This window comes from Triticum urartu, chromosome 7 (assembly GCF_003073215.2).
Source record: "Triticum urartu cultivar G1812 chromosome 7, Tu2.1, whole genome shotgun sequence".
NCBI lineage: Eukaryota > Viridiplantae > Streptophyta > Magnoliopsida > Poales > Poaceae > Triticum > Triticum urartu.
Window position 1 is genome coordinate 716381744 of NC_053028.1, and position 135681 is coordinate 716517424.

At 45.0% G+C, this 135681-nt stretch overlaps 9 protein-coding genes and 1 pseudogene across 10 annotated transcripts in view; 6 read left to right on the forward strand and 4 right to left on the reverse strand.

Annotated features, from left to right (window-relative positions):
• Positions 1–4080: 4080 nt before the first annotated feature.
• LOC125523843 (NAC domain-containing protein 20-like) lies at positions 4081–5947 on the reverse strand. The gene is made up of 2 exons (XM_048688911.1): positions 5391–5947; positions 4081–4825 (listed from the first exon to the last, which is right to left on the reverse strand). Exons 1-2 carry the CDS (start codon positions 5940–5942, stop codon positions 4367–4369), a joined length of 1011 nt encoding a protein of 336 aa, XP_048544868.1. The 5' UTR covers positions 5943–5947; the 3' UTR covers positions 4081–4366.
• Positions 5948–21948: 16001 nt separating this feature from the next.
• Positions 21949–23962, reverse strand: LOC125523033 (NAC domain-containing protein 20-like). Of its 2 annotated transcripts, none has more exons than XM_048688070.1 (2): positions 23384–23962; positions 21949–22812 (listed from the first exon to the last, which is right to left on the reverse strand). In XM_048688070.1, the coding sequence occupies exons 1-2, from the start codon at positions 23939–23941 to the stop codon at positions 22270–22272; spliced, it is 1101 nt and encodes a 366-aa protein (XP_048544027.1). In that variant the 5' UTR covers positions 23942–23962; the 3' UTR covers positions 21949–22269. The 2 variants fall into 2 exon arrangements, with proteins under 2 accessions (XP_048544027.1, XP_048544026.1); XM_048688069.1 differs by having other exon boundaries at positions 21949–22818.
• A 7379-nt stretch (positions 23963–31341) lies between these two features.
• On the reverse strand, positions 31342–32422 carry LOC125525840. The gene is made up of 3 exons (XM_048690846.1): positions 32295–32422; positions 31968–32172; positions 31342–31868 (listed from the first exon to the last, which is right to left on the reverse strand). Exons 1-3 carry the CDS (start codon positions 32364–32366, stop codon positions 31786–31788), a joined length of 360 nt encoding a protein of 119 aa, XP_048546803.1. The 5' UTR covers positions 32367–32422; the 3' UTR covers positions 31342–31785.
• A 17295-nt stretch (positions 32423–49717) lies between these two features.
• Positions 49718–53959, forward strand: LOC125520234 (signal peptide peptidase-like 5). The gene is made up of 14 exons (XM_048685094.1): positions 49718–50011; positions 50345–50503; positions 50591–50705; positions 50799–50921; positions 51105–51256; positions 51352–51534; positions 51777–51811; positions 51927–52083; positions 52179–52232; positions 52327–52419; positions 52559–52701; positions 52881–52951; positions 53071–53154; positions 53293–53959. Exons 1-14 carry the CDS (start codon positions 49883–49885, stop codon positions 53490–53492), a joined length of 1698 nt encoding a protein of 565 aa, XP_048541051.1. The 5' UTR covers positions 49718–49882; the 3' UTR covers positions 53493–53959.
• A 1528-nt stretch (positions 53960–55487) lies between these two features.
• Positions 55488–57219, forward strand: LOC125520198. Its single transcript, XM_048685038.1, has 4 exons — positions 55488–56121; positions 56235–56363; positions 56624–56755; positions 56857–57219. Exons 1-4 carry the CDS (start codon positions 55549–55551, stop codon positions 56968–56970), a joined length of 948 nt encoding a protein of 315 aa, XP_048540995.1. The 5' UTR covers positions 55488–55548; the 3' UTR covers positions 56971–57219.
• Positions 57220–57464: 245 nt separating this feature from the next.
• On the forward strand, positions 57465–63909 carry LOC125520197 (annotated as a pseudogene).
• Positions 63910–63941: 32 nt separating this feature from the next.
• On the forward strand, positions 63942–68767 carry LOC125519635. The gene is made up of 3 exons (XM_048684373.1): positions 63942–64491; positions 64548–65325; positions 65604–68767. Exons 1-3 carry the CDS (start codon positions 63942–63944, stop codon positions 65623–65625), a joined length of 1350 nt encoding a protein of 449 aa, XP_048540330.1. The 3' UTR covers positions 65626–68767.
• A 39237-nt stretch (positions 68768–108004) lies between these two features.
• Positions 108005–113266, forward strand: LOC125524716 (disease resistance RPP13-like protein 4). The gene is made up of 3 exons (XM_048689756.1): positions 108005–109063; positions 109931–112049; positions 112324–113266. The coding sequence occupies exons 1-3, from the start codon at positions 108011–108013 to the stop codon at positions 112422–112424; spliced, it is 3273 nt and encodes a 1090-aa protein (XP_048545713.1). The 5' UTR covers positions 108005–108010; the 3' UTR covers positions 112425–113266.
• Positions 113267–116459: 3193 nt separating this feature from the next.
• Positions 116460–117326, reverse strand: LOC125519638. Its single transcript, XM_048684376.1, has 3 exons — positions 117156–117326; positions 116862–117071; positions 116460–116772 (listed from the first exon to the last, which is right to left on the reverse strand). Exons 1-3 carry the CDS (start codon positions 117324–117326, stop codon positions 116578–116580), a joined length of 576 nt encoding a protein of 191 aa, XP_048540333.1. The 3' UTR covers positions 116460–116577.
• Positions 117327–134502: 17176 nt separating this feature from the next.
• LOC125519639 (putative disease resistance RPP13-like protein 1) overlaps positions 134503–135681 on the forward strand; it is a 5812-nt gene continuing 4633 nt past the window's right edge. Inside the window, exon 1 of the mRNA XM_048684377.1 lies at positions 134503–134718. Coding sequence (XP_048540334.1) covers positions 134503–134718 — 216 coding nt within the window. The remainder of the gene's footprint in view (positions 134719–135681) is intronic.

Consider the following 135681-nt stretch of genomic DNA (forward strand, 5'->3'; position numbering starts at 1 on the left):
AACCAAAACAAAAATACATAAAATAAAGCAAGCAACCCTGCAATTTGCAGAGCAGAGGGGCTCACTTCCACGTGCCGCACTTATTTGTTCACCAGAGCAAAACAGAAACAATAATCTGACTTTTCTGAATCCTTTTCTTCTCATCAACATGATTTAGGTAACATACATACATATACATGGATGGATCGATATATAGATAGATAGGGGTATATCTGTTTCAGGGGCTCGACCAAAAGATGCATCATGCATGCTGCACTAGCTAAAATGCATGCTGCACTCTCTAGCCAGCTTAATCATAAAGTGCAAAAAAGAAAGGAAAAAAAGGAAGAAACCCTAAAGCTAAAATGCATGCTGCACTAGCTAAAGTACCACCTAGTAACTATACATATAAGTTATTAAAAAAAACCTAGATCACATATCACACATATCTATGAATGTTAGCATATACGTGCTTATTATCCTTTACGTCTTCACAACAAATCTCATAACTACAACACCTTGCACGAGACAAGGACTTGGAGACTTGAATGGGAGGTCTGAGCCGGAACCTCCTAGCTAGTCCTTGACTTGTCTGGTCGATTGTTTGGCATACATTTTTTAAATGAATATATTAATATCGCGAAGATATCAATTAACCCGGACCCAGCCTCTGCGCCAACAAAATGTCTCGAAGACATCCAAGATGCACACAACCCGAAAAGAGAAAAGAAAGAACCACAGTGATCAACTCCTCTCAACAGCAGCACGCAAACCACCACCAAAGACAACACCCGAAAACATAAAATATCTCCAAATGCAACACCTTCAAGAAGGAAACAGTGCACAATCTCCTTCATGTAGTGTACGGGGGCATGGTCGGCCCTTCTGTTGAACAGACTGTTAGGTTGCCAAATAGTTCACTTAACTTTCATCTTATGTTTCAAATAATTCACTTAACTTCTGAATTATAGTTTGTCATTCACGGCCTACCCGTACCACCGGTCCACGCCGCTGCGGCCGCGGCAGCAACACTACTACCAGTACGGCTCCGCCCCGAGCACCGGCGACTCCTGCTCCATCATGTGACTGCCTGATGTACGTATGCATCATTTCTGAAATGCACTACATATGTATGCAGTACTGTACCTTCAGTTCTATTAGATATCATTGAGCAATTGAGTTTGTATGTACAAGCAGGGTTGATTTACTTTCACTATACCCTGCCGCCATTTTTGTCACAAGACTGACACGCTATATTTATCTATACATATTTGAGTTTTCTTAATAATTTGATTATCTCACCGCTCAACTGATGGAGCTTGCAATACATGATCCAGTTAGAAACATAGAAGGGAACAAATGATGGAGCTTTCTCCCTGGGCTTTCCATCAAACAGGTAGGGTGCAACAGCAGAGGCCGGTGGCATTCTGATTGGCTCAAGGAATCACTAATTCAGTGCAAAGATATTATATGCAATTGTAGAAATGCAGTGAAAATAGATAAATTCGGGCAGCATCAAGCTTTCAGACACCTACTTCCTGGAGTAGCTAATGTAAAAAGGGAGCGAATCTCAAATCAGTGGCAGTTGTACTAATCGGTGGCCACTTGCAGTTTTTATCATGGATATGAATGCATTTGTAATACACGGGATACAAATCCAATTGCGTGGAATTATTATCGTCGGGTGTATTTCAATTTTAGAGATGAAGCGGTAGCCAATTATATATGTGGTGTTTCAAGCAGAAACTAAGTTAAATGTACATAATTTCATCCCAATCGGTATTTGTAAACTGTCCTCACAGAATAATAGCATACGTTACTTGAAAAACTTAGGTATGTCAAAAGTTATTGCAAATCTTTGAAGATGTTTAACTGTATGCAACATCTATTATATCACTAAGCACAATCATTTGAGGTGTCCAATTAGAATTGGGAACCTGATTTTGATCAAGTCAATAATTTCTCAAAGCTCTCATTCAATTCTTTTTTACTATAAATTATGCTTTCTAATTTTGAAGTCCTCACAATTGATTAAGGTGTCCAATTGAAATTGGGTCACCTGATTTTGACCAAGTCAACAATTTCTCGAAGCTCTCATTCAATTCTTTTATACTATACACTATGCTTCCTAATTTTTAAATCCTCACAATTAATTGAGATCTTCAGTTTAGAACTTGGTCTTTTGATTTTGACCGGGTCAATAACTTCTTAAGGAGCTCTCCCATTTAATTATTCTAATTCACCATATTCCCTAATTTTGAAGCTCTTTTATTCGATTAAGATATTCAATTTTGAGTTTGATTTATGATTTTGATCAGGCCAATGATTTTTCAAATCAATCAACACCAACGGCTAGAAAAACATATCAACCCCGTGCACCCTCTTACCACCTAGAAAAAGAAGCGCCACCATGTGATGATACTATAGTACTAATATAGTACATGTAGCCACCGACGCAGAAATTTACCCACAAAAGTATGAGTTGATTAGCGCAATGATTTTTGTACTACCTCTGTCTCGGTGAATAAGTCATTCGCGTAGTTCTAGGTCGATGATTTAACTATCTAAATATGCATTATATGTGACAATATATATATATATATATATATATATTTAGAAACTACATCCGTGTAGAAATCTAGTGATATACTTTCATGACATATAACACATATTTAATTCTTCAAATCGATGACCTAGAACTACGCGAGTGACTTATTCACCTATGCAGAGGTAGTATACACGTTCAACATTGTCCGAACACTTATTCAACATTTTTTGCTTGATCAACAATTTAATACTTATTTCAACATTTTTTTAAATATGTCGTTCAATGTTTTTCAAATACATAATCAATATTTTTATATACATGATTAACATTTTTTGAAATACTTGTTCAACATTTTTTCAAATACTTTTCCAGCTTTTTTATATACATGATCAACATTTTTGCACATACTATTTCAACATTTTTTTCAAATACTTGTTCAACATTTTTTAAATACTTGTTCAACATTTTTTTCAAATTTTCTTTGAAAAGTGTTTTTTGTAATATATATATATATAATTTTAAAGTATAATAAAAATAAAAAGGAAAAAAGTGAAAACAAAAAGCATGGAAAAAAACGAAACAGAAAACAGGCTGCTGTTTTCTGTGTGCGTGGGCCGGCCCAGCTGGTGTTCCCTTCTGCAAAGGGTCACTCCTGGCTCGCTTAGTGCGAGAAATAGGGGTGCCCGAAAACCAAGGGGTTTGCACACCTCAAGCAGATCCCCGTTGTGGCACAGGCTACCGTCACTAGATAATTTATGTGGATATGCTTTTAGATAATTTATGACCTTACTGTCAGCTTGTGCTTCTGATTCATCTCTTCTATGACTGGCGTAATTTTTCTCATTTTGTATGCATCATGGTGTATTGGTATTTAGACCGGTTAAAATCTGTTGTTTCGTGTTAAAAGAGAGCGTACAAATTATTTATTTGTTTTTCACTATTGTTGAAGAAGAATATATATGATCCTGCTGATTATGTGATTATCTTGTTGGTACGAGTTTGACTGTGAGTGGCTGCTTGCTAGGAGTGGCATTTCAATCAAGGCAATTGGACATTTAAATATTTTGCCAGACCAATGATATCTGATCACTTACAATCTTACATACACGGAGTTAGCATGTAAGATTATCGCATGGATTTAATTTTCATTCCTTGACTATCCACTTTTGCAAGATACACTTGCTGAAATCTTTGCTATGTAAACTCACAACTTTGTCTCAACCCATATTCCATCAAACCGGATAAATAGGGGAAAATACTACAACATGACAAATTTATTGTGAGATGCAAGCTACCATGCCTCAAACTGACGGTGTAGAGTATGTCACTCCCTTGGACACCGCCACAAACATTCGACCAAACATATTAGAATTAAATTACTAGCACACATTTAAAAGTGTAAGTAAAAGTTTATTAGCACACATTTTAAAATAGTGTATGTGGTAGATGGCAATCCCTCTTGGTCGCTGCATGCATGCCCAAACTTCTTTTCCAAAGACAATGCACGCCCAAACATATAATGGAAACATTTATAATTAAACAAAATAGTTCATTTTATATAGGTTTAAAAGATGCATGATGCACACCTGCCAGTATTTTAAAACACATGCATATATCGCCAGGTAAACCCCGGCGAATAGTGCATATACAAGCCAATACACATACACAATGGAAAAACTAGCACAAGAGAGGCATGCCTGCATGCAAACTCTCTAGAGGCCACAATGAGAAATTAAATACGGCGCAAAACCAATATACGGGTCACCATATATCGAACGACCGTCTGATGGATGATTAATTTATGCACGCACGCACATATATCTATGTTGTCTTGGATCATCAGTACTTCCACATGTCATCCATACCCATGTTCATCGATGAGGTCTTGCCAACTGCTGTTGCGGCGGCGTTCCCCTGGTAGTTGTTGCTCAGCCCGGTCACAGCATGTTCCTGTGACACCATCGACGATGGCGCACACCCAGGCTCAGCCCCGACCATGAAACCCCGACCTGCACCCGCATACATCATCATCTGCTGATGTAGCCCCGACCATGAAATACCCATTATCGATGAGCCAGCACCGATGTCGCGCAATTGGTATGGAGAAGTTGTAGGAAGCAACATTGGATTTGCTAGCGATGACGACATCTCATAGCCCATGAGAGGAGGCAATGTATCTAAGTCGGCGAACCCCTGCTGATGTTCCGCTCCGATGGACATTGGCATGACATATGACGGCATCACCATCTTCTTCAGTCCGGCGCTCTTATGGAAGATCCTACAAACCACCCACTGTTCCTACAAGCATACATAAATTAAATAAGTGCAAATCAACTATGATCAGTAGCATGCCCCAGGTGTGGCTCTTTTGTCACAGATGCCGATCACTTTGTCATTCACTACTCACGTCCAACACATATATCCCATAACTTGGGTATTTTGGCGGCCCTGTCCAAGTGCAAACCTCTGGAAATGGGGACACAGTGACTCCCCTAGGCCTCAATTCCAACATTTGGCCTCTGTCGACCTTTCCATCCTTTAGAATATTTAAGACTCATGAAACGCCACGACATTCCATTGCAGTATTTACTCACCTCGGTCTACTATCAAGAACATTACTGATGGTTTCCCTCTTTTTACCCATACATTCAAGTAACCTACTCAAAAGGAGGCCGCTATGTCATGGCCGCTTTATCTCCCCTCATGCATCGGTGCAACCTTGTAATTCTTGCCATGTATTGGCGACTTAGAGTAATATTCAAGTGGGGATTCTCCCCCTGATTGTTCAGAAAAGGTGGCTAACTAGCTAATGGCATGTTAAGAATTCATGACTACTACTATATACTATAAATTTATTATATACCTTGGAAGCCGCGTTGGTGATGGTGACGGTGCGGGTTGCGGTGGACGGGTTGGAAGTTAGCTGCTTGTTGCTCTCAAGCCTATACTCATGCATGATCCAGTTGGTCTTCTCCCCCCTAGGCGCCCTGCCCTTGTAGAAGACGAGCGTCTTCTTCATGCCGATGAGTGTGAGCGGTGGGTGGAAGATCTCCTTGTCCTTTCCGGTGGCCTTCCAATAGCCAGCATTCGTCGCCCGGTTCGTTCGTATCCCGGTGGGGTACTTGCGATCCTTTCGGCAGTAAAAGTACCACTCCTTTCCCCCCATCTTCGCCTTCTCCGGTAGCTCCCATGGCTCGTACTTGTTGAGGTTCACATCCTCAATCGCCGCAGCGACGAAGGCTTCATCGAGCACCTTGGGGGCCACATAGAATTTTATGATCTCCTCATCCGTTGGGTGGAACCTAAACCCCGGCGGTAGCTCCAACTTCTGTTGTTGAACTTGAAGGTGGTCTGTCATGGTGGAGGCTTTCTCTGCAATGGTTTCTAGGGTGATGGCAATATTGGAGGCAATCATAAATATGTAAGTAACGAAGGAAGGAATTTAATAAGCTATGGATATCCATGGAGGCGCTTAAATAGGAGTAAATACGTGTACTAGCAAGGCGCTTGCTAGAGAAGTCTTGAAATTTTTTTGCCTTTTTAAATTTTGTATCTAGTGGCACTCACTATGGATGGATAGATAGATTGATTCCTCATCTTTACAACTATGCATTGTTTGTCCTGTTGGAGGTGCCACACCCTTGTGGTGACAAGTAGCTAGGTTTCTCCAACCTCTCCAAGCCATGACATGCCAGATTGTTCTCATTCTTGTTAATATATGAATATGTGCTCTTCGTGCTACCCCTACCCGTGTCATATGCATGCTTCTGTTTCTGGTGTTTGGCTTTTTGATGCAAGGCAAACAAACACTCACATTTGTCTCGCTAGCTGGATGTGCATATGTAGCACTGCCGCTGTTTTTTGTGATGTTTGATCTAGATGTATGGACCTATAAATACTATATATCACCTACCACACGTTTATAAAAAACCATGTGTGTTTCGTAAGTCTATGACCCCTCTACACCCAGCCATAGTTCACCATTAATTGCTAGAAATACATGGAAGGATAATTCTCAATGCCGTGGTGCCTATGGGTGTGAAACACAACCAGGGTCACATTGCTCGTGCAGGCCCGCATGCAGCATGCGCGGCCATGACCGATCTTTATCTTCCGCTGCGTAAAACCATGGCCTTTTGTATCTGTTACCACCGCTACGACTGAATTCCTTCATGCATACGCATGATTTGTCTGGAGATAATCATCCGTTACATGTTTTTTATCTGCTTTCCAGGGTGCCTTGTACTGGTGTGTACACAAATGTGCGCCACGCATCCTAGATACTTGCCTTTTCTAGAAAACCCGGCACGGGATATATGGATCAACCCAGCAATCAAGGTGGACATGACTATGTGCTTATCAACTGGATGCTTGGCCATATCCCAACCTTGCATGCATCTCCTCGTGCCCAGGCAGTTTCTAAAATTAATGATCAAGAGACTTTTATGGGTTTAACTTTTGCATCTAAAGGTGTCATGACCTTCTCATCAGAAGTTATGTAAGAATAAGAAGGGATCGCTGTTTAGAATGTCTGATTAGGAAATTAAATAGTAATGCTGTCATTTTGGTATTATTTACTATTGAATCCACACTTCATAAAATTGTGACATGTTTACTATGCTCGGATTTCGCTTGGGGACAAGTGAGGTCTAAACTTGGGGGAGCTGATACGTCCATTTTGCATCACTATTTCTTATTATAATTTACTCTTTATCAATGATATTTTGCACATTAAAGCGCAATTCTAATGCCTTTTCCTCCTTCAATCTACATGTAACACATGTAGAGGGAAATTCACAGTAAATCACCAGACAACTGAGAACATGGTCAAAATAAAGAATAGAAGAAAAAGTATTTTTTAAGAGCTCCAAAAGGCCTGATTTTTTGTTTTTTTTTATTTTTTTCCTGAAGAAATGGAGCCAAAGGCCAAAACATGGACCGCATAAAAATATAAGTGTCTAGCATTGCAATTTTGATCTTTAGTATTGACAAAATCAATTTGAATAACCACACACTCTTGTGCTTGCCGATTTAGTGATTTCGGAGGTATCTTCAGAAAACGCGTTCGAGTTGCTCTGGACATTTTGCTCTAAGGAGACACACCCATCACCATAAGATTGCTCATAAAGTACTACTTGTTGAGGATATGAGGAAGAAAAAGTATACTCGACGTTCACCATATTCTAAAGCACTCTGTGAGTCAAAACAACAAGTTAACAAAGAAAAGATATATTAGCGATGATCTGTCAATTTGGCAGTTTTATAAACAAGCAGGATCAAGCATCAGCATTGTATCGGTAGCTTCTCAAATATGACAGAAGTACATCGTCTTACATTATTATCATATTCAGGAGCCATCTCTTCTGTGGAGTCCTGATAGTATCCCGAATTCATCGACCAAGAAGGCTGATAATATGTTCGAATGGCCTGTCGGGTATGTATTGTATGCATAGGGCTGTATCGCACATGACTGCTCCAAATGATCAATATTGTGCTCACTTTTTTAATCAATAAATATTGGTTTGGTTGGCATATGTTAATAAATTCCATATATGGTCAACAAGGCGTGTCTGCTAAACTCGATGCATATAGGCAACAAAACTGGTAATATTAAGGTGAGCCGCTGGGTTTAGATACATTCCAGCCAGCAAATACTTATCAGCGACAGGAATAAAGTGGTGCGCATGTCATGTGGTTCAGCTAGCGCTCCATGTCAGGTACAATATCTGAAAAATTCATGCTACATCAACACGTACATAATCAGCAGGACTTTGAAAGCATAATTATATTAAAAAATTTGTGATGGACAATATCCACTCATAACGAAATACATTGTAAGGACTAGGTAAGAACAATGCAAAAACAGACGTATACTAATGTGCTTCCGCTAATTTTGGCTGCAACACAAGAAATTAGACAACGTTTATTATATAATGATGAGATCACGTACGATATGATGTCTGGTTATCACGGAGGTCTGATGCGCAGGAGTGATTCCACATACGGCACCGTGTAGTGGGCAACAAAGAGCGCACCAATGTTGATTTTTCTGCCATTCCGGAGATCATACAACATGTCACGTGGCATGTTGATTACTTCTTCAAGGGATCCATCACGGAGATCACACCGGAGAAGGATGCACGCATCAACGGTGATGAATATCTTGTCCCGTTCAGTCGACGCGCAAGCAAAGGCAAGAAGCATTCTTGGTATCGGCAGGCAGACTTGGCGGCATAGTGACCAACCAAATGGAAATGTCCCACGGTGAGGTAGAGTGGATATAGCATAACTTACCACCTAGCGCAGATAGTGAATCGTTCCCGCCTAGATAATCGCTGCATGGAGGGTTAGGGTGCACCGTAAATGTTTCATCAAGTAAACTAAATCGAGATAACTTTTGCAGGTAGTACCATGGACTTGAGAGCACTCCAAAACAAGACCCCCGGGAGACAAATCGGGGTCCTGGCCTTGATAGGGTATGGCGGATCCACGGTGGCCTTCCATACCAAAGCTTCTTCCTTGCTGACATCACCACCGAATGTCAAGATCTCATGTCCGCAGCTGTATTCTCTAATGGTGCCTCCTTCTTCCACACCCATTTGTGGAATATCTCTGTAGGAGCGGATGAAGTGCCTGGCCACCTTGTAGGCGCCACTCCAGGGATCAAAGCCAAAGGCGACCCTGTGCTCATGGAGAAGGCTGGGGCTTCCAGGCGGCAACTCAACAAACTCTCCAGTGGCCGGGTTGCAGATGAAAATTTTCCCAGCACCCATCTTCTTCCCCTGTCTCACATAAACCCGAAAAACCAACTCAAGCACGAGTTCCAGCCACTTTTGCTGTGATTTTCGATCTCCTTGCTCAAAGCACCTCTCGCAAAACTGTTTGGGAAGATTGTTCCTTGGTATGTGACTCCTCCATTGGTCCAATTAGTTTTTGTTCTAGTGCTCTATTCTTTGCAAATTTGTGCTGCTTAGGTGACCATGTTCTTGAGCTTGCATGTCAAATTTATATGGTTCCAAGTAGCTCTAATGCTTGATACAGGCTCTAGGCACTTGTAAGAGTAGTTGCTATCAGTTTTATTGAAGTTGGTTCACTTTTGTTTGAAGTTACTAAAAATTTCAGATTATTTCAGAAAAATGATGAAGAGAATTTTGAGGGGCTCATAGAGCCGAAGCTCAAAGGAGAAACAAAATGAAGAAGCTCAGAGGCCCAAATATAATTTGCCTCGTACCGCGGAGATCCGGCCGTGTGAATGGCCTTCTGATAATTTCTTGAGAGAGGCCGGGGTTTATGAGGATTTCTATTCATTGATTGAGAATGCTGGCCTCACCGACTTCGTCCGCGACCAACGTCCATAGTATCTCTTACTCACAAATACTTTTGTGCAAAACTTCTACTTTTACCCTAAGGAATCACCTCCTTCAGTAGAGTTTCATTTATATGACGTTGTGAAGAAAATGCCATTGTCTGAATTTTGCGCAGTCTGCAACATACCCCCTGAGGGTACCTTAGAGGAACCACCCCGTAAGGAGTTGGAACCATTTATTAACCTTATCTCTGTGGGAGAAACCAGGAAGGTTTCAGATGCGAGAATCACTAGCATACATTTTCCTGTGTTACGCTATTTTGCTTTATTTGCTAGTCGATGCCTGATTGGTCGTGGGAACTGTGGGAACCTTAGCGTTCCTGATATTATTATTTTGTTCCATGGTTTATACCGCGACAACACTGTTAGCATGGGCAAAATTGTTGCTAGACGGTTAAGTCTTAACCGTACCAAGGGTCCCATCTTTGGAGGCATTTATGCTTCACGCCTCGCTACACACTTTAACATAGCTATTAGGCTTTATGAGAAAGAAAAGAAATTGCTGCCTAGTGCTTATCTAGATTATAAGAGCATGCTAGCACATGATTTTCTTGTTAAGGGCAGGGATGGAGAGCTCAAATATAAGCTATACTTTGATAAACATTATCCTGAAACTATTATGTTGCCTGATCCTTCTTTGTTTAATTTTGTAGGACTCTATCTCGTCACGTGGGCTGCTGTCCAGGCTTACAAAAACCCTGCACCAGCCCCGGAACCGGAACCACAAGATGAGCCTCCACGACAATCTGTTTATTCTTGGGATCCAGAGATGACTGTCAGCCAGTGGCAGTCAGAGTCCTTTTCTTCATCACAGTATGATCCCAGCTATTCTTCGTCGCAGTACGACCCCAGCTACACTTACGGGTATCCGCCAGGCTATCCCTGGCAATAGAGCAACTTAGGCCAAAAGCCTAAACTTGGGGGAGTACGTATTTCTCACCGACATTACATTTATGTTCACACACACTCATTGCTAGATGTCGGTGCTCATACTCTTTCACTGTAATATCCATGCTAGTTTATTTTATTTTTCTTGCTTTCTTCTTGTGTGTTTGTTAAACCTTAAGAAAAACCAAAAAATTAGTAGTAGTTTATTTTACTGTTGTAGCAGTAGTAATTAAAATGAAAACCCAAAATGTTTCCCGTTCTTCTTTTGCTTGTTGGGAGCTTTCCCGTGTAAATAGTTTTATTTCTTTTCTTTTCTTTGGGGGTTAGTAGGAGAAGACCATAATTAAATTGTTGAAGTGGCTCTTGTATGCATTATTGTTGATTTAACCCGGAGCCCATATTGCCTTGTCTTCTCCTGTTTATTGAATGCTCGCAGATTCCAGCTTAGTCCAATGCACGCGCACTCTTATTATTATTCACACCGTTCGGTCGTGCAAGTGAAAGGCAATTATGATGACATATATGATGGACTGACTGAGATGAGAAAGCTGGTAAACTCGACCTCTTTTGTTTTTGTAAATATGATGAGTTCATCGTTCCTGATTCAGCTTGTTATGAATAAACATGTTTGCAATGACAATTAGAGATCATAGTTGATTGTGCCATGCTTGATTAGCTATGAGTTATAATGGTTTACCTTGCGTGCCAACATGCTATTGAAATGGTTATGATGTGGTATGATGGGGTGGTATCCTCCTTTGAATGATTTAAGTGACTTGACTTGGCACATGTTCACGCATGTAGTTGAAACAAATCAACATAGCCTTCACGATATTTATGTTCATGGTGGATTATATCCTACTCATGCTTGCATCCAATGTTTATTAATTTTAATGCATGCACATGGTTGTTGTTGCTCTCTAGTTGGTCGCTTCCCAGTCTTTTGCTAGCCTTCACCTGTACTAAGCGGGAATACTGCTTGTGCATCCAATCCCTTAAACCCCAAAGTTATTCCAGATGAGTCCACTATACCTTTCCTATATGCGGTATCTACCTGCCGTTCCAAGTAAATTTGTATGTGCCAAACTCTAAATCTTCAAACAAATATTCTGTTTTGTATGCTCGAATAGCTCATGTATCAACCAAGGCTGTCCTTATCTTCCGTGTTAGGCGGGTTATTCTCAAGAGGAGTGGACTTCGCTCCTCACTCACGAGAAAATGGCTGGTCACCGGGATGCCCAGTCCCATGCTTTATGCAAACTAAATCAAAATTAATTGCAAATAAAACTCCCCCTGGGACCTGATGTATGTTGGAGGCACTCGTTGTTTCGAGCAAGCCATGGATTGATGCTTGTTGGTGGAGGGGGAGTGTAAACTTTACCATTCTGTTTGGGAACCGCCTATAATGTGTTTAGCATGGAAGATATCGCCATCTCTTAGTTGCTATGTTGACAATGAAAGTATACCGCTCAAAATATAATTTATCTCTATTTCAAAACCGAGCTCTGGCACCTCTACAAATCCCTGCTTTCCTCTGCGAAGGGCCTATCCATTTACTTTTATGTTGAGTCATCACCCTCTTATTAAAAAGCACTAGCTGGAGAGCATAGCTGTCATTTGCATTCACCACTATTAATTTATATTGGGTGTGACTATGATTGGATCTCTTTTACCATGAATTACATTGTCTAGTTAGTCCTTGATCTTTAAAGGTGCTCTGCATTTATGTTTTGCGGTCTCAGAAAGGGCTAGCGAGATACCATTTTGTTATATCATATTATGATTGTTTTGAGAAAGTGTTGTCATCCGAGATTTATTATTATGGCTCGCTAGTTTTTCTTTCTTTCTTTCAGTTTGTCAAGCAAGGGTTTAAGCTTGGGGGAGTTGATACGTCTCCGTCGTATCTACTTTTCCAAACATTTTTGCCCTTGTTTTGGACTCTAACTTGTATGATTTGAATGGAACTAACCCGGACTGACGCTGTTTTCAGCAGAATTCCCATGATGTTGTTTTATGTGCAGAAAACAAATATTCTCGGAATGACCTGAAACTCCACGGAACATCTTAGAAAAAACAATAAAAAATCCTTGCCAAAGATGAAGACCAGGGGGCCCACACCCTGTCCACGAGGGTGGGGGCGCCGCCCCTCTAGGGCGCGCCCCTACCTCGTGGGCCCCCTGGACACACTCCGACGCCAATTCCAACTCTATATATTCGCTTTCGGAGAGAAGAAATCATCACGTTTTACGATACGGAGCCGCCGCCAAGCCCTAAAACCTCTCGGGAGGGCTGATCTGGAGTCCGTTCGGGGCTCCGGAGAGGGGGATTCGTCGCTGTCGTCATCATCAACCATCCTCCATCACCAATTTCATGATGCTCACCGCCGTGCGTGAGTAATTCCATCGTAGGCTTGCTGGACGGTGATGGGTTGGATGAGATGTATCATGTAATCAAGTTAGTTTTGTTAGGGTTTGATCCCTAGTATCCACTATGTTCTGAGATTGATGTTGATATGACTTTGCTATGCTTAATGCTTGTCACTAGGGCCCGAGTGCCATGAATTCAGATCTGAACCTATTATGTTTTCATGAATATATGTGAGTTCTTGATCCTATCTTGCAAGTCTATAGTAACCTACTATGTGTTATGATCCGGCAACCCCGAAGTGACAATAATCGGGACCACTCCCGGTGATGACCATAGTTTGAGGAGTTCATGTATTCACTATGTGCTAATGCTTTGTTCCAGTTCTTTATTAAAAGGAGGCCTTAATATCCCTTAGTTTCCAATAGGACCCCGCTGCCATGGGAGGGTAGGCCAAAAGATGTCATGCAAGTTCTTTTCCATAAGCACGTATGACTATATTCGGAATACATGCAACATTACATTGATGAATTGGAGCTAGTTCTGTGTCACCCTATGTTATGACTGTTACATGATGAACCGCATCCGGCATAATTATCCATCGCTAATCCGGTGCCTACGAGTTTTCCATATACTGGTTCTCGCTTATTTACTTTCCCGCTGCTACTGTTACAATCACTACAAAACACCAAAAATATTTAATTTTGCTTGCACTACTCTTTTGCTACCGTTACCACCACTATCATATTACTGTGCTACTAAACACTTTGCTGCAGATACTAAGTTTCCAGGTGTGGTTGAATTGACAACTCAGCTGCTAATACTTGATAATATTCTTTGGCTCCCCTTGTGTCGAATCAATAAATTTGGGTTGAATACTCTATCCTCGAAAACTGTTGCGATCCCCTATACTTGTGGGTTATCAGTCATGACCCATTATTTGGCCAATATTTTGAAGATGGTGTGTGTGGTGATTGGGGTGTAGCAACCTGGGCCCGTAGCAACCCATAGCAATACACAAGTAATAGCAAGAACAACCCATAGCAATCTACAAATAATAGCACGAAACACACAATATATATAGTAGCATAACGATTATATAGAAGCATAACGATTGCAACCCATAGTTCCACGATAGCCTTACAACTCCACGATAGCCTTACAACTTAAAATACTAATACAACTTAATAATAGTAGCATAACGATTACAACTTAAAATACTAATACGATAGATATATAGCAAGCTAGATAGATCGGGGGGCACCAAACGCGGGTTCTTCTCCTCCTCATCCTCCTCCGAGTGGACGCCACCTCGCTCCTCCGGGCGCCCTTCACTCCTCCCCGTTGTTGATGGGGTAAGGGAGCGTGTGCATAACGCCGTTGTTGGGGAAGATGTTGTTGAAGTCGGTGAAGATGTTATGGGTGGTGAAAGCTATGAACTCACAACCAACCCAATACACTCGCCCGAGGAGGTGGAAAGCATCGAAGGGGTTAGTGAACGTAGCGAGGAGCCCAACCACAACGCCATTGTGGTTGACCTCCTCAACATGGTACATGCTTGGAGAGCCGCGGGGGAGGTGGCGGAAGCCGACCGCAAGGAAGAACTCCGATAACTCCCTTGCGCCCCTCCACCTTTAGATCGCCCACACCCTAAGGGTTCTCTCTACGTAGACTCCGGCCGGGTAGAGCCTTTCTGGCACGGTTGGGGGGGAAGCGGTAGGTGGGGGCGTTGTACTGCATGGTGGCTCGAGGGCTCGATCGGGTTTGATGGAGAAGAAGGAAGAAGGAGGGCAGAGGAGGCAGAGGATGGGGTATGGATGAGGAGGGAGAGGAAGACGATAGTGCCCTGCTTAAATAGCCCAAGTGCGACGTGGGTTTTGATTTCTTCGAGTGGTTTCACCGGGTAGAATTAATGGGCGGGCGACGTTTTGTGGCGCCCCATCAAAGTGTGTACATGAGCGTGGGAAACGGGCTACGACGCTTCTGTGCCACCAGTCGCGGGTCAAGGGGGACGGGCTCACGCACGCGTCTGTGCCGTCGTGGGTCAAGGGGACACGCCTGCCCCGGGTTCTCTGCGTGTGCTGCCCGTGCATGCATGCATGGCAATGTAGCCTGCTTTCTAGGGCCTTGCTAGAGGGCAACGTTCGGTCGATGGGAGACGTGACAATAATTGACGCCTTAATTTGCCAATCTTGTAACAAGCAGCACGCCATTTGAACTGCATCGATACCCATCATGCCAGTGTTGTGTCGTTCAAAGAGGAGCACGCCATGCACCGCACGCCATGCACCGTTGGCTTTTTGGTTGTCTCTGCACGCTTTGATGCGATGCTGCATCGGTGCTAATGGTAGGCATGCGACAGCTTACTGCGTCAAGAGGGGTGGCGGATCAGGGCTACATCGAGGGCATGCATGCAACGCACGGGCGCAGGGCATGCATGCTGCAACGGGCGTCGGCGCTGCGGGTAGGCATGCATGCAATGATGGAAAGGGCACTGTGTAGGCTTAGTCCATGCACCGCGTCAACTCGTGCCGTTGGATTCAAATGAACGGCCCTGATGCCCCAACGAGAGAGGCTGATCCAAACCCCACTGATTCAACCAATCAGCGCGTCTCATGCGGATCGAAGGACATTGTAGCTAACCCTAGCGCCTGATCTCAACCGTCCACGCACAACAATCGACGACCCGTGAGTGTGCGGGGTTTTGAGAGGTTTTGTGGGGTTTTGAGTGATTAGGGTTGAGCATAAGTAATTCGAAAAAAATCAAAAAAAATATAACTTGCGCACATAGTCTTATTTTGTCGTATAGTAACAAGAAAAATATATAAATATGGTTTACATACATTCTTATGAAAAATCCTTCACTAAATTGTCATTCCTCGAACAATGTAGTATGGAGTTCAAGGGAGAGAGTAGTGGGCAACCGAGAGTAGGTGGGGTGTTGAAAATGAAAAGTGTGAAAACCTCACCAAAACTTCATTTTGGATTGACTAAGAAAGATCTTAACTTACTTTCTCATTTTCATGTTTTAAACTTGTTTTATATATAATTTTCTATTAAACCTTGTTTTTTCAAAAAGAAAAGAAAAGAATAGAAAATTAATTTAATAAATAGTTAGACTTTAGATTTACACTATATAGGTAGAATAGATGTGTAGAAAAATTATTTGGCTGGTTTAGACATGGGGCCAAAAAAACTTGCTTAAATATGAGGCCGTTTACCCTACCTTTGGAGGTCATTTGAAACACACTTTTCATGACTATGAGTTCAACTTACCAAAAGGGCTCGGATTGATCAGCAAGCAAACATATTTCAGTTGAGGTACTTTAGATAGCATTAAAATATCAATAGCCCATCCCTAATTCAAATTTGAGCCCAAATTTGAATTTAAAACAATGACCAACAAACAAGTCCGAATAGAAATACACGGATACATAGTGACTACCAGTACGCACCAAGTTACAAATATTATTACATGACACAAATTTTCAAACAGTTCTCTGTTCTACCTCTTCCTACCACGTCATGTGCCCTTCTTCGCCTTAGCACTTCTTGTTTTTGGTTCTACCACACACACAAGTTCACTGATCATCTTGGTTTTCTTCACTGGTCTTTTCAACACCTCGCCAACACCCTCGAGATTAGTGTCTTCAGTATGAATGTTGACAGTAGTTTCGGTTTCTTCGGTGTGTACCTCAACATGGGTTTCTTCAGTCTGAACCTCGACACGCTCAGGTTCAGTTTCAACCTCGAGAGCAGTTTCTTCAGTCTGAATGTTGACTGCAATTTCAGTTTCTTCGGTGTGCACCTCGACATCAGTTTCTTTAGTCTGAATGTTGACTGCAGTAGGATTTTCTTCAGTCTGCTCAGGCTTAGGCACACTTCTCTTCTTTCTACAGCCATTGACTCTTGCTTTTTTTGTTGGCCAACACTGTTTAACAACAAGGGGTTGACTTGCGCGCTTCCTCCTAGCCATTGGGAAAATGTTATAGATATAGTAATTGGAAAAAGCACCAAATCAAAACACAGACAAATAAACAAGAACGGCATTTGACAGATCCCACTCTGTACCCAAGTTCCTGGCACAACTTGCATCTGTTTTTGTTACCTTGTTGGGCCTTTTTGGCTTTCCATCTTTCTTTCCCTTCTTACTACTCCCACCTTTCTCAAACCATGCCTTGAATCTACTCGGTTTAGGCCTGCCAGCCTTTCTTTTCGTCAAGGGAGGACACATGGAAAATTCAATCTCCACTTCAGGCCACTGAGATTGATCTGTAAGTGCTGGAATTGGAGTAGCATATGTAGCTTTGAATTTTGCTACCGAATAATATTCATGCAAATATGGGTGCATGTTTATCTTTGGTTGGGATGCTAAGAAAAGAATGGCATGCTCACATGGTTTACCAGTGTGTTACCACTCGAGGCAAGTGCAATCATGCAATTCAGTGTTAACAACATGTCTCCTTCCAGTTTTGTTATCTCTAACTTCAGCACCCCAAGGTGAAGATTTTTCAACAAAAAAACGTGAAAGACTTCTGCTCTTATTAACCACCTGTTGTACCACCGCTGGAAGCTTATCACCTTGCAGACAATCACCTATCCTTCTTCTCAATTCCCACAACCGTATGAGCATGATCTTGATTTGGTCAACCTTGTAATGCACAGGCAAATCTTTTAACTCCTTCACCTTGTCGTTGAAACTCTCTGCCAAATTGTTGTTGATGTGGTCACACTTGATGGCAGTGTTGAATCCTGACATGTACCATAACAAAGAATGGTAGGTGTTCAGCCATGGACCAAACTCATCGCATGCTGCCATTATCTTATCAAGATGATATTTGTGTGTCTATCTAGTGTAAGATCTTGCTGCTGACCACATGCGCCCAAATTCTTCTCCTCTAAATTTTTTGATCAAATTCATCCACAAATGACCGAAGCACTCCCTCTGCTCAGCATGTGGGAAAACATTTTCACTAAATTTTCCAGCCCCTTACATGCATCTGTGTGTATAGCCAAAGGTGACACTGGCCCTAGGCATCTTTTCAACTGGATCATGAACCATGTCCATGAAGCCTCTATTTCTGACTGAAACAAGACAACAGCAATAGGAAACATCCAGTTGTGTCCATCTAGAGCATTGCATGCTGCCAACTGACCATTCCACTTGCCTGTAAAAAATGATGAGTCTATGCTCAAATATGGACGGCACCCTGCTTTGAAGCCATCGATGCAAGGCTTCAAAGCCATAAAAAACTTGGAGAACTTGACTTCACCTTTGGCTGATACCTCAGTATCTATCTCCACAACACTGCCAAGTGACGTCTTTTCCACCTCTGCTTTGAAGTTGTAAAGCAGCCTAAATGTATTTGCCCAATCACCATATAAATTTTTCATTGCCCTTTGTTTTGCCTTCCACACTGTGGTATATTTCAGTTTAATGGGGTACATCTTTTCCAAGTCTACTTTGAGTTTCTTGGCAGTAGTGTTTGGTGTTTTGGCTAAAATTGGGGTGATCTTTTCTGCAACCCAAAGTTGTGATGTCATGGTTGGTACTCTCTATGAACTTGTAATACAAGTATGTTGATTGGGGATTTGGTTAACCCTGATAGTACTTCCATCAGGTTACAGTCTAGCAGATATGTACCACTTGCAAGGCTTGACACTACCATCAAATCCTCTGCACCTCACATAAAAATTCTTTCTATCAGTCCAAACAGTCTTGGCATCAAAGTCATGTTTCACTGCATAAGTCTTGAAACACATTCTAAATTCATCCATGTTTGGCCACAACTTCCCCACTTCAATGACAGGGTTTTCTTTGTCATACACATGCACCAGCTCATCATCATGTGCATTATCTACTTCATCTGCAGCTTGTTTCCATCAACTGTCCATCTACATCTTCATCAGCATTAGCAGGCAAACTAGATTCACCCCTCTCCTGCTTATCTCTGTCATCGACTAGAATGCCAAAAAGTTTGGCCATCTCAATGTCAGGCATTGGTGCAATGACCAAATCAGTAGGCTCATCTAATTCAACTACATTCCAATCAATAGTAGCTGCAGTTTCAGTTCCAGTCACCTGTCCCTCTTCGGCTATTACTGTAAGTTCAGTACACATGGGAATCAATGGCCTATGTGAAGCCCAATCATCATCTACCATCTGCGCAGCCAAGTGTGATGACACATATCCAACCTTCGAAAAAATATTCAGATCAATGAGCTCAGCAAAAAAATTAGCCCGTTTGCTTGTCCAGCCGTTTTGCCGATCGATTTCTTCAACAATCTGTTCACCATCTTCTATTCTCACATACTCTCCTTTCCAATCATCAAACCGCAACAGTGATACTTCTTGCTCTGGACCCCAAACAATATTCTCCCCAATTTTTTCCACCCATTTCTTCACTGCCTTCTCTCCCATGTTCTGTACAACTTGTGGATCAATCTCTGTAAACTCAACCTCCCATTTAACAATTGTGTGTCTCTCAATGTTCTGTATGCTACCATCAACTAATTTTGCCTTTGATGGAGGTAAATTGACCGTCAATTCGAACGTCCGAGCGACAGCATCCCCTCTGTCAGTGGCGTACAATGTGAGCCCGTGAGAAAGAGCAGACGAAATTGGATCAGAGAGAGGCGCATTACCTATTCGAAGTTGAATCTTGCGGCTCCATCTCAGTATGCCCACGGGCTCCCCTCACAACCTGTCGATTCAACAAGCGAAAACAGAGGAAATGAGCTGAGATCTACGGGCCCGAGAGAGGAACGGGACTAGGGTTCGAATTCACTCACCATTTTCTGAAGACGAAGGGAACGGGTGCCCGGTGAGAACGAGGGCTCCGCCGCCGCCGCCGAGAATGCAAGATCCGCCGCCGCCGGAGAAGAAGTGGGGTGGGGGGCAGAGTGGCAGTGGGGGCGGACGGGGGTGGCAGGGCACGGTCAGCTATTTTGAGGACCAATTAAGTTGGACCCACATGTCCTAACATAAACGGGCTTGGTTGACGACCAATTTAACCCCATTTAACACCCAATGTGACCCTAGGCTATTTACACGCTAAAATGTGTCGCACCACAACCATTCATTCGAACTACATCGCACTCCTTCCAATTTGCATGAAAAACGTTGCACAGGAGCTATTGGCCCATTTTTTTAGAACGTTATGAAAAAAACTTGATGCACTTCGTGTACAAACTGAATAGTCTCCGACGAAGTATCTGAGTTTGGAATGGAAACCACCGCCTAGCACACATAACTCTATTATTTAAACTTATTGCCCCCTCAAACTTTTTCAATGTTCAATACACACCAATCACAGTGCAATGCTCAAATTTGAACACCTATTGAGTTGGTTTATTTTTTAAGCATTAATTGATTTGCTGGCAACTAAAAAGTCCAAAATGCTATTCTGTTTGAAATAACATGCAAATGAGCTATGAAAAGTTTGAAACTTGGCATGGGTTCATCGTATCACCCCTATAGGTTGTGGTACAAATTTGAGAGCACTACGCAAAAAACTAGATGTACTTCATGTATAAACTAAACACTCTTTAGTGAACAGAAACACTCGCTTTCCCATTGAAATCCATTTTTAACAATATTTTCCCTTTAAACCTTTTCTATGTTGAATATACACTATTGAAAGCGCAATGTTGTAGCTTGAGGCTACACTAGGTTAGTGAACATGATATATTCAAGCACTTTCCATACTTACAAGACCTGTGGCGGGCGCCATCTTCTCCCTGCCACTGCTACTTTAGAAAATTTTGGAGAGTTTGGGCATGGGTTAGCAAAATATTACCGTGGCAGGAATTTCTCATGGCCCTCCATAGATACGTTGAGAACCAATGGCTGGTGTGTCACCTGACCCGCCACAATATTGTTTCTATCCCATGGCTAATTCCGTGAAAATATAGGAGTGGCATTGACGATTATTGCCCATCATACCGATCATTTAGCAGTGGCCATCCCTTTTTTCCACCCGCCACTAGAACTTCCCAAAATAATTGTGGCGGGTTCCTGTCTGTTCCCGCCACTAATGTGACCCCGGCTATAAGTCTTTCCAGTAGTGGCATGGCATGCGGGCCAGTAACTTAAAAAACGGATTGGTAAATACTACAACGTGAAAATTTTATTCTGAGATGAAAGCTATATTTTCTAGTAGACCAAGCCTATGTCACATACTATATATGTGAGCGGTAGGCGTAAGCGAGATGGTTGACCTTCGCCTAGTGCCTATGCGGTGCTTAAGTGCCCTAGGCAAGCCTAGGCGGTAATATAGTTTTGGTAATCAGGGTGTATATGTGATTATTATTATGTGTATGGATATTATGGTATACATATAAGTTAACTACCAGGTACATTCATTGGAATATGTCATGTTTGGCATATTGGTGCAATATAGCATGATTTCCCGATTGGGTAGACAATTCCTTTCTTGGCCTGCCTAGACTTCCACTTATGCCCTAGGCGAGCCATTTGGCCATGGCCTAGCGCCTAAGCATGCCTCAGCGCCTCCTAGGCACTACTTTTTCCCAACAGAGTATGTGTGAAACATGGTGTAGAGCATGTCGCTCTCTTGGACATCACCACAAATGTTTGCCCTGGATTAGATGTGGAATAAAATTACTAGCACACATTTAGAAGTGAGTTAATATTTTATTAGAACACATTTCAAAGTATAAATAAGTGTTTATGTGGTGGATGGAAATCCCCTCTAGGTCGGTGCGTGCTAAAAATTCTTTTCCAGATACAATGCACACATGTGATCAAATTCACAGACATTAATACATTTAATGGAAAAAATATATATAAACAAAGTAGCTTATTCTATATGGGTTTAAAAGATGCATGATGTACACACATTTACAACACATGCATATGTAGCTAGGTATACCCTGGTGGGTAGTGCATATACAAGCCAATACACATACACACAATTGAAAAACTAGCACAAGAGTGGCATGCCAAGCCATGCCATGATTGCAAACTCTCTCAAGGTCACACTAACAAATAAAAATGCGGCACCAACCAATATACGGGTTGGCATATATCAACTGACCGTCTGATGGATTATTAATTTATGCATGCACACACATATATATGTTGTCTTGGGTTATTTGATCATCAATTCTGCCAAATGTCATCCATACCCATGTTCATCAATGAGGTCTCGCCAACTGCTGTTGCAGCGGTGTTCCCTGGGTAGTTGTTCCTTAGCCCAGCCACAGCATCCTCCTGTGACAGCATCGACGCCAACCCACCTCCAGGTTGAGCCCCGACCATGAGACCCTGATCTGCACCCATATGCATCATCATCTGTTGATGTTGTTGTTGGTGTTGGTAGAGCGACAAAGGCAGTGTTGGGTTGACCATCATTTGGTGGTGGTGGTTGTTCCCGATGTAGTGGTAATTCATCATAGGAAGCGCCACACTGCCCATCATCGATGAGCCAGTTCCAACATCATGCGACTTGTATGAAGAAGCTCCAGGAAACAGCGGTGCATGCGCACATGTTGACGACATGTCATATTCCATGAGAGGAGGCAATGTATCTAAGTCGACAAAGCCCTGCTGATGTTCTGCTCCTGTGTACATTGGCATGTCATATGACGGTGTCACCATCTTCTTTAGTCCGGTGCTCTTATGGAAGATCCTGCAAACCACCCACTGTTCCTACAAACATACATAAATTAAATAAGTACAAATCAAATGTTTTATGTAGCATGCCCCAGGTGTGACGCTATTGTCGCAGATGCTGATCACTTTTTCATTAACTGCTCATATTTGGCACATATCTTGCATAACTTGGGTATTTAGGCGCCCCTTACTAGTGCCCATCTCAGGAATTGGCAACATAGTGACTCCACTAAGCCTCGACTCCAACTTTTGGACTCGATCAACCTTTCCATCCTTTAGAACATTTAAGACATATATGAAATGCCATCACATTCCATGGTTGCATTTACTCACCTCGGCCTACTAGTATGAACATTATCTACAATTTCTCTCTTTTGACCCATACGTTCAGGGTACCTACTTAAAAGGAGGCCGCTATGTCATGGTGGATGTAACTCCCCTCACACATCGGTGCAACCTTGTAATTATTTCCATGTATTGGCTACTGTGAGTAATATTCAATTGGGGGTTCTCCCGTTTGATTGTTCAAAATAAGTAGCTAACTACCTACTAGCATGTTGATGATTCATGAGCACTACTCTAGTATAAATTTATTATATACCTTGGAAGCCATGTTGGTTCTGGTGACGGTGCGGGTGGTGATGGATGGGTTGGATGTCAGCTTCTTGCTGCTCTCGAGCCTATACTCATGCATGATCCAATTGGTCTTCTCCCCCCTAGGCGCCCGACCCTTGTAGAAGACGAGTGTCTTCTTCATGCCGATGAGTTTGAAAGGTGGCTGGAAGATCTCCTTGTCCTTTCCGGTGGCCTTCCAATAGCCGGCCTCCGTCGCCCGGTTCGTTCGTATCCCAGTGGGGTACTTGCGATCCTTTCGGGAGTAAAAGTACCACTCCTTCTCCCCCATCTTCGCCTTCTCTGGTAGCTCCCATGGCTCGTACTTGTTGAGGTTCACATCCTCAATCGCCGCGGCAACGAAGGCTTCATCGAGCACCTTAGGGACCACATAGAATTTGATGATCTCCTCATCCGTCGGGTGGAACCTAAACCCCGGCGGTAGTACCAACTGTTTCTGCTGAACTTGAAGGTGGTCTGCCATGGTGGAGGCTTTATGTGCAACAGATTCTGGGGTGATGGTAATATTGGACGCAACCATAGACATGAGTATGGAAGAAATTAATGAGCTAGGGATATCCATGGAGACGCTTAAATAGGAGTTAATGCGTGTAGTAGCAAGGCGCTTGCAAGAGAAGCCTCAACGTTTCCAGACCTTTATTTATTTTGTATCTAGTGGCACTGGCTATGGATGGATAGATAGATAGATACCTTCCCCATCTTTACAACTGTGCGTTGTTTGTCGTGTTGGAGGAGCCACACACTTGTGGTGACAGGTAGAAAGGTTTCTCGAACCTATCCAAGCGATGACATGCCAGATTACATACGTGGTATTCGTGCTAGCCCTACTCGTGCCATATGCATGCTTCTCTTGTTGGTGTTTGCCTTTGTGATGCAAACCAATCAAACACTCACATTTGTCGCACTAGCTGGTTGCGCATATATAGCATTGCCCACTGTTTCCTATGATGATTGATATAGATGTATCTAGCTATAAATATTGTATAGCCCCTACCACAGGTTTACACAAAATCTGTGTGCTTTGTGGAAGTCTCTAGCCACTAGATTGACTGGTACACCCAGCCACGGTTTGCTTAATTGATAATCCTCCATGCTGTGGTGCCTACAGGTGTCAGCCACAACTAGGGTCACATTGCTCCTGCAGGTGCGCGGCCATGACCGATCTCTACCTTCTGCTGCCTAAAACCATGGCCTTTTGGATCAATTACAACTAGGAGAGGGGAAGGGCACTAGTTGTGGCTGAATTCCCGCATGTATAGATAGGACCGATACGGTTCATGCTTTACATGCATGCACGCACATACCTGTAGTATGTATACATACGCACATCACTGGCATTTCTCTACAGATAATCATCCGTTGCATGTCTTTTATATGCTTTCCAGGGTGTCGTGTACCGGTGCACGCTAGAATGTATGCCACGCATCAAAGCTTCCTCGCCTTCTAAGAAAACATAGTGCGGGATATATGGATCAACCCAACACTCAAGGTGTACATGATTATGTGCTTATCAAATGCATGCTTGTCCATATCCCAACCTTGCATGCATCTCCTCGTGCCTAGACTGTTTTTAAAATTATTTTATACTAGTGGAATGACAATGCATTGTCAAGAAACAATGAAAAAAATTAGAGATACTTATCAAACAATTGTTATAATGTAAAAATGTGTGTCAAACATGATGACATGAACTTTGGGATCTATGAACTTTATTACAGCTATTGGGGTGACTAATTATCACGCTATCAAGTTCTATATGTTTAATTCCAGTGAGCTTGCTGCCACGGTTTTGAATTTAATTGTCCACAAACAAGCCTGCTCGTATTTGTGCCTAATTTTGACCATAAATTTTACCATGAAAATATAAGATGTGTCACATCAGTATTTTCTCACTTGAATTTTCTGTTCTTAGGAAATGGTGATTTGTTTGTAGTTGGTACAATTATTTTTTCAGCATTAAACTATAAATACGTGACCGCCTACTTTCGCATCTCTAAACATGAAATTGCACATAAAATTTGCAATACGCAACCAATGGAGTGACCACGAGAGAAACTTATATACCTAAGAGAATTATCGCCACTACCTAATCTATCTTAACATGCAACCTATCCACATCACCACATATGCCACCCCATAAATTTATCTCGTTGTTTTCCTTTCCACTAAGATAGCAGTTCTATTTCCAAGCATAATAATCGATCGATCGCATGCCCTCCCTCATTCAAAATCAATTCTAATTCCACCCTCTAAAACATATGGCACACTATCCCAGCTGCATCACCTGATCTTACCACTAAATTTTCTCTCGACTTGACAGACCAAGGTCAATACATCTCAGCTTCCCACCTATTCTTGATTGAGTTGGAGCCGCCGTAATCGAGCTTCGACATGCAAACTCATTCCCATGCCAAGATGAGCCTCGATGTTGCGCCGTCATGATGCGGCTGGACAGCAACACGCTGTGGTGCCCCGCATCTGCTTTGCCCAGCTAGCTACCTCCCATCATCCACATTAGTTTTGTCCAGCCGCGGTGCGCCCTACACACCCACCCCGCATAATTGCAGTACCACCAATGACCTTTTCTCCAGCATGGAGCACATCGATCTGGTCGCTGTGGCAAGGGTGGGAGAGGAAGAAGGTGGGCTCTTTGCCTCTACCGAACTCCTTTCTTTACTCATGTCTATTAAGTTCAGTCAATTGGACTGGAACGTCCTAGCATCACAGGAAGCTTGTGGGGTTTCATTGCCATGTGCAGGCTTAACACATGTATCCCATCGGCAATGTAAATGACACCATGTAATGCATGTCTTTTAGCTAATTCTATTTCCCTAAATTCTTTTACATCATTGAATCTAAAGGTCGTTGGTATTACTGATATATTCCACTTGATTTGAACTACTAACCAGTTAACCATATATATGCGGATTGCATAATCTGTCATGTTGCAATTCATTCAGATTTTTAAAATGGACTTTTTTTTATATAAGATTTGATTTACACTTCTAGAAGCAGTCCATCGGTCAATCTCACTGCATCCATTATACATCGACCTGCCAATATTATTGATTAAATACGGCGGAATGGATGAAGCAAAAGTGGTTATTTAAGTATGAAAAATGCATCCCAGATTACCCCCTCAAAGTCAGAATCCTTTCCACATCCATGGTGATGGGTCATGCTATTTTTAGGTTATGCAACACGATTTGGTTTTCTACTCATTTGCCTTAGACAAACGTTTGATTGGTAACATATGTTTATGTTTTTTTATGGATTTTCAGAAATAGTATTGATGTATAATTACATGATGCCTAACAAGGGATTGCTAAATTATGTGTAGGGTATAATTTGGTGGTAGCATGAATTTTGACACCCCCCCATTAAAACTTTCCCTTTACTATCTTTGTTGCAGGGGATGCTACATTACACTCATCCAGATGCAATTCCTTTTCTCAGAATTTGGAACTATGTTGTTCCCGACAATTGTTAGCATAAAAATTTGCATAAAAATTTGGCATCCAACAGATTACTGTATGGATGCTCTTCCTGATAGGTCACCATATAACAACAAAAGTTTTAAGGTATAACTGACTCGTTCTTGCTGCCGCCCCAAGCTATGCATATGAATTGCACATCTACATTTGATCCTGGTCTTGGCACAACTAGTGTTGGTGAGTCACGTGATGAATATCAATTCCCCAGTGCATCAACAACGATACTTTTGATTCATATGGTTATGCTTAGTTACATTGACCTCTGTGCATCTCCATCATTTCTATGGGTATGATGCCATGGCAAAAATTACACGTAATTGCAAGGTAGGGGAAATTAGTATCATTACATTTTATTTGAAAAATTACTGAGCATAAATTAATAAATTAATGGAATGCATGTACTGATTTGCTTGGCTCCGGCAAAACCCATTGGACTGTCTATGGCAATGTTCGACTTAAGTCCACAAGGTGAGTTTTACTGCATCTGATTTTTATTTTTCATTTAATCCTAATAGGAATGATGAGCTTTCTAGCACCAATGCTACATGAGAAAGGTCATCAAGTGGAATGGTTTGGACATCAACTAACTAGAACATGGGTCATTTCATACACATGTTCATCTTCTTTGCTGGTAAAAGTAACAAGCTACCGATGTCACCATATTGTGCTTATGTTATTACCGTTTCTATTTGTACGTTTTTTCACTATTTTATATTGAGATATGATCTATAAGATACTCATTGCTTTAGTTTCCATCTGTATTTCGCTCTTTGTAGACCACTATGTTGCACGCTTCCATCCTGTAAAGTCTATTTATTTTGGAGTCGCCAACATGCCATTGGCAAAAAATGTCTGTTTGAAAGACCTTTGCCAACTAGACATCTGATGCCAAACAATGTTGGTCGAAAATGTCCTTTCTTTTCTGATCGACTTTTTGTGGTAGGAAGTCTTTTTCCCTACCAACATATATGTAGGGATCCTATGTAATAGTGTAGTGCAACGTAACTCACTGCTATTAGTCATAACTAGCTTCATTACACACCTCAAGCTAGCTTTTCATTTAGAGATGAAGTGCCAAAAATTATGAATTAGATTGTTATCAAGTTCATGTAAGGCTGGAATTGGAGAACTAGACACCTTGGGAGTGTCTTGAGAATGATTTCTATCCTTAAGATTTAGCTAGACTTATATGTGTGTTCGTGTACGCCTATTCGTGCAACCAAGGCCGTCTCAATTGCTCATGCGGAAGACATAAAAGAATGCAAAGCGGCATGATGGCTAGGTGGTTAGGGTTCTAGGATACTAGGCGAGCAAAACCAATGAGATCAACAACTTGAAATTCTGACGACGAGTAAGTGATATGCCAAAACTTATCTACTTTTCCAATCATTTTGCTTATACTTACTCTTCTAATTTTATATTGATGTGCCAAAACTTGAAATCCTGTTTTATTTGAAGATTTTTAATCGAATTTTATATTGGTGTAGTTTTCATGTGTGTGGGTACTTCGCCAAAAAATAAGGTTAAAAAAGTTTGAGGAGTTCTCATCCAGAGGAGCACCACTAGCAAGGAGGGCCCAACCGAGGTGCACACCACTTGGGGCTAGCACTAGTCTAGGGCGCGTAGCCAAGTCATGTGAAGCCCACATATACCCAACTCCCCCATTTCGACTATAAATTTTCTAGGACCTCAAAGTTCACTAAGATTTCTTGTGTATTTTTCCTAGTTTAGAGAGCTACTGCCTTCGTTGATCATTGTCTTATAGGGTTCTTCGGAGGTTAATCCCACCTCCAGAGAGGGCATTTCATCACCATTGACTTCACTAGACCATTCTCCATCATCTTCATCATGTTTTCCGCAATGCATGTATGTGCAATCTGATGCCCGCACATGGGGTGGATGGAAATTGGATGATGCCAATCATGTAATATTCTAAGATTTTAGGGTATTGATCCCTATTATGATTATTGTTCTTGATCTTTCGTTGCTATGACTTTGTTATGCATAATGTATATTACTAGGTTCGGAATACTGTGAGTTGAGATTTGAACCATATGTGTGTTTCATGATATTATGTGTTTGGATTGTGCCAGCAAGTCGCACGCAACTCTTGTAGTCCCAACTAGCAACCACGTGGGTGACGTACCAGGATATCAGTGGGGAGGGTTGAAATTTGAGGATTGGTACATTTATTCAAAAAGTGTTATCGTGTTTTTTGACCATCCGCCAAAAGGAAAGCTTAGTTGTATATTAGTTTCCATTGGACACATGTTACATGGGAGGATTGGGCAACATATGTTATGCAATTTCCCATAAATAAGCATGTTCAACTACATATGGAGTACGTGCGTATAAAAGTAAAGAGAACATGATCTAGGATTACATAATTTCTTATATCCCATATGTGTGACTGATGCCATGCATCCATGTAACTCCCCAATTTCCATTCTCACGCCTATGTTTATAATGTTGATGATCTCCTTCAATACATGTTATTTGTAGTTGTCAGGTAATTAGTAGTCTTATTTACTTTTCTACAAGCAACAACACTCAAAATCATGTCACTATGATGGCACTAATAATTTCTCTTAAATAAATATTTGTTTCATGTGGTTCAAAATAATACATTAGCTACTAAAGACTTATTATTTTTCTTTCTCTCCGACAGCGATAAATACAAATTAGAGTTGCAATACTTCCCAATGCGACTATTGCGACCCCGTGCACTTGTTGGATATCTGCAAAGCACTACAACAAGATTTTCATGTCAATGCTGAGTTGCGGGGTGAAGCTAAAAATATCAATGGTGTCAATCTTTTAAATTGATTGGTGTTATTAACTTTTTCTTAAAACCCTTATGTGGAAACATATGATTAACAATCACGAATGGTCATATTTGACCTCCAAACAAAAACCAATAGTTTGCACTTCTAACCAAATCGCAAAACTAGAAGTATTTTTGAGAAATTAGATGGGAAAGAAATATTTAAAAAATTGCAGTACATGATTACAATGTCTTGTGGATTTCCTTTTATGCCATTTGTTTTTATAATTTTCACATTCCAGAGAGAGAGAGAGATGGAGCACAACATAATTTTGTACTTATTTGCATTTCATGGTTGCAACAAGTAACAAGGAAAGAATGTTATGGTTATGGTAGTGGTGTGAGGGGAATGTGCACATGGTAGTGCGGTGTGCCTAGTCTTGGCTTCTCCCACTTTGCTTTCATGTTATAATTTGGTTAGCCTTTATATCTTCCTTTACATTTATGTTTTCCTAGCTTAGTTTATCTAGCTAACCGTTTGCTGCACCAATAGAAAATATCACAAGTTTACTAATTTTTAAACTCTAGTTTGGATGTGAATGCGACTCGAGACCATGCCAACTCTACTTGGGTATGAGGGAATGACTAACCTTAACTCATACGGTTTAACAAATACCTAGTTAATGCTTATGCGAAAGGTACCATCGTTATCCATGCACTAGCGGTTGTCAAGGTACTTTTCTGGCACTGTTGCCGGGGCTCTTAGCCCTTCGATGTTTCCTTTGAACTCACACTTAGTTTAGTGTATTTTTAATATTCTATCTCTAACCCCCTAACAAAACAATTACCAAAAATATTTGATGTGGATATGCCTTTTTAGGAATAACAAATGCTACAAAGGATGAAGGAATAGCCATGAGTACACCAATCAAGTCTGACTATGATGCAAAGACAATTGAACGAACATATTGGGTGAATGAGTACTTATCCATGTTACGTGTCTCATATCCATTGTCTTGAGGGAATTGTGGATCTGGTGAACACATGAACTATCAATGTAAGTATGGGTTTGATCCATAATAGAAACCTATAACTCTTGCGATAAAAACAGTGCTAGTATGGAGGTCATAGAATTCATACTTTTCACGGTTGCAAGTGAGATGCTACATCCAATAATAAAGATTAACATAGAAACCATCTTACTTGACAGGATTAACATGGTAGTACAACCCATCCATGAGTTTTGCTTGGATAATATTTGTGAGAAGTCATTAATGCTCAACATTTGTGTCGGTATACTGAGTTGTGGGAAGAAGCTTAAAAAATATTGATGTTGTCAATTTTTTAAAAAATTGACTGGTGTCAATACATATTTTTGAGAGCACTATGCTAACTTGAAGAGGATGAGCACTAAATCCTTGGTATCACGTGACACACGGGTTGGATGCGTCTTTCTAACTGAAACTGGGAGATGGAACTTCCTAAGTGTAAACCAAATCTTAAAATTCAAGGTATGTTAGAGCAATTAGATGGGAAAGGGGTATTCAAAAATTCAAAGTGCTTGACTACGATGCCTTGTTGAATGCATTTGATGGCATTTTAAAAAAATCAATCTGTTTTTATCAGCAACCAATTTTGTAATTCGTCCATCGCCATTGCATTTCAACTAAGAGAGAGAGTGAGAGAGAGAAAGAGGAAGAGAGTGCAGGACTTCACTTTTTACTTATTTGACACAAGTTCTTATTTATTTACATAAAATAAGTGAGGCTCTGCTCTTATTTTTTATTAAGGCAGCTGACATATTATTTACTACTTTATTACTATAAGACAGCCATCAAGTCTAGTCTTATTTTTGTTTTAGTTTATTAAGCCAGGAAGACTACTCTTTCTAACCTAAATTTATTCTGTTTTATTAAGCCAACAAGCCTACTCTTTATACCCTAAATTTATTTTATTTTACTAAGCCAGCAGGCCTAGTCTTTCTACCCTAAATTTATTTTTATTCTACTTATTAAGCCGGCAAGGTAATACTAATGAGTACTAGTAGTAATTTATTCTGGAGTGCATGCATGGATAGTCGAAATTCGGAGTGGAAGTTGGTGGGTGCTTCATTCACTTGCGGCCAAAGTCAAAGGTGCCGCTTGCTTTAGGGTGGCAGATACCGGAGCAAAACGTGCAATTGTTTGTTGACCAAGCTGCATCCAAAATTGCAAATAACCAAGTGTGTAAATATGTATGCATACTCATCAATATGTATGGGCGCGCAAAGAGAGAAAGGAACTAGGATTACGTACTGGATTGTCCTCCTAGCATGACACAGTGCTGCACCGACTTTGGGGGGCCGTCGCCGAGGACCTCGGCGAAGAAGAGTTGTGTCCCGTGGGGCCCCGCATCGGCCCTGAAGTTGACATGGAAGCAGAGCCGGTTGTCGCCGGCGTCCACCCACCGGCAGGAGAAGGCGTGGCTGTCCACCGGGTCCAGATCCGTGAGATCAACATCCTATATAACGTAATCATTCAGCCAAGATTGATCATCAGTACGTAGCTAAGATGGGAGCAAAGAAGAAGAAGAAGAAGAAGAAGAAGAAGAAGGTGATGGAGTAACTAATGCAGAATATATACATGATTTTCGCTGTAGTGCTGGGCTGCGAGCCTGGTGCAGCGCCCCGTCTGGCTCTCACCTCTAGACGCCATTGCCTAAGCTAGCTAGCTACCTGCTGTGGTGTGGTGTGGTTTAGTGCTGTTGCTTGTGATGCGATAGTGCGACCGATGGATCAGTGCAACAAGTACGTATATATGGCCATATCGACCGATCATCACGGGTGTATGATGGATCGAGGTGCGTTCGATTTGTGTGACTTTTCTTTCACCTATCATCATGCAATGCAGGTGCATTCGATGTGTTAGCCCGTCAAAGGCAGAAGCAATATGCATGTCCAAAGCATGCATCGGTCATGCCCGCCGGTCAGCCACGCTTCAGCGCTCATGCAATCATGCTGCTACCTCTCAAGGACGCAAGGAATAAGTTTCCCCCCAAATTATTATTACTCCTTCCGTACATGTTATTGTCGCTGGTAGTGCTGTTGTAGTACTAGTTGTTGTTCTTGTTCTTATTGCAGCTGCTACTACTACAGGAAACACGCTTGGTATCCCGGGCATTGTTATCTGCCTCATGATGGGCCACACAGGAATTTCCTCAGCACACTAAGCGCAGAATACAAAACCGAATTCATGGGCCGGTCAATGGGTTTAAATGATTTATACTATTATGTTGATTATTATTATTTAATGCCTGCTAATAATCATGGAAAACCCTATTTGCCGCTCGTTGCAACGTTTGTCGCCCGAATGCACATGCAAGAGAACCAGAAAGAGTAAGTGAGCCGGCCCATTTAAGGGTAGGCAAAGGCCCGAAAATTTTCACAAACATCACGCATTTGAGCATCTTGCACCACAAAAAATAGCAGATTTTTTGAATTTGTTTGCTATTGTTTATCTTGCTACTGCTGCTGCTACTACTACTGCTACTGCTACTGTTACTACTACTACTACTACTACTACTACTACTACTACTACTACTACTACTACTACTACTACTACTACTTTTGCTGCTGTTGCTACTTGTGCTGCTACTGCTCCTCCTACTGTTACTAATTCCAAAAAAAAACTACTACTCCTACTACTACCACTACCGCTATTGCTACTGTTGTCGCCGCCGCCGCTGCTACTAACTTTAGTTTTGCTGAAACACGTAGTTGTACATGGGATGATCCATCTAAATGGCCAAAATACCTTTGGTTTATTTTCAGTTACACCTAACCCATCGGTGCTTCCCTCTCTTTTCCTTCATTTTCTATGGGTTATCCCTCGGTCGTCCTCTTCTCCATTGTCCACCTCAGAACACCCCTCTACTTTCTCTCTCGCACCTTGTTTGTAGTTAGTTGTTTTGCTTTCGCCTGTGTGATGTATGCCTCCATGGTTTAACCATGGATTTTGGCTGTTAGGTGGTCCCTCATCTGTGCATACATGGAAACGTTGGTCCTGGTGTGCGGGTCCCACCTATCAGATTCGTTGTTAAAACGAACTAATCTGTGTTTTGTTGCTAGTGATGGATTTTGTTATGAAAAAAAATGATAAAAAGTAGTAGCGGGTTTGTGATAACATATAGTCATAAATATTGGTTTTGTGTAACTTACGCACGTGTCCTAGATTGTACCATGAGGACATAGTCAAAACCTGGATGTTGGTATTTCTGTGGGAACCGATGCCATATATACCCAAAGCATCCCAACCTCCTCTCCACAATCTGAAGAGCTCCCTCTTCCCTAAATCTAGCTTCAATGTCATGTGTCGTGGCCTGCATCGACACCTAAATCAACATGGCCGCATCAGTAGCATCCCCACTCGAGGTAGCACATTAGACCGCAAGGCGCCGCAATCATCACGGACAAATTAATTTTGCGTTGATCCAACATGTAGCAGCGAGAAGAGCACGAAGGGGCACCGTGACCAACGTCCTGCTCGGTGTGTAGGGGCTGTTGAAATTGCGGCGCACGAGCAGCTTCAAGTTTCGTGCAAGGAAACAACAGTGGCAGGTCGGATCCATCTATAAAGACAAAATATACCAAAGTCTCCGGAGTGAACAAATATATGCATCGATCGCAAGGACAAACCAGCCCACAGGCAGAGGAAAATGTGGCGTTCAAACAAACCAAACCAAAATAGTACTCGCTAACTCAGTACCAAGCAAACAGCTAACTGGTACCCGCTAACTCGCTGAAACGGCAGTAGGCAAACAACAAACTGGTCAAGACAAAACCGGTTAAAAATAGGTCAATGGCACCGGCAAAACCAATTCCATGTGTCGCCTGTGGGAGGGAGGGGCAGGCATTGCCGAGTATCTCTGCGAAGAAGAACCTTACCCCATGGTACCTAGCTTCCGGCCTGAAGTTGACATGGAAACAGAGGCGGACATCACTGCCGGCATCCACCCAACGGCAGGAGAAGGCGTGTTGTTCACCGGATCCAAATCCTTGATAATAACACCATGCGGACAGACGTAGGACGTACGTAGATAAGATCAGAAAGGACTAAGGTAGATGAGGACATGGGTGGACAGATGTGCACCCATTTTTTTTTTCAAAAAGAGTATATAGGTACATCGTCAAACCATATGGTTTAAAAAATATATTTTTAATTTGTACATTGTTTATCCCTCACATATGGTTTATTAAATATATTGTCAAATTTGTACACGGGTGCTCCAAAAACAAGTATATTATGCTCTAGCATTTTTCTATAGATATATTTTTCTAATCATATAATAGAACCACTATTACAATAGTTGTGAAACCATATCTTTTAGAGATATGTAACGTACATAGTATGAACTACATAAATTACACATGTATTAAAAAAATACAAAGCAGAAATTAAATTCAGCTCAACACTTAATTATTTTTCAATGATATACATTATAACATATAACAAATAATTAAATAATATTGTTAAATATGCCAAATAAGGAATGAAAAAATATACTCCTTCTCATAAAGAATGTATCTTTAACACAATATTATATTAAGTATAAAATTTTAATATAAAATATGTATATTTCAAGAGGAATGGGGCAATAGGAGAAACTAAAATTTGTGACTCGAAATAAAATTTTGACGTTTGTACACCCAAAATTGAAATGCTAACTCCACCACTAAAGTCAATGATTTTTAAGCTGCTTTTATGAGCGAAACTAGATGAATGAATTAATTAGGTATTACATAAGTTGTGTTGTAGTGCATGACTGCAAGACTAATGCAGACGTGCATGTAACTGTCATCGTAGAGAACATCACTGAGGACCTCCGCTAAGAAGAACCTTACCTCATGGTGTCCTGCTTCAAATCTGAAGTTGACGTGGAAACAGAGGCGGACATCACCGGCGGCATGCACCCAGCTGCAGGAGAAGGCGTGGTTGTTCAATGGATCAAAATCCTTAAGAAAAACACTCTACGGACGGATTTGGACCTACATAGTTAAGATCAATATGCGACAAAAACTAGATAAGGACATGTGTGGACATATATGCACCCATTATTTATTTTCAAAAATGAGTATATAAGTATATCGTTAAACCATATGTTTAATTTAAAAAGTACTTTTTATATTTGTACATTGTTTATCTCTCACATATGGTTTATTAAATATTTTGTTAAATTTGTACACGGGCGCTCCAAAAACAAGTATATTATACTCTAGAATTTTTTTATAAATAATTTTTAATCATATAATAGAACAATTATTACAATATTTGTGAAACCATATGTTTTAGAGATATCTAACATACATATGTAAAAACTACATAAATTACACAAGTATAAACAAAATTTTAAAAAAAGTTAAAAAGCATAAATTAAGTTCGGCGCAAAACTCAAGTATTTTTCAATGATATACATTAAAATATATAACAAATAATTAAATAATATTGTCCACACATCGTGTGTAATTTATGTATTTTTATCGGATCCTGATAACGCCCACACGTGTGGCATACTAGACATCCGCCCACACATCTTATGTGGCGTGAGCAGGAGGCAGCCCACACGGGCTGTGTGTGACGAGCATTAGAATTGCCCACACGTGTGGGCGCAGCTACTTCGTGCTACACGCCCAACAAGTACTACTCATCTCCACCCCGCGCGTGTGGCACGAAGCAAAAATGCCCACACGTCCTGACGCAGCTACCTTAGGTACCCGTGGGATGACGATTTAGTTGCCATCTGGGATGGCAGATGTAGTTATCCGGGATGGCAAATGTAGTTGTAAAAGCATGGAAACTCTATCTGTTTTGGTTAACTATAGTTGTCATGTCTAATTTATGGTAGTTGTCGCGTGTAATCAAATCATAGTTGTCGTGTGTGATTAACTATTTGCCACATATGGTCAAATAGTAGTTGTCATGTATGTTTACCTAGTTGTCACGTGTGGTCCAACCATAGTCGCCATGTATGGTTAATCACAGTTGCCATGTGTGTTTATCTGGTTACCACGTACGCGCAGCTGCAGTTGCTGTCTAGCAATGAATCATAGTTGTCATGTGTGTTTACCTAGTTGCCATGTAGGCGCAACTGCAGTTGCCGTCTAGCAACGAATCATAGTTGTCATGTGTGTTTACCTAGTTGTCATGTACACGTAACTGCAGTTGCCATCTAAACAACGTACGAGTGTCGTGTGAACGAAAAGCAGTTCGCCCACACGCGCGTGGACTAGGTGATGGTTGTGTGGATAGAAACTAGTTCACCCACACAACACAGCTGGCAAACGGCATGCTGCGGGGCGTGTGGGCGAAGTCTCCAACACCCACACACCAGCTCCGTCCTATGTGGCACGCAAATTCTGCCTCGATGTGTCAAGATTCGTGCAAACTTGACTGGACAGTGATCCACGCGTGTGGGCGAGTTGCAAAACTGCCACACGTGTGAACGTTATCATTTAGGTTTTTTCCTGGCTCTTTAGATCGGTTTTTCTGTTGTTGAATTGTTTATATTGCTTATTACATGTGTCACGTGGTGCCTTTTGGATCAGTTACCATTAGGAGAGGGGAAGGGTACTAGCTGCGGCTGAATTCCCGCATGCATACATGAGACCAGTACGGTTCACGCTCTACGCATTTGTCTAGAGATAATCATCCGTTGCATGTCTTTTATCTGCTTTCCAAGGTGTCGTGTACCGGTGCTCACCTTTTATAGAAAACTGAGCGCAGGATATATGGATCTATCCAGCACTCAACGTGTACATGACTGTGTTTATCAACTAGATGTTTGGCCAGATCTCAACCTTGCATGCATCTCCTCGTGCCCAGGCCGTTTTTAAATTATTTTATGCTAGTTGAATGCCAATGCATTGTCAAGAAACAACGAAAAAAATATAGCGAAACTTATCAAACAATTGTTGTAATGTAAAACGTGTGTCAAAGATGACGACATGAACTTCGGGGTCTATAAACTTTATTGCAGCCAGTGGATCTGAAAGGAAGTTCATACACACATATTTGGGGGTGACTGATTATCACGCTAGCAAGTTTTATATGTTCAATGCCAGTGAGGTTGCGGCCATGGTTTTGAATTTAATTTTGCATAAACAAGCCTCCTTATATTTGTGCCTAATTTGACCATCCGTTTTACCATGAAAATATGATATGTGTCACATCAGTATTTTCTAACTTGAATTTTCCATTCTCAGGAAATGATAATTTCTTTGTGGTTGGTATAATTGTTTTCAGTTTTGCTAAAGCACATCTAGATGTGCTCTAAGTATTGCACATCTAAGTCCCGTATCATTGATTTTACATAAAGATTCATGCAAATATTTTCCTTTGTCTTTTTTATTTTCCTTCCTAATTTGATCGAGTCACTTAGATGTGTTTCATCTTTAAGCTGGAAACACGTGACCACCTACTTTCGCATCTCTAAACCTGAAATTGTACATAACATTTACAACATGCAACCAATGGAGTGACCACCAAAGGAACTTATAAACTCGTTTTACTTAATCCTATATAACTAAGAGAATTATCCCCACTATTTAAATTATCTTAACATGCAGCCTGTTCACATCATCACATATGCCACCTCATCAATTATTATATTTTTGGCCTATGTTTTCCTTTCCACTAAGATAGTCGTTTTGTTGCCAAGCATAATAGTCGAACGATAGCATGCCCTTCCTCGTCCGAAATCGGTTCCACTTCGACCTTCTAAAATATACGATGGACTAGCCCAGCGAGCACTTCAGTGAGGTCCTCGATAGAGATCAAGTGGGTGGTTGGTCGGTTAAAAAATCGACCTATTGCTGCTTCTGATCCCTATGTGACACAAAGCCCTAGAGAATCAACTCTCAGCGAGAATCCACAGTGTACTCCAGATTGTTGAATCTGGCGATCCGTCCTAGAGCAAAGTTCTTGATCTAGCTGTGGTGGCCAACTGAGTTGATAGCGAAGGTGTCGGTGCCGAAGATGAACATCTGATTTGGCCAAAGATCGCACTGTATTCTGCCGGAGATCCCATCAGACCGCGGTGTTCAACTCTCGGGAATGATTGTCGCGCATGCCTCAATAGGGTGCCTCAAAGAGGTGATAAGGTCGGAGGGGAAACAAGGAGGCGAGTTTACCTAGGTTCGGGCCCTCTAGGTGGAGGTAAACCCCTACTCACTGGTTGTGATAGGGTTGTGCAAAGTACAAGTATAGAACCAGGGGATTGTAGATAATCTATCGACTAGCCCGGCCCCGGGCTTATATAACATACTTGAGGCCCTAGAGTTACACAACCTAATCGGCTCCATCGGTGGAGGAGGATAGTCCTCCACGGCCCCGTCTTCCTTGACTTTGACGACAAGGCTTCCGGAGTCTTCTCATCGAACCCCATGGCCGCCGATCAAGGTGCGGGATGGAACCGACCTAGGGATCCTTGGGCCAGCCTACCAGGCTGGCAACCGCCATGGTGAGGCACCGTTGGGCTATCAAGTAACATGAATGTGACACCTTTTTGCCTTCATTTAGCTCAACTCAGTCTTTCTGGCATTCTTCACCGGACGAATTTCCACCCATGCTGCATTTTCCCTCAGTGGATGTGGTAATGATGGAACTGTGGACACGTGTATAATTTTCCTCGGTGGTTCTTCAACACTTTCTTTTGGTACTTGCAAGAGATTGATCTAAGTTTTAATAATATGTAAAACAATATCATAACCGAGATACTTCTTCTTCTTCTCATGTGTTGCATTGCAATTCTTGTGGTACATGAGGTCATGGCATGTTATTGGTCCCGGACTGATGCGGGCGATTAAGTAGAGGGGAGAGGAAGGCCAAGGAGGCCGCAACGGTGGTTAACACATAACAGTACAATTTTCGTTGCGGTGTTTGTTATTAGTGACGACTAATGAAGTATATCTTGATATTATTCCTACTTATTTTCTTAGAAATGCCCATAACCATTTCCTAAAATCAAAACCCATTCAACCTCCTGCAATCCTTGATGCAAAACAATACTATATATACATGTTGTCACTATTTATATACTATATTAGTAACTAGGCGTGCATACATAATGGATACCAACACAACTAGTAAATAAAACATATAAAGCACTAATTGCAACAGCATCCTACATCTCTTATTGTGTTGTGTCTGGTTAATGCGTTTAGTGAAAAAAAAGGTCTGGTTCATCCATTGCCTTCCCTGGTTGCCATAAAAAACACGCATAAAAATGACCGGTCTCATATAGCCATAGCAACTATCCACGTGATGACCGGTCTCATACAATGTTCCATCCTCCAGGTGCTTCACGGCTTCTAGACATGCATAGCAATGCTGAGTGTCAACACGAATCTCCATGCCACGATAGGGACCACAAATTTCCTTGCCCCTAACCCCACCTACATATAAATTGACATGAATTACTAGCAAAATAATGAAGAGGATATGCATGAACCCGGGTTCGCGTAGAACTAACCAACTCCATTTTGCCCTTCCAAAGAAACTATGGAGGTGGGTATACACGTATCGCTGCGGCGCTCGTAATATACCTCCGCGAACACTAACACTAGTAGAAAACGGGCCTATTATCCCGGTTCGTAAGGGCCTTTTGTCCCGGTTCCTGAACCGGGACTAAAGGGTCGTTACTAATGCCCTGACCCTTTAGTCCCGGTTCAAACCAGAACCAGGACAGATGGGCCTCCACGTGGCCTGCGTGGTGAGCCCAGGCAGGAGGGCCTTTGGTCCCGGTTGGTGGCACCAACCGGGATCAATAGACCTCCACGCGTCAGCATTTCTGTGGTTGAGATTTTTGTTTTTTTTAAAGGGGGTTGGGGGTTTTGGGGGGTTAATTTAGGTATTTCATATATTGTGTTAGATAGCTAATTAATAGAGAGAAGTATCCTCTCTTATGTCCGTGCTTGGTCGACGCTACGTACTATACATACGTAACTCCTCCTTTGAATTCTCCAAGCTGCTTTTGGCGGTGAAGTTTACATGACCATAGAAGCCCCTCGCATCCATGATCGCGGTGCTAGTGTATATGGCTCTGACGAGCTCATACTTGACCTATTAGCATATATATGTTGAGGCAAAAAGGAGGACGAAGTTAACTGGGAAAATTGCGTGTACATATACATACAAAGAAGAAGGGAGGGTAATTAAATGTTTTTGGGGTACAAATGGTATGTACTACCTGCAGGTTCTGGTCTTGGCTGTTGTAGTGGTCGAGCGCGGCGGTTATGTACTCGTTGGTCTGGCGCTCGAGGTCCGCCGCGGTCATCGTCCTCGTACATGGCATCAAAGGCCGAGAAGTCGCTAGCGATATTGTAAGTGGGAACATTATTGGGATTTCTAGCCCAATAATCGTGGTGGTCGTTGCCAGCGGCCATGCTCCCATACCTTATAGGTGGGTTAATTTATGAATGACTGTAATCGATGGAAAAGCTAGCTAGTGAGAGTGCGTAGGAGGAGGAGGCAAAGCCTAAGGAACTTACTCGATCTGGGTAGCATTCGTACGAAGGCGAGGTAGGAAGACGAGGACCCTCCTCCTGGGGTTCTGGAGGAGGAGGGATCCTCTTGTACAGCACACCGCCGCTGGCGGCAGCCATGGATGTCGATCTGATAATCTGCTATATATGTACAGTAGATCACAACAAAGGGGTCTAATCTACTCTATCTACTCAGGTCAGGTGTCTTCTCCGGGAGCTTATATAGATTAGAGAGACGGCCAGATCGAATCGAGATCAGTTCAGTAGTATCCGACTCGGACTCGCGCCAATGAACCGAACAAACTAATCCTCGCCAGCACCCACGGCTGGTGCACTTTCGAGCGTAGTAATTAAAGAGTTGCGGCCTGTCGAGCGGACGATCATCCCACTCCAATGCGGCACAATGGCCGAAGTTAGTTTCTCATGACAATCTATGTATCCACACATGTATCTGAGTTTCCTATCAATACAATTCTAGCATGGATAATAAACGATTATGATGAACAAGGAAATACAATAATAACTAATTTATTATTGCCTTTAGGGCATATTTCCAACAGGATGTTCCTCCCCTCACGCACCGGTGCAACCTTATAATTCTTTTCATGTATTGGCTACTCTGAGACTATGTGATGGTGGATGTTCCTCCCCTCACGCATCGGTGCAACCTTATAATTCTTTCCATGTATTGGATACTCTGAGTAATATTTAGTTGGGCATTCTACCGTCCGATTGTTAAAAATAACTAGCTAACAACTCCCTCTGTTCCATAATATAAGCGCGTTTTTTACACTAGTGTAGTGTCAAAAAAGACTCTTATATTATGGGATGGAGGGAGTAGCTACTAGCATGTTGATGATTCATGAGTACTACTCTACAATAAATTAATTATATACCTTGGAAGCCACGTTGGTGCTGGTGACGCTGCGGGTGGTGGTGGACGGGTTGGATGTCAGCTGCTTGCTACTCTCGAGCCTACTCATGCATGATCCAGTTGGTCTTCTCCCCCCCCCTAGGCGCCTGACCCTTGTAGAAGACGAGTGTCTTCTTCATGCCGATGACTATGAGCGGTGGGTGGAATATCTCCTTGTCCTTCCCGGTGGCCTTCCAATAGCCCGCATCCGTCGCCCGGTTTGTTCGTATCTCGGTGGGTTACTTGCGATCCTTTCGGGTGTAAAAGTACCACTCCTTCTCCCCCATCTTTGCCTTCTCCGGTAGCTCCCATGGCTCATACTTGTTGAGGTTCACATCCTCAATCGCCGCGGCGACGAATATGATCTTGCACCTTGGGGACCACATAGAATTTGATGATCTCCTCATCCGTCTGGTTGAACCTAAACCCCGGCGGTAGCACCAACTGTTGGTCCTGAACTTGCAGGTGGTCTTCCATGATAGTGACTTTCTGTGCAATGGATTCTGGGATGATGGAAATATTGGACGCAACCATAAAGATGTATATAACTATGGAAGGAATTTAACGAGCTAGGGATATCCATGGAGGCACTTAAATAGGAGTAAATGCGTGTAGTGGTAGCTTGGTAGGCCCTTGCAAGAGAAGCCTCAACATTTCCAGACCTTTGTTTATTTTTGTATCTAGTGGCACCGGCTGGATAGATAGATATCTTCCCCATCTTTACAACCGTGTGTTGTTTGTCGTGTTGGAGGAGCCACACACTTCTGGTGACAGATAGCAAGGTTTCTCGAACCTATCCAAGCCATGACATGCCAGATTGCATACGTGGTATTCGTTCTACCCCTACTCGTGCCATATGCATGCTTCTCTTGTTGCTCTTTGCCTTTGTGATGGAACATTTGTCGCACTTGTTGGTTGCACATATATAGCATTGCCCATAGTTTTCTGTGATGTTTGATATAGATATATCTACCTATAATTACTGTATAGCCCCTACCACAGTTTTACACAATAGCTATGTGCGTTGTGGAAGTCTCTGTCCACTAGATTGACTGGTACACCCAACCACAGTGTGCTCAATTGCTAATCCGCCAATCCGCCATGCCGTGGTGCCTATGGGTGTCAGCCACAACTAGGGTCACATAGCTCCTGCAGGCGCGCGGCCATGACCGATATCTATCTTCAGCTGCCTAAAACCATGGCCTTTTGGATCAACTACCACTAGGAGAGGGGAAGGGCACTAGTAGCGGCTGAATTCGCGCATGCATATGCAGGACCGATACGGTTCACGCTTTACATGCATGCACACACATACATGCATTGTATGTATATACATACTCACATCACTGGCATTTGTCTAGAGATAATCATCCGTTGCATGTCTTTTATATGCTTTCCAAAGCATCGTGTACTGGTGCACACTGAAATGCGTCCCATGCATCACAGCTTGCTCGCCTTTTAGTAAATATATGGTTAGATTTGCACATGGGTGCTCCAGAAACAAGTATATATCAAGCAGACCCTCACATATGATTAAATTGGTACTCTAGAATTTTCTACAGACATATGTCTAATCATAATATGACCACTATTAAAATATTTTGGAACCCATATGTTTTAGAGATAACTAACATAGATATGTATAAACTACATAATTTACACAAGTATCAAAAATAAAAAAATTTGCAAAGTACAAATTGAACTTAGCGCAACACATAACTATTTTTTAAGAATATACATAAAAAATATATAATAAATAAATAATACAACTAATATTTAAATTTGTTTTGTTGTTAAGTATGCCAAATAAATAATGAAAAATTATACTCGTTAACACTGTAGTATAGTAAGTATAAAATTTCAGTATAAAATAGGTGTGTTTCTTTCGAGCAAATTGCTTGCCTGATTTGCTTTTGCAAATGACAAATTATGATCCTGTTTTCATGTATTTAATTTTTCCACATGTGGAAACCACAAATGTTCGGTGTTTCTTATTATCTTAAAAAAATGTATGCTTATAAATTGGATAATATTAATAATACATCTACATATGTTGAGGTAATGTGGACCACTCTTGGAGGTTATTTATATTAGTCAAAATTGCAGCAATTGTATCAAAACAGGAGAGGTCTATAAGTATGATCCAAAACTTCCAATTGGAAATGAGAAAAAACCAATAACACATGCAATAACCGTAATATCATTGCCCCTTCAGAATGGGCCATTTTTATATTGTCAAGAATCACATGGCCTTACCCATGGTGAACGTGTGGCTTCCTTAAAGTCGATGTTACCTCAAATAAAGAAGCTATATGCATTCACAATAAAGTAATTGAGGTAATTTTTTAAACTCTGACTATCATTTAAATATTTCATCACCTAGAGTCATGCTTCCCTATATTGTAATATTACCATTCTATTGAAATTTTTTGTTAACATTACTGTAGTAAAAATCAGAAGTGTTAAAAGTCATAGATATGAGTTATGAGATAAGCATGCTGCAGTAACCAATAATTGGTTGTTTCTGTTTGTTTGTACCGAATGATTAATGCTCTTATGGATACATAATTTTAGTCCTTGAGCACAACAATTCTGGAGCCACTCATCAAATGTAATTTCAACTCCGAGGTAGTTGTTTGTTGTTGGTTTTTGCTCTGTATTTTTTATCACCCTGAATTTCTGAACTGCATGTAGGAGCTGACTTGGAATATGAACTTGATACCAAGGAAATTATTGGGCATCTTTTTATGTTTTGCAGAGGTGCCCTCTGTGGGCCGTGTATGACTTTTGTCAGCTAAAAGGTAAATAACTATTGTATATTTTCATGGCACACCTAGTGTGTGAAAAGTCGGAAATGACTAGTTTACGATGCTCAAAATCGATAAATTAGAAGTATATTGTCTGTTCTGCTCTTTATGTTTTATCCATATAACATTGTATCGTTCCACCTTAGTCACTACCTATCCTTTTTTCTGATTAATGTAAGTGTCTGGCCTAATCAACATCAATTCTGTTTGAAATTTCAAAGCTTTCTTTTAACTGAGTAAATGTTGCTATTCAACACATAAAATAGCACTGAATAGAAGCGCAATGCTGGAAAAAGGTAACTTTTGTTTGTGCTCATGAATGTGTGATTTAATTTTGTTTCAGGTTCCAGGGTTGCTGAAGAGTTGGGACACATTAGACAATGCAAAATAAACTTTGTTGTGTGAAATACATCAGCTTAAGGTTTCATTTGTTGTAGCTAATCTCTAATATTCAACAAACATGGCATAGGAATTCATTAATCCTCATCAGTGCGTGCGGTTTAATTTTTTTTCGGGTCCTCATTAGTGGGTTGCTGAAGATCAGAGGCTTTGGACAAGTTGTCGTAATATTGAGAGCATACCATTTACACTGCGGATAAAAACTTTAGTTGTCGTTCTATTTTTTTTGGATACTACTGCGTAGGCTTCAAAGGAGCAAAACATTTCATTGGTCTTCAGTAAGGAGCAGTCAAAGTGTTACCTCCAGTGCCTATGAGTTCGTTCTTATTTGTGTGTCGCTTGCATTTTCTACCAGTATAGTTTTGGTACTTTCGAGTTGTATCCGTCCTTTGCTCCAAGCTAGAACTTGGCTATTTCTGTCAAGACTAATCCCAATGGATGCTCCAGTACTGACCAATGAACAACTTGGCCATTCAAATGTTGAACTTATCTGGTACTTCTAGTTTGATGATGGATAGATCGATCTGGCTCGCTGGCATACATAATAAATAATAAATAGAAAATTGATGATAGATTGGTTCCAATACTGGTTGTGATGGGCTGGGATGGACTAGGCAACCTCGGCCACCTGATCAATGGTCTAAAACAAAAATTCCATGCAGCTATTCGTCTAGGATAAAGCACCTGCTTTTGTAAAGGATCCCATGTTGCAAAATATTAGGGTTGCAACGGACTGAGCAAGACGGTCGTTACGGATATCAATGACGGCACTATGGGAGTTATAGCACCAATTGTTAAGGAGAATAGGTGGTTTGGCCAAGGTTTCAGACTTGCAGCTTTATTTTTGAAGGCTGCCTTTCAAATATGGAGGCACATAGGTTAGCTACGCATGCTTTACACTTAGACGAGGGATGCCATGTGTGGCTTCTTCACCCTCATGACTCTTCTGTTATCCTGTAATCCGTTTGACCAATCAATGAAATAATAAAGCATGCTCCACTCAAAATGAAAATAAAAAAAATATTCGTCTGGGCGGATCATATTCGAAAAACGCTTCCTATCAACCGGCGGATTGCCGCGGCCGCATCCGCCACCTTCCTTGGATGACACGCGTCAAGTGAGGGCCTACATACCATCCTTCATGCAACAGGGGCTATGTTTCTGAAACATATGTAGTGTTGCAATGGTCTACGATGAGTTTATGTTTTACAACAAAACGCATGAAAATTTTCTGCAACATGACCTCGGTTGAATTCTTTTTTTACAACAAAACCTCAAACCTCAGTTGCATTTTTTTCAACAAAACAGTTGTTGCAAAAAAAAAGTGCAAGAAGAGTTGTGTTGCAGAAATTATTCTGCAACAAGACCTGTGTTGCAGACATAAATCTGCAACAAGACCCGTGTTACAATGGTGGAGGCGTGCTCGGTCGATTGATGTGGCAGACTAGACGGCTCGCAGCCCCATTCTATTCCCATCATAGGTAGGGGAAATAGCGACCAATCGCACATCCCTTGTTTGATCTTCTGTATAGTCCGCCTCATTCGGGTTTTTTCTCTACCGGTTCTGAGAAGGATCTAGAACCTTCCCTAGACTTGATATTTTTGTTTTTCCTTTGTTTATAGAGGATTTTTCTTTTATCGTTTTTATTTTTCTTATATGTTTCTTTGTCATTTTCTGTTTTTCCTTTCCTTTTCCTTTTCCTTTTCCCTTTTCCTTTTATTTTATTTATTTTCTCCAATTCGCAAAAAACAATTTATTTTTAAAAAAAACTATGAACAATTTTAAAATTTATGAACTTTTATAAAAATCACGAACAATTGTAAATTCATGGCCATTTTTTTGGAACTCATACACAATTGTTTTAAAATTCATGAACAATTGTTTAGAAATTCGTGAACCATTTTAAAATTTTGAACCATTTTGAAATTAATCAACATTTTTCGAACTCACAAACTATTTCTAAACTTCATGACCAATTATTAAATTCATTCATGAGCTTATTTTAAAATCATATATATTTTAAATTAAATTCCTATATATTTTCAGAATTTTGAAAACCGTGAACATTTATTTAACTGTTAAAACTATTTGAAAATCATGAATTTTTTGCAGCTCATAAACATTTTTTTCAATCCACAAACATTGTTTTAAATCATGAATATTTATTGAATTTGCCATCATTTTCCAAATTCGTGAGCATTATTTCCAAATTCAGAAACATTTTTTAAAATTATGAACATTTTTTGAATTTGTAAACATTTTTCAAATTTGAGAATTGTTTTTAAACTGACGAACATTTTTTGAAACTGAGAGCATTTTACAAATTCTTGAAGATGTTTGCTGGGTCATGGGCAACTTTTGTTTTTTTTAGAAACAGGTCATGGCCGACTTGATCAAGATCCAATGATGGCCTGATGCCATGATGGTTAATGGGCCATTCGCCAGACTGATGCCATGATGGGGTGTCAGAAACATTATCCAATAAACTAATTGCCTGTATTTAAAAATAATAATTAAGTTACTCCCTCCGTTTCATATTAATTGTCGCTGAATCGGATATATCTCGAGTGTTCATTGCACATTAAAAATATGTTCATGTAGTAACATAAATGTTGGCTCGACTTTTATAAATGCTTATACCATACAAAAAATGTATGTGACATTTAAAAATTATTCACAATGTTCAGAACAATGTTAGTGCCATTATTGAAAAAATTTACACAATGTAAACAAATGTTTGTGTAATATGTTTCTTGAAAATTGTTCGTACCATTCAAAAAAATATAGATTGCTTTTTTTAAATGTTCATGCTTTTCAAAGTTATGTTTGTGACATTTAAAAAATGTTTATACAGTATAAGAAAATATTTGCATAGTTTATAAAAATTATCATTAAAAAATGTTTCAAAGTGTATTTGGAAAATGTTTTACACGTATTTGAAGAAATGCTCACAAACATGTATTTGGAAAATGTTTTACACGTATTTGAAGAAATGCTTGCAAACATGTGTTTGGAAAAATGTCAAACGCTGTATTTACAAATGTTAAATGTGTATAGTTTTTTTAGATTTATACGAAAACTTACATAGTGTATGAAAAAAGTAGACATCAGAGCATGTATTTAGAAGAAAGCAAATGTAACCATGTCTTTTACACATGTTAGATGTGTATAAAAATTGTTCCCGTTTCATATGAAAAGTATACAATATGTACACAGAAATGTAGACATGTGTTCAAAAAAGAGAGAAAAACAACGAACCCAACAAACCCCAGTGAAAATCGAAGAAAGAAATAAAGAGAACCAGTGAGAAAAAAAAAGAAAAACCAAAGAAAATAGGAGAAAACAGAAGAAACTCACTTCAAAAAGTGAAAAAAAAATAGGTCCTACTACGGTATTGTGCTGGCCCAGTAGCTGCGAGTCGAAAGTAAGCCTCGCAGTAAGTGATACCTAGCTCTAGCGCCGGCCCTCCCTATATACCTTTTTCATCATTTTCCCTAGTCGGTCACTCCATCATAACTTACTTTCCCGTGACTCAAATAGTAGTTGTTGCACCATCCACACACACACACACACACACACACAAAAGAACAATAAAGTCTAGAGGTTCATCAACCCATGCATGCACGCTGGATCCCCACGAGGAGAGAATGGAAACTTTTTACGCATCTACTTGTAGAAAACCGTCCTTCCTTTTTCCGTCTCTGTTCGCGCTAAGAGGATTTTGTTTCCCAATGTGTGTTTCTTGTTTCCATCTTTGCAAAAGCCAATATATTTTTATGTGTCGCTTCGGATCCGGCGTGAGCATTTGGTTCCGTATTCACCCCTTCCATGTGCCTCACGATCTGCCCTTGTTGATGTCCGCTTTTTACACCGTTTTTCTTGGTCACTCTAACTCATGACAAAGATCCTCCCTCATAATAAAACTTACTTTAGATAGTTTTATATTGTTGTTTATTAGTATGAGGGAGGATCGTACACAATTTTATCTTCTTGTTTATCGTACTCTATTACTACTAATTAAACAGTGCAATGTAGTCTGTGTGTGCAGTTTACTTTGTTTTGTGTTATTATTACACGCGCACCGCACGCTATCTTCTTGTTTATCGGTTGATGAATTATCTTCATATACTCCCTCCGTTTCTAAATATAAGTTTTTTTAAAGATTTCAATAAGAGACTACATACGGAGTAAAATGAGTGAACCTACACTCTAAACTATGTCTATATACATCCGTATGTAGTCCATAGTGAAATCTCTAGAAAGACTTATATTTAGGAACGAAGGGAGTAATTTGTAATGTGGGATAAGGTACTCTACTAATTAATTAGTGTAGTTTGGTGTATGTGTGTGGGGCAGTTTGAGGAGGGCAGGGTAGCGTGCGCGCGTAACAAAAGAAAAGAAAAGAAAAGAAAGAAAAAAGAAAGAAAGTAAAAATAAAAGTCAACACTTTTGTCCGGAGTACTACTCGGTCTTTTTCCTCCTCCTTTCCCCTCCTCCTCGTCGTCTCCGGCCGGCAGGCGACCCCATCGGAACCACCTCCAGCCGCAGCTCTTGAGGAGAGGAGAAAGGATTCGATGGCGGCGTCGGCGGTGCTGGCGGTGCTGCTGGCGTCGGCGCTGGCGGGGGCGGCGGCCGGCGGCGACATCGTCCACCAGGACGACCAAGCCCCCAAGATCCCCGGCTGCAACAACGACTTCGTCCTCGTAAGCCGCTCACCCTCCCCATCTCCTTAATTTCACCCTCCCTAGGATAGGATAGGGTGAATTCATGCCTGCTTTCGATTACTGCTACCTAGGGTTGGTTAGTCAGCTCATCCCGTGGCCGTTGGGAATCGAAATTGAAATAAGCTGCACTGCACTGGATTTGGACTGGATTGGGTTAGATTGGACGCGTAGGGCAGTGCAGGATTTGGTTCCTTGGACTCCATGCCTGCTTTCAACCTTTCTTCACAGAGAAAATGAAAAAAAAAATCTCAACTTTCTGAACCCCAACACACGCCAGCCAACACGCTCACTCGTTCTGTCTCGATTCACAAGGTCAAAGTGCAAAGCTGGGTGGGCGGCAACGAGGGCGACGAGTTCGTGGGCGTCGGCGCACGCTTCGGCCCCAAGATCGTCTCCAAGGAGAAGCAGGCCACCCGGGAGCCGCTCACCCTCGCCGACCCCATCCACGCCTGCGCCCCTCCCAAAAACAAGGTACTTCTTTTCTCTCATGACTCAAGTTCAGGCATTTCACTTGGCCGTGTATGTATCTATTTATCCTCACTAATAAGAGTATTGCAGCTGGTCTCCGGAGGCGTCCTCCTGGTCGAGAGGGGGAAATGCAAGTTCACCAAGAAGGCCAAGCTCGCCGAGGCCGCCGGCGCTTCCGGGATACTCATCATAAACTCTGTCACCGGTACATTACATCCATACATCCGTGTGTGTTTTCTCGGCAAATGACCATTCTTTTTATTTATTTACGCCGTGCTTTGCGTCCACCCTGCTGCAGAGCTGTACAAGATGGTCTGCGAAAAGAACGAAACAGAGCTTGACATACACATACCCGCAGTTCTCTTGCCCAAAGACGCGGGCCAGGCTCTGCGTTCGCTTCTTACAGCTAATACATCATCAGGTAACAACCCCTTTGCTCATTGCTGCATGCTCATAATATTCTGATTTTTACTCTGTGAAAAATGTGAGTGCTTACTTTGGTTTTCCAGCCGGTTCTGACTTTATTAGGTTAATAACTTGGATTCTGGTTATTCGTTCTGCCAAAAATATATAGCCTACTGACATATGTATCTCTGTATCTTAGTTGGTGTGCAGCTATACTCTCCAGATCGCCCCGTAGTCGATACGGCGGAGGTGTTCCTCTGGCTCATGGCCGTCGGCACCGTCCTCTGCGCGTCCTACTGGTCAGCATGGAGTGCCAGAGAAGCCGTTACCGAACAGGAGAAGCTCCTGAAGGTTCTGACCTGTTAATCCTACAATGGTTACTTGTTATGCTTCTTCAACTTATGATGTGGGTGGGGACTGACATATGCGCTTATTCTAATGTAAAGGATGGACATGAAGTTTCACTGATTGTTGAGGGTGGAGGTTCTAGTGGCATCGTGGACATCAACGTGATATCGGCCATGATGTTTGTTGTGGTCGCGTCGTGCTTCCTGATAATGCTTTACAAGCTCATGTCCGCCTGGTTTATCGATCTACTGGTTGTGATCTTCTGCATCGGAGGTGTAGAGGTATGCTTTTTATATCGGACTTGCACCTTTACCATAGTTCCAAAATATTTGAGACTGCTGAAACAATAAATAACATCAGATGCTCTGAGTCTTCTTTATGCATGGCACAAATTACTATAAACTGACCGTGTTGGATAATATATCACGATTAGGTCAACAAACAATGCATTTTTCATTGATTGGTATGCAAACAGTTGTTTTAGCTGATGACCTGCCTAAACCAATGCCTTTTGTTTATGCAGGGCCTGCAAACATGCTTGGTGGCTGTATTATCAAGGTACACCAGAGTTGCCTGAGATTATGTCCTGCATCATTACCGCTCACCAGCAACAATAAAAATGTTCTGTTTACTGTCAGTCTATAACTGATTGAACGTTAATGGGATGTTTCAGATGGTTTACATCTGCTGCGGGATCTTTTGTGAAAGTGCCCTTCTTTGGAGCAATCTCATACCTTACAATGGCAATATCCCCATTTTGCGTTGTGTTTGCTGTTCTGTGGGCTATTTACCGTCAGTTCCCCTACGCTTGGATCGCCCAAGATATCCTTGTGAGTGCTGCAGCCGTCTGTAGTGTCCAGGCAGAGTCTATCAATGTACTAGTAATTGCCATGTATCTATTCATATCTGACTCTGCTTCTTTCAGGGCATTGCGCTGATAGTCACTGTCATCCAAATCGTCAGAGTACCTAACCTCAAGGTAATACAACTGCTCTTGAGTTTTAAGATCCAATTTTAACATGGCGTTCAGATTTGGTACTAGTTTACAAGTTTCTCTTCATGGCCATGATCAGGTCGGTTCAGTTCTTCTGAGCTGTGCGTTCCTGTATGATATCTTCTGGGTGTTTGTCTCCAAGAGTTTGTTCCATGAGAGCGTGATGATTGCGGTACGTGTTATGAAATGGCTATCATGATATATTTGGTGGTCCCATATATATATATATATATATATATATATATATATATATATATATATATATATATATGGTCTTGTTGTTTAGGCTGATGCTGTTGCGGTTGTCATAGGTTGCTCGTGGTGACAATACCGACGAAGACGGTGTGCCCATGCTGCTAAAGATCCCGCGGATGTTCGACCCGTGGGGCGGGTACAGCATCATTGGGTTTGGCGACATCCTTCTTCCTGGCCTGGTTGTTGCATTTGCGTTAAGGTCGGTTTGCCAAAGGTTCCACCTTCCAGCCATTCTTTCATGTGAACAAGAGCAGACAGCGAGAGAGTTGCTATGTACTACTGGTGTACAGCAGATGTTTTAACACGCTGTTGTGTGCATTATTCATGTGGTTAACGACCGAGCTCAGCATCCAGTTTCCATTTTGGATTTTGCTGCAGGTATGACTGGGCTGCGAAGAAGAGCCTGCGATCTGGCTACTTCCTGTGGTCGGCGTCGGCCTACGGCACCGGTGAGCGATCCACGCCTCTTTTTCCTGTTGTATCTCGTGATATTTTTCCTTTTCACCCATTTGCGTGCGTGAAATGGCCAATTTTTGTAACTTGCTGGAACTTACTTTATACTATCCAGGGCTCCTGATCACGTACGTGGCGCTGAACCTGATGGACGGGCACGGGCAGCCGGCGCTGCTCTACATCGTGCCTTTCACCCTAGGTAAGCAAGCAAGAAAGAAACCAGCAGCACCATCCATTCATCTCTCGCCGGGATGAACTTACAAGTGCGGCGCATTTCGTGGACGCTGTATGTAGACGCTGACAGTGAAATGTGGATGGTTTGGCTGAATGCGTGCAGGGACGCTGATGTCGCTGGGGTGGAAGAGGGGGGAGCTGCGGAACCTGTGGTTCAAGGGTGAGCCGGAGCGCGTGTGCACCCATCAGGGCTACCTGCAGATGGCCAAGCCTCCTCCTGCTGCTGCTGCCGCCCATGATAATGAGGATGATGAGGATGACCATGAGGAGGAGGGCAAGAACACACCATCATCGTCTTGTTAGACAGACAGACGGGCGCCTTCATGTGGTGGCTTGGCTTGGCTTGGCTTGGCTGCTGTGTGACGATGGTGACTGCACTCTGTAGGAAGGAAGGAAGGAAGGAAGGAGATAGTAGTAGTGCCGGATCTCGGTCGTCGTAATCATCAGTAACTTGTATGTATGTATGTATGTATTGCCGCCTCCGCCTCCGCCTGTGGTTCAAGGGGTAAATAATGAAGAGAAGGGACGCGCCGTGTCTTGTGTTGCTTAGGTTGCTTGACGCCTCCTGTACTGTACTGTAATGTAATGCAATGCAATGCAATGCAATGCAGCTCCTCGCATGAGAAAGAAAGAAAGAAAGAAAGAAAGAAAGAAAGAAAGAAAGAAAGAAAGAAAGAAAAGAGGAGTAGAGGAATGTGTTTTGTTTTGTGTAGTGCAACTCCCACCCTGACTGATTGAAAGAAAGTATATATAGCATGTAATGTTTCAAATGGTTTAGAGCAGCTGCAGATGTTCCCTCCGTGGAAAATACTTGTCGTGGTTTTAGTACAAATTTGTACTAAAACTAGGACAAGTATTTTGGAACGGAGGGAACATGGTATTCAGCAACACAATCATCATGTCCATAGTAGGTTTTACTCCAGCAATTTCTCTTACATAATGCTCCAGGATTGAGCTTAATAAGATGTGTTTTTTTCCTTCCTTTCTTTCTTTCTTTCTTTCTTTCTTTTGACATGGTCGGGGGCATGGAAGAGAGGCTCCAGAGCACTACCCGACCGCCGTGAAAGAGGCAAGCACTGCCAATCTATGCAATGCAATGGAACCCGCTCACTTGTACTCCCTCCGTTTTTTTTTCCAGTTAGATTTAGCCAAATTAGATTAAGTTTTAGTCAAATTAGATTTCGATTCAATGGCTACTTCCAGTTTTTTTCTTTCCTTTTACTTGTTCTGCTAGGTTACCTCTCTCAGTCTTTAAAAATCTGAGCAATATATATGTTGGTTCTTTACTGGTAAAAATTAGAGATTATGTATATATGTATGTAACCAGTTTTGTATTTCTTTCCATGCAGAAACACTATCATCTTGTACAGTATACAACACAGGAAGAAGTAGCTTTAGTTACTATCATCTGGAGAGCAAGCTGAAGGTACCATCTGAATCTGATGCATGGTGGATCACAAGTAGTCAGTGAATACATAATTGGCGCACCTGTTTTAAACATCTAGAAACAATGTGTTTGGTGTATATGAAAAATGTAGGATGTACACTAAATAAATGTGGTCATCAAAAGCATATATTTGATCATGGTTAATTCTGTATTTTAAAATGTTAGACATGTATATAAAAAATGTTGTTGATGTATAGGAAAAATGTACATTGTGTGTGAATTTTTTATTGCCACTGTGTGAGAAGAAGAGAAGAGAAGAGAAGAGAAGAGAAGAGAAGAGAGCAGACGTGAAGGCAGCAATGTGTTGACAAAAAAGGCGTCCTACCCAACTTTGGAACCGATGTATAGAGCTGCATAGACAATTAAAAATCAATTACAAAATTTTCCAATTACTCGTACCAATATATATACTCAGCTAGATGTATGCCGGCAACCCCCTAGACTTTGCCCCTGATCCAACTGTTGGTGTTGATGCCGTGCAGCACGGACGTAAATCAGATGTTGCAAAGCAAATACGGTGCGGTTGAAATCACGATTCTTGTCCATGTAGGGAACAATTGATGCCGACCATACGTTAAGCAAGATTCGTATTTCAGCGCATGGTGTTGAAGCCTGTAATTTCTTTTTTTCGTTGCAACTCACGGGCACTTTTTTCGCTGGTAAAGAGAAAAGGGAAAGAAGAGCACAAGAAAGAACAGAAGAAAAAAATACATTGCAAAATAGTACTACTTTTTTCTTTTGTTCTTTGATGATGAGAAAAAAAAGGGAAGAAAAACACAGACCACAAACTGGACTGTCTAGGCTTATCCACTGCAACCGGAAGGCCCAGCTAGGTAGTATTATCTATCATGCGCCGCATGGCCCACCTCATCCTCGTCCAGTCGACCCGACCAGTCCGCCGGAACGGAGCTGATGGGCCTCAAAGCCGCCGTCTTTCTCTCCGTCCCCGCCGCCGTCACGCCGCTACCTACTACACTCCACCGCCACCACCTCCCCCCCTCCTCCTACTCCTCCTCCAGGGGCAGCAGCGCGTCCGCCTCCCGGATTTCAGCAGCGGTCATGGCCACGGCGGTGCAGCCGGCGGTGGTGGTGGGCGGCGGCCGGGTGGGCCAGGCGCTGCTCTCCATGGGCCCCTCCTCCGGGGACCTACTCCTCCGCCGCGGCGAGGCGCTCCCGCCCGCCGCGCCGGCCGGGCCCATCCTGGTCTGCACCCGCAACGACGACCTCGACGGCGTGCTCGACGCCACCCCCAAATCCCGGTGGCCCGACCTGGTCTTCTTCCAGAACGGGATGCTGGACCCGTGGCTGGAGAGCAAGGGCCTCGCCGGCGCCAACCAGGTGCTCGCCTACTTCGCCGTCTCCAAGCTCGGGGAGCCCCCCGTCGACGGCATCACCGACGCCAACCCGGAGGGCCTCACCGCCGCCTTGGGCAACTGGGCACCCGCCGTCGCCGCCAGGCTCCAGAACGGAGGCCTCACCTGCAAGGTAGGTCCATAGTTACCTTCCACTGGATTTTCATTTCAGCTTAAAAAAGTTCTGTCTTACTACTACTACTCATAGAGTCATTCATAGTCCTGACCAATATCTGAATTTCTCAGGTGCTTGACAAGGACGCCTTCGAGAAGCAAATGCTGGAGAAGCTCATCTGGATTTCAGCCTTCATGCTCGTCGGAGCTCGCCATCCAGGGGCCACTGTGGGTGCTGTTGAAAAGGAATACCGATCCGAGGTAATTTTCGAGTTCCGAGCTATTGTGTTCCGAAAAACAACTGGTCCAGGGGCACAGGTTTTTAGATATCTCCGTTAATTACCTTTCTGAATTCTTTTACTGTACATCAGATCATTCCTTCAGTTTACTTCAGCGACTAAATTTCGTACGTATTAAATTAATGCTCCAGGATTGAGCTTTAGTGCTTGCCAACATATCTGTCCAAGAACAACAACACATAGTAATCTTCTGTCCATGTTTTTCCTTTTGCATGCATGCAGGTATCCAGCCTCATTGCTGAACTAGCATCTGCCGCGGCTGCGGAGCGGGGGCTTTCTTTCGACGACGGCATGGAAGAGAGGCTCTGCGCCTACTCCAGAGCCGTGGCGCACTTCCCGACCGCTGTCAAAGAGGCAAGCCCTACCGCTGCTAACCTATGTAATGTAATGGAATGGAATGGAACCTGCACTTGTACTACATTGTCGTCTAACATGTAAGCATTTTACTGTCGCAGTTCAAGTGGAGGAACGGTTGGTTCTACTCGCTCACCGAGAAGGCCCTCGCGCAAGGGAAGCCTGATCCATGCCCGCTCCACACAGCTTGGCTCAAGGAGATTAAGGTCATATAGACAAGGGTTTTTGTTTCATGTGCAAACAACGCAACGCAATGCCGTTTTGGGTTAAATCTTGAAGCAGTTTTTCAAGTGTTTAACCATTGATTGATGTTGTGTATAGACTATAGAGTATAGAGAACTCTCTGCGCATATATCCTCCATGTACGCCTATCGATCGAAAATAACCTTATGTATGTATGGGAAACACAAGTGCTGTGTAATTTATATTATTGGCAGCAAGCTTTCATGCGGTGGAGAAAACAACTAACAGTGTTGCTGCATGGAGACAGGCTATTTATGGTTTATATCCTTCATTCAGTTGCTGCAAACCGAAGATTCTGCAAAAAATAAATGGCCGGTGTTTTTGCAAAATTCAGTTGTAGCAGCTGTTAGCATTAAGCGCGTTCTGCCGTTCTGGGTATGTCATCATAATGTGTCTGCTGTCACTGTTCAGAGAAGAGCAGAGATGACAGTGCATCTAGAGTGTTTGTGACAGTTTAAATGATCAGGGTGTACTAGATGTTGCATACAAACTGATTGACAGTGAGGAGCAGGCCGGGTGCGCCAGTTAGAAGATGACGGCGGCATATACTGTTGAAGCACTTGTTAGCCTGCAGATTGTCAGGACCTGGAGCTGGAGGTAAACTGGGCTAAGTGTTTAATCTGTTATAGTCAGGTTGCTCTGCTCACTCGGTATGAATGTCATCATATTGATTCCATCTTCCGTCTGTCTCAGATGATGAAGATAAGGAACAAGAAGCAGAGCTAGTAGATCAGACCATCCTCACTGCATAATCCGGTATCATTTTTTCTACTACATTTTCAGTTTCACCGTGTCGGGAATTGTTACTGCCATTAGCACAATTTGTTGTGTCTGGGATTCCCAAGTTCCCTGCATCTAGCATGTCAAAGTTCATTCCATCCTTGAAATAAAAAACATAGTCTGTGTGATATGCCACTGATATCAATAAACTCACAAAGCTATTAAGCTGATAGCAGTATGGTAAGCAAAACATTAACTTAATTTGCGATGCATCCACTAGACCACTAGCATGCATGTTTTGGGTAATCAATTTAGCTGCTGTGCTGTATAAATGGAAAGTTAAAAAACCTTGATAAGTTAAACCCAGGCGCACGATTGTATACCTGATCTGAATGCTTTTAAACTGTACCTGGGTAGGTACCAAATTAAGTATACCCGAGTATTCTCACGTGTGCGCATAATATAATATGCTGATGGATAGCTCATGTTTTGTTCCTGTACCCTTCTTGCTAAATGGGTAGCTCAGCTCATGGTTCTGTGTAGCAGAATATGTTTAAATTTTCTGGGGGGTACCCTTTTTTTTACTCTGAATATGCAACAGAAGTACTCAACACGGTTCATACATAACCCTGAACATTTATGGTCACTGTTGTTATTACTTGCTGTGTACATCGTTGTGTTTTCCGGGTCTAGTCCTTCACTGTTATAGTTTGAAACCACTTCATAACTCATAAGTCTCTTCACTGGTATCCCTAAAAAAAAGTATCTTCACCAATCACCGGTGGGAAATGTGAATATGATGCTTTGCTTCTCTTCAGCGGTGGGAATGGGAATGAGATGCTTTGCTTTAATTCTCTTCACCGGTGGCAATGTGATATGCTTTGCTTGCTTCTCTCTGCTTGTCAGAATGAGATGCTTTCAACTTTTGCATTGAATTTGTATCTGTCTTTCAATAACTTACCTTGTCTATTGAGTTGGTTCAAGTTTAATTTCTGTGTCTCTAGCTCTTACTTAAATTAAATTCCACCTGAATTGATTAATTTGGTTAACTCAAGGCACATATATCGCTTGGCGAAAAGAGAAGGAACTGTATTCCTGACATGTACTGTATTGCTGGTGAAATCAAATTCCACCTGAATTGATTAATTTGGTTAACTCAAGGCACATTGATATCGTAGGTAGTAATTAAGGAACTAGTATCTAATAATATTTGATCCTATTTATTCCTAACATGTACTGTATTGCTGGTAAGTAAATGTACTGTTTGCCCGCATTCCGAGGCTGTTTGAAGCTGTAATCCTGCCTCCTAGTATGAAAAGAAAAGAAAGCAAAGGAATGTATCAGAATAAAGCTGCAGCGGAGCTGGGAAAAAAAGCAGCAGCGCACTGGAAAAAAGTAATGAGCAAAGGTCCTCTCATCCACATCCTTTTGCCTTTGTCAGAGAGCACCTGCTGCTACACCCAGCTACTGTGCATCCTGCGGCTGGTGTAGCTTAACAGGAAGGGACACCCCAGAGGAGGAGCAGAGCTGCTGCTCACAGAGGTCTTCTCTCTGCCGTCGATCGTCTCACGGCAAGCTCGGGAGCAGGCGATTTGGTTCGACTGAGACTCACAAATCCAGCAAGGAATTCCTCTCCATGTGAGTTCCTCTTCACCAGGATCGAGTTGCTTTTCCGGAGCTGAATGAGCAGGACATCCATCCATCCATCTCAAAGGTTGGTTTGGTAGTCCAAGTTTTATTTGTCCCTCTCCTTACACCTTCCTAATTAGGCTTCTTGCTTGTTTTCCTTGTACCCTTCTTGAATTCCACTTTACCTTTATTATTACAGCAAAATCCAGAAAGTTCAATTAATGGCGATGGTGCTGGATGCATTTGCATCCTACTTGGGCGACTTGCTCAGGCAGGCTGCAGCAGAAGAGCTGGGAACGATGCTGGGCGTCTCCGGCGAGATTGACAAGATGGGCGACAAGCTTCGGGACCTCAAAAACTTCCTCGCCGATGCCGATAGGAGGAACATCACCGACGAGACTGTCCAAGAGTGGGTGGGGGAGCTTAAACGTGCCATGTACGAAGCTGCTGATATCATCGACCTTTGCCAGCTCAAAGCCATGGAGCATGGATCATCCTCCGTAGATGCAGGGTGTTTCAATCCCTTGCTCTTCTGTATGCGAAATCCCTTTCATGCTCATGAAATCGGCACCCGCATCAAGGCACTCAACCAGAGGCTCGACACCATCAAGGAGCGGAGCGCTGCTTTCAACTTCATCAATCTCGGGTCCTACGATCATCATAGCAGCAATGTGAACGCCTCTCGTCATGGTGATCCCAGCCGCGAGACGTCAGGGGAGCTCGACCGGTCGGGTGTGGTTGGGGATTAGATCGAAGAAGATACTATAGCACTGGTGGCCCAGATCATGCAAACAAGCGAGGAGGTCAATGGTGGTTGCTATCGTAGGTGTTGGTGGGATTGGCAAGACAACCCTCGCTCAGAAGGTCTTCAATGACGAGGCCATCCAAGGTGAGTTCAGTAAAAAGATATGGTTGAGCGTCAACCAAAACTTCAATGAGGCTGAGCTGCTGAGAAGAGTCATCATCGAAGCCGGAGGAGACGCCCAGTCAGCTGGAAATGCAAAGGCAACGCTTCACAGAAGCCTCAAGGGTGCCTTGATTGGCCACAAGACCTTGCTTGTAATGGATGATGTGTGGAACCATGGAGCATGGGATGGTGTGCTCAAAATACCCTTAGTCGATGTTGTTGCTTCAGGCAGCCGTGTCCTCATCACCACTAGAGATGAAGGTGTTGCCCGAAGGATGACAGCCACATGGCCCTACCACCACGTCGATGCATTAGCACCCGACGATGCTTGGTCATTGCTCAAGAAGCAGGTCAGTATGCAATTAAACACTAATGTCTCTTAATCAAGTGGATAGTCTATCTCCATCTATTTATTAACAATAATATGTTGCTAAGAGAAATTTTGTGATGTTTCGTATTAATATGCGTTGTTGTTTATGTGTAATTCAGTGGCTCGTATCTAGTATCTATATGGTATATTTCCTCTTGAACGCAAGACCATAAGAGGCTGTCAATAATTTGTATGGATAATGTTATCTTTTCTCTTTTACAAATAATAAACTAAAAAAAATTTAATGTCATCAGCATGGTGCTAAACAAGGAGATATACTATAGTGCGACTTCTTTTTTCTTATTTTATTTATTGCTACATAACACTGACACTCAAGTTTTGTTTTGCTAAGCCTAAGTAAAAATCAGAAAATTCGGATAATTATTACATGTATCATTTTCACTGACTAAGAAATATGAGTTGTATATTTATGCACAGATTTAAAATATTGCTAATTTTTAGGCACTTTTGCCAACACTTGTACACGTTACTTTTCTTAATAAACCCCCAACAGTTTTGAGCTAGCAAAAAGGGTGGCCACATTAGATGGTCCTCTTGTCTCTTAAGAGTTAAATTAGAATGCCTTAAAGGAGCTTAGTACATAGTTAATTAACTCTATCGGCCCCTTGAACTGCATTCACAGGTACTCTCAAGTGAGATAGATGAATACCACATCACTATGCTAAAGGACATCGGACTGAAAATTATACAAAAATGTGGTGGTTTACCACTTGCCGTCAAAGTAATGGGAGGACTCTTGCGTAGAAGAGGGGAGTCGCGTCGAGACTGGGAGCAGGTTTTGGATGATTCTAAATGGTCAATAACTGAAATGCCCCAAGAGCTCAGCTATGCAGTATACTTGAGCTATCAAGATATGCCTCCTCATCTGAAGCAGTGCTTTCTATATTACTCTCTTCTTCCTCAAAATAAAACTTATTATGCACATGAAGTCGTTGCCTTGTGGATTAGCGAAGGATTTGTTCATGGAAACTCAAATGATCTAGAAGAATTGGGAATAAATTACTACAAGGAGCTGATATATCGGAACCTTATAGAGCCAGATAAATTGTATGTAAATCACCTTAGTTGCAGCATGCATGATGTTATTCGCTCATTTGCTCAGTATATGATAAAAGATGAAGCACTCATAGTTCATGATGGAGACATCGATAATCTAACTAATCCTCATTCACAAAAGTTTCTTCGGTTATCAATAGAAACCAACCACTTGCAGTCTGGTGATATTGACTGGAAATCTTTACAGGGGCAGAAATCAGTGAGAACATTAATCTCAACTATTCAGATCAAGATGAAGCCCAGTGATTTATTGGTTACTTTTTCTGGTCTACGGATTCTACATATAGAATCTGTAGATGTGGCTGCATTGGTTGAAGCATTGCACCTGAGATATGTGGCACTACTAAATACTGATATATCTGTACTTCCGGTGAACTTTGACAAGATGAAATTGTTGCAATTCCTTAGGTTTGATGGATGTATAAATTTAGTGAATCTTCCTGATAGCATTGTGAAGCTTGGCCAGCTGAGGTTACTTGATCTTCCCAGCAGATGTACGATACCTAGAGGGTTCCGTGGTCTGACAAGTATGAGGAGGCTACATGGGTTTCGGGCCCACATGGATGGTGATTGGTGCAGTTTGGACGAGTTGAGGCCTCTTTCCCAACTCAGATTTCTTGAATTAATACATTTGGAGAATGTATCTGCTGCTTCATTTGCTACAAATGCTAGGCTTGGTGAGAAAATACATCTTATCGACGTATTCTTGTACTGCACTAGCAAAGTGGGAGATGACGGGTTGGTCAAAGAAAAAGAAGGTGTCTCTGAGGAAGAGCAACAACGAATCGAGAAGGTGTTCGATGAGCTCTGCCCTCCACCCAGTGTAGAATTTATTCACATCGATGGGTATTTTGGCCAGCTACTCCCGAGTTGGATGATGTCCACGTCAAAGGTGTCCCTGAACAACTTAAAGTTTCTCACATTTTCTGACCTAGCTTGTTGCAAACAACTTCCCAATGGGTTGTGTCAGCTCCCCTACCTGCAGTTCTTTCAGGTCGCCCGTGCTCCATGCATCAGGCGTGTTGGGACTGGATTCTTGCAGGCTGTGGCAACTCCATTTCCGAGTTTAAAAGAGATGAGCTTAAGAGACATGGTGGAATGGGAGGAGCAAGTACAAGCCATGCCCCGCTTTGGCTCATTAATTGCAAACTGAGGCGTGCTCCTCCTGGCCTTGCCTCCAATGCAATGGCTTTGAAAGTTTTATACGTACATGATGTCCAGCACCTCAGCTACCTTGAAAACTTTCCTTGTGTTACTGAGCTTACAGTGGTTAGAAGCCTCGACCTTGAGAGGATCACCAATCTTCCCAATCTGCAGAAGCTTACCATCACCATTTGCCCAAAGTTGAAGGTGCTGGGGACTATCCCTGCACTCGACAGGTTGGTCCTAGAGGATTACGCCATGGAAACACTTCCAGAATACATGCGAGGTATAAAGCCAAAGCATTTTCAGTTATTCTGCCGGCCATGGTTGCTCTCTTCGGTAGCCATGGGACAATCTGGTCCTGAGTGGGACAAGTTCAGCCATGTGGAGCATGTCAAGGCATATTCGCCTGATGGAGACAACCAAAGGAAATGGTCCGTGTTGTACACAAGAAGAGACAACTTCAAGTTGGATTCAAATATTAGCTACTCTTCCGTATTTCAAGTCAGATTCATATATATCCTTGAGTTGCTGTAAACTGAAGATTCTGCAAACATAATGGCAGTGAATCCTGTGTGGTTATCACACGTGTGTTGGACACAAAACTGTTGTGTCCGCTGTCATCTAGACTACATCTAGAGTGTTTGTAACAGTTCAAATGATCATGGTGTACGTGCTGCATGTTGCCATGCCGATGTTCATGCAAATGACAGGGGGCCTGGACATCTAGAGTGTTCACTGACAGGGGGTCGTGCGACGGTTAGCAGATGAGGATGGCATCAGGCTGAGGGATACACTGTCGAAACACTTGTTGCCCCGGAGGTAAATTGGTCCAATTACTCCTACATTTCAATTTGTTCAAGTCAGCTGGTTGCTTTGTTCACTTGTATGTTCTGTTAGTCAACAGACTTGGTCAGCTCAGGAGGCTCAGGAGCGCCCACGCTCCTGCCCACGATCACCACTACGCCAACGTTGTGGAACTGGCTGCGGCCACTATATGTACCCCCTCTCTCTGTATCTCAAATCAAGCAATGAGAAACTAGATCAAAGCAGTTTTACATGGTATCAGACATCGATCCCTACCTCCTTCCCTCGCCATGACCAACCCTGGCCGGGAACCACCACCACCACCTCCTCTTCCGACTGCACCTCTCGTCGGCGGACCAACCCTTCCCATGGCTACCGCCAGCCAGCCCTCTTCTACCCTTGTCCTTCCTTCTCCCCTCTCTTTCAGCGACACCATTACCGATATCACTCCCTTCATCCCCATTGTTCTGGACCTAAACAGCCACAACTACTATCATTGGCACCATCTCTTTGAGATTCATCTTGGTCGTTGCTCTCTTCTCCACCACATCTCCGGCGACGTGCCTCCCGCTCCTAGCGATCCCCGCTGGGTCAAGGACGACCTCGCTATCATCCAGTGGTTATACACACGCATCTCGACCGAGCTTTTCAACCTTGTGGTCACCGACGGCGCCACCGCACGCGATATCTGGGCCGAACTCCGCCGGCTCTTTCAGGACAACCGTGATGCTCGGGTCTCCGCCCTCAACACGGAACTCCGCACGATCACGCAGGGCGACCGCCCCGTGGGGGTCTTCTGTCAGCGCATCAAGGCGATCGGCGACGAGCTTCGGGAGCTGGGTGAGGTGGTTGCCGATCGCTCTCTCCTGCACGCCCTCATGGGCGGGCTCGATGAGCGGTTTGCACAGCAGGCGACCCTCATCCCTCTCCTCCGCCCGCTGCCCACGCTCGCCGAGGCCCGCTCCATGCTTCAGATGGAGGAGTAGAACCAGGCGCGCAAGGCCAGCGTCCCGCGTCTCTTTCACGCCACCACGCGCCCTGCTGCATCGGCTCCTGCCCCGACTCCAGCCGCGCCTCCCGGGTCGTCCCCAACACAGCCGCCCCCTGGGTGGCGCCCAAGCCCAAACTACAAGGGCAAGAACCCCGTCTACCGTCCTCCTCAGCCGCGCTCGTCCGGGGCATCCTCGTCCTCCTCTGCGCCGCCACCTGCATCATCATCGGGGCCTGCGCCGGCCCCGCCCGCGTCTTCACCACTGTGGCGCCCTTCGCACGATCCTTGGACCGGGCTCGTCCAGGCCTGGTCGATGCCGTGGTCTGCGCCCTCTCCCTATGGCGCCCCTCCTGCGTACGGCGGCGCCTGGACGCCACCTGGCATGCGCCCTCAGCTCGGTGCCCCGGGGCTCCTTGGGTCGCAGCCTCCGCCGCAAGCCTACCCGGCGTATGTGCCTCTCTATCAGGCTTCGCCCCCGCCAACGGCTCCATCAGCGTACCACTACGGGGGCCCCTCTGCCTCACCTTGGGATCAGGCGCCGCCCGCGCCTGCTGCTGCATCACCATGGGGTCAGGCGCCGGCGGCGGCTCCTACCGCTGCCTCATCCTCTACACCGACCGTGCCGACCTGGGACTAGGCTGCCTTCCTCGCGGCCATGAATTCGCTTACCACCCAAGACACAGGTACGGAGTGGATTTTTGATTCTGGTGCATCCTCACACATGTCCGCATCTGGCTCCGCTCTTTCCTCCCTCCAACCTTCTCTTTTTCCTTCCATAACAGTAGGAAATGGTTCTTCTATCCCTATTACGTGCACTGGTTCTACTATGCTTTCTCCTAACCTATCTTTGCGTGAAGTTCTTGTTGCGCCCGCTCTAATCAAAAACTTGATCTCTGCTCGCAAGTTCACCATTGACAACCTTGTTTCTGTTGAGTTTGATCCCCTGGGTGTCTCTGTGAAGGATCTTCGCAGCAAGAAGGTGATCGCTCGGTTCAATAGTTCTGACGACCTATACACTGTCCGTGGCGTCGCTTCATCACCGTCCGTCCACGCCATGGTCGCTTCCATCTCACTTTGGCATCGACGGTTTGGACACCCCAACAGCGCCACCACGACCACTCTTCTTCGCGAGTTCCAGTTACCACATGTTCGTGAGGCTCATGACTCTGCCTTGTGTCAAACCTGTCAAATGGGCAAGCATGTTAGATTGCCCTTTAGTTCTTCTACTACTCGTAGTTCTTTCCCTTTCGAATTGCTACATTGTGATCTATGGCAGTCCCCTGTCCCTAGTGTTTCCGGTTTTAAATTCTATCTTGTAATCGTGGATGACTACTCGCATTTCACCTGGACCTTTCCTCTTCGCTTCAAATCTGACGTGCACACTGTATTTGTCAATTTCCAACGCTATGTGTATACTCATTTCTCTCTTCCCATTCGTTTTCTTCAGTGTGACAATGGGCGAGAATTCAACAACACTCGCAATCGTGATTTTTTTTCTTCATCACGGCATCCTTCTCCGCTTCTCGTGTCCCTATACTTCTTCTCAAAATGGAAAGGCTGAACGATCCCTCCGTAGCATCAACGACATCCTACGCACTCTTTTACTCCAAGCTTCCATGCCACCACAGTACTGGGTCGAATCCCTTCGTCATGCCACCTTTCTTCTCAATATTCGACCCACTACCACATGCCCCAAGTTCTCTCCATACGAATCTCTCTTTCTTTCCCCTCCTGCCTATTCCGACCTTCGCATATTTGGTTGCTTGTGCTTTCCAAATCTCTCCGCCACCACAATCCACAAACTTGCCCCGCGATCATTGCCTTGTGTTTTCCTTGGCTATTCCGACGATCATCGTGGCTATCGCTGCCTCCATCTTCCCTCTAGTCGGATCATCATCTCTCGCCATGTCACGTTCGACGAACACACGTTTCCCTTCGCAGATACACGCTCTGACAGTCCCTCCTCCCCCCTCTCAAATACTCATGCTCAGGCCACACCGCTCAGGCCTTCCCGGATCGACGTGCATGCCGTGCATGGCACTGTTCACGTCGATCGGCCGCCATCCGGCCACTCGCCACCCACCGCTGCTCACCCCACGTCGCTTTCTCCCACTACCCCACCAACCCCACACACTGCAACACCACCAGGTCCACCCCATGCATCCCCCCGACCCCACCGCATGCAGCCACACCGGACCCGTGCCGTGCAGCCACCTCTGTCACACCCATAAACAACTCCTCTCCCTCCCCCTGCCCCACCACTCTGCTTCTTCTTCTACCTCTCGCTCCATCGCTCCTCCCCTCCCACCTCGCACCGTTCCCGTTCCTGCGCCTGACAATGCCCACACCATGCGCACCCGCAGCAAAGCTGGTTTCAGTCTTCCTCAACGTCGCCTCAACCTCACCGCCTCCGTCTCCTCGCCCCCTATCTCACCAATCCCTACTTCCTACAAAGCAGCCTTGCTTGATCCGCACTGGTTCCAACCCATGAGGGACGAACACGACGCACTCCTCCAGAATCATACCTGGTCTCTTGTTCCCCGTCCTCCCGGCGCCAATGTTGTCTCGGGGAAGTGGGTTTTTCGCCACAAATTCAACTCTGACGGCTCGCTCGCGCGCTATAAAGCCCGCTGGGTTTGTCGCGGCGACTCGCAGCAACCTGGTATTGATTTCGACGAGACTTTCTCTCTGGTGGTTAAACCCAGTACCATTCGTGTCGTGCTTAGCCTCGCGGTCTCCTCAGCTTGGCCGATCCACCAACTTGACGTGAAAAACGCTTTCCTCCATGGATCTCTCAATGAAACCGTGTACTGTCGGCAGCCCCTCGGGTTTTCTCATCCCACCTATCCTGATCATGTTTGCCGTCTGCAGAAATCGCTCTACGGCTTAAAACAGGCTCCGCGTGCTTGGTTTCAACGTTTTGCTGCGTTCCTTCACACCATTGGTTTCCTCCCTTCTCGGTCTGACTCCTCTCTCTTTATCTTCAAAACGGATGCTCACGTTGCGTATCTTTTTTTATACGTTGACGACATTGTCCACACTACCTCTTCACCCTCCTTTCTTGAGCACGTCATTTCCTCTCTCCGGGCGGAATTCTGCATGACAGACCTCGGGCACCTCCATCATTTCCTCGGGATCGCTGTTTCCCGCTCTTCTTCGGGACTCTTTCTGTCTCAACGACAGTACGCCCTCGACATCCTCTCCAAGGCTGGGATGCTCGACTGCCATCCGACGCGCACTCCTGCTGAAACAGGCTCGAAACTTTCTTCCGGTGGTGACCCTGTCCCCGATGCCACTCTTTACCGTAGCCTCGCCGGAGCCTTGTAGTACATGACCCTCACTCGCCCTGAGCTCGCCTACTCTGTCCAGCAGGCTTGTCTCTTCATGCATGATCCCTGTCTCCCGCACCTCAAACACATCCATCGCATCCTCCGCTACCTCAAGGGCACCCTAGACCATGGCCTCGTCATCAACACCTCCTCCCCCACACTCTTACAGCGTACTCTGATGCGGACTGGGCAGGATGCCCGGACACTCGACGATCTACCTCCGGATACTGTGTTTATTTGGGTGATAATCTGATTTCTTGGTCCTCCAAAAGGCAGCTAACAGTTTCCAGGTCCTCTGCGGAAGCTGAATATCGCTCTATGGCACACGCCGTTGCTGAAACAGTTTGGCTTCGTCAGCTCCTCGGCGAACTTCACCGACCCATTCACCAGGCCACTATTGTGTATTGTGATAATATCTCTGCTGTATACATGTCATGTAATCCTGTTCAGCATCGTAGAACAAAGCATATAGAGATAGACATACACTTTGTAAGAGAGAAGGTAGCCTTAGGTGAGGTCAGAGTTCTTCATGTTCCCACCAGTGCACACTTCGCAGACATCTTCACCAAGGGGTTGCCGTCTGCGACCTTCGTCGACCTCCGCTCCAGTCTCAACGTCGTCCCGCCCGACGCTGACACTGCGGGGGGGTGTTAGTCAACAGACTTGGTCAGCTCAGGAGGCTCAGGAGCGCCCACGCTCCTGCCCACGATCACCACTACGCCAACGTTGTGGAACTGGCTGCGGCCACTATATGTACCCCCTCTCTCTGTATCTCAAATCAAGCAATGAGAAACTAGATCAAAGCAGTTTTACATGTTCTACTCTTGTTGGTTCTATTTTTTTGTCTGGCTCAGGGGACGAAGACAAGGAACACGAAGCAGAGCTAGCTCAGATCATTCTCACTTCATAATTTTGGTAACCTTTTTTCTACTACATGTCCAGTTTCACTGCCGGCAGGTAGTTGTTACTACTATTGGCAGGATGTTGTTGAAATGTCGTGATTCCCACAGCATGTCAAAGTTTGTTCTTTCATTCTCGAAATAAAAGAATGGTTTATGTCGTCAGTGTTATCACCAGGAATCGATACTGCATGCTGACATATTCAGAAAACAATCAAGTGGTTCGCAAAACATTTAACTTTGCAGTGCTTCAATTAGCATTTTATGCATGCTTTGGCCAAGCAATCTAACTGCCGTTCTCCATTGTATGCATGGAAAGTGAAAATTCTTGCAGGTGCATACCTGATCTGATATAATTCATACTCTAGTACTGTACCCGGGTATTATACCTGATCACTTGTGGTCTCTTTTGTTATGCCTTCCTGTGTACGTTTACACGCCCGTGCATAATTGTTTTTTTTATGTGTATACTTCTTCACTGTTATAGTTTAAATTACGTTCATAAGCCTGCCCATGACAAGGTCAAGTATGTTCTGATTTCTGACAGGTAATTTTTTTCCAGGCTGAGCTTTCTCTTGAAGCTGCGAGCTTAGTTCAAAAGGAATGCCACTCTTGGGGTGAGAGGTTTTTATAGCATAAGTTAACTAGACACTGGTAAATTTTTTTGTTAAATGTGTCTGCCTGTGACATGATTTTACCTTGGGCTTTGCAGTAGTGGTTTCTTTGCATGTGCTGCTGGCGGCAGTGTTAGCGTGTACGTATTTCCCACATAGTCACCATTTTCTTTTTTCTATAACATTTTCAAAAGCTTGGTTAATTTTTTAATGCACGGTCAACATTTTCTAAACAAATGGTAAACATGTTTTCTGTGCACATTTAACATTTCTCGAATGTTGGATTAATATTTTTTAATACATGGTCAAAAAAAATTTATATACATATTTAACACTTTTAAAATGCTTGATTAACATTTTTGCATGACAACTTTTTTCATACACATATTTGTTTATTTTTGTATACATTTTTAATATACATGAGAAACATTTTCTCTATAAGTACTCAACAGTTTTCAAGTTTTTGATTAAAAAAATTCAGATGTTTTTACATAACGTGTTTTTTGAAATATACTTATTCAGAATATTTAGAAGTATAACAAAAATGTAAAAAGAAAGAAACAAACAGAGAACGTGAAAAAAGAACAACAAAAAATGGAATGCGCTTGTGTCGGCAGGTTTCGGTATTATATAAACAGTGATCTAGAATCGTAGATAGACAATCTCTCTCTACTTTGTACGCTCGATACGCTGCAGCACAATAATGCAAAAAGCAAGACATAGGGTTTTATCTCCTTGAGAGAGCCTGAACGTACATAAACTTTGTGTCCCGGTTACCATTGTTCCAAAGCACCTAGCTTAGGATGCCCTACTAAGGGATCTTCCGGATTTACACGGCGCTCGGATGGGTCATTTGCCTTGCTGCAGTGATGGGCCAGGCCCATGAAAGGGCGTTGTAGTCGAGGCTCGTTTGTTTGGTCGCTTAAAGCGATAGATAGTATCACCCAATAAGCAGCCCTAGCATCACGTAGGCATGCCTTTTGCACATAGCAAAAGATTATGGGCCGGCACAATAATGAGAGGCTCATGTATGGTGTTTTTTCAGTTTTAGGAACCATCTAGAAGGTTCTGGTCTGGGCTGTTTTTTCATCTTTTTTCTTTTTGATTTTCCAGATTCCTTTATAAAAGAGTTCTAAACACTTTGAAAATTTTGTAATTGAGAAATATTCAAAAGTTCAAACAATTTTATAATCTTATTTTTTATAAAAGTCAAAAATTAAAAATGTTCACACTTTTCAAAATTGATTATATTTTGAAAAACGTTTGCAAAATTTAAAATATGCTTGCGCTTTTCAGAAAAACTTTAAGAAATTCCAATGTCATTCAAATTTTTAAAAATATCTCAAAATCCAAAATATGTTCTCTGAAGACAAAATATCCTGGAAGAATCAATATATATTATGATTTTGAATTTTTTTCTCAAAATTGTATAAATGATTGGGTTTTGAAAATATGGTCTTGAAGTGAAAAAAAATGTTCAAAAAATCTGATTGTTTGGTTTTGGAAAATGTTGATCCGATGAAAGTTGGGATAATATTGAGGCATTTCAAAAGAATATATAATTTATAAAAAAAAGTTCCCAAAACGCAAAAAGTTCCAAACCAAAATGAAAATTCGGTTTGGAACGAATGTTGTCTATGTTTGTGGAGGCACTGCTACGCCTCTGGAATGCTCAGGTTGCTACAGGGAGCTGCTCCATGACTTGAATCTGTCCATTTCAACGCCAGTTTGTCAGCCTTGAATGGTGCCAGCTTTCAGTGTGGTTTGCTTATGGAAGTCAGAGTTGAAATCTTCCACTCGGACGTGCTGAGGAGGTGGAGAAAGCGCTCAGGCTCGCCGTTGAAGTACATCATTAGTGTAACATTAATGATGCTGAGAAAGAAGATGATAATTAATGTCGAGTTGCAGGAAGAAGATGAGGTACTCACCCACTGGCAATGCGACTTAGCTGAAGAAACCTGCCTGCCTGCCTTCTGGTACGCAGCTCATCTGATCTTCTTATTTATTTACCCTGATCACATGCTCCCATGAAATAAGTCTATTTTGTATACACTGAACTGAACACTTACAAGTAAAAATGCCTTGTTTTATAGTTGAAGGGCTTAAGAATCCCATATCTCCTACTGACCATCCCGGTTAAATGCTCTTTGTCGCGACCTTTTGTACTGTCCTGCCAATTACACACACTTGATAAGGTTAAATGTGGTCAGAGCAGACATCTTTGTGCATGTAGCAAAGAAATGTTTTAGCTTCTAAGGGAATTTTATTTTTTCAGTTGCCTACATAGAATTAAACAAAAGCTATCAATTAAGATTTAAAGTCTCGATATTCATCTCCTTCTTGTGTATTATTAATGTTCAACAGGAATATGGCTTTAAAATTTAAATGCTCTGGTTTTGAAGCTTTAGGGTGTGTGATGCATGCTAGATTAAGTGGTCAGACAAGTACATTCTAGTGGTAATAACTTGACTTACTCCTCTGTTTGTATTTCTTTTTGTAGGTTGGTACATGCATCCAGTCCAGCTGGAAGATAACAACTCACTGAGACTATCACATGATCGGTGGAATACTGTCAATTGTGCTAATAAAATGAAGCCATTTGTGCTGGCAGGTGGAATGCTGTCTCTTCACCTGTATGATGACACCCCATTCCCACCGTTATATTTGTATGGATCTGTCTAGAACCATTCGGTCATTCGGTCATTCTACTTGAAAAGTGGAGGTAAGGGAAACCATGTTAAAACCATGCCAAACTTGCATCGGAGTGCAAAGAAAGAAAGAAGAGACATGAAAGCATATATGCTTGCGTGTGGTTCTCCTGGAAGCTCTCCCGGCCGGTCCCTAGCTACCTACCTACTCACTCCTATATATGATTAGCATGCATGCATGCATGCATATAAGGAAGGGAGGAAGGAAGGAAGGAATGCAGGAACGAGGAAAGGAAAAAAAGGATATATCCATGGCGCTCCCGGCTTCTTCAAGGATCGTCGTTGTCGTGAGCGGCCTTGTCATGATGATGATGGCGCCAGCGGGCGCTGACGAGTGCATGGACTTGTGCCTTCATGATTGCGCCGTCAAGGGGAAGAACTTGACCCAGGAGCAATGCCAGTACGCATGCAATTACGGCTGCCCCTTTGGCGCCGCCCAGCACGCTCTATCCAATGCCCCCGCCATTGCCAGGAATGGCGGCAAGAATACCGTCCATGTCCTCATCCATGTCCTCGCAGCAACCATGTGGCTCTAGGCCTCTAGCAGCTGCTACCTCCTTCATCGCCCACTCCAGCATCGGCACCACCCCAATCTGGAGCTCCTCCATCGGATCGGCGTCAAAGGCCATCAAAGCAAGCAAGCGTCACGATGGATGTTATAGCGGATAATACACGTACGTATGCTATGTGTATGCATGTATGTATGTGCTTATGTATCTTTATTTATCAAGCGTGAAGTGAAGATGTTATATCGGATATATAATATACTTCTGCTATTTTTTGACAATAATATACGTATGCTATGTATGCATCTATGTGCTTATATACCTTTATTTGTTCGGTGCATACTCATTTAATGTACGTATGCTATGCATGCATGCATGTAAGAGCATCTACAACCAGACTTGGTAAATTCATACAAACTCATGCAACTACATACTGATGCATTGCACACATCGTCCGGCTACTACATCCAGGCCTGGCCCTGATGGGGGGGCAGGGGGGCCGCCGCCCCGGACCCCCAAAATCCAGGTTGGCCCTCCCAGAAGGTAGCCCATAGGCTCATATCATTTCCTGAAACGAAATTAGCTCAAAAAAAGGAAAGAGGTAGCAGCCTAGGCGCAAGTACGCAATCAGGAATTTATTACTTTCTTCTCCCGAAACGAAATTAGCTCAAGTAAACAAAACTAGGCCCATATTGATGTACGCATGCAATCACGGCGTAACTCTTGCGACGTGAGATCGCATCCCTAATCCACTGCCCTATTCTCTGTTCCCTGGCCCCGAACTTTAGATCAAAACGTCGCTGGCCGCCGGCAGCTCGAGTAGCTGGACGCAGCCACGCAGGACTCACACGCACATCACCAGGCCATGGCAATTGATAGCACCGAGTGCGTTCGTTATCCACTTTCTTGGTGTCGGGAGTATATTGCCGGGTGCCTCCTCCTGACATCCATATCGCGTCGTTGTTGAGCGCCTAATCACGGACGCTGATGCGATTGCTTTGAGGATATCATTTGTACCCACAAAAAAGAAGAGGTATATCACTCTTACTATTCCCTATTATTTATGTTGCTTATGAAGTAATTTACCTTCACATACATATAAGATGCATATGTTCCACTGCTAAATGATTTGGCAATATTACACATCTATAAAAATTGTTGGATAAAATTGACATTGACCCTATGATAAGTGGATTTGTATCGAGAATTATTTTAAGAGACTAGATCTTATATATATTGTTGTCCTTTGCTTGCTTAGTCGTTATGTAGCCTAGTTATTCGAATGTTTTTCAGGATAAACGGATGTCTAACATGTTTCGCCTAGAGAAGAATGACTGATCTCTTGACACGAATCATAGCCTTAGTACTAGGTCCCGGATGGCCAGCGGGATTTTAGAAGAAACTTCTAGAATAATATGTAGAAAGTATTGAACGAAAATAGTATCAAAATTGGTTGCATTAAAGTGTTATTGGTTATATATATTAGGGGGCCCTCAATTTTTTGTCTTGCCCCGGGCCTCCAAAATCTCAGGACCGGCCCTGACTACATCAGGACATGCTATTGGACTACCAAATTTTGGCATGGTCTACCTACATGCTAGCTATGGAGAAGATCATCCACGGCTGCCCTTACCCTTCCCGGTGCCCTTGCCGTTCTTCCCGCGAAAGTAGCGGTTGAAGATGCAGTATCGATCTAGCCCGGATCTGCTCATCGCCGTCACTGTCCTCCTTCTCCTCCTGCCATTGCTCGGACCGCCCGATTCTTCTCTCAGACGAGGGCGCACGTGCTCCTACGCTGCCACTTCTTTACAATGCGGGAGCAGATGGCTTCCACCTCTGCGGCAGCCCGCGCCGCCGCATCAATCGCCTCCATTTCGGCAATGAGCTTGGCCTCGGCCACCCTCATCCTCTTCTTCCCACGGCAGGCACATCGGCCCCGTTACCTCTCGTACTCCGGCGGACCAGTGATGGGGAAAGGGAGATTGGAAGGCTCCCATGGTCCATCCATGGAGGATCCGAATGCCCGATGCACCGACACGATGGACTCGTGCCGGACAAATCCCCCCGTAGGTCGGTCAATGTCCGCCCGGGAGCGGCGTAGTACAATGCGGACGACCATTGCCTCCTCCAATCCACATCGGACGACACACCAGTCGAAGTTGAGGAATCCGGACTGGTCAGGGTGAGATCGGTTGCCTGCCATGCCAGAGAAGACCGGAGATCGCTGTTGGGGAACGTTGCAGAAAACAAAAATTTTCCTACTCGTTTCACCAAGATCATCTAGGAGTTCATCTAGCAACGAGTCATCGGATGCATCTACATACCTTTGTAGATGGCGCATGGAAGCGTTCAAAAGAACGGTGATGATGTAGTCGTACTCGACGTGATCCAAATCACCGATGACCAGCGCCGAACGGACGGCACCTCCGCGTTCAACACACGTACGGGACGGGAGACGTCTCCTCCTTCTTGATCCAGCAAGGGGGAAGGAGAGGTTGATGAAGATCCAGCAGCACGACGGTGTGGTGGTGGATGCAGGGCGTCACAGAAGCAGGGCTTCGCCTATACTACGAAAAGGAGACGCAACGGGGAGAGAGGGAGGCGCCAGGGGCTGGTATATTAAATCCCTCCTCTCCCCCCCACTATATATAGGGGTGCCAGGGGGGGGGGGGCGCCGGCCCTAGTAGATGAGATCTACTAGGGGGGGCGGCGGCCAAGGGGAGGATTCCCTCCCCCCCAAGGCACCTAGGGGTGCCTTCCACCACATGGACTCTTCCATGGTGGAACCCTAGGCGCATGGGCCTATAGGGGCTGGCGCCCCAGCCCACTATGGACTGGGTTCCATCCTATTTCAGCCCATGGGGCCCTCCGGGATAGGTGGCCCCACCCGGTGGACCCCCGGGACCCTTCCGGTGGTCCCGGTACAATACCGATAACCCCGAAACTTGTCCCGATGCCCGAAACAGCACTTCCTATATATAATTCTTTACCTCCGGACCATTCCGGAACTCCTCGTGACATCCAGGATCTCATCCGGGACTCCGAACAACATTCGGGTTTCTGCATATACATATCTTCACAACCCTAGCGTCACCGAACCTTAAGTGTGTAGACCCTACGGGTTCGGGAGACAAGCAGACACGACCGAGACGACTCTCCGGTCAATAACCAACAGCGGGATCTGGATACCCATGTCGGCTCCCACATGCTCCACGATGATTTCATCGGATGAACCACGATGTCGAGGATTCAATCAACCCCGTATGCAATTCCCTTTGTCAATCGATATGTTACTTGCCCGAGATTCGATCGTCGGTATCCCAATACCTCGTTCAATCTCGTTACCGGCAAGTCACTTTACTCGTACCGTAATGCATGATCCCGTGACCAGACACTTGGTCACTTTGAGCTCATTATGATGATGCATTACCGAGTGGGCCCAGTGATACCTCTCCGTCATACGGAGTGACAAATCCCAGTCTTGATCCATGTCAACCCAACAGACACTTTCGGAGATACCCGTAGTCTACCTTTATAGTCACCCAGTTACGTTGTGACGTTTGGCATACCCAAAGCACTCCTACGGTATCCGGGAGTTACACGATCTCATGGTCTAAGGAAAAGATACTTTGACATTGGAAAACTCTAGCAAACGAACTATACGATCTTGTGCTATGTTTAGGATTGGGTCTTGTCCATCACATCATTCTCCTAATGATGTGATCTCGTTATCAATGACATCCAATGTCCATAGTCAGGAAACCATGACTATCAGTTGATCAACGAGCTAGTCAACTAGAGGCTTACTAGGGACATGTTGGTGTCTGTTATTCACACATGTATTACGATTTCCGGATAACACAATTATAGCATGAATAAATACAATTATCATGAACAAGGAAATATAATAATAATGCTTTTATTATTGCCTCTAGGGCATATTTCCAACAATCGCTGGACGGGAGCTTGGAGGACGAAGGGGAGTAGAGGGGATTGGAGTAGAGTGTCTAGGGTTTGGTCCGGGGAGCGGATAGGGATGATTATATGTGGGGTCAGGTGGGCCAGCATTGGCCGGACCCGACGTGGTGGATGCGCCCAGTCACGCCCGGGCCTCCTCATATCCGCCCCCTATTTGGGCTGGATATGAAGGGCGCCGGTCAGCCGGTCATTTGATGCCGGTTTGAGGGGCCAGTCTGGGTATTTTTATTTTTTGACCTGTCACTAACCGGGCTGTCCGTACGGGCGTTCGAGGCTGGCATGGGGTGCCCGACTGTAGATGCTCTAACAGCCTTGTCAAATTAAATGTTTGACTAGATTTTTTGTGAGCGGTAAATGTTTGACTAAATATGTTGCCTAAAGTAGCAAGTCTCAAAAGTGCATGCAGTTATATTTTTGGGCTCCATGAGCAAACCCTGTTATGTTACAAACCCTGTTCCACGAGTTCTGACAACTCTTCATCTTCTACATCCATCGTCCCTGCACTGTTTTTATGTTATGTTTCAGTTCTGTTTTCTCCTCTTTTTTATCTTCGTTTCGCATCTTTCCAATACTTTCCTTTACATGATCTCTACTCATCCGTTAGTGCTGTCCCATGTGTTTTCTGTTTCATGCATCGTTCTTCCCATGCAAAATTGCTACTGTTGTGTTCCCAAGTGTTTGACCCGAAAAAAAACGACGCGGGCACGCGAGTGTCCCAAGCGCACAAAGAATATATAGGCAAACATGCATTTTGTTAATCTCGCGTCGAGAAACAAAATTACGAAGTCCTTGTTAAGGATGTGCTCAGTGGCCTGTTGGCACGGCCAATAAGACTTCGGCAATGTGAGGTTCGGGTTCACGGGGGTTCGGAAAGCTCCCGATTAATTAAGTCTACGAGTCAAGCTCGTGGACCGCCTCCGATTAAGCTGCTGCAATGGTTGTCATCTTCACATCTCGTCTTCTCCATGATGTCGACGTAGATGGTGATGAAGTGGAAGGGTTAAGCGTCACGCCCATCGCTCCAGCTATGGTTAGCAATAGCCCTCCATCTTGTCGATGTCCGATGATAAAGTTGGCGGCCTTCCCCTCGTCGGTGCCTGGCCTTGTGGCGTCGTCTTGTCAATGTCAGACTGGATTACTTAACATTGCCTCATCGGCATATCAACTGGTAGTTTGCTTCATCGGGAAAAGACATGTCGGCGAAGTGGCTTCGCCTTGTCGGAGCTTGGACAATGTTGGGGAAGTGTGTTGACATAGAAGTTGGAATATTCTCGAGTGTCGCCACATGGCGGCGTCGCTTGAAGATGATGATAATGCATGCCTTGCAAGCTAGACCTCGCGGCGTCAGTGTACACAGATGACCTCTGCTTGGTGTCGAAAGTTGATGTGAAAGAGTGGAGGAGTGCCGGTGTAGTCGGTTTGATGAAGGTGGCGACATCATGTCGATGTAGGCACACTGTGGCGCACCCATGTAGACGATGCCGATAAAGAGTTGATTTGATGGCGACATCATGTTGATGCAGTCAAATAACGGTGTGTCGAGGTAGTCAACGCCCTCGTCGGGTCGATGACGGTGTCGACATCATGTCGATATGGGTGCAAGGCGACACGTCAATGTGGACGAAGTCGAGGAAGAGTTGATGGAGATGAATTACAACGCACCGATAAAGAATTGATGTAGATGGTGGCGTCATGTTGATGTAGTCGGATGGCGTCCTGTCGAGGTAGTCAACTTCCTCGCAGGGTGAGAAGTCGGTGAAGGTTTGACGTCATCTCGATAAAACAGACTTCCTCATCGAGCCGGAGGTTGATGGCGACGAAACCGGCATAGTCGCATGCGGTGAGCTAACGAGCTCCAAGATGTCGAGCTTCGCCGTTGGTGACGGTAGTCGCTTGGACCAAAGAAGGTGCCGGCGGTGGTATGTTCCCTCAAGCGCGTCTATCGAGGCCATACGTCCGGTGTGCCGCTGCTGCCGACTTGGGCGCATCACCGGCCTTAGGGGCGAGCATTCACTGTTTTTTTCACCATGACCAAGACAAACATGGTGCGCCACGTACTATCCCATCGACTTGGCGCAACGGTGTCCTTGAGACGACGATGAGACATGCGCAGTGATGTAGTGTGAGGATGATACGAGATGACTTGCCGAACGTGCTGAATGAGAAAGATGGAGAGGGGGACAAAGATTAAATGTGTGGGTATCCCATTGAAGAAGATGGATGCCATGATTTTGTTCTTCTCCATGTCGAGGTTTATGGTGGTGGAGCGTCAGACGCCGGCCTCTTTCTTCGGGCGTGTGCTGTGTGCAATAGAGTCAAAGCACAAGCAATCCTTGGTTATATGGCGTGGGTTGAAGCTTCCTATTCTCCACTTTTTTTTTCTTGAACATCAATACAGACATAAGCGCTTATATACACGTGCATACACTCACCCCTATTCTCCCCTTATATGGCGTGGGTTGAAGCTTCCTGTTCTCCACAGTCCAGAGGAAACAAAAATAAACAAAACTACGGCCCACCACTTTGTGATATGGCGCGACGACTACACTAGGCCAGTAAAAAAAAAGAATGAAACGAGCAAACAAAGCAACGCGGAGCAACGGTGAGCCGATAAACAAACCGACGATCAAACGTTGCGCGAGATTTGAAGCACAAATAAATCGAACGGACTGGAACTTAGATGAGATATCACTAAATTTCATGTAGATGTGATTTAGCAATTCCGATGAATTAAATATCAATCCGGAAACTACCAAGGACATATATAGAACACTTGTTGTAGGAGCCAGGTATTACTTGAAATCTGTTAGGAATAGAATTAGGGTACTTGATTATTTACTAATTATCATGTGCTAATTAAGGAACCGACTTAGGAATCGACTATGTACTCTCTAACTGCTAGAAGCAGTTGTAGTTCCTCTCTCATGTTAGCAACTGCTCAGTGCAGTTGCTGTTATGTCTCACGCATTAGCAACCGCTACTTGCGGTTAGAAATACTCTTACAGAATTCTAACTGCTCCCTGTATATATAGTGCGTAATCAATGAGAATCTTTCACTTCTGACAAATCACTTTTTCATTTTACACGTTATCAGTACTTGCTCTGCTGATAGCGACAGAGAGCCATCACGGGAAAGGTGAGAATGGCATGGAGGGACCTGCCGTCGCTTGTTTTCGCTATTGCACGCTTCCTCCAGAGAGAGAACCGTCGCTTTCCATGCACCCATCGCCACCATGCTGCACGCCGCTGTTGCCGTCAGGGACTTGGCACAAGGAGTGGCCCTCGCCGCCGCTTTTTCGCCCGGAACCACCGCCAGAACAGCCGCCGTGGGTACGCACGCCAAGGCAACCGCCCACTCCGTGGGCGAGCACCAACGGTGCACTAGGCTGGACCCTCGGCTCCGGCCACCGCTGCAAACCATGCTGGGCCTTCGGCTCCGGCTCTGGCCGCCGCCGACGACTACATCGTACCGACGACTCCGCCGCCATCTGTTTTCACCATCCCTCTGATGGATTGGCTCCTTGGAGGTCCATCGACGCCATTCCTCGGAGAAGAAGAGATGTTCCCTTGCGAACTCTCCGCGCTCCTCACCAAAATAGGCCTACAGGCCAACAACTCCAATAAGTGGCTGCTGGTGCTGTGGCGTTTTCAACAGAGAATAGCCATAGTATTCGTGTATTGCAAAGCAGCCGGTTCTGTTTATTTGAGAGTGCTATTTTATTGTACTAAGAACCTCTGTTTATTATACAGACTATTTGAGAGTGCTATTTTATTGTACTAAGAAAATCTCTTTATTATACAGACTGTATTGTAAGTTTGGATATCTAGACCATGTATTATCTAAATAAAGTCTCAGACTACGTGTACGTATTCTATATGATTGCTTCAGCATTTCCTTTTAGAATATGTAGTTCATAAGTGCAACAATTTTTATTTACAATTCATATTTCGGGATCACAGGGTAGATGAGGCATCTACTACACTTTGCAGATTATTCTCATTGCTGAAAGATCTACGTTTTGCCTCTTTTGTTCTGGCAAAATGACTATCTTCGAGTGCTCTCCCAAATATGTGAATTGATGTGATTACCTCGAATATTATACTTGCAAAGCACAAGGTAAATGTGTGATCTACTGCATCAAATTGCAGACCATCCGCTCTTACTGCGAGGTCTACATCTAGTCATTTGACAGATGACTACCTTTAAAGTGTTTTTGTAAAATGTAGTATGGCACAAGGTAATGGATATATGAACGTCTACTGGTCTAAACCAGATTATGTTCTCCATTGCTGTGAGATCTACACCGCAACGGTGACTATCTTCAAAGTGACATTTACATAAAATGAGGTCTACACATATAAGGATAAAGCATCAGCTATACTTCAAAACTTTGCTCCTTCAAAGCATTTGTTGTTACTTAAATTTTACTCTCATAGTAAAACTAATTTATGCATGATCACAACATGCAGGAAAATGGTTGGCGTCATGAATAGACAATTTCATGAACTTGAGCTAGATGGTAGTAATTATTTATCATGGGCTATGGATACCAAAATAGCATTAGAATGTCGTAAACTTGGTTCCACAATTATCACACCTGTTGAAGGCGCTGCAGAAATACCGCAAGCAGTCAAATATGGAGCATTAAGTTTTATAAGGCATCACCTCCATCCTGATTTAAAAACAGAATATTTAATGGAGGAGGGTCCACTTGCTTTATGGAACTCTCTCAAGGAGAGATATGACCAACAAAGAGCAGTTATGCTACCAGAAGCCCAAAGAGAATGGTCCCTCATAAGGTTCCAAGATTTCAAAGCTGCAGCAGCATACAACTCTGCAGTTCACAAGGTTAATTCTAAACTAAAATTTTACAACCAAGCAATTTCAGAAGAAGATCTTATTGAGAAGACCTTGTGCATTTTCCACCCCTCGATGAGAGTACTACAACAGCAGCACCATAAACAAAAGTACAAAAAGTATTCTGAGCTCATATACACTTTACTTCAGGCTGAGAAACATGATGAACTTCTCATGAAGAATCATCAGACACGCCCAACGGGCTCCATGCCACTCCCTGAAGCACATGCTAACATTCAGTCTACTAAAAAGTATGGGGGAAATAAAAAGAATTTTAAGAAATTCAATGGAAAGTAGAAAAGGAACAACAAGCAGAAAACTTTTGGTCAATCTAAAGGTAAAGGTCATTTCAAGAAAGATGACCGAAACACCAAATCTGAGATTTGTCAAAGGTGTGGATGTACTAACCGTCGTACTAGAAAATGCCGAACTCCCAAGCACCTAGCGGATTTATATCTCAAATCCACCGGGAAAGGCAAACTGATGTCTACTACACAACCTTCTTCTTGTAGACGTTGTTGGGCCTCCAAGTGCAGAGGTTTGTAGGACAATAGCAAATTTCCCTCAAGTGGATGACCTAAGGTTTATCAATCTGTGGGAGGCGTAGAATGAAGATGGTCTCTCTCAAACAACCCTGCAACCAAACAACAAAGAGTCTCTTGTGTCCGCAACACACCCAATACAATGGTAAATTGTATAGGTGCCACTGTTCAAGATATCTTCGGATATTCCGATAAATCGACCGATTTATCGCTTATCGTGGTTTGACCGATAAGATAAATCGGCCAATAAATCAACCGATATGATGATAAATCGGCCGATATGCCGATAAACTAGCCAATTTACCCCTTATTGTAGGTCGACCGATAAATTCCCGATAAGCGATATCCCCAACATTTATAGGTGCACTAGTTCGGCGAAGAGATAGTGATACAAGTGCAATATAGATGATAGATATAGGTTTTTGTAATCTGAAAATATAAAAACAGCAAGGTAACTAACAATAAAAGTGAGCGAAAACGATATTGCAATGCTTCGAAACAAGGCCTAAGGTTCATACTTTCACTAGTGCAAGTTCTCTCAACAATAATAACATAATTGGATCATATAACAATCCCTCAACATGTAACAAAGAGTCACTCCAAAGTCACTAATAGCGGAGAACAAACGAAGAGATTATGGTAGGGTACGAAACCACCTCAAAGTTATTCTTTCTGATCGGTCTATTCAAGAGTCCGTAGTAAAATAACACGAAACTATTCTTTCCATTCGATCTATCATAGAGTTCGTACTAGAATAACACCTTAAGACACAAATCAACCAAAACCCTAATGTCACCTAGATACTCCAATGTCACCTCAAGTATCCGTGGGTATGATTATACGATATGCATCACACAATCTCAAATTCATCTATTCAACCAACACAAAGAACTTCAAAGAGTGCCCCAAAGTTTCTACCGGAGAGTCAAGATGAAAACGTGTGCCAACCCCTATGCATAAGTTCACAAGGTCACTGAACCCGCAAGTTGATCACCAAAACATACATCAAGTAGATCACATGAATATCCCATTGTCACCACAGATAAGCACATGCAAGACATACATCAAGTATTCTCAAATACTTAAAGACTCAATCCGATAAGATAACTTCAAAGGGAAAACTCAATCCATTACAAGAGAGTAGAGGGGGAGAAACATCATAAGATCCAACTATAATAGCAAAGCTCGCGATACATCAAGATCGTGCCAAATCAAGAACACGAGAGATGTTGGAAATATGCCCTAGAGGCAATAATAAAAGGATTATTATTATATTTCCTTGTTCATGATAATTGTCTTTTATTCATGCTATAATTGTGTTATCCGGAAATCGTAATACATGTGTGAATACATAGACACCAACATGTCCCTAGTAAGCCTCTAGTTGACTAGCTCGTTGATCAACAGATAGTCATGGTTTCCTGACTATGGACATTGGATGTCATTGATAACGAGATCACATCATTAGGAGAATGATGTGATGGACAAGACCCAATCCTCAGCATAGAACAAAGATCGTATAGTTCGTTTGCTAGAGCTTTTCCAATGTCAAGTATCTTTTCCTTAGACCATGAGATCGCGTAACTCCCGGATACCGTAGGAGTGCTTTGGGTGTACCAAACGTCACAACGTAACTGGGTGACCATAAAGGTATACTACGGGTATCTCCGAAAGTGTCTGTTGGGTTGACACGGATCGAGACTGGGATTTGTCACTCCGTATGACGGAGAGGTATCTTTGGGCCCACTCGGTAATGCATCATCAGAATGAGCTCAAAGTGACCAAGTGTTTGGTCATGGGATCATGCATTACGGTACGAGTAAAGTGACTTGCCGGTAACGAGATTGAACGAGGTATTGGGATACCGGCGATCGAATCTCGGGCAAGTAACATACCGATTGACAAAGGGAATTGCATACGGGGTTGCTTGAATCCTCGACATCGTGGTTCATCCGATGAGATCATCGAGGAGCATGTGGGAGCCAACATGGGTATCCAGATCCCGCTGTTGGTTATTGGCCGGAGAGCCGTCTCGCTCATGTCTACGTGTCTCCCGAACCCGTAGGGTCTACACACTTAAGGTTCGGTGACACTAGGGTTGTAGAGATATGAGTATGCAGTAACCAGAAAGTTGTTCGGAGTCCCGGATGAGATCCCGGACATTACGAGGAGTTTCGGAATGGTCCGGAGGTAAAGAATTATATATAGGAAGTCGAGTTTCGGCCATCGGGAAGGTTTCAGGGGTCACCGGTATTGTACCGGGACCACCAGAAGGGTTCCGGGGGTCCATCGGGTGGGGCCACCTATCCCGGAGGGCCCCATGGGCTGAAGTGGGAGGGGAACCAGCCCCTAGTGGGCTGGTGCGCCCCCCCTTGGGCCCCCTACGCCTAGGGTTGGGAACCCTAGGGGAGGGGGCGCCTCCACTTGCCTTGGGGGGCACTCCACCCCCTTGGCCGCCGCCCCCCCTAGGAGATCCCATCTCCTAGGGCCGGCGCCCCCCTGGGGACCCTATATATAGAGGGGGGAGGGAGGGCAGCCGCACCCATGCCCCTGGCGCCTCCCTCTCCCACTCCAACACCTCCTCCTCCTCCTCCTCCTCCTCCGTAGAGCTTGGCGAAGCCCTGCCGGAGTACTGCCTCTCCACCACCACCACGCCGTCGTGCTGCTGCTGGAGCCATCTTCATCAACCTCTCCCTCCTCCTTGCTAGATCAAGGTGCGGGAGACGTCATCCGCTCCGTACGTGTGTTGAACGCGGAGGTGCCGTCCGTTCGGCGCTAGGATCTCCGGTGATTTGGATCACGACGAGTACGACTCCTTCAACCCCGTTCTCTTGAACGCTTCCGCTCGCGATCTACAAAGGTATATAGGTGCACTCCGACCACTCGTTGCTAGATGAACTCATAGATAGATCTTGGTGAAACCATAGGAAAATTTTTATTTTCTGCAACGTTCCCCAACAGTGGTACCAGAGCTAGGTCTATGCGTAGTTCTCTTTGCACGAGTAGAACACAATTTGTTGTGGGCGTAGATGTTGTCAACTTTCTTGCCGCTACTAGTCTTATTTTGCTTCAGCGGTATTGTGGGATGAAGCGGCCCAGACCGACCTTACACGTACGCTTACGTGAGATAGGTTCCACCGACTGACATGCACTAGTTGCATAAGGTGGCTAGCGGGTGTCTGTCTCTCCCACTTTAGTTGGAGCGGATTCGACGAAAAGGGTCCTTATGAAGGGTAAATAGAAGTTGACAAATCACGTTGTGGCTTTTACGTAGGTAAGAAAACGTTCTTGCTAGAACCCTATTGCAGCCACGTAAAACTTGCAACAACAATTAGAGGACGTCTAACTTGTTTTTGCAGCAAGTGTTTTGTGATGTGATATGGCCAAAGTTGTGATGAATGATGAATGATATATATGTGATGTATGAGATCATGTTCTTGTAATAGGAATCACGACTTGCATGTCGATGAGTATGACAACCGGCAGGAGCCATAGGAGTTGTCTTTATTTTTTGTATGACCTGGGTGTCATTGAGAAACGCCATGTAAATTACTTTACTTTATTGCTAAACGTGTTAGCCATAGTAGTAGAAGTAATAGTTGGCGAGCAACTTCATGGAGACACGATGATGGAGATCATGATGATGGAGATCATGGTGTCATGCCGGTGACAAGATGATCATGGAGCCCCAAGATGGAGATCAAAGGAGCTATATGATGTTGGCCATATCATGTCACTATTATTTGATTGCATGTGATGTTTATCATGTTTTTATGCATCTTGTTTACTTAGAACGACGGTAGTAAATAAGATGATCCCTCATAATAATTTCAAGAAAGTGTTCCCCCTAACTGTGCGCCGTTGCGACAGTTCGTTGTTTCGAAGCACCACGTGATGATCGGGTGTGATAGATTCCAACGTTCACATACAACGGGTGTAAGACAGATTTACACATGCAAACACTTAGGTTAACTTGACGAGCCTAGCATGTACAGACATGGCCTCGGAACACAAGAGATCAAAAGGTCGAACATGAGTCGTATGAAAGATACGAACAACATGGAGATGTTCACCGATGATGACTAGTCCGTCTCACGTGATGATTGGACACGGCCTAGTCGAGTCGGATCATGTTTCATTTAGATGACTAGAGGGATGTCTAATCTGAGTGGGAGTTCATTAAATAATTTGATTAGATGAACTTAATTATCATGAACTTAGTCTAAAAATCTTTGCATAAATGTCTTGTAGATCAAATGGCCAACGCTAATGTCAACCTCAACTTCAACGCGTTCCTAGAGAAAACCAAGCTGAAAGATGATGGCAGCAACTATACGGACTGGGTCCGGAACCTGAGGATCATCCTCATAGCTGCCAGGAAACAATATGTCCTAGAAGCACCGCTAGGTGAAGCACCCATCCCAGAGAACCAAGACGTTATGAACACTTGGCATCAGCGTGCTGATGATTACTCCCTCGTTCAGTGCGGCATGCTTTACAGCTTAGAACCGGGGCTCCAAAAGCGTTTTGAGCAACACGGAGCATATGAGATGTTCGAAGAGCTGAAAATGGTTTTCCAAGCTCATGCCCGGGTCGAGAGATATGAAGTCTCTGACAAGTTCTATAGTTGTAAGATGGAGGAAAATAGTTCTGTCAGTGAGCACATACTCAAGATGTCTGGGTTGCACAACCGCTTGTCCCAGCTGGACATTAACCTCCCAGACGAGGCGGTCATTGATAGAATCCTTCAGTCGCTCCCACCTAGCTACAAGAGCTTTGTGATGAACTACAATATGTAGGGGATGGAAAAGACCATTCCTGAAGTATTTTCAATGCTGAAATTAGCGAAGGTAGAAATCAAAAAGGAACATCAAGTGTTGATGGTCAATAAAACCACCAAGTTCAAGAAAGGCAAGGGTAAGAAGAACTTCAAGAAGGACGGCAAGGATGTTACCGCGCCCGGTAAGCCAGTTGCCGGGAAGAAGTCAAAGAATGGACCCAAGCCTGAGACTGAGTGCTTTTATTGCAAAGGGAAGGGTCACTGGAAGCGAAACTGCCCCAAATACTTAGCGGACAAGAAGGCCGGCAACACTAAAGGTATATGTGATATACATGTAATTGATGTGTACCTTACCAGTTCTCGTAGTAGCTCCTCGGTATTTGATACCGGTGCCGTTGCTCATATTTGTAACTCAAAGAAGGAGCTGCGGAATAAGCGGAGACTGGCGAAGGACGAGGTGACGATGCGCGTCGGGAATGGTTCCAAGGTCGATGTGATCGCCGTCGGCACGCTACCTCTACATTTACCTACGGGATTAGTTTTAAACCTCAATAATTGTTATTTAGTGCCAAGTTTGAGCATGAACATTGTATCCGGATCTCGTTTAATACGAGATGGCTACTCATTTAAATCCGAGAATAATGGTTGTTCTATTTATATGAGAGATATGTTTTATGGTCATGCTCCGATGGTCAATGGTTTATTCTTAATGAATCTCGAACGTGATGTTACACATATTCATAGTGTGAATGCAAAAGATGTAAAGTTGATAACGATAGTCCCACATACTTGTGGCACTGCCGCCTTGGTCACATTGGTGTCAAGTGCATGAAGAAGCTCCATGCTGATGGACTTTTAGAGTCTCTCGATTATGAATCATTTGACACATGCGAACCATGCCTCATGGGCAAAATGACCAAGACTCCGTTCTCCGGAACAATGGAGCGAGCAACCAACTTATTGGAAATCATACATACTGATGTGTGCGGTACAATGAGCATTGAGGCTCACGGAGGATATCGTTATGTTCTCACTCTCACTGATGACTTGAGTAGATATGGGTATGTCTACCTGATGAAACAGAAGTCTGAGACCTTTGAAAAGTTTAAGGAATTTCAGAATGAGGTAGAGAATCAACGTGACCGAAAAATAAAGTTCTTACGATCAGATCGTGGAGGAGAATATTTAAGTCACGAATTTGGCACACACTTAAGGAAATGTGGAATCGTTTCACAACTCACGCCGCCTGGAACACCTCAACGTAACGGTGTGTCTGAACGTTGTAATCGCACTCTATTGGATATGGTGCGATCTATGATGTCCCTTACTGATCTACCGCTATCATTTTGGGGATACGCTCTAGAGATAGCTACATTCACTTTAAATAGGGCACCGTCTAAATCTGTTGAGACGACATCGTATGAATTATGGTTTGGGAAGAAACCTAAGCTGTCATTTCTAAAAGTTTGGGGATGCGATGCTTATGTCAAGAAACTTCAACCTGAAAAGCTCGAACCCAAGTCGGAAAAATGCGTCTTCATAGGATACCCTAAGGAAACCATTGGGTATACCTTCTACCTCAGATCCGAAGGCTAGATCTTTGTTGCCAAGAATGGGTCCTTTCTAGACAAAGAGTTTCTCTCGAAAGAAGTAAGTGGGAGGAAAGTGGAACTTGATGAAGTATTACCTCTTGAACCGGAGAGTAGCGCAGCTCAAGAAAATGTTTCTGTGGTGCCTCCACTGATTAGAGAGGAAGTTAATGATGATGATCATGAAACTTCAGATCAAGTTGCCACTGAACTTCGTAGGTCCACAAGGACACATTCCGCACCAGAGTGGTACGGCAACCCTGTCCCGGAAATCATGTTGTTAGACAACGGTGAACCTTCGAACTATGAAGAAGCAATGGCGGGCCCAGACTCCAACAAATGGCTTGAAGCCATGCAATCCGAGATAGGATCGATGTATGAAAACAAAGTATGGACTTTGACAGACTTGCCCGATGATCGGCGAGCGATAGAGAATAAATGGATCTTTAAGAAGAAGACGGACGCGGATGGTAATGTTACCATCTATAAAGCTCGACTTGTCGCTAAGGGTTATCGGCAAGTTCAAGGGGTTGACTACGATGAGACTTTCTCTCCCGTAGCGAAGCTGAAGTCCGTCCGAATCATGTTAGCAATTGCCGCATACTATAATTATGAGATATGGCAAATGGACGTCAAAACGGCATTCCTTAACGGTTATCTTAAGGAAGAACTATATATGATGCAGCCGGAAGGTTTTTTCGACCCTAAGAATGCTAACAAGGTATGCAAGCTCCAGTGATCCATTTATGGGCTGGTGCAAGCATCTCGGAGTTGGAACATTCGCTTTGATGAGATGATCAAAGCGTTTGGGTTTATGCAGACTTATGGAGAAGCCTGCGTTTACAAGAAAGTGAGTGGGAGCTCTGTAGCATTTCTCATATTATATGTAGATGACATACTTTTGATGGGAAATGATATAGAACTTTTGGACAGCATTAAGGCCTACTTGAATAAGAGTTTTCAATGAAGGACCTTGGAGAAGCTGCTTATATATTAGGCATCAAGATCTATAGAGATAGATCAAGGCGCCTCATAGGTCTTTCACAAAGCACATACCTTGATAAGATATTGAAGAAGTTCAATATGGATCAGTCTAAGAAGGGGTTCTTGCCTGTGTTGCAAGGTGTGAAACTGATCTCAGCTCAATGTCCGACCACGGCAGAAGATATAGAAGAGATGAGTGTCATCCCCTATGCCTCAGCCATAGGGTCTATTATGTATGCCATGCTGTGTACCAGACCTGATGTAAACCTTGCCGTAAGTTTGGTAGAAAGGTACCAAAGTAATCCCGACAAGGAACACTGGACAACGGTCAAGAATATCCTGAAGTACCTGAAAAGGACTAAGGACATGTTTCTCGTTTATGGAGGTGACGAAGAGCTCGTCGTAAAGGGTTACGTCGACACCAGCTTCGACACAGATCTGGATGACTCTAAGTCACAAACCGGATACGTGTATATGTTGAATGGTGGAGCAGTAAGCTGGTGCAGCTGCAAGCAGAGCGTCGTGGCAGGATCTACATGTGAAGCGGAGTACATTGCAGCCTCGGAGGCAACGCATGAAGCAATTTGGGTGAAGGAGTTCATCACCGACCTAGGAGTCATACCCAATGCGTCGGGGCCGATCAAACTCTTCTGTGACAACACTGGAGCTATTGCACTTGCCAAGGAGCCCAGGTTTCACAAGAAGACCAGGCACATCAAGCGTCGCTTCAACTCCATTCGTGAAAATGTTCAAGATGGAGACATAGAAATTTGCAAAGTGCATACGGATCTAAATGTCGCAGATCCATTGACTAAACCTCTTCCGCGAGCAAAACATGATCAACACCAGAACTCTATGGGTGTTCGATTCATCACAATGTAACTAGATTATTGACTCTAGTGCAAGTGGGAGACTGTTGGAAATATGCCCTAGAGGCAATAATAAAAGGATTATTATTATATTTCCTTGTTCATGATAATTGTCTTTTATTCATGCTATAATTGTGTTATCTGGAAATCGTAATACATGTGTGAATACATAGACACCAACATGTCCCTAGTAAGCCTCTAGTTGACTAGCTCGTTGATCAATAGATAGTCATGGTTTCCTGACTATGGACATTGGATGTCATTGATAACGAGATCACATCATTAGGCGAATGATGTGATGGACAAGACCCAATCCTAAGCATAGAACAAAGATCGTATAGTTCGTTTGCTAGAGCTTTTCCAATGTCAAGTATCTTTTCCTTAGACCATGAGATCGCGTAACTCCCGGATACCGTAGGAGTGCTTTGGGTGTACCAAACGTCACAACGTAACTGGGTGACCATAAAGGTATACTACGGGTATCTCCGAAAGTGTCTGTTGGGTTGACACGGATCGAGACTGGGATTTGTCACTCCGTATGACGGAGAGGTATCTTTGGGCCCACTCGGTAATGCATCATCAGAATGAGCTCAAAGTGACCAAGTGTTTGGTCACGGGATCATGCATTACGGTACGAGTAAAGTGACTTGCCGGTAACGATATTGAACGAGGTATTGGGATACCGGCGATCGAATCTCGGGCAAGTAACATACCGATTGACAAAGGGAATTGCATACGGGGTTGCTTGAATCCTCGACATCGTGGTTCATCCGATGAGATCATCGAGGAGCATGTGGGAGCCAACATGGGTATCCAGATCCCGCTGTTGGTTATTGGCCGGAGAGCCGTCTCGGTCATGTCTACATGTCTCCCGAACCCGTAGGGTCTACACACTTAAGGTTCGGTGACGCTAGGGTTGTAGAGATATGAGTATGCAGTAACCCTAAAGTTGTTCGGAGTCCCGGATGAGATCCTGGACGTCACGAGGAGTTTCGTAATGGTCCGAAGGTAAAGAATTATATATGGGAAGTCGAGTTTCGGCCATCGGGAAGGTTTCAGGGGTCACCAGTATTGTACCGGGACCACTAGAAGGGTCCCGAGGGTCCACCGGGTGGGGCCACCTATCCCGGAGGGCCCCATGGGCTGAAGTGGGAGGGGAACCAGCCCCTAGTGGGCTGGTGCACCCCCCTTGGGCCCCCCCCTGCGCCTAGGGTTGGGAACCCTAGGGGAGGGGGCGCCTTCACTTGCCTTGGGGGGCACTCCACCCCCTTGGCCGCCGCCGCCCCTAGGAGATCCCATCTCCTAGGGCCGGCGCCCCCCTGGGGACCCTATATATAGAGGGGGGAGGGAGGGCAGCCGCACCCATGCCCCTGGCGCCTCCCTCTCCCACTCCAACACCTCCTCCTCCTCCTCCTCCTCCTCCTCCTCCGTAGAGCTTGGCGAAGCCCTGCCGGAGTACTGCCTCTCCACCACCACCACGCCGTCGTGCTACTGCTGGAGCCATATTCATCAACCTCTCCCTCCTCCTTGCTGGATCAAGGTGCGGGAGACGTCATCCGCTCCGTACGTGTGTTGAACGCGGAGGTGCCGTCCGTTCGGCGCTAGGATCTCCGATGATTTGGATCACGACGAGTACGACTCCTTCAACCCCGTTCTCTTGAACGCTTCCGCTCGCGATCTACAAAGGTATGTAGATGCACTCCGATCACTCGTTGCTAGATGAACTCATAGATAGATCTTGGTGAAACCGTAGGAAAAATTTTATTTTCTGCAACGTTCCCCAACAAGAGAGAGAGAGAGATCAAACACATAGCTACTGGTATATAACACGAGAGAGAGAGAGAGATCAACTATAATAGAAAAAGAGACATCGTGGGGTTGGAGGGCAAGAAAGACATGTCTGAAGATTATGAAAAAGTTTCATGAAATTCATCCCTTCAAAGTCAAGGCTGACCCAAGCACCCTGTTAAACGATGAAGATTATCCATGGTTACGGCGCAATAAGCAAAGGAAACAAGCAAAGAAAAAGTGAAGACTTTCTCTCCACAACTATTATGATGATGCCTTTGATCTAGAATATCACTACAGTTACATGTGAAGAAATGAAATGCCTTTTGTAACAGATGAGTTTTCGTCTAAAACCCTGATACTTCGAAAGAGACTGTCCATTTTGTACACGAAGTGCATCCAGTTTTTGCCATAAACTTCTCAACTTTTTAGCACATGCTATGTGGGTGAAATGATGATACCATGCCAACTTTCAACCTTTTCAGAGTTCATTTGTAGTGCTTTTCAATTTCAGGGTCATTTAGCTCAAAAAATATCAGTAAATGCATGAAAAATAACAAATGAAGTCAGAAAGAGTTGAAAACTGATGATGTGGCTTTGAATGGTGCATTTTGAACACACAAAAAGTCTGCAGTTAGAATAAGTTCAAAAAAAATGAAATCCCATTTGTAACACATGAGTTTTCGTCCGAAACCCGGATACTTCGAAAGAGATTGTCCATTTTGTACACGAAGTGCATCCAGTTTTTGCCGTAACCCTTTCAACATTTTAGCACATGCTATGTGGGTGAAATGATGATACCATGCCAATTTTCAACCTCTTCAGAGTTCATTTGAAGTGCTTTCCAATTTCAGGGTCATTTAGCTCAAAGAATGAACTAATATAAAAAAGAATGAACTAGAAAACTTTTATGAAACTCTAATAGCAAAAATAATGAACCAAAAAATGAACTATAAAACTTTAATGAAACTCTAATAGCAAAAAGAATGAACTAGAAAACTTTAATGAAACTCTAATAGCAAAAGGAATCAACTAAAAAGCTTTTATAAACTTCTAGTATTTTTGAAACTAAAATTATTTAAAATTTATGCAACTAAAATTATCAAAGTATTTTTTGTTCAAAACATTAATAGCAAAAGGAATTTTCAAGAAGAATTTTTTTGTTTGAAACTTTAATAGCAAACTAAAATAACAAAATCTGTTTTTGATTAAAACTGATATTTCAAATAATCTAAAAATTACCAAATTGAATATAATGATAAAACACAGTAATATTAAATAGCAGAAAAAATAATCACTCAAAAATCTATTTTTATAGTAAAGTTATTCAGAAACTAGTGATTCACACAAATTGCAAAAAATTCAAATTTAAACTATTCAAATTGGAAAACTAATTGCAGTAACAGAAAGTTTATAATTTCTATTACCTAAAAGCAAAAAAGAATCACTGAAAACAGTAAGTATTTTGCTGTAAGTAGGTACAAAATGAAGTAAATAAAGCAAAAAAGAAAACAAAAAATTGGAAAAAATAAAAAATAAAAAATGCCACCTATTGGGCCACCACGGCCTGAATATGACTAGAAACCCAATCATGGGCCAGGATTCAGGCCTGCGAAAGGTCCGGTAGGCCCATAGGCAGCATAGTGTGTGATTAGACCCGTAAGCCTGCATTTGAGAGGACCTCGAGAGGGCAGCCGTAGTGGGGCTTATAAACCACTCCGAGCTCCTCTCAACTAGCAAGGTGGGACTAAACTTTTGACCGTGGGCAGCACAAGGCTTTTGGTCCCGGTTGGTAGCACCAACCGAGACTAAAGGGAGGCATTGGTCCTGGTTGGTGCCACTTGATATTGGGTTCATTAACCCAAATATCATACATGAATGGACGGTTAAAAGGAATGTGTCAAAAACTGAGGACAACTTGCTCAAATCGTTGCTCAAAAATCAAAGCAAAGATAAAATACTATTTCGTTACAACTTCAGGTGAGTGTTACTATCTTGTGCATATTCGGTTTCCCTTATTACTCGAGGTTATAGTAATGTAACTGATGAGTTATGTATGCGTGCGCAGCTACCACTTTATTCTCCTAGAGATTAAGCTTGAGCAGGGACTAGTAACCGTCTTAGACTCGAGACAAAAAGATCCCCAGGAGTATGCGAACATGACTGAAATGCTCCAGAAGTAAGTTCAATCGATCATTATCGCACCATATCGGCAACTTTGTTCATTTGATAATATTAAGTAATTATTATTTTTTGTATGGCGGGGTTTGGAAAGAGTTCACCGCAATTTCTCCGGGACTGCCGACCGAGCTGAAATTTAAACACCCGAAAGTAAGTACTACTACCTAGTTCCGCGCATCTCCCATTGATTCTAGCTAGTTTCATCAATACCATTTAGCATGCTTGCTTATCAGTTTGACTGACCTCTATTTCTCTTAAAGTGCTTGTGGCAGGAAAGCGGGAATGATTTCTGTGGATACTACGTTTGCGAGTTCATCTACAACGAGACTGCCAAGAATAAGCAGGGCTACTCTGAAAAACAGTATGAAGTGCGTAAGCAAAAATATTCACAATTTTATTTTATTACCATTATTTGTGTTGATTTTCATTCATACACATGTATTGACCCTCTTCTTCGATTTAGATCTGGCGGATGCGGGATGATCTCCTACCACAAGATCGCATAAAAGCAATTCAAGAGGAAATTGGCGGGATTCTTTCTTGACCACGTCATCAATAAAGCCGGAGAATACCATGTGGAACTTGACTTCGGATGTTATGATTGTAAGAGATCTTATATTGTATATATGTAGCTAGTAGCGTCGGATAGATATACGAAAACTTGTTGTTCGACCAACCTCTCGGAGAAGGAGAGGTTGATCACTTCTCTCTGTATATGTTCATGAAGATCTTGTGCACTTAATGGTTTCCTTCATTTTCTTACTAGCTAGAGTGTCGAGTCCTCTCTATACGTATAGTACGTAGCATCGACCAAGCACGGAGATAAGAGAGGTCACTTCTCTCTAGCTATTAGCTAGCTAACACAATATATGAAACCCTCCAAAACCCCCAACCCCCCCCCCCCCTTCAAAAAACCCCCAGCTCCTGAGCTGCTGATGTGTGGATGCTCTTTGGTCCCGATTTGTGTTATCAACCGGGACTAAAGACCCTCCTGCCTGGGCTCGCCGCAGCGGTCACGTGGAGCCACATCTGTCCCGGTTCGTAAGCAAACCGGGACTAAAGGTACTGGGCTTTAGTCCCGGTTCCAAAACCGGGACAAATGGGCCTCTGGAACCGGGACAAATGGGCCTTTTTTCTACTAGTGCAATCGAGTATACTAAAATTCTGTCCGTGCTTTTACCTGCCAATTTGAACAAATGAGGATTGAAACAACTACACTATAGTGTGAAATCTCTTCATGTTCATACTTCATAGAAACATGTAGATTCTTTAACATTACGAGTGTAAATATCAATAACTCATTGGATCTTTAGCTCATGCCATATTTCCTATTCATTCATTTAGGCACAATTTTTTCTCCAAATCCACTCATAGAAGATAGAAAGTTCCGCAACAACGCGCGGAGTATCATCTAGTATAATGAGCACACAACCGGTCTCCGCATACTTACGATGCACACAAACAACATCAACGTATGCACACAAGTAGCAAAGTCATGTAAGATGAAAACTATAAATAAGCGAGGAAAAAAATCAAAGGGTTCAAATCTACCATTGAAATGCGTTACCCGGTAGTGTTGGTTAACTCGACCCTCATCATATTAACTGAACATGCATGTGCATCAAACCGAATTGATTCCATCTTTGTTTGATACTCCCTTCGTCTATGTGAATAAGTCATCTTAGATTGTGCAGCGTGACTAAGGAGGAGGGAAAAACGAGAGAACTTGATGTTTATTTACTAATTAATAGCATTGCATGCAATGAACTAAGCACTGCATGTCGTGTTTGGTAGTCTCAAGTCATTAAAAGCATGCACAGCCACATCTCTTATTGGTTGATATTTTAAAAAACAAGAAATGAGGTAGAAGTTAATGCATCGCGCCTAAGTGTTTTGGGATTATCTGATTTTCGTAAGATGACTTACACACCTAGACGGAGGGAGTAGTACTAATAATTAAAAAATGAACGACTAGATTTCTTTCCGCGTATTTCCCAGTCAAACTCAAAGTCGACTTTCCTTGTTTGCTTGTGCCGGATATGGTTGGCAGCGGTTCCCGTTCCGTTCTGCACACTAATTCGGTTTGATGATGAAAGCTCTTGTTGATTGGCCCCGCAAAGCCGAACGGAGACAGGCGATGGTGCCTGATGTTGCCAAGGTAAAGGCATCCGCAAAGAGCCGAATCGATCGCTTGGTGTCGGAGATGCAAGCAGGAGCCCCGATGGGAATGGAAGGGTGAGAACGGCAACAACTGCTTCTCTCTGGTTGTGCTTTGTCTCGGAGCTCGCCGGTGGCGTTATCGATCCACTGCCATCCTCCGTCTCTCCTCAGTCTCGCCTCTGAATCCTTAATGGACACCAAACAACAGAACTGCACACTGCAGTTCCTGCCTCCCTGTTCAGGTATCTTATGCATGCTAACTGAACGATTGCGTAATGTTTCTCAAGAATCCAGCATTCAGTTTGAAGCCTAACAAACAATGAAGAAGATTTTCTGAGTACATTTTGATGTGAAGCATTAATTCATACGTGCACCAAACCAAAGTTAAAAACTCCACTTCAACTGTCCATTGTTTTTGTTAGGACTTCAGAAACAAGAACCAGCCAGGTCACTCTTGTGCTAAAGATGCCTCCTAATTAAAGAAAGGATATTTCTTTAGAAAATCTGAAGAAATAACGCCTGAAGGAAAATTGCACCATGTCACTTAGAAATCCTCCAGAAATTTTTGTCATGTTTTCCTGTGCTTTTTTTTCAGTAATGTGGTTGCCGAGGAAGGCTTCATATGATCTTCCTCACATTTTTCGAAGCTTTTATTTACTAGCGCAATGCTCTGACAAGAGTTCAAGTATCAGATCATCTTTTCTTATGACTATATCTGTGTTTATTCTTTTCAATCTCATACCATGAATGAATGTTGGAATTTCAAAGGAATTTAATTCGTCCACATTTCTCATATACTTCTAACGTTCGTTCATTAAAATAGATAGCCGTGGCATGGCAATGTGCGCCCAATCTTCGCTTCCACACTACAACCACAAACCCAAATGTATAAATCAAGTTATGCAAATTCAAAATTCATGCTTGGTAACTTCATGTATTTACAGATATTTTAATTAATCCATTACAAAATGAACGGGCGCGGCAACTCGCGTCAACATGATCTAGTACATACATACAATGCGGCCGATGGTGCCACGCAAACGCCGACAAAACAACACAACAATGCCCGAGATCACGACACCACCGATGCTCCCGGACGATCATCTGCTTGAGATCATGGCGCGCAATGACTTTTTTACCCTCATCCGCTGCACCACTGTCTGCAAGCACCTGTGTCGTGACATCCTAAGCCCATCGTTCGTCCACCGAGTCACCCAGAAGGCGCCCCCCTACATTCTTGCCTACCTCTCCACCTACGATGATTGGTTTGTGACTTTGGTGCACCTGCTCACGCCTACCGCTATGTCCTTCTTCCACGACCACCTCTCGCCCTTCATGTCACGCCGTGCTGCCAACCTCATTAGCCAGTACTATCATGAGACGTCCCGCGGCGGCCTCCTCGTCCTTCGCCCCCAGGTTGAGGACTCCTATGACATGTGTGTGTTCAACCCTATGACGGGCCACCTCACTTTTCTCTCAAAACCACCTGATATCCAGATTACTATTTCCAATGTTCACAAGTACGTCTTGCTCACAGCGGCGGATGACATCGATTGCTCCTTCATGCTGCTCTCCATCATTTTCAACCGATCAAGCATCAAAGTACACACAGCTACAGCCTCCTCTAGTACATGGGGGCCTATCGCTTGTGCGAGCCACTTCACGTGTTGGTCGATCAGCCACCAAAATGACCCTATCGTCCTCCGTGGCTGCGTCATCCACCGGCTAAGTTGCACCGGCAAACAAATCGTCACGTACGATATGCGCACAGGGACACCAGGAATTGTGAATCTCCCGATCACCGGTCGCAGGGCAACTCAACTCCACTTGGCGACGTCACCAAAAACGAGACCCTGTTGAAACTGCTAGCTATAGACGGATTCATGATATCTGTGTGGCTACAACTCCCGACACTCTTAACAGATAGTGGTGGTAGGGCGCTAGAAACTATGATCGACATAGAGGATGGACTATGGTCATTGTGCCCACGCATCTCTGCTCGCACTTGTTAGTTTGGGAAGCATTCCTACTCCTCGATGAGGAGCCGCGTATGGTTTATATTGATGTGAGGCAAAACAGCCATGCCTTGGCTTACAAGCAAGAGGAGACCGATCACATGTGATCAGGTCGTTACGAGAGAATCTCCTGGATAGCTACGAGAGAGGGAGATAGAAGATATGTCAGTTGAGATTACAAGTAGAGATAAACGTAAATTCTAACACCCTCCCTTAATCTCAATTATCCTAGGTTCAGATTCCTCTTGAATTCTTCAAATGGTTTTGCTGGCAGTGCCTTGGTAAATCCATCAGCTACTTGATCTTTGGAGGGAATGAACCGTATCTCAAGTTTCTTGTCTGTAACTCTTTCACGTACGAAGTGAAAGTCAATTTCAATATGTTTCATTCTGGCATGAAATACAGGATTTGCAGATAAGTATGTTGCACCCAAGTTGTCACACCAAAGACATGAGATACGATTTAACTTAACTCCCAGTTCCTCAAGTAGTGACTCCAACCAAATAATCTCTGCAGTGGCATTTGCCAAAGATTTATACTCAGCCTCTGTACTTGACATTGATACTATTGCCTACTTTCTTGCACACCAAGAGATGAGATTGGACCCAAAAAAGACTGCAAAGCCTCCAGTTGATTTTCTGTCATCACTACAGCCTGCCCAATCAGCATCATAAAATGCACTCACAAGTGTAGAGCTAGAGCGTCTGAAATTAAGGCCCAAGCTCACAGTGTGTTTTACATATCTCACAATCCTCTTGACAGCTGACCAGTGTGCAGTAGTAGGAGCATGCAGATACTGACAGACTTTGTTAACAGCAAATGAGATATCTGGACGTGTAAGTGTCAAGTACTGTAACGCTCCAACAGTGCTTCTATACCTCGTACTTTCTACATCTTGAAGAGGCCCCCCTTCATAAGCTGAGAGTCTTTCTGAAGAGGACAGTGGAGTAAGTGATGGTTTACAGTTTTTCATTCCCATGCGAATCAGAAGCTCATTGGCATATTTCTCTTGGTTCAATACTATGCCATCCTGAGTTTTCTTAACCTCAATACCTAGAAAGAAGTGTAGATCTCCTAGATCCTTCAAAGCAAACTCTGAGCTCAAGTCATGTAGCAGAGCATTAGTAGCATCTTGTGATGAACTTGCAACAATAATATCATCAACATAGATAAGCACAAAAATGACTACTTTTGCCTTGTTGTAGATGAACAATGATGTATCAGCCCTTGATGCAAAGAAACCAAGACATCTTAACTGAGTGCTCAACCTAGAGTACCATACTCTAGGTGCCTGTTTTAACCCATAAAGTGACTTGTCAAGCTTGCATACATAATGTGGTGTTTTCTTACTTACATACCCAGGTGGTTGTCTCATGTAAACTTCCTCTTCCAGAACACCATGCAAAAACACGTTCTGTACATCCAGCTGACGCAAACTCCATCCCCTGGACACAACAATAGCTAGAACAAGTCTTATTGTAGCAGCTTTCACAACAGGACTAAAGGTATCTTCATAATCTATACCATAGCGCTGTTTAAAACCCTTTGCAACCAAACGTGCCTTATACCTATCAATAGTTCCATCTGCCTTCTTTTTAAATCTGTACACCCATTTGCAATCAATAATATTTTTACCTCTCTGATCTGGCACAAGATGCCAGGTTTTATTTTTCATGAGTGTAGAGTATTCCTCATCCATGGCTTTCTTCCACCTTGGATCATCAAGTGCCTCATTCAACGTTATTGGTTCACCTGAGATACACAGCATACCATATCGTATAGTGCCATCAGTACATATTTTTGGGTTCTTTATACCTTTCTATAGACGTGTCATGACTCGTGTAGAAGCTGCTGGATGTACACGCTGTACAGGAGAGTCGGCTGCAAAAGATCCAGTCGATCCCGCTGGCATTGGCACAGGCGATCCGGGTGAGTCTGGTGTGGCCCCGTCTCCACCAATCATCCTGGTGGCCACATGATCAGTGAATGCAGAAGATCCCGCTTCGCCTGGTGCATGCATGCAGGGAGACAACGACGTAGAGCACGAGGGGGATGCGGCCCCGCCTGCTGATGACGTGGTGGTGCGGGGCTGGCTTGACGAGGCGCGGGACCGCAGCGTGAAGCACGAGGAAGATGTGGCCCCGCCTGCTGGCGATGTGGCGGCACGGGGCTGGCTGATCGGAGGAGCGCGCCCACGCCTGCTGAGCCCGTGATCCAAGGATGACTGCGTCCCGTGATCCGAGGCAATCAGCCGCACAAGAGTTGCTGGCGCCGCCGGATCAGCTCCGTTTTCAGCGCCGTTTTCGTCTTCTTATTGCACATGAAATATCCCTTCGTTTTGATCATTCTGGACACCATTTTCAGCGCCGTTTTTGTTGCCAACCTGCACAGGGACAAGAGCAGTACTGGTACAAGCAATATTATCATCTGAAAAAATTTGCATCTGAAAAATATTCTTCATGTTCCTGAAGCAGCAAAAAGTCTTCTTTCTGTTCATCGATTCACTCGTGATAATCATGTTCTCATAGAATTTCATCCCTATTTTTTCTTGGTTAAGGATCTGGTCACGCGGAGAATCATTCTTAGAGGACGGTGTGTGGGAGGCCTCTACCCACTCATATCATCATCATCATCGTCAAATAAACAAGCGTGCCTCGTCACCAAGCCATCCTTAGCAAAGTGGCACAGTCGCTTGGGTCATCCGTCCTCAGTAATCGTTAGATATGTCCTTAGCAAGAATAAGCTCTCCTATGAGCCTAGTGTTGAGTCAGTTTGCGGTCCGTGTCAACAAGCAAAAAATCATCAATTATCTTACCCTATCTCTACCAGTGTGTCCACTGCACCATTGCAACTCATTTTTTCAGATGTATTGGGGGCAGCCCCCACTTCCGTTGGAAGATTTTCCTATTATGTAAGTTTCATTGATGACTATAGTAAATTTACTTGGATTTACTTGTTAAAGAAAAGATCTGATGTATTCCAAGTTTTCATCAACTTCTAAAATCTTGTTGAATGCAAACTGAACTCTAAAATTATTGCCATGCAAACAGACTGGGGAGGTGAGTATGAGAAACTCAACTCCTTCTTTCAAAAACTTGGCATTTCTCATCATGTCTCTTGCCCTCATGCTCACCAGCAAAACGGGTCTGCTGAAAGAAAGCACCGTCATATTGTTGATGTAGGGCTTGCATTACTAGCTAATGCATCCATGCCACTTAAGTTCTGGGATGAAGCCTTCTTAACTGCTACATACCTTATCAACTTGCTTCCTAGCAAAGTCATCAAACTTGAAACACCCATCACACGACTCCTTGGTATAACACCAGATTACACATCTCTTCGCATCTTTGGTTATGCATGTTGGCCGAATCTTCGGCCCTACAATACACGTAAACTTGCTTTTCGTTCAAAGAGATGTGTGTTCTTAGGATATAGTCCCATGCACAAAGGAGTCAAGTGCTTGGATGTCCCTACAGGAAGAATCTATATATCCAGAGATGTCGTATTCGATGAGTCTATCTTTCCGTTTGCATCTCTACATCCCAATGTCGGTGCCCTCCTTCGAAAAGAAATTCTTCTCCTTCCTGAACATCTCCAGAGTTTTGATCAAGGGGGAGACAATTGCACTAACCAAAATGTGTTATTGCCATACCAGAACCGCTTGCCATGTGGATTTGATCACCTCCGTTCTACTTCTCCCGAGTTTTGATCAAGGAGGAGACAATTGCACTAACCAAAATGTGTTATTGCCATACCAGAACCGCTTGCCGTGTGGATTTGATCAAGGGGGAAACAATTGAACTACCAATATGTGTTATTGCCATACCAGAACCGCTTGCCGTGTGGATTTGATCACCTCCGTTGTACTTCTCCCGCATCGTGAGCTGATCAAGTTCTCCCGTGATGTGATTGGTGGCTCCCGTGTCGGCGTACCAATTGGTATCTACGCCGTAGGTGGCTGCATGCGCCGCCTTCTCTTTTGGTTCTCCATCTTCATAGCGCCACCAGCAAAGCCGCGCCCCCCGGATGATATTTGAGGCAAATCTGGCACTCAGGGTTGTCACGCTGCTGCTGATCACGCACCTGTTGAGGCTGGTTTGCTCGCTGGCGCCCTCTATAGCTGTTTCCGCTGCGAGCAGGAGAGGGCTGCCGATCTCCACGACCGCGCCCCCTTGTGCCACGCCCGCGGTAGGGTTTCCCGCGGCCTTGGCCACGACCTCTGTAGGCAGCGTTTGCAGACGTGTGGAAGCCACCAGAAGAAGCATCTCCCAACATCTCCATTCTCTGATCGAACGCAGAGATTTGGGCAAAGAGATCGTCGGCGGTGATCGTGTTCTTGATAGCGCCAATCGCCGCGACCACGGGATCATAGTCACGGGCCAGCCCCGCCAAGATGTAGTCCACCATCTCCGGGTCAGAAATCGGACGACCAGCGGCTGCTAGCTCGTCGCCGAGGCTCTTCATCTTGGCCATAAAGGCAGAGCTTGACATGGTGCCCTTCTTTGTGTTGGTGATCGCAATTCTCAGATTCGTGATCCGAGACTGCGATTGGGAGGCGAAGATGGTTGTCACCGCTGTCCACAACTCGAAGGTGGAGTCCTTCCCAATGACATGCGCAAGTATCTCTGGAGTCATGGAGTTCTGTAAATATGAGAGCACCTATTGATCTTTTGCGATCCAGGCCACGTACAGCGGGTTCGGCGCCATGGCCGTGGTCTTGTCCGCCTGCGTGGTCTCCACCGTTTTGGGCGGAGCTGCGTCGCTGTTGTCCAGCAAACCAGTCACCTGCGCGCCTCGCAGGGCTGGTAGGACTTGTGCCTTCCAGAGGATGAAGTTTCCTCTTGCAAGCTTCTCAGTCGACGGTGACCCGAGGTTGAGGCCGACGAACGATGAGGAAGACATGGCGACGGCGGCGGCGATTTGTGGTTTGTGGTTTGTGGGTTTGTTGTGGCTAGATGTGTAGGGAAGAGGTGGCTCTGATGACCATGTTAGTTTGGGAAGCGTTCCTACTCCTCGATGAGAAGCCGCGTATGGTTTATATTAATGTGCGGCAAAACAGCCATGCCTTGGCTTACAAGCAAGAGGAGACCGATCACATGCGATCAGGTCGTTACGAGAGAATCTCCTGGACAGCTACGAGAGAGGGAGATAGAAGATATGTCAGTTGAGATTACAAGTAGAGATAAACGTAAATTCTAACAGCACTCACCCTAATGTACTAGTTGAGTTCCAAAGATCCGGGAAGAGGAACGGTGATGTGGAGCTGCTAGAGGTACAACATATGCGAGGTCACATAGTTCTGGATTTGGAGACGAAGGAGATGCATACCCATAGTGGGAGGTCCTTGTTGATGGAGATCGACCATGAAAGTTCTCTGATAGGAATTAAGTTGTAGAAACCAAGTAAGGTAGCCAAAATATATATATTTGTTGCAGTAAGTAAGGTAGGACAAAAAAATATCACGTAGAAACTAAGCCTTCACAAAAATTAAGCTGCCATATACTCCCTCTGTTCCAAAATATAAAAACGTTTTTCACATTAGTATAGTGTCAAAAACATTCTTATATTATGGGATAGAGGAAGCATATATTTGTTGTGATCGATCATTGAGTTGGGATGTCTCACGGGATGAAGACTTTTAACTACTCCCTTCGTTCCGAATTACTTGTCTTAGATTTGTCTAGATACGTAGGTATCTAGCATTAAAATAAGTCTAGATACATCCGTATCTAGACAAATTCAAGACAAGTAATTCGGAACGGAGGGAGTACATGCTTGGGCCTGCGTATTTTTTCGAAAAGGAGGAATACCCCCGGCCTCTGCATCTGGACGATGCATACGGCCACTTTATTGATTATAACACAAGACCTTACAAAGTCGTACAACAGTAAGACCAAAGCCACCATCTTCGCAACCTCTGTCGCTACTCCTATCTAACTGATGAAGGGGCGCTGATGGTCTGGGCCTAATACCAAACAGACCTCGCAGCCAAACCTAACATCTGAGACCTGAGGTCCCAACCAGGACTCCTTCCGGGTATGGGCACCACCGGGCTTGGGCCTGCGTATATCACCGATAAATTTGTGTACGTCCCACACGGTGCCTACCTGGTCGATATTGGAAATGTTTTTTTATAGTATCAGAAAGATGTGTACGTAAGCTCAAAAAAAGAAAAAAGATGTGTATGTTGTTCAGATATAAGATGGAAAATCCTATACGATGCACGATGGGTCAAGTTGTAGAGGCTTCGCACAGGCTTCACGAGCGAGCGACGCGATCCGGGCTGGCCGATCCCGATTTTGGGAACCATCCAGCCGGGTTTTTTCCGGTTTCAGGAACTTTCTATTTCTATTTCTTTTCTGTTTTTTTCTTTTTCTATTTCTTTTCTGTTTTTTTCTTTTTCTCCTTTTTCGCTTTTTTATTTCTTATTTCTTTTTTTTCCTTTTTCCTACTATCTTTTAAATGTTTGTGTTTTTCAAAAATTGTTCACTAATTTCAAAATATGAGTGTGTTTCCAAAAATCAATCATGTATTCTAATTTATTCGGGAGTTTCAAAAAATGATCATGTTTGCAAAAAATGTTAATGTTCCCAAAATGTCCCCGTTTTAGAAAATTGTTCACAAATTAAAAAAGTACTCGTTTTTCAGTTCTATTCAGTGAGTTTCAAAAAAAAATCCGTTATAAAAAATGTGCATGGTTCAAAAAGTTGGTCACGTTTTCAAAAAAAATAATACATTCAAAAAATGATCCCTTTTTAAAATATATTCATATAATAAATAATCACAATTTGTTCACAAAATTTGGAAAGTGTCTGAGTTTCATGAAACATTCATAGTTTTGAAAACAAATATTTTTTGTAAACATGAACTGTTCCCAAAATTTGGAAAGCGTCTGAGTTTCATGAAAATTCATAGTTTTCAAAAATTGTTCGCAAATTTCCAAAAATGCTTGTGTTTCCCAAACTGTTCACAAGTTCAAAATGGTTTGTGAGCTATAAAATTTGTTCACGTTTGCAAAACAATTTTCACGATATTTAAATTTGTTCAGGAATTCAAATAATGTTCTTGAAAAAATGGGTTCCTGTTAAAATTTATTCACGAATTAAAAACTTTTCATGTTTTCAAAATTTGTTCACAAATTTATATATTTGCATTTTCAAATTTGGTTTGTGAGTTTCAAAAAAAAGTTTCTGTTTAAAAAAATGTTCACGTTTTCAAGTGCTGTTCAGAATTTTAAACCTTATTCCCAGATTTAAAAAGTATTTTTTTAAAAAAATGTTGAGATTTTTTTAAAAACAATCATATTTGAAAAAGTGTCTGCATTTTCCAAAATATTCGTTTTTGAAAAAAAGTTTGTGTTTGAATTTTTGAAAGTTTCAGATTTGCCGCTGCCCTTAGTTCTTATAGTCTCGTGCTGATGTATAGCCAGTATCTGTTATTAACTCCCGTGGCTAACAACGCTCGCAACAGAAGATTAGATCTTGTGACAGAATCCAAGCGAGTGCTTTACCTTTTTGTGGATTTTAGCCCTACAGGGCCGAAGCTGGTATACAATGGCCTTCTCGCGGCACCTCTAATGGGCCAGCCCAGTTGCGCCTGCGCTTGTGTGTCGCGGCTCTGTTTGATACAAAATGCGTCAAATAGGAGGTCCCGATCAGCATGGCTAATTTGATTTAATCTCGATGGCTACATCATAGAGGCCCACATGTTCTTTTGTTGGTGAAGAAGAGTCTTCTTTCGTGGCAATAGTTCAAATGATGGATTTTCTTTTAGAACTAGTTCAGATGATGGATGTGTGCTGTATTTCGCATAGCATAGATACATTCATAGTGATTGACTAGTATCCAAAAGCACCTTCTGGAGGTAAAACTGGGCCAAGTGCAAACATTTTTTTAAATACATTTTTTCCAAATTTGCAAACATTTTTTGACAACACGATTATATTTCCAAATTTACAATTCTTTTTTTGAAAAACTATAATATATTTTGTGTTTTATAAGGTTATAAAAAGAAAGAGAAAAATAAAAGTAAAACCGAAATAAAACAACCCAAAAAAATGAAAAAAGGTCAAAACCTTCTAGAAAGTTTCCTACCAATCAGGACGGATCCCCAAACCAGATATACTTTTATGAAAATAGAATCTGTCGCTTAAAATGGCATGGGAATTTATTTTTGCATCAAAATTATGGATATCTATTAATCAACTATAATCCAATTACAATATGCGAGTAGAGTTTTTCTTTTGAGAACAAAAGGAAAGTCCAAACATTTTTACAATTTTTTTGTTTAAGTATGAACACTTTTATATAGCTGTGAACATTGTTTGACAACACAATAATTTTTTATAACTGTAAACATTTTCAAAAATATTGAACACTTTTTGCAGTTCCGAAGATTTTTTTAAGTGCATTTTTTGCTTTTAGAATATAAAAAGAAAGGGAAAAATAGAAAACCTGAAATAAACCTTAGAAAAATGAAAAAAATCAAGAACATTCTAAACAATTTCAAAAGGTTAGGACGGTTCCCAAAATCGGAAGCTGTAGTAGGTTCGCCACCTAAAATGGGTCAGCCCGTTTACATCATTGGCTCTCCCTCGTCTGCGCCGAACGACAACTATTTGATGCTTAATGTGTCAAATAAGAATCACCATGATGCGCCGCCTTCTGCCTTCGCTGCCGGAGAATACCCAGCTACTCTGCCTCATGTGGCTGTTGTGTATGGAGGCAACACTCTAGATGAGGATCTGCCGCTCCCGGTGGTGGGGCGACAGAGAAGAACCCGGGCAGCCGCTCCACGAGGTGACAAGCCGGTAGATGGTGTAGTCACTGCAACATAGAAAACTGATGCTTGGGAGAATTTAGCCCTAAATAAAAGTTATACTTTTCTGAAAATAAAGAGGTTTAATTAATTTATTTCATGGTTTGTGAATTTATTGTTGCATCGAAATAGGGGAGCTTTATTAATCAACTATAATTCAATTACAATATGCGAGTAGAATTTCATTTTCAAAACAAAGAAATAAAAATGTTCCTTGCTTCAGGGACGCTTGTAGTTTCACTCAATTTGATGGGCCGCTTCCAGTAAGGCGCATGGGGCTCAATTTCATGGGCCGCCGCAGTAGAAACCTATTACCTCTCTCAAAAGAAATAAAAAAAATCACACGAGAGAGATCAGAAAAGAAGCTGCTTTGCTTTGTCAAATAATCTACTCCTCCATGGAAAAGGAAAAGAAGCTGCTTTGCTTGCTTCTCCACCTGATGCTTTACCCACCTCCGGCTGACAACGAGTACCCTGTGTGGCATTACTTCCCAAATCCCAATCCCTTCAGGCTCCAGGTCTTCGCCAGCACCGCCATCGCCCCCGCCGCCACCGTCTGCTGGTATTTGTCGCCGCCGACTGCTGTGCCGTGCAGTGCATCCCATCATTCTCAAAGGTTGGTGACGTAGTGTTGTGCTTGATGTAGTTAGTTAATGTTCAAGTTTTATTTCCTTGCCTCTGGCTGCTACTTTAAACTCACTTTAATTTCCTCTAATTGTAATCACAACGGAAGGCCAGCAAGTTGAACAATAATGGCGATGGTGTTGGATGCTTTTGCATCCTACATCGGGGACTACCTCAAGCAGGTGGTACAAGATGAGCTCGGAACGATGCTGGGCGTCTCCGGCGAGATCGACAAGTTGGGAGACAAGCTTCAAGACCTCAAGAACTTCCTCGCTGATGCTGATAGGAGGAATATCAGCGACGAGACTGTCCAGGTCTGGGTGGGGCAGCTCAAGCGCGCCATGTACGAAGCTGCTGACATCCTCGACCTCTGCCAGCTCAAGGCCATGGAGAAGCGTTGGCCATCCTCTGCAGAAGCTGGGTGTTGCAATCCCTTACTCTTTTGCATGCGGAATCCCTTCCATGCTCGTGAGATCGGCACCCGCATCAAGGCGCTCAACCAGAGGCTTGATAACATAAAGCAGCGCAGTGCTGCTTTCAACTTCATCAATCTTGGGTCCTATGAGGATTGTCATAGCAGCAATGTCCACATCTCTCGTCATGGCAATCCTAGCCGGGAGACATCTGGGGAGCTCAACCTGTCCAGTGTGGTTGGGGACAAGATCGAAGAAGACACAAGCGCACTGGTGGCCCAAATCACACGCTCTGGAAATGAGGTCAGCAACAACATTATGGTGGTCGCTATCGTAGGTGTTGGTGGGATTGGCAAGACCACCCTCGCCCAGAAGGTCTTTAATGACGAGGCCATCCAAGGTGACTTCAGCAAAAAGATATGGTTGAGTGTCAACCAGAACTTTAGTGAGGTTGAGCTGCTGAGAGGAGCCATCATTGAAGTCAGAGGAGACGCTCGGCCAGTTGGAAATGCAAAGGCCACGCTTCAACGAACCCTCAAGGAAGCCTTGATTGGCCACAAGACCTTCTTGATAATGGATGATGTTTGGAACTATAGAGCATGGGAGGATGTGCTCAAAGCGCCGTTAGTCAATGCTGCTGCTCCAGGCAGCCGTGTTCTCATCACTACTAGAGATGAAGGTGTAGCCCGAGGGGTGTCAGCTATATGGCCATACCACCACGTCGACACATTAGCACCCGACGATGCTTGGTTATTGTTCAAGACGCAGGTCTGTATGCAATTAAACATCAATATCTTTATCAAGCAAATAATCTCTCTACATTTACTTATTAATAGTATAAAGTAGTTCTTTTAGAGAAATGTTAGGATGCTTCCAAATTAATCAGGTGTGGTATAAATGGCTTATATGTACTACTACCTTAAGTGGCTGTCAATAACTTCACATGGCTAGTTTCTCTACCACCTTAATCTGATGTTACTTTGCTAGTGCCAAAAAAGCATTGTGCTAGACAAGGAAATATATCACTACAAAATTTTGTCAATTATGAATTTTAGGTGACGGGGAGATGGATAACTTCGTGTGACGAGTTTCTATCACAATGACGAGAGTACTGCAAAAATAAGGAAGATAATAAATATTATATGATTTTACTAAATCTGAGTGCAAGTTTCTATCACAATGACGAGAGTACTGCAAAAATATATTTCTTGGAATATATTGTTGTTGCCTAGGTATGAAGTAAAGTTTTAAATGGGCGTTGATTATGTGTCTGGCCACCGCTTTACTCTTTTATGACCAAACCACATGCTTAAGTGCACATTAAGCGCTAGGCATTTTGCTATCGCTTAGAGCCTGGCGCGCCTTTTTCTAATATTGGTATAAAATATGTATTTTATTTGTGGAATTCATATCGCAAATATTTGTATGTAGGAGCAAGATAGGTAAATGCATTTATGACATTTTTTGACATGTACATTCTGTGATTTGAATATTTACATTGTCAAACCTAGCATAATAAATGGACAGATAAATCAATTAGTATTCTTGTCTCTTAGAAGGTAAATTTGAGTGCCTTAAAGGAGCTTGGTTCATAATTAATTAACTGTAGCTGTCCCTTGTATTGCATGTTCGCAGGTACACTCAAGTGAGATAGATGAAGACCACATCAATATGCTAAAGGATATCGGACTGAAAATTATACAAAAATGTGGTTTCTTACCAGTTGCCATTAAAGTAATGGGAGGACTCTTGCGTGAAAGAGGGGGGCTACGGCATGACTGGCAGCAGGTTTTGGATGATTCTAAATGGTCAACAACTAAAATGCCCGATGAGCTCAACCACACGGTATACTTAAGCTATGTATATATGCCTTCCTACCTGAAGCAGTGCTTTCTGTACTACTCTCTTCTTCCTAAAAGTAGAATTTTTACTATGGATGAAGTTGTTGCAATGTGGATTAGTGAAGGATTTATTCATGGAAATTCTAATGATTTAGAAGAATTGGGAACAAATTACTACAAGGAGTTGATATCTAGGAACCTTATAGAGCCAGATAAAGCGTATGCTCATATATGGGTTTGCAGCATGCATGATGTTGTTCGCTCATTTGCTCAGTATATGACTAAAGATGAAGCACTCGTGGCTCAAGATGGAGACAATGATATTCTTTCTAAACTTAGTTCACAAAACTTTCTTCGGTTGTCCATAGAAGCTAACCAATCACAATCAGGTGAACTTGATTCAAAATCTCTACAGGTGCAGAAATCAATGAGAACATTGATCTCAACTATCCAGATTAAGATGAAGCCTGGTGATTTATTGGCTACTTTTTCTAGTTTGCGGACTCTGCATATGGAATCTTCAGATATGGCTGTATTGCTGGAATTGTTGCATCAACTCAAGCACCTGAGGTATCTAACACTAGTAAATGCGGATATATCTGTACTTCCAGGAAACATTGGCAAGATGAAACTGTTGCAATTCCTTGACCTTCGTGGATGTACAAGATTGGTGAATCTTCCTGATAGCATTGTGAAGCTTGGCCAGTTGAGGTTCCTTTCACTTCCCGAAGCATGTATGGTACCTAGAGGGTTTAGTGGTCTGACAAATATGAGGAGACTACGTATGTTTCGAGCCCACATGGATGGTGATTGGTGCAGTTTGGATGAGTTGGGTCCTGTTTCCCAACTCAGACTTCTTGGATTAACTGAATTAGAGAATGTATCTGCTACCTCGTTTGCTGCTAATGCTAGGCTCAGCGAGAAGATGCATCTTATCAGGCTACTCCTGCACTGCACCAGTAGATTGGGAGATGATGTGTTGGTCAAAGAGAAGGATGGTGTCTCTGAGGAAGAGCAACAACGAATTGAGAAGGTTTACGATAAGCTCTACCCTCCACCTGGTGTAGAAGTTCTTCAAATCAAGGGGTATTTTGGCCGGCAACTCCCGAGCTGGATGATGTCCACATCAGTGGTGCCCCTCAACAACTTGAAGACTATATTGTTTCATGATCTGGCTTGTTGCGCACAACTTCCCAATGGGTTGTGCCAGCTCCCCGGTCTGGAGGTTCTACAGGTCTCTCGTGCTCCATGCATCAAACATGTGGGGACTGGATTCTTGCATGCGGCAACAGCTTCATTTCCAAGGTTAAATGAAATGATCTTGTATGGAATGGTGGAATGGGAGGAGTGGGAGTGGGAGGAGAAAGTAAAAGCCATGCGCCGTTTGAAGAAGCTTGTGCTCAAAAAATGCAGACTGAGGCATGTTCCTCCAGGCCTTGCATCCAATGCAAGCTCATTGAAAATATTATGTCTACAACATGTCAAGTACCTCAGCTACATTGAGAGCTTTCCTTCTGTTGTTGAGCTTACAGTGAATGGATGCCCTGACCTGGAGAGGATCACCAATTTCCCCAATCTGCAGATGCTTACCATCGTGAACTGCCCAAAGTTGAAGGTGCTGGAGCAGATTGCTTCACTCGAGAGGCTGATCCTGGAGGATTACACCATGTTAAAACTCCCAGAATACATGCGAGACATAAAGCCAAGGCATTTCCAGCTATTCTGCAGGCTATGGTTGCTCTCTTCGATAGCCGCGGGACAATCTGGCACTGAGTGGGACAAGTTCAGCCAAGCGGAGCATGTCAAGGCATATGCACGTGATGGAGACAACTCAAGAAAATGGTATGTTTTGTACACGAGAGGAGACAACTGCAAGTTGGATTCAAATATTAGCAGCTCTACCATATTTGAAGGTACGGAAAATCAAACATATGTAGAAGCTTTGTCTTAAATTGTTTGAGCACTCTTTTTGCCAGTTTATAAATTCTTTTGATTTTATTTATGCTTTTTGTACCCTCCTATTGCATAAATTCCTAGTTTATACTGCATGCTGCTCGGATATATTCTGTACCCTCCTATTGCATGTTGCCTAGTGTTTGTCTTCTTACTTGTTCTTCTAGGTTTTCTTGAGTTTAATATATCTAGATAGTATCATTTAACTAGTTTTGTGTTTTTCTTTCCATCCAGAAACCTTATCATCTTCTATGGTGGATGCACAAGGATTTGACTCTCTGTACAAAATGAGAAGTACCTTCAGTTACGTCTGCAACTTCCTGACAGCATTGTGAAGCTTGGCCAGCTGAGGTTACTTTCACTTCCCGAAGCATGTACGGTACCTAGAGGGTTTAGTGGTCTGACAAATATGAGGAGACTATATATGTTTCGAGCCCACATGGATGGTGATTGGTGCAGTTTGGACGAGTTGGGGCCTCTTTCCCAACTTATAGGTCTTGGATTAATTGAATTGGAGAGTGTATCTGCTGCCTCGTTTGCTGCTAATGCTAGGCTCGACAAGAAGACGCATCTTATCATTCTACTCCTGCACTGCAGCAGTAAACTGGGAGACATCTCAGAGGAAGAGCAACAACGAATTGAGAAGGTTCTCGATAAGCTTTGCCCTCCACCTGGTGTGGAAAAACTTGAAATCAATGGGTATTTTGGCCGGCAACTCCCGAGCTGGATGATGTCCACATCAATGGTGCCCCTCAACAACTTGAAGACTATATTTTTTGATGATCTGGCTTGTTGCACGCAACTTCCCAATGGGTTGTGCCAGCTCCCCAATTTGCATTTTTTACTGGTCTCTCGTGCTCCATGCATCAAATATGGGGGACTGGATTCTTGCAGGCGACAGCAGCTTCATTTCCAAGGTTAAATGTATTGAAGTTGCTCAAGATGGTGGAATGGGAGGAGTGGGAGTGGGAGGAGCAAGTACAAGCCATGCGCCGTTTGGAGAAACTTGTGCTCATTAACAGGGCCGGGCCTATAGTTGTAGAAAGTGTGCAGCCCGCACAGGGCCCCTAATTTTTTGGGGCCCCAAAATTTGTATATAGGCCTAGTATTTTAAAAAAACTGTCATAACAGGCCCTGGGCCGCTAGGTGCTGGACGCAGTGGCGGCGTCAGGTTCTAGAGGGTGGGTATTCATTTTGGAGGAGGGTATTCATTTTGCCCAAGTCATCACTGTTTTGCAAAAAAAAATCGCTTGTTTTATATAAAATTTCAATGGTTTGTCAAAATCTTGGGTATTCAACCGAATACCCAAAAAGACCCCTGACGCCGCCCCTGGCTGGACGCTGCTGCTCATCTGCTCAATGAATGTTCCTTAAATAAAGGCAGCTTGATGCCTCGGTCGAGAAAGAAACGGGGTCATCGGTCACAAAGGAAAAAAAGAGATCGTGGACTAGATCAATCGCAAAACCGTAATAGCAGGTGCGGCGGCGTCGTTACAGGAAACGGGATCGTCTCCTTCGCGGCTTCGCCCCTCATGCCTAGCCTTCAATCGTATCGCCTCATGCCTTCAGCCCTCATCGTATAATCGTATAGATCGGCAAGCCGCAAGCAATTCATGCCTCTGCAGTTGTTGCCTTCCTCTCCTAAGTTCTAGACTCGTCGCCTCGTCGGATCAATCTCGCCTCGTCAGATCGACCGGCGACCGACTCCAGGTGCTTCACACCTTCAAGTGCTTCACACTTTCAAAACAGGTAGCCTGCCTCAAACGAGTCCTTTATAATTATTTTCGGCTCCTACTCCTAATTTCTAATTTCATAAATCCTAATTAACTTTTGACAGGGATCGTTAGAGATCGGTTCTTACCTCCTTGGTTAAACAACACAGTGTAGTATTATGCAAACGGGAGTTGAATAGGTATGCTTTTTTACATATCTAATTATTATGTAAGACACTATACCATATACTCCCTCCGTTATAATAGCTCATTAGTTCATTTTAGTAAAACAGGGCCCCATTTTTGAGTTCGCACAGGGCCCCGGAATTTACCGGCCCGGCCCTGCTCATTAATTGCAGACTGAGGCATGTTCCTCCAGGCCTTACCTCCAATGCAACCTATTTGAAAAAATTAGGTCTAGAACATGTCAAGCACCTCTGCTACATTGAGAGCTTTACTTCTATTGTTGACCTTAGAGTGATTGGATGCCCCGATCTGCAGAGGATCACCAATCTCCCCAATCTGCAGAAGCTTGCCATCGCCAACTGCCCAAAGTTGAAGGTGCTGGAGCGCATCACTTCACTCGAGAGGCTAGCCCTGGAGGATTACATCATGGAAAAACTGCCAGAATACATGAGAGATATAAAGCCAAGGTATTTGCAGTTATTCTGCAGGCTATGGTTGCTCTCTGCGGTAGCTGCGGGACAATCTGGCACTGAGTGGGAAAAGTTCAGCCAAGTGGAGCATGTCAAGGCATATGCAGGTGATGTAGACAACCAAAGAAAATGGTACGTTTTGTACACCAGAGGAGACAACTGCAAGTTGGATTCAAATATTAGCCACTCTACTGTGTTTGAAGGTAAAATTATATATACGAACTTTGCCTTAATTTGTTTGGGCGCTTTGACTCTGTTGGTTTATAAGTTCGTTTCATTTTATCCCCCGCCTTTCAACCATATATATGTGCTGCATGATGAATGGATATATTATGTACGGGACATGCAACTAATTAAGTTTTAGCCACACAGATGTACATATGGGTTGTTTAACTTATGGCTACCACTTATGGGCTGACCAACTTTGCATCCGCACATTAGTTTTGACGCTCTGTTCGTGCTGCGCCATCGCCCACCCTCTGAGTTCCATCGCCATCACAGCAGAGACACGTATCCACTACGCTAGGGCGCCTCCGCTCTGACGTGCACTGGCAAGGAGTGTTAGGATCGGGAAAAAAAGACTCTTTAGGGCAGCCGGCCAACACGGCCGGCGGACGAACCCTAGGTACTGGCGGCGCGGCCCCCGGCGGCGATCATGAAGGCCGACCGCCCCGGGGGCGGCGCGCGGGTGCGGAAGCGGTGGCGGTTAGGGTTTAGGATCGACTTGCGATAGATACCATGTTAGAAGGGAGAGAGAGGTTTGGTGGAATATTTGTTGTATTGCTTGAGCCTCGTGGGCATATATATAGAAGTACAATCATCTATTTGGAGTACAAGACAAGCCAGAACAAATCCTAGTCTATCTCGTCTTTCCTAATAAACATTATACTCAACAAGGAGGGCGCTTAACTCGCCGGTTTCTTGCCACTTGCTAGGCCCTAGACTCCTAGGCACATAGCAGTTCTTCTCTCATTCTCAAAGCCTCAGGCGTCAGTCTAATTGATTCCTATCTTTAGACCATTTTTTATCAACCAATGAAATTATGGATTAGCTAATTAAGGATTAATTGATTTTCTCCAATTTGAATACATAGAATAGAAGATGAAACAGAAAATGAGGTTGAATGCATTTTCGTTCAGACCAATGTCATCAGCATTTGTCGTGGTGTTATTTGTTGGAGGGTGGGGGGGGGTTGTTTATAATTCATCGTAGTTTTTTGCTACAACGGTTCAGCCTTGCACTACCGGAATCGCACCCTATGCCGACGGCCAGGGCCGTCGGCATAGCCCTGAATGGCCGTCGGGACAGGCCTATGCCGACGGCCTCCGTCGGCATAGGGCCGTCGGCAACATATCCGTCGGCATAGCCAGGAAGGCCGTCGGCATAGGCCCTATACCGACGATGTCCGTACATCTATGCTAACGACCCCGGCCGTCGGCAACGTTATCGCCTAACGGCGGCCGCCGTCAAGTGCTGACCAACGCTTGCTCGCCACGTGGCAGGTCTATGCCGACGGTCTAGCCGTCGGCATAGTTTCAAACTAAGCCGACGGCTAGGCCGTCGGCATAGACGTGCCACGTGGCGAGCAGGCGTCACCCCTGGGGCGGGTCTATGCCGACGGCCTAGCTGTCGGCTTAGGTTGAAACTATGCCGACGGCTAGACCGTCGGCATAGACCTGCCACGTGGCAGCCACTGGGAGCTCCTGGAGCAGGCCTATGCCGACGGCTTAGCCGTCGGCTTAGTTTGAAACTATGCCGACGGCTAAGCCGTCGGCATAGACCTGCCACGTGGCAGCCACTGGGAGCTCACGGCAACTCTATGCCGACGGCCTAGCCGTCGGCATAGTTTCTGTCTGTTTTTTTTTCTTTTTTCTGTTTTGTTTCAGCTCAATTCATTTGAATATATACAGCATCACACAACAAATATATGCATCACATAACAGCTGGCCCAGCAACATCACACAACAAATTCATCATCACACATCATAAGAAGCATCGCAAATCATAAACATATAAGTATCATCACCACCAAGCATAAGAATCTCACAAACAACAATAAGAAACATCACAAGCATATAAGTATCATCACCACCAAGACCGCCACAATGTGACCCAAAGGCTTAAGCGCCAGGACGTCGAGCACCACGGAGGTCGTCACCGCCAAGACCGCCGAAGCCCAGGTCGTCACTGCTAGCGGCAGCGCTACCGCCAAGACCGCCTCCTCCTCCACCTCCGCCTCCGTGGATCGGAGTGGTCGGGCTCCGTGTCTCCAGAGTGCTGCGAAGACCACCACCAACGGTAGATCCACCTGTTCCCTGGATGTTGAAAAGACATATGCACGGGATATATGACTGTGTTGAAAGGCATGACATGCTTTGGGTGAATAGATTGGGGATGAACTAACCGGCGAGGGGCCAGCGTTCTGTGCCACAAACTCCTCAAAGCTCATCAGCACTGGTTGTGTTGGAGGGCATTGTGCTGGAGGGAACTGAGGACACCTGCCGGCCGCCATATCCTGAAAAGTCTGCTGCATCTGGCTATCCCTCTGCACTTGGTGTTCATAAAGCCTCTGATGCCACGCCATGGTCTCCTGGCGTGTGTACTCCATGTAGGCCTACGGTATGGCATGATGGAACTCATAAAACTACTAAATGCGGAAAATGAAGTGAGAAATGAAGATAAGAGGGAAAATACTTACAGATTGTTGCTCCTGAAAGAGGGACTGTGTACTAGTCACTGGCTGGCTCGTGCGCTGGCTCAGGCTCGGGTCGATCCGACGAAGCTGTGTGTAGGAGATACTAGGAGTGATCACAGCATCGAGAACCGCCTCCCGACCGTGCTCCTTGGGCCCCAGCCTCACCACCGCCATGTCATCCAGAGGCGTCGCAATGGGGTCAGGTGTGTCAGGATGTAACTCCAGATACGCTTCGGAGTAGGCCTTCTTCCTCCCTGCGGTCTTCTTGCCGTAGTACTTGGGCTCGCCAGGCTTGGGGTCCTTCCGCGTATGGGCGATCTCCCACGCCTGCATGTGTGAGAGCGGCCGCTTCAGTTTCTCCTCCTGCACCACCAAACAGAGGTTAGTCATACATAAGAAAGTGATGGTAAATAGAAGAAGAAGAATGTTTAATGGGGTTAGTCATACATTAACTGCCTTGTGGAGATAGTGGTTTCGGTTTCCCTGAGCATGTACTCCCTCCGTCCCTCGGTTAGCCTTATTTTTGGTTCTCATAGCCACCCAGGCTCCAGCCTCATCACACCAAAGATCCACCAATGCCGCCCAGGACTCGTCTTTTCCATAACACCAATTTGGACACACCTACATAATAAAAGCATAATGGCATGTAGGTGTGTCCAAATTGGTGTTATGGAAGCATAAAGCATAAAGCATAATGTACCACAAGGTAATGAAAGCATAATATATGAAAGCATAATGAAAAATCTTTTATACTTACCGCCAAGAACTCGGGCCTCTCCAAGGTAATGCCCATCCTCCGCGCTTCTTCCTTGGTCATCTTCACACCAAGATAGTCGTGGAGATGGCCACATAGCGCACCTCGTACTGCATCTGGCGGGCCTTCTTCTTGCATTGGCGCAGCACGATCTGGTCCGCTCTAGCCTTGTGCTCCGGAAGAACTCGATAGAATTTCTACAATCATGCATGAAACAAGAATTGGAGAAGCCATGAGTTAAATCATTCATGAAACTAGAATGGACTTGTGCTTCTGAAGAGAACTCACCCAGAAAGTAGTGATCACGGCCTTGGCATGGGTCTCATGGTCCGCGTGGCGGGCCGCTTCCCAGTGGTCCCAGCTCGTGGCCAAAACCCGACGGTCTGGCTGCCTGACTGGATCAGGACAGTACAACCCCGACCAATATAACTTCAGCAAGACGGTGATGAGGCCATTGGGAATACGGGCCCCTTTAGAATATATCCAGTTGCTGCAAAAGAATGAACTATTAGCATGTGACAAGAAAAATAAATAACAACCGGAATAAGCATGTGACAAGCAACATAATGAACCACTTACTCTTTTCCCGTGGGCTCAATGAGCCACTTCTGCTCCTCAGTAGCAGGAACCTGCTTTGGTAGTTTTGCGTTGCCACGCAGCCACCCCTTCGTGTCAACCCCCTTCCCGTCACCACCATCATCCCCGCCACCACCCTCCTCCTCGCCTGCCCCCCCCTCCCCACCCTCCTCCTCCTCCTCCTCCTCCTCCTCGCCTGCCTCCTCCTCCACCTCCTCCTCCACCACCACCTCCTCCTCCTCCTCCCTAGAGTGTACCTCACTAGAGGAGGGTACCTCACTAGAGGAGGGCCTCGAAGACAACACCCCTAAGTTGGTGAGGGTGCGCTCTTTCTGGCCGCGACCCCCTGTAGTGGCTCTCCCCCCAGCACCTCGTCCTCTAGAGGCTCTCCCCCCGCCCCCTCCTCCTCTAGGGGCACCTCTCCCTCGACCTCCCTGTGAGGAGTCATCGTCAAGTAGCCGAGGGGGAGGATTACGTGCTCGACCACTCCGACTAGGCAGGCCGACGACCTTGCGTAGGAAACCCAAGCCGTCGGCCTTCCCCTTGCCCATGTTCCACGAACCTGCATTGAAAAGAGAAAAAGCAATTAGTAAATTAATGAAATGAAGGAAAAGGCATGATAATAAACACATTAATAAAAATGCATAAAAAGGCATATTCGTAAACTATAGAAAAAAATACTTGAAACGTACATCTGCTAGAACCCATATGAATCATCACTGTTGTAACCTCTTTCTCGGTCCGTCTCATCATCACTATCAATCATATCATCTTCGTTGTCCGACGGAGGTGGAGGCTCTTCCTCGTCGTCAGCGTCTTCGTTAAATTTTCTAGCATAAGTATGTCATTTTCATTGACAATGGTCTCACCATCATTCCGTGCATCGTTGACGTTTGGGTCCACATCATCATCACCCAATGGTCTAGCGTCATCGTTTCTAACCACATCATCATCATCATCATCAGGTTGCTCTTGATAGAACACTCCCTCGTATGTCATGGGGTTAATGTTGTAGTAATCGTCTTCATTTGGGTCTGGTAGCTTACCATGTGGCGACACCTTGAACACAACTTCCCAACCCTTTAGATACACTTTTTGGCATGGGTAAGGCAGATAATATACTTGTGTAGCTTGGGTAGCCGCAATGAAGAGATCAACTCCGGCATAGACGGTTGATGGTTTAACTTCGACCAAACCAATGGAAGGCGTATGTTTTACCCCCTCCCGCGGATCGAACCATCGACATTTGAACACAGGCAGACTTAGGGTCTCACGCCCCTGGCGGAATTTAACCTCGTATATATTTTGTACCCTTCCGTAGTAGTCTACTGAATTTTGACCGGGGGTGTACACTCCAGTATTTATAGTTTTGGGATCGGGGCGGCTGTTTTGGTGCTCCTCTGTATGGAAGCGATACCCATTCACATCATACTTTTTACATGTCATGACGGCAGGGTCAAAACCCATGGAAACCCATCTCAATTCATCATCCATAGATATGTTCGGATCTTTTCCCTACAAGTATAATGGAAATTGTTGCATGCATTCGTTCGGTTAACTAATAAATGTTGAAGTAGGTATTTAATAGGGGAGTGTGGAAAATTACTTTGTCCATGAACCAAGCAACAAATTTTTTACGTCCAGGGTTTCCATGACGGAGAAGAGTAAGTGCCTCCGCCTCAGTAGGAGGATTCACTTCCGTCCATTCCTCTTGAACGAAATCACTAAAAAAAGATAAGCGGTGTTAGACCGGGACTAAGTGAACATGAAACATGATGATGTGGAAGACATAAAGGAATGGTGTAGTGGTATTACCTCATCCACACTTCCTCAACTTCCTTGATGTTGTGCAAGATATAGAACATGAGGTCCTCCCACTCTTGTCGTGGCATGTTATAAGATTTCGAGGCCCCAGCCCTCCCACCTTGCGCGTTGAATAGATCGAGCCTGGGTTGATACTTGGGCTCTTCTATATTGTATCGAGGCACCTTGTTATGCAGATGGGGAACGTGGTCTGGATAGTATGATGTCCTGAGGTCTGACACCTCCTCTAGGATAACTGCCTCAGCTATGGAAGCTTCAATCTTAGCTTTGTTTCCACATTTCCGTCGAAGATGCTTGTTCTGCCTCTCAGGGCCGTACTGCCAGCGATTTTGCACAGGGCCCCCCAACAATTCCTCGTTCGCGAGGTGCAGAATGAGATGTGTCATCGGAGTAAAGAAGCCTGGCGGAAAGATCTTCTCTAGCTTGACTATCAACTCCGGTGCCTTCTTATGCAATTTTTCAATCACCTCTTTACTTACTTCTTTACCACAGAGCGTGCGGAAGAAATGGCTAAGCTCGGCAAGCACTCGCCATACATGCTCGGGGACATAGCCTCGAACCATCACCGGCATTATCCGCTCAATCCATACATGGTAGTCATGACTCTTCAGGCCGGTCACTTTGCCCGTTGAAAGATTGACTCCCTTACTTATATTCGATGCATAACCATCGGTGAACTTCAAAATTTGTTTCAGCCAGATAAGTACTTTTTTTTTTCTGGTGGTTTAAGGACAAAGTCAGCATCTGGCTTGAACCAGTTTTTTCGACCGCCTGTGGGAGGCTTCATGTTCAGGCGTGGTCTATCACAAATTCTCTGTTGATCGGCTCTAGCTTTTACGTTATCCTTCGTCTTATCAGGAATGTTGAGGATCGTGTGGAAAAGGGACTCTGCCACATTCTTTTCGGTGTGCATCACATCAATATTGTAAGGAAGTTTGAGGTCCTTGAAATAGGGAAGCTGCGAGAAGGGGGTAATGTGCGTCCAGTTGTGCATCTCACCATATCCCTCGAAGCCTTTGGCTTTGGCTTTGCCTTTGCCTTTGACTTTAGGCTTGAGAGCTTTTAGCTGAGCAAGAACATCTGCCCTCGAAAATGTTGGAATCTCGGTTACTTCATGAACAACCCGGCCTTTCGTGAAGTTCTTCTTGTCTTCCCTGTCTGGATGGTCTGGAGGGAGGAACTGTCGATGCAGGTCAAAGGCTACATACTTGCCACCCTTACTCAGCCAAATCATTCGCAGAGCCTGCATGCACACTGGGCATGGCATCTTACCACTTGTACACCATCCGCAGAATAGAGCATAGCTGGGAAAGTCATGCATGCAATAGTGCAACCAAACTTTCATCAAGAAATTTCTCTGCAGATCCCGGTCGTATGTCAACTTCGGAAAGTACCAAGAATGGTGCAAAGCATCCACAAGCGGCTACATAAACACACCCAATTGTTTCCCCGGGTAGTCAGGACCCGGAATGATGAGCGACAAGAACATGGTCTTCCGTTGCATTAGGGCACCGGGAGGAAGATTGAGCGGAATTACAAACACAGGCCAGTAGCTGTATGGATTGGACGACATATCATATGGATTCAACCCATCACCTGATATGGCTATTCTGACATTCCCAGCCTCGGCTGCTTCCTCGGGGTATTCTTCATCGAATGACTTCCATGCTTCCCCTCCCGATGGATGTATGATTTTTTTGGATTGTACCTTATACCTTCCTTGTGCCACTTCATCATTTTGGCAGACTCCTTCGTGATGAAAAGGCGTTGCAGTCTTTTTATAAAATCAAGATACTGAAGAACCTTAACGGGGATGGTTAGCTGCTTTTTCTCACCATCCTCACCGACCACCTCAATGTACCGAGACGAACCGCACTTCCTACAGTACTTGTCATCCGCATACTCGTGCCTAAACAAAAGGCAATTCTTCGGGCAAACATCTATTTTCTCATAATCCATAGAGAGTGCCTTCATGATTTTCTTTGTATTGTACATGCTTTTCGGCAGTTCATGACCCTCAGGGAGGCTGTTAGCCCATACTCCCAGGAATGCTTCGAAGCATTTCTGGCTACAGCCGTACTCAGCCTTGACTGCAATCAGTTGTGAGATGGCATCCAGCTGAGATATTTTCGCACCCGCATAGAGGTTTCTTCGACGAGGCCAAGACCTCCAAGAAGGCCTTTGCGGTTGCCTCTGGCTCCTCCGGTTCATTCTCTGAAGGTGTCGCATTTGCCATTTCTGCAACAATGACATCATCTAGCATGTCCCTGACCCCGTCGTCCTCATATCCATCGATGCGTTGTCGCATCACCTCCTCTCTACCACGGTCCTGCTCGGCTATGTTTATCGGCAGCGTGTCAAAGTTTGGCATATATCCGTGCGTGCGAAGGTGCTCACTCATGTCCGTCTGATTTCTACGGTGACGTCTGGCACATCTCGCACAGGGGCATGGTGGGATAATTCTCATTGGGCGATGGAATATCTCCTTCAAATAGACATCGGTTTTCGTGATCCACTCTGATGTTACTCGATTCCGACGGATAAAACCACTGTACATCCACTGATTATCTGCCATCCTCTGCTTTTTTGCAACCCACACAACATAATTAAGGATTCACTTAAATTAATCACATCAAATTTTCAGTTTCTACCGCGTTTAATCCACCTACATCTCTAATAGGTAAAGACGGGTCCTAATCCCACCCGAGGATGTGTAGATTGAGTACGTTCTCCATTCTACCCCGTTCCGAGACAAAATTTCGGCAGCACCTCCCCGCTGTTCTCCAGATACACGTCTCGGCAAATTGCCGAGAGAATGTGCTCCGGAGAACAATGGGGAGGCGCCGCCGAAATCCTGTCTCGAAACGGGGTAGAACATGGAGAACATACCCAATCTACACATCCTCGGGCTGTCCGTGGAAAACGCTGGACAATCCGAAAGAGCTGCGGTGATAAATATGCAATTGAATGCATATTTATCGATGCAAACCTTTCGGACGGGAGACGCCTAGGGTATGCCAGTTGACTTGAAAATGAAATCTAGTGACATGATTAAAAGAGCGTAGGAGGTGTAGGTGGATTCGTAGCTCACCCTCGGCTGTAGAGGAAGTAGTCGAACAGAGGAGGGACGATCCTTGACCAACAACTCCGATGAAGATCACTCCACCGAAGATGGAACACCACAGAACCTGCACCATGACAATAATTAAGTACATCACAATATATTCATCATCGTCATCTAACAATCATCGATCATAAAAATCAGCATCCTATATCATCTCTTCCGCAAAAAAAATCATTATCTATCATCAACATCATCATCTATCATCATTAACATCATCATCTATCATGTAACAATCATCATACATTTGCAACTATCATCAAAAAATCTATCATCTAACGTCATGCCCCTTGTTAAAAAAATTGCTTTTCTTGCATTTCTCACATTTGTAACTATCATCAAATCATCTATCAACTAACTATGCATCCATCCATCTAGTTACATAACTATGAACAACAACAAAATTATCAAAAAAAATCTACAGAGAGGGAGGGAGGGAGCTCACCGTGGGGAGGGCCGGCTCGGGGGGAGGGGCAGGCACGGACGACGGGCCAGAGCAGGCGGCGAGGGGCAGGCACGGACGAAGTGGCCGCCGGGGCGGGGACGGAGGTCGGGGGAGGGAGGGCCGGCCGCATTGGGATGTGTCGAGGGAGGCCGGGACGGGCGAATACAGCGGCGGTGCGGGCTGATCCGCGCGGAGACGACGGCGGCATGGGCGGATCCAGGCGGCGGCGCGGCGCGGGGCGGGGAGGACGGCGGTGCACCGCGGGTGGGTGGGGGAGACGGGGGAGGCGCTGGCGATGGCGGGTTCGGGGCGGGGCGGGGCGGCCCGAGGTTGGTGCGGCGCGGGGCGGCAGGCTCGGGGCCGGCGGTGGCGTGCTCAGGGCGGGCGTTGGCGCGGGTGTGGGTCGGGGAGGAAGTGGGAGATGGCTGGCGAATGGGTGGTGGGGGCGAACCGCAAGGGGATAAGATCGGCCCTATGCCGACGGCCTGGCCGTCGGCATAGGCCCGCCCCTTTGCCACGTCATCAATCCGTGGACATGTGCGCTGCTGTGGCGACGGCTAAGCCGTCGGCATAGATACTTTGCTTTTTTTTATTTTTTTTGTTACGGCATTTTTTATTTTTTATTTTTTTATTACGGCATGTGCTGCACCCCCCAACACCATTCCGGCCCAAACCACCCAAAGATACCCTCCGTGTCGGCCCGATGTGGCCGTTTCCCCCCTCTGGGACATGGCGGCAGCCACGCCCGTGAGGTCTACACGGCAGGACGGGGGCCGTGGGGGAGTAGTAATGCCACCGGAGCATCGCACCAGGCCCTCATACATGCGGGGTGGTGTGGTGGCATGTCCGAAGAGGCGGCACGCGTCTCTGGGGTGTGCCCCCCTCACGGACGGCGCCGCCGCCGGCACCTGGAGGGGGGAAATGGAGGCGTCGGGTCCACACGGAGGGGATCTTGCTGTGGGTCTGGCCCGGATGTTGCCCCAAAGTGTTCCTATGGGCTGACCTAACACAACTGGGTGGGGAGGTCCACTGGTCAAATCCCGTCTGTGCAAAGTCAAAGGGCTAGATCCTGTGGTCAAACGCTACAGGGTTAGGCGGGACGGGGACACTGGGGGGTAGCAATGCCACCGGAGCGTCGCACCGGGCCCTCATACATGCGGGGTGGTGTGGTGGCATGTCCGAAGAGGCAGCACGCGTGTCTGGGGTGTGCCCCCCCTCAGAGACAGCGCCGCCGCCGGCACCTGGAGGGGGGAAACGGACGCGTGGGGTCTACACGGAGGGGATCTTGCTGTGCGTTTGGCCCGGATGTTGCTCCAAAGTGTTCCTATGGGCTGACCTAACACAACCGGGTGGGGAGGTCCACTGGTCAAAGCCCGTCCGTGCAAAGTCAAAGGGCTAGATCCCGTGGTCAAACGCTACAGGGTTAGGCGGGACGGGGGCATTGGGGGGGGGGGGTAGCAATGCCACCGGAGCGTGGCACCGGGCCCTCATACATGCGGGGTGGTGTGGTGGCATGTCCGAAGAGGCGGCACGCGTGTCCGGGGTGTGCCCCCCCTCACGGACGGCGCCGCCGCCGCACCTGGAGGGGGGAAACGGACGCGTGGGGTCTACACGGAGGGGATCTTGCTGTGGGTCTGGCCCGGATGTTGCTCCAAGTGTTCCTATGGGCTGACCTAACACAACCGGGTGGGGAGGTCCACTGGTCAAAGCCCGTCCGTGCAAAGTCAAAGGGCTAGATCCCGTGGTCAAACGCTACAGGGTTAGGCGGGACGGGGGCACTGGGGGGGGGGGTAGCAATGCCACCGGAGCGTCGCACCGGGCCCTCATACATGCGGGGTGGTGTGGTGGCATGTCCGAAGAGGCGGGACGCGTCTCCGGGGCGTGGCCCCCCTCACGGACGGCGATGACACGATAGACGTTCTGCACGCGGCGTATTTACCGCAGAACGTCTACTACCGTGTCATCGCCCGTCCGTGAGGGGGGGCCACGCCACGGAGACGCGTCTCGCCTCTTCGGACATGCCACCACACCACCCCGCATGTATGAGGGCCCGGTGCGACGCTCCGGTGGCATTGCTACCCCCCAGTGCCCCCGTCCCGCCTAACCCTGTAGCGTCTGACCACGGGATCTAGTCCTCCGACTTTGCACGGACGGGCTTTGACCAGTGGACCTCACCACCCGGTTGTGTTAGGTCAGCCCATACGAACACTTTGGAGCAACATCCGGGCCAGACCCACAGCAAGATCCCCTCCGTGTAGACCCCACGCGTCCGTTTCCCCCCTCCAGGTGCCGGCGGCGGCGCCGTCCGTGAGGGGGGGCACACCCCGGACACGCGTGCCGGGCGTTTGCAACCGCCACAACACTTCCAGACTTGTGAGAGGCTGCCTACGCAAGATTTGGCGGCATGCTAGCCCCCGGAGGCCGCCGGCCACAGCCGTAGACGCGCGAAGGGCAATCCGCGTAGAGGGAATTTTTCGGAGACTTCTCCATCACCAAAAATTATGAAAAAATAACATCGTTCCTATAGCACATGTGCCCACGTCATGCAAAAGAACTTATGATTTTATCGCGCTCCGAGTATTTAGTAATATTGACGCCGCATCGTTACCGCAGAACGTCTACTACCGTGTCATCGCCGTCCGTGAGGGGGGGACACGCCACGGAGACGCGTCCCGCCTCTTCGGACATGCCACCACACCACCCCGCATGTATGAGGGCCCGGTGCGACGCTCCGGTGGCATTGCTACCCCCCCAGTGCCCCCGTCCCGCCTAACCCTGTAGCGTTTGACCACGGGATCTAGCCCTTTGACTTTGCACGGACGGGCTTTGACCAGTGGACCTCCCCACCCGGTTGTGTTAGGTCAGCCCATAGGAACACTTTGGAGCAGCATCCGGGCCAGACCCACAGCAAGATCCCCTCCGTGTAGACCCCACGCGTCCGTTTCCCCCCTCCAGGTGCCGGCGGCGGCGCCGTCCGTGAGGGGGGCACACCCCGGACACGCGTGCCGGGCGTTTGCAACCGCCACAACACTTCCAGACTTGTGAGAGGCCGCCTACGCAAGATTTGGCGGCATGCTAGCCCCCGGAGGCCGCCGGCCACAACCGTAGACGCGCGAAGGGCAATCCGCGTAGAGGGAATTTTTCGGAGACTTCTCCATCACCAAAAATTATGAAAAAATACCATCGTTCCTATAGCACATGTGCCCGCGTCGTGCAAAAAAAAACTCATGATTTTAGCGCGCTCCGAGTATTTAGTAATATTGACGCCGCATCGGTACCGCAGAACGTCTACTACCGTGTCATCGTCGTCCGTGAGGGGGGGCCACGCCAAGGAGACGCATCCCGCCTCTTCGGACATGCCACCACACCACCCCGCATGTATGAGGGCCCGGTGCGACGCTCCGGTGGCATTGCTACCCCCCAGTGCCCCCGTCCCGCCTAACCCTGTAGTGTTTGACCACGGGATCTAGCCCTTTGACTTTGCACGGACGGGCTTTGACCAGTGGAGCTCACCACCCGGTTGTGTTAGGTCGGCCCATACGAACACTTTGGAGAAACATCCGAGCCAGACCCACAGCAATATCCCCTCCATGTAGACCCCACGCGTCCGTTTTCCCCCTCCAGGTGCCGGCGGCGGCGCCGTCCGTGAGGGGGGGGGGGGCACACCCCGGACACGCGTGCCGGGCGTTTGCAACCGCCACAACACTTCCAGACTTGTGAGAGGCCGCCTACGCAATATTTGGCGGCATGCTAGCCCCCGGAGGCCGCTGGCCATAGCCGTAGACGCGCGAAGGGCAATCCGCGTAGAGGGAATTTTTCGGAGACTTCTCCATCACCAAAAATTATGAAAAAAAATAACATCGTTCCTATAGCACATGTGCCCGCGTTGTGCAAAAAAACTTATGATTTTATCGCGCTCCGAGTATTTAGTAATATTGACGCCGCATCGTTACCGCAGAACGTCTACTACCGTGTCATCGCCGTCCGTGAGGGGGGGCCACGCCACGGAGACGTGTCCCGCCTCTTCGGACATGCCACCACACCACCCCGCATGTATGAGGGCCCGGTGCGACACTCCGGCGGCATTGCTACCCCCAGTGCCCCCGTCCCGCCTAACCCTGTAGCGTTTGACCATGGGATCTAGCCCTTTGACTTTGCACGGACGGGCTTTGACCAGTGGACCTCCCCACCCGGTTGTGTTAGGTCAGCCCATAGGAACACTTTGGAGCAACATCCGGGCCAGATGTTGCCGTGGGCCTCTGGGCTGACCTTAGACAACCGGGTGGATACGTCTACTGCTCAAAGCCTGCCCGTGCAAAGTCAAAGGGGTAGATCCCGTGGTCAAATGCTACAGGGTTTGGCGGGACGGGGGCCCTAGGGGGGTAGCAATGCCACCGGAGCATCGCACCAGGACCTAATACAAGCCGCGTGCTGGGTGCCTATGTCTGCCACCATGCTTATATAACCGTAGGAGGGCCACCGCAACACCTGGCGGCATTGCTACCCCCCAGGTACCCCGTCCCGTCTAACCCTGACACAGACGACCGCCGGGTCTATCCCTTTGACTTTCGCTGGACGTAGTTTGACCGGTGGACCTTTTCACCTTGTTGTCATAGCCCAGCCATAGGTACACCCCCCAACACAGTCCCGGCACAACCCACCCCAAGATTCCCTCTTCGTCGGCCCGACGTGGCCGTTTCCCCCCTCCGGGGCACAGCGGCATCGACGCCCGTGAGGGGGGAGGGGGCACACCCCGGAGCCGCGTGCCTGCGCCTGCCACCATGTTTCCACAACCGTAGGAGGGCCCACCGCAACACCTGGCGGCATTGCTACCCCCCACAGGTACCCGGCCCGTCCCGTCTAACCTCTCCATTACACGACAGAAGAAGGCCCGTGTGGGGGGCAATCGATATATGTTTTCTGTACATTTAAGTTAATGAAATTAGTATTGGAAAAAAATAAAAAATAATAAGAGAAAATACAAAAAATATAAAAATATTATTAGAAATCTATGCCTACGGCCTAGCCGTCGGCATAGCTACGGCACGGAACGGTAGAGTCCTGGATCGATGATGTGGCGTAGGGTGGGGATCAATGACGTGGCAAAAACCATGGGCCAGGCCTATGCCGACGGCCTAGCCGTCGGCATAGAAATGCCACCCCACGGGACCGGCGAACGACGCGGATCGATGACGTCGGCGTAGCTATGCCGACGGCCACCGTTAGCCCGTCGGCGTAGCCTGACGCCGTCAAACTGCCGTCGCCGCGCGGGTAGACGGGCCCACGTGATATGCCGACGGCCTGCTCTATGCCGACGGCCCCCGTCGGTATACTCGGAGAAACGCCGACGGCTTATCTATGCCGACGGCCCCCGTCGGCATAGATGGTTATATGCCGACGGCCTTTCTACGCCGACGGCTTTAGTTGGGCCGTCGGGGTATGCCCATATATGCCGACGGGGGCCGTCGGCATAGATATGGCCGTCGGCAACTGCCTAAATTCTGGTAGTGTTGGTCATGCCTAAATCCTGAGTCCGCCTCTAAAAGTGATATGTGTTTGCGCTTGCCTTGCTAATTAGAGATTAGTTATGTCCGCCACTAAATCGTAGTTTTGTGTTTTTCTTTCCATGCAGAAACCTTACCATCTTCTATGGTGGATGCACAAGGGTTTGAGTCTATGTACAAAATGAGAAGAAGCACCTTCAGTTATGTCTGCAGCTTGGTGAGGATCCCATTTTTTGAAGATATGATGGGAAGGGAGCCCACCTTTGTCAATGGGAGGGTGTTGTCTTTACAAGACAGAGTGGCTGTCGCTCTGAGAATGCTGAACTCCGGTGGCTCTCCGGTTACCGTAGGATCCTCTCTTGGTGTGAGCGAGTCAACTGTCTCGTTGGTAACTCAGGTGTTTGTTGAGGCTATGTGGGAGCGAGCAATGCACCACTGCTGCTGGCCTGGCTCTGCTCAAGTGAAGAAGATCAAGCGCAAGTTTGACAAGATACACGGCTTGCCAAACTGTCATGGCATTGTACAAACAGCTCACATCACATTTGGATCACATAGTGGTGACCATGAGGAGAATGACAGCATGCTAATGCAAGCCATGGTTGATCCAAATATGAGGTTCACAGACATTTGGTTGTGGTCGTCAGGTAGCATGAACCAGTTGAGCATTTTGCACGACTCTAATCTCTTCAAGTCCTGCCAGGAGGGTATTGCATTGAATGGCTCTAAGCTGAAGTTATCAGATGGCATGGAAGTTGGGGAATACATAATTGGTGATGCAGGATACCCTCTTCTCACCTGGCTCCTCACACCTTACCAGTTAGAGAATGACAAGGACCACTCGACATATGTTCTGCCTTATCAAGCCGAGTTCAACAGGAGGCATGCTGCAGCATCAACCATCATGACTGCTACGCTCGCGAGGTTGAAAGACAATTGGAGGATCTTGGACAGAGAAGTTGGTTCATGTCCACCTTTTCAAACAATCTCCGTGTGCTGCATTCTGCATAATATAGTGATAGACATGGAGGAGGGGGAGGAGGAAATTGCAGGGTTGGAGGAGGAGGAGGAGGAGGTGCGGCAGATAGCGGACGAGGACGCCGTCAGGGTGAGGGACGTACTGGCCAAGCACTTGATTGAATCTAGAGGTAAATCAGCACAGCTGTTAATTTGTTTGTTCGCACTCTAGCTTTGCCTCTCTTTCTCCTTTTGCAATTCCCTGCTACTCTATTTTTTTTTCGAAAAGGGGGGTTTCCCCGGCCTCTGCATCAAAACGATGCATACGGCCATCTTATTAACGAAATAACAAAAGGTGCCAACAAGGTTCCACAGTCTCCAGCCAGACAGAAAGCAAAGGAAAAATGCCGCTCACATAGAGCGACAGGCGGCTAGATACAGAGACTAGCCGAAAAAGATGCCACAACCAGCTGGCTAAAAATAGATAGGGAAACTAATTGCCTATCCTATTACATGACCGCCATCCAAACCGGTTGAAGATATCCCGAGCTACCATCTCCCAGCGGATAGATCCAGTAACCAAATGCTCCCTGGCCTCCATCGGAGTGAGTAGCGACCACGAACGGATCAGTGCCGTAGCTCGGAAAATAACCAGCAGAACTCGCAGCATCGTGAAGCTTGGCCGCCCTCATAGCGCACCGCAGCTGCATATTGTCCACCTCCGGAAGGTCCCGAACGCGAGCACTCATCCGTCTCCCCGTCGAGACCGGGTCTGGGATCCCGCCAAAGGCAATAACCTCCTCTCGAGACTGAGGAGGCCGCGGACTCCCAGTGCCCTCGGACAAGTGCCCGACGGGTGGGACAAGAGACGGGACAACTGGGGCCACCTGCCCACTCCCTCCTCCTGCCCCGACCACCGGCTCAGAGCGAAGTGTCGATGTCACCGATGATGCGGTCCTCCTGACCGCAGACGAGGAGGGGATGTCCGGGGTCCTCTGCCCCAGCCCCCCCTCCCCCAGCGTCACGGGAGACGCGGGTGCCACCGCCAGGGACTGAGGGGGGGGGAGCCGAAACCACCTGCCTCGGGCTCCCACTCCTAGCACTGACGGGCCCCGACGTGGCCGGCTTCACCGGCGTAAGAATATGAGGGGGAGGAGCCAAGGCCGCCTGCCCTGACTCCCGTCCCCCAAGGCGCACCTCGGGCGTAGATGCCATAGCCGGAACCACGACTACCGGCGAAGCAGGGGACATAGGAGTGACCTCCGGCTGTACATCCCAAACTGCCGACCCCGCAAAGTCCAATGCAGGAAGCGTGTGCTCAAATACATCATCAGTCTCCACCCTATCACTCCACAGTCTGGGAGGCGCAGAAGCAGGCGCAAAGGACCCAAAACGCAGTGTCGTCGTGGGCACCGAAGGTGACGGTGTCGGCTCAATCCCGGCCCCCTCCCCAAGCAACTGAGCATCTTGGCGAGATCCGGTTGATCCCTCTCGAGCAGACTCGGCTGGCGCCCCCTTGGCTCCTGCACCACCATCACTCTCGTGCATATCAACATCATCCCCAGCACCCACTTCAGCAAGCATCTCCACGTCCTCAAACTCAATGTCGAGCGGGAATACCTCTCCCCTATATGTCCAGTGAACCACATCAGGCACGAAATCAACATTCAGAACACTCACCAATATCCGAGCCACTCCATGAGCCCGAGTGAAAGCCATATCCACTCTCTCCGTCTTACCAACCATGATACCCATACTGGCTACAACTCGAACATCCTGCAGAGGCTTAGATGGGGCCCCAGAAAATCGCAACCAGATCTGCGTAAGCGGCTTTCCCTTAGGCTCGACCCTCGTCCACTCGTGAAACTCCAAAATACACGTAGTACCAGGAACTCTACACAAGCCAAAACTTAGCAGTTTCTGTAAATCCTCCACAGAAGGAAAATCCACCTTGAAGACATTAGCTTCTAAGCTGACCAGCTCCCACTGAAAGTCCCCCGGTACCAACTCCTGAAGCCTCCGGATAATCTGCGCCTCAGTCACCACACCCTGAGTTGCTTTCACTATTCCGGTACTCAGGCCTTGTGGTTCCTCTGGGATCTCCCTCGCGACCGGGGATTCGAAGAATAATAGCTCCGCGCAATACAATCCATACATAGTCAGGGCCGGCGCCTGGTCACGCAAAACCGGGCACTCTCCCGAAGCATGTGCCGGCTTACCACAAGAGTCACACAACTCGGCCACGCACTCCGCAATAAAATGTCCCTTGTCACCACACCGATAACATAGCATCTTTTCCTTCTTGCGCGCCCACTTGGCTGCCCTCTCAGAATCAGACCTGTCCGATGCCGCAGCCGCCGCCTCAGGCACAGGAACCTCCACATTAGACAGTGCCGTTGCCACATCCATCGCCTGACTAGTAAGATCCATGGACTGAGCGTTATCTGTCGCACTAACTGTCACCTCATGGTCAGCAGCAGCCGGGGGCGGAGGTTGTCGACGAGACCTCCCACATCCACCACCCCGACCACCTCGATATCCACGATAGCCACCTCTCTGACGGTGCTCCGGACCGGATGTCCCCTCGACAAAGCCACCCGGAGGCCCAAGAAAAGGTCGCTCAGCCGACCCGTCACCCTGCCAGGCGTAGCCTCGACCGCCACCCGTAGATGAGGAACCACGGTGCTTCCCTTTTCCGTACGCATCAACACCGTCATCCCCCCACTAACCTCGGGGTGGCTCGAAAGAATCTGTAGCTGTCAATGATTGCCTCGTCTGCGCAGGTCCCGACCGGTTCTGAGCCGGTCTCGCTACGAAGTGCGGCGGGGGAGCGCCCCGAGGCGGACCACTACCCGGAGCCGGCACCACAGTACTCTGTGCAGTCCCGTCGCCCCTCCCCGTAGCAGTAGGAACTGTAGGAAGTGGCCCCATCGGTCTGTGCGCCGCGGCATCGCCATGGCTAGCACCGGCTGCAACGACGCCCCTAGCCTGGGCATCTCTTCCCGACGGCCGCGCGGGCGGTCTGGCAGCCACATGCACGGGCGGCCTTGGCCCAAGGTTGCCACCTGGATGCCCCATGGCAGAGGAAGCAGCGCCCCGCCCAGCTCCAACAACGGCACCTGCCGCACCAGGCCCGGCGGCAGCAGCTCCCCGTCCAAAACCCCCCGGCGGAGGCGGCACGGCTGCCCCGGCCCTGTTCTGGGGTTTCGGCGCCGGCGCCGGCGGCCCTCCCGTCCCTCTGCCCGTCATCGCGCTAAGGGGAGGGATCCGACGAGCTCGGCCGGAGCCGCACGGAGGAACCACAGGCGTCCCGATCCGGCGAACCCTAGGGCGCAGCACGAGGATGTTCGAACCCTGCTACTCTATTTGAGATCAAGATGCTAATTTCACTTCACCCGCTTGGCTGCAGAGGAGGAAAAAGAAGCAGCATCCAGTTCAGGAGGTCAAAACAAGGAGACCACAGACAACAGCGGATGGGGAAAGGAGAAAGTGCATGATAGATAGCTAGCTAGCTTTGGAGGTGAGATCTGATCGTCCTTTGCACTGAATCAATTTGGTACTCTACTGTTTTTTTCTCTGCTGTTAATTGCTCAGCAAGAGAGTAGTGAGCTGATAATATACCTGCTGGCAAAGAAACTACGCTTGTCAATACACCTGGTTAGCAAATATGCTCAGCAAAACACACTGCATAGTAACTGACCGGCTGTATTACTTTTGAGTGTTCAGTATGCACATGTGCAGTCATATATTTATACTAGTATCTCATCCAGATTAAATCTTGATGTGAGCAGGCAGAAGGGGACTAGCTTGTAGATAGGTCTTCATCGTGCTGCTTGGCTACATCAAATCAAATCAAATCGCCGACGGCTGAAGGGACGCGGCTACCTACACCACTAAACTTAAAGTTGGATGGGTGAATTTGTTTCTTTGGTTTTCCTTTTCCTCCAAATCTTTGGTTAAGACAAGTGAGGTGTGTTTTCAGGAGAGAACAGTTAAATAGTGTAGCTGCGCCGGGACTGCAGAGCACTTGTGTTTTTGTTTATATCCTTTGAGTTGGTTGCTGTAACCTGAAAACTGGGTGATGTTTTTGTCAAAGTTGGCATCTTGCTTCTCTGCAAGTCATACATGATGCTATGATGGATGTGGACTGAACGTATCTTCACTTTACACCAATGGAAGTTGTGGATTCAGAAAGAAAAGAAGCCTCGTCCCTGAGGCCTCAACTGATGCTTCACGACCTCAAGAACTTCCTCGCAGATGTCGACAGGAGGAACATCACCTCGTCCTTGGGTGATGTTGGAAGCATTCACCGAGAAGCTTATGGTATCTTTAAGAAAGCATTTTTATCTCATAACTATTTAAATGAAGAGCTGTTTTACGGTGATTGGGTTAGTACTTGGAGTACTTAGCAGTACTTACATGTCTGATCACGTCTGATTTTTATTAGCCGTCAGATCTTGCGGGGAATTTTAATTGATTAAATTTAATATGTTAATTGCGATAAGGGCATAATGGTCCAGGGGGAAATATCTTTTCTTGAACCGATCACCTGAGGACCAGATCCATGTCTACTCGATCCAGTTCAGAATCCTCCTCTGATCTATTCGTCGCCGCTCGCCGCTCTTGACCTTCTCCGTCCTCGACCTGCCCGGCGAGATGAATAAATTCATCGTCCTCGTCCTCCACCCAACCAACCCCAGCCCCCACGCCGTCACCGAAGAAGAAGAAGGCCGGATCTGCGCCGGCTGAATCGGCGGCGACCGTGGCGGGCGATCCCATCTCTTCGCGCGTACCATCCTTAAGGTATGAATTCGGCTTGGCGTTCTGCTCGTTCTCTTGGCCGTTGCGCCCCTCCACCGTGCATGCAGTACAACCTCAACCCCACAAGATCCGGGTACGGACTAGAACAACGAATGGAAAGCTTCACCGTGGCATAGTTTCTCTTGAGCTAATCGCATCATGTTTGTTTAAGTAAGATGTTGACGTTTGAGATGAGATATACTAAAGGAAGATGAGATACTGGTTCCATAGTTCACTTAATTTAGTTTATTAAAGTCATCATCACTTTACGTTTGCATAGCGCATGAAATATAGTTTAAAGGAAGATGAGATACTACTTGTTGGACGTTGATGATTGGTTTCCCCCACATGTCAAACCAGCAAAGTCTTTTCCATGCACTTGTCTTTTCCTATGAGCTATTTTACACCTGCAACATTGATAAACAGAAAGATGTTGATGATTGGTTTCCCTCACATGTCATATGCAGGAAGACATGGCGTATGCAAGTGATGAGAGTATGTTCGAGTATGTAAATGTTGTCAGCAAGATGTTTCATAGTGAGGCTGAAGGC

Bases quoted from the DNA above. Each gene is read 5' to 3' on its own strand.
- LOC125523843 (XM_048688911.1), bottom strand. From the start codon at position 5,942: ATGATTGCCTCCAATATTGCCATCACCCTAGAAACCATTGCAGAGAAA. The intron at 4,826-5,390 runs GTATATAATAAA...GTATGCTTGTAG, and splicing joins TCACCAACGCGGCTTCCAAG to GAACAGTGGGTGGTTTGTAG.
- LOC125523033 (XM_048688069.1), bottom strand. From the start codon at position 23,941: ATGTCTATGGTTGCGTCCAATATTACCATCACCCCAGAATCTGTTGCA. The intron at 22,819-23,383 runs GTATATAATAAA...GTATGTTTGTAG, and splicing joins GAACCAACATGGCTTCCAAG to GAACAGTGGGTGGTTTGCAG.
- LOC125525840 (XM_048690846.1), bottom strand. From the start codon at position 32,366: ATGGCGTCTAGAGGTGAGAGCCAGACGGGGCGCTGCACCAGGCTCGCA. The intron at 32,173-32,294 runs GTATATATTCTG...TACGTTATATAG, and splicing joins AGCACTACAGCGAAAATCAT to GATGTTGATCTCACGGATCT. The intron at 31,869-31,967 runs GTACGTAATCCT...TTTTGGATGCAG, and splicing joins CATGCTAGGAGGACAATCCA to CTTGGTCAACAAACAATTGC.
- LOC125520234 (XM_048685094.1), top strand. From the start codon at position 49,883: ATGGCGGCGTCGGCGGTGCTGGCGGTGCTGCTGGCGTCGGCGCTGGCG. The intron at 50,922-51,104 runs GTAACAACCCCT...TCTGTATCTTAG, and splicing joins TACAGCTAATACATCATCAG to TTGGTGTGCAGCTATACTCT. The intron at 52,952-53,070 runs GTGAGCGATCCA...TATACTATCCAG, and splicing joins GGCGTCGGCCTACGGCACCG to GGCTCCTGATCACGTACGTG.
- LOC125520198 (XM_048685038.1), top strand. From the start codon at position 55,549: ATGGGCCTCAAAGCCGCCGTCTTTCTCTCCGTCCCCGCCGCCGTCACG. The intron at 56,122-56,234 runs GTAGGTCCATAG...TGAATTTCTCAG, and splicing joins ACGGAGGCCTCACCTGCAAG to GTGCTTGACAAGGACGCCTT. The intron at 56,364-56,623 runs GTAATTTTCGAG...GCATGCATGCAG, and splicing joins AAAAGGAATACCGATCCGAG to GTATCCAGCCTCATTGCTGA.
- LOC125519635 (XM_048684373.1), top strand. From the start codon at position 63,942: ATGACCAACCCTGGCCGGGAACCACCACCACCACCTCCTCTTCCGACT. The intron at 64,492-64,547 runs GTGAGGTGGTTG...GGGCTCGATGAG, and splicing joins CGACGAGCTTCGGGAGCTGG to CGGTTTGCACAGCAGGCGAC. The intron at 65,326-65,603 runs GTACGGAGTGGA...GTCTCTGTGAAG, and splicing joins GCTTACCACCCAAGACACAG to GATCTTCGCAGCAAGAAGGT.
- LOC125524716 (XM_048689756.1), top strand. From the start codon at position 108,011: ATGGCGATGGTGTTGGATGCTTTTGCATCCTACATCGGGGACTACCTC. The intron at 109,064-109,930 runs GTCTGTATGCAA...GCATGTTCGCAG, and splicing joins GGTTATTGTTCAAGACGCAG to GTACACTCAAGTGAGATAGA. The intron at 112,050-112,323 runs GTACGGAAAATC...CTTTCCATCCAG, and splicing joins CAGCTCTACCATATTTGAAG to AAACCTTATCATCTTCTATG.
- LOC125519638 (XM_048684376.1), bottom strand. From the start codon at position 117,326: ATGGCGGTGGTGAGGCTGGGGCCCAAGGAGCACGGTCGGGAGGCGGTT. The intron at 117,072-117,155 runs GTAAGTATTTTC...GCCATACCGTAG, and splicing joins TCTTTCAGGAGCAACAATCT to GCCTACATGGAGTACACACG. The intron at 116,773-116,861 runs GTTAGTTCATCC...TTCAACATCCAG, and splicing joins AGAACGCTGGCCCCTCGCCG to GGAACAGGTGGATCTACCGT.